The 144,179-nt window shown below is 42.5% G+C and overlaps 2 protein-coding genes across 4 annotated transcripts in view; both read right to left on the bottom strand.

Moving 5' to 3' along the window:
• Positions 1-18,598: 18,598 nt before the first annotated feature.
• HGF (hepatocyte growth factor) lies at positions 18,599-83,585 on the bottom strand. Of its 3 annotated transcripts, none has more exons than XM_081957544.1 (19): positions 83,059-83,585; positions 63,211-63,373; positions 59,878-59,990; positions 58,293-58,407; positions 57,224-57,366; positions 56,424-56,544; positions 51,684-51,802; positions 45,751-45,925; positions 38,760-38,887; positions 35,878-35,980; positions 31,648-31,787; positions 30,157-30,195; positions 27,842-27,938; positions 26,125-26,199; positions 24,410-24,553; positions 23,259-23,365; positions 22,286-22,431; positions 19,929-21,531; positions 18,599-19,785 (listed from the first exon to the last, which is right to left on the bottom strand). In XM_081957544.1, the coding sequence occupies exons 1-18, from the start codon at positions 83,123-83,125 to the stop codon at positions 21,364-21,366; spliced, it is 2,163 nt and encodes a 720-aa protein (XP_081813670.1). In that variant the 5' UTR covers positions 83,126-83,585; the 3' UTR covers positions 18,599-19,785; positions 19,929-21,363. The 3 variants fall into 3 exon arrangements, with proteins under 3 accessions (XP_081813670.1, XP_081813671.1, XP_081813669.1); XM_081957545.1 differs by having other exon boundaries at positions 26,125-26,202; positions 57,224-57,351; positions 83,059-83,584; XM_081957543.1 differs by having other exon boundaries at positions 26,125-26,202; positions 83,059-83,584.
• Positions 83,586-126,582: 42,997 nt separating this feature from the next.
• CACNA2D1 (calcium voltage-gated channel auxiliary subunit alpha2delta 1) overlaps positions 126,583-144,179 on the bottom strand; it is a 333,903-nt gene continuing 316,306 nt past the window's right edge. The window contains exon 40 of the mRNA XM_081957523.1: positions 126,583-126,681. Coding sequence (XP_081813649.1) covers positions 126,670-126,681 — 12 coding nt within the window. The 3' untranslated portion in view covers positions 126,583-126,669. The remainder of the gene's footprint in view (positions 126,682-144,179) is intronic.

The following is a 144,179-nucleotide window of genomic DNA, read 5'->3' on the forward strand; positions in this document are numbered from 1 at the left end:
GAAGAAAAGGACTAGGAGTGACAGGATAGCAATTCCCCAATATTTGAGGGTCTGTGGAAGACTGGAGTAGTCTACCTATTCTCCAAAGCACCAGAAGGCTGGAGAAGAAGCTTTGGATGGGAACTAATTAAAAAGAGGTCCAACCTAGAACTAAGAAGAGATTTCCTGACAGTGAGGACAACTAACCAGCGGAATTACTTGCCTTCAGAAGTTGTGGGTGCTCCGCCACTGAAGAAGAGACTGGACACCCATTTGTCTGACATGGATTAGAGTAGAGTAGAGTAGAGTAGAGTAGAGTAGAGTAGAGTAGAGTAGAGTAGAGTAGAGTAGAGTAGAGAATAGAATAGAATAGAATGTAAAATGGAATGGAATGGAATGGAATAGAAGAGAAGAGAAGAGAACAGAACAGAACAGAACAAAATAGAATAGAAAAATAATAGTAATACAGTCTTAGTAGATAATTTGACAGTGTTGTGGGGATTAGCTGTGAAGAAGGAGGAGGAGGAGGAATAATAATAATAATAATAATAATAATAATAATAATAATAATAATAATAATAATAATAATAATAATAATAATAATAATAATAATGGTGGTGGTAGGGGAGGATGATAAATAATAATAATGATGGAGGAGGAGGAGGAGGAGGAGGAGGAGGAGGAGGAGGAGGAGGAGGAGGAGGAGAAGGAGAAGGAGAAGAAGAAGAAGAAGAAGGAGAAGAAGAAGAAGAAGAAGAAGAAGAAGAAGAGCAACAACAACAACAACAAAACTCTTGACCAGCTGTGGCTTGCAGGTGGCCAAGGGCAGCCCCACATAGAACGAATTGTAGAGTTCAGAGTAGGCATACTTTTGAAAGCAAAGCAAAGGAACAAGGAAAAAGCAAAGGAGCCCTTCTAACTGAAATTCCAATCTCCTCCATATTTAGTTTATCTAAATATATTTCAGTAATCTTCAAGAGAGAGAGAGAATTTAAAAAAACAATAATGTTCAATAATTCTATCCAACAAGGTGTTTATATAAAGTGCAGGTCATTTATTCAAAATTACTCTGTTGATAGGTAAAGTATCGAGGAAAAAGCAATCTGAATAAAATGATTGTTAACAAAAGGATATTTCAGGTTTCTTCGCTATTGTATAAATTTGTCATCGGTGCTATTTCCCATATTGTAACTACCCACTTATGGAAAGAAAAATATACTTTCTTTTTCCATTATTTTACCAAATCTGGCAAGTAACCATTAATAGCTAAACCATTTCTTATACCGAGTAGCTTGGGAAAATAATTATCTGCACTAGAATTATTAACTAGCTAAAGGTAAAGGTTCCCCTCGCACATATGTACTAGTCGTTCCTGACTCTAGGGGGCGGTGCTCATCTCCGTTTCAAAGCCGAAGAGCCAGCGCTGTCCGAAGACGTCTCTGTGGTCATGTGGCTGGCATGACTAAATGCCGAAGGTACATGGAACGCTGTTACTTTCCCACCAAAGGTGGTTCCTATTTTTCTACTTCCATTTTAACGTGCTTTCGAACTGCTAGGTTGGCAGAAGCTGGGACAAGTAACGGGATCTCACTCCCTTACGTGGTGCTAGGGATTTGAACCGCCAAACTGCCAACCTTTCTGATCAACAAGCTCAATGTCTCAGCCACTGAGCCAGCACGTCCCTTTACAATTATTAACAGGGTAGATAAATATTGTCTTCTAATTTCATTTTTTTTAAATCAACCAAAATGTGTTATTTGATGGATATCACCACCAGACATGTTAATATGGGCCCGTTTAATTACAACCCAGTCTAGAAACATCTATAAGGATGAAATTTGAAGAAAGTATATTAGGTCTGTGAAGGATTATCATAACTTTTTGATAAGTCATCGAAATGGATCGAAAGAAAATGTATGCAAAAAAAGAGGGGCGAAAACATCTAAAATGACTCACCAAGATCCACTTCCCCTTCTACAAGACACCGAAGAAGTTTCTCTGCATTTGATAAAGCTGCGTTTTTAGAACATTCATCTAATTTTCAAGGAAGTGACTAAACTTCACGTTCTTCCAATGTAATTACAATAATATAGTGTAGTGTAGTGTAGGATAGTACAGTACAATATAATATAATATCAGAGTTGGAAGGGACCTTGGAGGTCTTCTAGTCCAACCCCCTGCTTAGGGACTAAACCCTATATCACTCTCCTTGATTAGTTTCCATCCATTGTTTCTTGTTCTGCCTTCAGTGCTTTGGAGAATAGATTGACACCCTCTTCTTTGTGGCAGCCCCTGAGATATTGGAAGACTGCTATCATGTCTCCCCTAGTCCTCCTTTTCATTAAACTAGACATACCCAGTTCCTGCAACTGTTCTTCAAATGTTTGAGTCTCCAGTCCCCTAATCCTCTTTGTTGCTCTTCTCTGCGCTCTTTCTAGAGTCTCCACATCTTTTCTACATCGTGGCGACCAAAACTGGATGCCGTATTCCAAGTGTGGCCTTACCAAGGCATTATAAAGTGATATTAACACTTCGCGTGATCTTGATTCTATCCCTCTGTTGATGCAGCCTAGAACTGTGTTTAATGTTCTTGAAGGCGTAAGATCTCGTAAACTTTGGAAAAAATGGTGTCGCATGTCTCATTCAAACCATGCAAGGTCTAAAGATCTAGTCATGGTTTTACTTCTATCAAGTTTTAACCAAGTGTATGTGAAGCTTTTACGTCCCATTTACTTCGCCCATGTCACCCGTGCGAATTCATTGGAGAATATCTTATGAATATGTTCATAAACCACTTGGATGAGGGAACTTATCAAATTTGCAGGGGATATTAAGCTGGAAGAAATAGACTTTAACACTAAGCTCTAATGAAATGAAATTCAATGTAGAGAAAAATAAAGTCTTGGGCAAGAAAAACCAAAAGTACACATATAGATTGGGAATAACCAGCCTAAATAGCAGTAACTGTGACAGGGATCTTGGAGTCTTAGTGGACAACCAATTATATATGACTCAACCGTGTGCTGTGACAGTCAAAAAAGCCAATGCAATCCTAAATTGCATTAATAGAAGGATCCAATCAAGATCACTTGAGATACTAATACCACTCTATAAAGCCTTAGTAAGACCACACCTAGAATACTGCATCCACACTATAAAAAAGATGTTGAGACTCTAGAAAGAGTGCAGAGAAGAGCAACCAGGAAGATGAGGGGACTGTAGGCTAAAACATATGAAGAGCAGTTGCAGGAACTGGGCATGGCTAGTCTAGTGAAGAAAAGGACCAAGGGAGACATGTTAGCAGTCTTCCAATATTTGAGAGGAAGGGGAGAGAGGAGGAGGTCAACCTATTTTCCAAAGCACCTGAAGGCCAGACAAGGGATAATGGATGGAAACTGAACAAGGAGAGATTAAACCTGGAAATAAGGAGAAATTTTCTGACAGTGAGAACAATTAACCCATGGAATAGAAGTTGCCTTCAGAAGTTGTGGGAGCTTCCTGGAGGCTTTCAAGAAGAGACTGAACTGCCATCTGTCAGAAATGGTGTAGGGTTTCCTGCTTGGGTGGGGGGTTGGACTAGATGACCTTCAAGGTCCCTTCCAACACTATTATTCTATATTCCATGGAACAGAAGTTGCCTTCGGAAGTTGTGGGAGCTTCATCACTGGAGGCTTTCAAGAAGAGACTGGACTGCCATCTGTCAGAAATGTTGTAGGGTGTCACATTAGTTGAAGTCTTTTCAATGTTGCCTCCACTGCATAGTTATTCAGTCAACATGAAACAAGGTGAACAAAATTCAAATGAAAAAGTAATTTTGGAAGCTTAATTTGTCAGAGTACAATGGGACAATTTCGCTTTCCTTCTCATTGTTTGTTTATTTATTGGTTGCACTGCAGACAACAATTTTGGATCTTTCCATGTGGTATTAAAGAAGAAAATAAACTCCACAATCTAGAAAGCTTGCCCAAAAATGTATTCTTTCATTATAAAAACTGATTATCGCACCAGATTAACTCAAAACCTCCTCTGTTTCCCCCCGCCCCTTTCTCTTTCAACAAAGATATATATATATATGGCTGCCTTTATGTGAAAATAAGCTAAAGCTGCATCCCAAATTGCATCAGATTGGATCCAATTTACAACTGTGAATAAAACCTGTCATTTGAACATAACATTTTCGGCTGAAAACCCTCGGCTGAATATTTACATTTCTATTTGCCACTGTGGAGCTCTTGAGGAATCTGTAAACAGTATTAAGTTTCTTCTTAATGTAGTTATATAGTCTCGTGTCATTTCCTTTTGAGGCTGTACGTCAAATTTGGTTTATACTATGTAGGTCAGTAAGGAATGCGGTGACTCAGTGGCTAAGACGCTGAGCTTCTCAATCAGAAAGTTTGGCAGTTTGGTGGTTCGAATCCCTATTGCCGTGTAACGGAGTGAGTTCCCGTTCCTTGTCCCAGCTTCTGCCAACCTAGCAGTTCGAAAGCACGTAAAAAATGTAAGTAGAAAAATAGGAACTACCTTTGGTGGGAAGGGAACAGCGTTCTGTGCGGCTTCAGGAATTGAGTCATGCCAGCCACATGACAACAGAGACATCTTTGGACAGTGCTGGCTCTTCGGCTTTGAAATGGAGATGAGCACCATCCCCTAGAGTCCAAGGGGAACGACTAGCAGTTATGTGTGAGGGGAACGTTTACCTTTATTTAGGTCAGTGGATGCCATTGTGCAGAGGTGAACAGTGATCTTTCTTTTCCGTACAAAAATGACAAACACAAGAGCTTAGAAATGTAACATTGATTCAGGCACGTTTTTCATTTCATACTACAGGTAGTTCTTGATGGATGACCATTCATTTAGCAACTGTTTGAAGTTACAATGGTGCTTTAACATCCCATGGTCACATGATCAAAATCCAGGTCCTTCAACCCTGAGCTACCCCTATTCTCTTCCATTGGTATGACACATGATCATCAAATGCTTCAGAAAGCATGCAAATATGGGAAATTTGCATCCATGCATACCACATCTAAGGAGTTCTGATAATATTACCTAGTTCGGTAGTGAAATATCTGCAGAAAAATAATCAAGGTCAGAGAGCACCCTCAGATCCTAAAAATCAGTGTCTGTGGTCTGCTGTAATACAGGTGGCAGCTACAAGATGGCACCAGAGACATACAGGAAACTCTCACTCTATCCTAACATCCAATATATAGCCCAGTGTTGGCCAAACTTTTTGTCCTCGTGTACCAAAAGTGTGTGTTTGCGCATGCCACCGTGCGCGCATGTGCCCATACCCATGATGCATAACATCCCTGCATGCCATGCCCCCCCGTGCATGCACGCAACCCTCCCACACTCCCCCCATCCCCATGCATGCAACACCCCCTGTGCCCCATTTTAGGCCTAGCAGGCTTCCCTGAAACCTCCTGGGACCAAAAAATGGACCACAGGGGGAAGTGTCGCACCCCCCCCCATGCACCTTCCCATCCCCGCATGTGCGTGCAATCCCCACAGCTCTGCATGCCACCTTTGGCACGCATGACATAGGTTCACCATCACGGATATAGGACATACAGCCAAGATTTGTAGTCCTAGCTAAGAGATGGGCAGTGAGAATGTCCTAGAACTGGGCTGTCAAACTTCTGGCCCGTGGGTCAAATGTGCCACGCACTGGCCACACTCATGCCTAGTTTAGTAAAGGGGGAAAAAGTCAAGATACGTCCCATGACACCGCCATGACAATGTGAGTTTGACACCCCTGTCCTAGAATGAGACCACAACAATTGAGTGGGGTCCTTTTCTTCCTTAAATCAGGTGGAATAGCTGGAGGGCAAAGGAAATTATGATTTAAACAAAGAGAAGCTGCAGCAACAAAAGGCTCTCAAAACCAATTTAAAACATGTGGTTTAGCGGGTCATTTCTGCAACTGCTCTTCAATTTCCAAACAAACAACTACAAGAATTCAAGAGTGACCACTGCAGCCAGTTTTAATACATGAATTAAATTTCATTTGACGCATACTCTTTCAGTTCAGTTCAAGGTCTCATAGATACTGGTGTCTGGGTTCCAAATAGCACCCAAAAGTAAATCAGAGTCCAAGGCAAAGGATTGCTCAAAGTTCCAATTTATGAAGAGTGCCATGTTGTCACATCTGGGAAAACCCGAAGCTGAAAGCTTCCCGGTTTTCCCCACCCAGTTAAAAGTTCAAGATCTTGCCCCCACACCCACAAGTCCATCCCATGATCCAATCTCCCACTGCCACGCTGGCAGTTCCACCCATCCAGTTCCAGAGCTGCAGAGACAAAGGATGACCTTGGCTTTCTAGAAAGAATTTTGTTATGGCTACATAGCATTTAACTCCGTATTATCCCCCCTCTCATTTTCCCACCATAGAAACAGCCTTATAGAGTCAGCCTCTTGCCCCCAACAAACTGGGTCCTCATTTTACCCACCTCGGAAGGATGAAAGGCTGAGTCAACTTTGAGCCTGGTGAGATTCGAACTGCCAAACTGCTGGCAGCCAGTAGCCTGCAGTACTGCACTCTCACCACTGCGCCACCGCGGCTCAGATTTTTAGCTTTTTTAAAAAAATCTTTATTTACTTTTAAATTGTTTTTACCGAAGTTCTTGGAGTTTGTGCTGATAACTGCAGTGGCTGGGAACTGTTTTGAGAAGTTGCTTCAGGAATCCCAACACACTCCCCGATCTTAGCGAGGATTTACGGGGTCCCTGCTTAGATATGTTAGCCAGATTCAGATTTGAGAAACAACCAGACTAAAACACTGGGATAATAACAATATTTTTTTTTTTTTTTAAAAGAAACCTAGAAGGCCAGACGGGGGGAATAAAAATAGCTTCATCTCTTTTGATTCTAATAAAAGTTTGCAACAATATCTTTTTTTCCCTTGGAGTTAGTGAGCGCAGCTTTTTCTCCAGTCGTAAAATATGTCTTCATAATCTCATTTTGAGTTGGCAAGAGGAACAGAAGAAAAGAAAAGACAGATAACATTGTTCCACCGGGACTTAGCTGTTATTCTTGCCAGCATAAAGAAGTTAAAAAAAAAAAAAAGCTTCTGGTGGCCATTAGATCTTTTATTTTTAACGCTAAGCCTAATAGAGTTGATGGTTTAATCAATGCTCGTTTGGTGAGCCCAGCCAAAGTTATAAACTAGGATTATTATTTTTTTCACATGTATGTGCCATCGGTGAAAAAACATTCTCAGGCAGCTTTTATTTCCTATCTTTTCCTTTTTTAAAAAAAATATATTTTAGGGAATGTAGCTGGTTTCGAAAGCTGTCTTAAATCATATTCCAGACACCAGGGGGGAATCTTAAACAAACTTACATCCTTGTTTCCATCCTACAACGGCTGTTTGGGGGGTTTAACTGTTTGTGCGGATACGGGAATGGTGGAGAAAAAAAAAAGACAAAATTTCACCAGATAGAACAAGGGCCATTTGATCTCCAGGATGAGCTCAGAATATTAACGTTTGGATTAGATTAGGTGCCCGTTTGCCTGCTTCAAAAGAGAAAGATTACTTCTAACAGTAAACAACTCCCTTGAAGTAATAAAAAAAAAGCTGAATTTTACAGGTCTGGTGGGGTGCGCTTTCAAAAGCATTTTTTAAAATGTTTACAAAGTTTGCTTTTATTAGACATGCATGGCCAGCCTTAACAGAACGGTTAACAGTGTACAGTGGATTGGATGGGATTTAAAATCGGCCGATGAAAAGAAGAGGTGTTATTTATTTGGTGTATGGCATATCAGGCTAGCAATGAGAGTGGTGCTGGCCAGCTATTTGTCTCTATTGGTATAGTTATTCTTCTTTTTTACATTCGTCATTCTTATACATTTATCATTCCATTTACAAGGTTATAATACACCATTTGGGTTGCTCTGTTTGCCATCCCTCACCTGTTTTGACACCCCCTTCTTTTCCCTTTCTTTTGTCCCTCCCTCCCTTCTCTACTTCCTTCCTTCCTCTCTCCTTTCCCTTCCTTCTTCCCTTTCCTCTCCTCTACCCCTCTCTTCCTCTTCCCCTTCCTAGCCTCTCTCCTACTCCCCTTCTCCCTTCCATCTTCCTCTCCTCGTCTCTATCTTCCTTCCCTCCTCTTCCTCTCCTCTCCTCCTCTCTTCCTTTCTTTTTCTATTGCTGTAGATGTCTCTTCCAGCTCTTAATTTTTATTTTCTAGGGGTGGTATTTCCGCAGACCCAAAAATAGTTGAATATCATTTCTTATTTCCCTTTCCATCTCAAATCTATCCCGATTGTGCTCCCTCCCCCTTGTATCTTACTTTTGAATGCATACTTATATATTGTTATTTTCTTCCCTATTTCCCACCCAGCCACTCCCCCATTTTTATTTTCAAATTGACAGCAAATAGATTAATCCGGTTTGGCTGGAAGCCTACTTAATCTCAATTGTGATCTATATCATTGCCAAGATGGTTCTTAATTCCAATCTGATCCTATAATTCTAACTAATCCCTGGTTTGGTAACTCAGAGAGGGAGACTAAAAGAAGGCTTACAGATAGCCCTTGATTTACGACCACAATGGAGCCCAAAACTTTTGTCGCTAAGCAGGGCAGATGTTAAGTGAGTTTTGCGACCTTTCTTGCCACAGAGGTTACGTGAATCGTTTAGTGAGTAACGCGGTTGTTGTGTGAATCCAGCTTCCCTGTTGACTTTTCTTGTTGGAAAGTTGCAAAAGGGGATCACGTGATCCCAGGACACTGCGGCCGCCATAATTATGAAACAGTTTTCAAGCGTCTGAATTTTGATAACGGAATAACAGAGTTGGAAGAGATCTTCTAGTCCAACCTCCCACTCAGGCAGGAAAGTCTATACTATTTCAGGCAAATGGCTGTCCAATCCCTTCTTAAAAACCTCCAGTGATGGATGGATGGATGGATGGATGGATGAATGGATGGATGAGTGATTGAATGGATGGAAGGATGGATGGAAGGAAGGAAGGAAGGAAGAAGAAGAAGAGGAGGAGGAGGAGGAGGAGGAAGAGGAAGAGGAGGAACAAGAAGAAGAAGAAAAGGAGGAAGAGGAAGAAGAAGAGGAAGAAGAGGAACAACAACAAGAAAAAGAAGACCAAGGAGGAGGGGGAGAGGAAGAGGAAAAAGAAGAGGAAGAAGGAGGAGGAGAAGGAGAAGGAGAAGAAGAAGAAGAAGAAGAAGAAGAAGAAGAAGAAGAAGAAGAAGAAGAAGAAGAAGAAGAAGAAGAAGAAGAAGAAGAAGAGGAGGAGGAGAGGAAGAAGAAGAGGTAGGAGGAGGAGGAGGAGGAGGAGGAGGAGGAGAAGAGGAAGAAGAAGAAGGGAAGGAGGAGAAGGAGGAAGAAGTAAAAGAGAAGGAAGAAGAACAAGAAGGAGAAGGAGGAGAAGAAGAGGAAGAAGAAGAGGAAGAAGAAGGAGCAGGAGGAGAAGAAGAGGAGGCGGAGGAGGAAGAAGAAGAGAAGGAAGAACAACAACAACAAAAGAACAAGAAGGAGGAGAGGGAGGAGAGGGAGAGGAAGAGGAAGAAGAGGAGGAGGAGGAGGAGGTCTTCTCGTCCAACCCCCTGCTCAGGCAGGAAACCCTACACCACTTCAGACAAATGGCTGTCCAATCTCTCCTTAAAAACCCACAACTTTTGAAAGCCAATCTTCATCCTGGGGATGAGGCAATGGTTGTAAATGTGAAAAAAGGTCATAAGTCGCTTCCTTCAGTGACTTGTTGTCATTTTGAACTGTCAGTAAATGAACGTACGCCAAGGACCATCTGCACAGGCAGCATTGATCACGAATAAATAGATTAAAGACCGTACGTCCCGTCGGCTCCAGAAACCTGGCCATGACCTTGAAGGCTATTTTCCTAGTCACAGATTATCCTTTTCCAGAGCATTATTTTAATAGCAAAACCTTCAAGGGAGATGGCGATTTATTCCAAAACTGTCCCGAGCCAGCGCAGAAACTTGGGCTTAACACTGAATTAGTGCTACGGGACCCGCAGTGCGTTGTGATAAAAGACACACTGGAGTGCTACCTGTCTTTGAACTGAAACAGGACTCAGATGGAATTCTCATTACTCCCATCACACACGACCTCCCTGCAACAGACACACCAACACATGCAGAGCGGTGTATGTTATATGCACCGAAGGTTTGCTTTCTTTGAGCGAAGGCCAATAAACCGCTACGATTTACCGAATAAATTAAAAGAGACCCATGTAGACAGAAGGCAGGCGTGTTATTTTCTAGGGACCGGTCTAGCAGACTCCTTAATTTTTCCAAAACGTACTTTTTCTCAAAGGATTAAAAGCCTCGGTGGCGCAAGTGGTTAGAGTGCAGTACTGCAGGCTACTTCTGCTGCTTGCCTGCTGCCTGCAATTTGCCAGTTCGAATCTCACTAGGCTCAAAGTCGATTCAGCCTTCCGTCCTTCCGAGGTGGGTAAAATGAGGATCAGATTGTTGCGGGAGGGCAAGGTGCTGACTCTGTAAACTGCTTAGAGACAGCTGTGAAGCGGTATATAAGTCTAAGGACTATTGTGATAGATAGATGATAGATAGATAGATAGATAGATAGATAGATAGATAGATAGATAGATAGATAGATAGATAGATAGATAGATAGATATGATAGATAGATAGATAGATAGATAGATAGATAGATAGATAGATAGATAGATAGATAGATAGATAGATAGATAGATAGATATGATAGATAGATAGATAGATAGATAGATAGATAGATAGATAGATAGATAGATAGATAGATAGATAGATAGATAGATAGATAGATAGATAGATAGATAGATATGGAGAGAGATGGCTGGATAGAGATAGATAGATAGATGGATGGATAGATGGATGGATAGATAGATAGATAGATAGATAGATAGATAGATAGATAGATAGATAGATAGATAGATAGATAGATAGATAGATATGGAGAGAGATGGCTGGATAGAGATAGATGATAGATAGATAGATAGATAGATAGATAGATAGATAGATAGATAGATAGATAGATAGATAGATAGATAGATAGATAGATGATGGCAGGCAGGCAGGCAGGCAGGCAAATATAGATACTGACAGAGATTGAGTTAGCTAGGTAGGTAGATAGATGAGAGAGAGCGAGAGAGAGATGAGCAGTGGTTAGAGTGCAGTACTGCACGCTATTTCTGCTGACTGCCAGCTGCTTGCAATTTTCCAGTTCAAATCTCACCATGCTCAAGGTTGACTCAGCCTTCCATCCTTCCGAAGTGGGTAAAATGAGGACCCAGATTCATCATCATCATCATCATCTTTTAATGAACCCATAGTCCATTGCAGGTTGGACCAGTGGACCTTCTTTTAAATAGCAGAGAGTAACGTATACTTCCAGAAAGCCACATCAATTTTAATAGCCTCTGTACAAGGATAGTCTGAAATGTAACACCACAAACAGTGTATATTGTCTGTACTGTTTGCTGTTTGCTGCAAGGAGGAAAATTGTGGGGAGGTAGAGGTAGATTTTTCCCCCTGGTTTTTCTCCCCCAAAGCTAGATGGGTCTTATACTTCGGAGCATTTTATACGCCGAAAAATACGGTATTTCTCTCTTCTAATCATCCCAGTAATTTGCAAGAAGGATTTAGGCCATGGCATACCACAATGAGATTTTTTCTCATCTTCCCACTCATAATTACTTTCTCCCGGAGGAGTACTGTGGATAAAAAAAGATCAGGGCTTATTAGGCCCCCATTTATGGGTTAGGTGCAGACTGACACAATTTAAACTAGTTAGCCCACTGTCCTCGGGGAGGAGGGGGGGAAGCATGCTAATGTTGTACATGTTAAAATAAACTTAACGAAGTTTATAATCCCATGTGGGCCAGCTTTTCAGATCTTCAGATTGACTTTGGAGTAAGCATCGCTTTGATTTTCAAAGAGTTTGATTCCCGTGTTATTTTTTTTTAATTGTATAAGTATAATCTTTATTTTCATTGTACTTAAATACAACGAAATTGGTTATTGTTGTAGGTCATCATATAAAAAAAATGGAAACAAATGGAATGGAATTTCAAACCTAGTTTATTTTTCTCTGCTTTTGCTGTTCTGAGCCACCAGGAAGCATCGTAACCCCAAAACCCTACCCTTAATCAATAAAATTAAACAATTGTGTACAATTGTTTTTGTCCTTATGGAAACTCACCCGATACAAATAGATATTTGAGTTAATCTTGGATCTTATATGGTTTAAACCTCTCTAACCAGGAACGCGGTGGCTCAGTGCCTAAGATGCTGAGCTTGTCGATCAGAAAGGCCGGCAGTTCGGCGGTTCGAATCCCTAGCACCGCGTAATGGAGTGAGCTCCCTTTATTTCTCCCAGCTTCTGCCAACCTAGCAATTCGAAAGCATGTAAAAAATGCAAGTAGAAAAATAGGAACCACCTTTGGTGGGAAGGGAACAGCGTTCTGTGCACCTTCGGTGTTGAGTCATGACGGCCACATGACCACAGAGACGTCTTCGGACAGCGCTGGCTCTTCGGCTTTGAAACGGAGATGAGCACCGCCCCCTAGAGTCAAAAACGACTAGCACATCTGTGCGAGGGGAATCTTTACCTTTAACCAGGAACTGAATTGGGTATGTCTAGATTAAGGGGGGAAAGAGTAGGGGTGATAAGGTAGCAGTATTCCAACATCTGAGGGGCTGCCACAAAGAAGAGGGGGGGGGTCAACCTATTCTCCAAAGCACCTGAAGGAAGAAGCAATAGATGGACACTAATCAAGGCTGCAACCAACCTAGAACTAAGCAGAAATGTTCTGACAGTTAGAAGAATTCATCAGTGGAATAGTTGACTCCAGATCAGTGGTGGGTTTCAAATTTTTTTAGAACCTCTTCTGTAGGTGTGCTTTGTGGGAGTGGCTTGCCAGCCATGTGACTAGGTGAGCATGGCCAACTTGTAAAATGTGGTGAAACTCACTTAACAACGCTCTTGCTTAGCAACCAAAATGTTGGCTCAGGAACTCTGGCATTGAAGTGTGCAAGTCTTAAAACTGTCAAGTTACAAGACCCTCGCACCCCTAACCCTTTAGAAAAAAAAAACCAGGAGTGTTCAAACTTGATAGCTGTAAGACTTGTGGACTTCAACTCCCAGAATTCCTCCTCCAGTCATGTTGGCTCAGGACCTCTGGCATTGAAGCATGCAAGTCTTAAAGCTGTCAAGTTACAAGACCCTCGCACCCCTAACCCTTTAGAAAAAAAAACCCAGGAGTGTTCAAACTTGACAGCTTTAAGACTTGTGGACTTCAACTCCCAGAATTCCTCTTCCAGTCATGTTGTCTCAGGAACTCTGGCATTGAAGTGTGCAAGTCTTAAAGCTACCAAGTTACAAGACCCTTGCACCCCTAACCCTTTAGGAAAAAAAACCCCAGGGGTGTTCAAACTTGACAGCTTTAAGATTTGTGGACTTCAACTCCCAGAATTCCTCCTCTCGCTCTTCATCTTGATGATGTCCGGATGGGCAGGGGAAGGGAGCTGGAACCAGTTCTAAACGGCACTGTAGATTTGTGGAACCTCTTCTATAGAAGAGCTTAGAACTGGCAGGAACCCACCCTTGCTCCAGATGTTGTGGGTGATCCAACTGTGGAGGTTTTTAAGATGATTTTAAGATGATAAGATCATTGGACAAGAGAATAACAGAGTTATTCCAGCCCATCCTTCTTGCTCAGGCAGGAAACCCTACAGCATTTTAGACAAGTAGCTGTCCAGTATCTTCTTGAAAGTCTCCCGTAACAAAGCTATAGCCTAAGAATCCAAGGACTTAGATCCGTAGGACAGATGGCAAGATTAATAAGTGATACAGCCCTACTAGACAATGTTGTGGGAATTAGTTGTTTAACAGAGTGATAGCATTGTGGGGGCTGTGGCAGGAACTGTGTGTGTGTGTGGTTCTTTTGGCATGCAAAGCCTTCTAGCAGTGATGGAGAACTTTTTCAGCGCCGTGCACACTCGTCTGGGACGCAACGCAGAAGAGGAACTGCCCAGGGGTATGCACACGCTTCGAAATGAAATTCCAGTTTCTGGTGCATGCATGCACATTGGCCAGGTAATATTCTGGTTACTTGCATGCATGCATGCATCCATGGCAACTGTGGTCATGCTGGAAAACAGAAGACCAGCTCTGAAGGTCATGCATGCCACAAACCCAGAAGAGGAACAGGCAACGTCATGCGTGCCAGGCGGAATGGCTCCATGTGCCACTTTGGGCATGCATGCCATAGGTTCACCATCATGGCCTTGTAGTGTCTTCTTGAGGGAAGAGAAGTTGAAACAGTTCATGCCCACGATGTGAGGGGTCTGTGGATATTTCCACAGCCCTCTTTCTGGTCTACAGGTCCTCAAAGGAAGGAAGGAAAGCTGTTTGCCATTGTCTAGTTTTTTTTCTTCAGCCCTCACTGTCCGTTGAAGTCCATGTCTGTTTGTTCTGCTATGCCCAACCAGACAGTTGCAGAGGTGCAAACGGCAGACGTTTGAATCGCCTTTAAAATAAAAAAGGAGGTGATTTAACTTTAAACAAAGGAAAGCAGGGCGGTACCAAAGGCATTGAGACAAAACAGCAAGCATGCGAAATGCCAAACTATGTCGAATTAGCAAGTGTTGGCAGAGGAGAGAGAGATGTAGCCAACGAAACTTGGCTGGCAAGCAATCGCTCCAAAGCAAATGGACATCATGGTCGCCTTAAAGAGTCTACGAACAGCTCTGGTCAAAGGCTGCACATGGATCTTATCAAACCTACCACCTGGCTCTCCCATTACCATAAGTGCTTATGGAATAAACATGAAAAAACAGGCTGTGCGCCAGCCCAAGACAGGTTTCCACCACATAAAACAGGGCAGCCCTCGGGAAAAGAAAAACAGAAAAAAAGAGAAGAATTTCAGCTTTCAAATGGTTTACTGGAGAGGCATGCATTGGTTCAATTTGCTTCTGCATCATAGGAGCATTGAAGGAGGTGGGCCGTCTTAAGCGGGTGGCCTTTTCCTCAGCGGCACGAAGAATACGCTTTCGGCGTGAAGCGGAACACGATTTTACGGGGGGAATTTACAGGTAACGCTCTTGAAAACAAGCCGGCATCAAAAGTTCTCCAAAGCCAGGTTTTCAAAATCTCAACCTTACAAGGTTGTTGTATGGGAGATTATCACACTGTAAAAGCACGTAGCGACATGAGAGAATTGTTTAAGTTTCTCCCCAAATGGCTTTCTATCGTATTCCCCTTCTCATAGCATCACATTTCTTGTTCCCTCGTAATATTTTTACCTATCGGATTTAAAAAGCCTGGCTATTCATACTTGATAAAAAAATATATTATGTTGAATACTTAAAAAAAAAAAGAATAGGTGCCAGATAGATAGATAGTGTAGATAGCAGCAGATTTGGACAGTGAGGAGGTTGGGGAGGAAGATGGGCCAGTCCTGGAGTCTGGGGAAGGCTCTGATGAGGGCTCTGTGTCTGAGGCAGAGATGGGGCCAGAGTCATCTGACAGTTATCAGCTGCCTTCGGAGTCAGACATCAGTGAGGCAGATGAACAGCTGGAGCCTGTTTCCAGTGTGCGCATGCACAGAGTTGCCAGACAAAGGGAACAACTAAAGAACAGGGATCGACTTGGGAGTAAGGCCACAGGTGGATGATGAATGGCCCCTCCCAGAGGAAATAAAAGAGGAGCGAAAGGGGAGTGGAGTTTGCAGGAGGCCATTAGTTCACTTCATTGGTTCGTGACTCTCCGAGACTCCTTGTCAAGTTCTGCAGAGATCGGCCTGGCAGCTGTCCAAGCCAGAGAAGGTCTGTGACTGTAAATCCTCCTTTGAAGGACTTTGCTGGAGGTGAATGAGCAAAATTCACAGTCAATTAATAAAAGTTTTTTTTTTTTTTTGCCAAGACCAGGAGTTTGCTGCATGCTCTTGGGAAGCCTAGGTCAGGATAGATAGATAAATAGATGGATGAATGGATAGACAGACAGACAGACAGGCAGGCAGGCAGGCAGATGGAGAGAGAGATGGAGAGAGAGATAGTGGTTAGAGATCGCGATTTTTCATTTATTGTTATTGTGTATTTTTTGCATTTTGCATACATTTATAAATCACTTGAAGTTGAAACTATTTTTGTACAGGAAGTAGCATAACTCTATTAATATATTACTATTAATGGTAATAGATTAATGCATTATCAAGATTTTCAGGTCATTCTTTCTCAACACATTGCCCTTATATGATAAATAAAGGACAGATCCATTTTTTTCCATAAAATATTTTATTACTTGCTATACAAAAATAGCAACTTTCAGGGCTAAGGGATGCCTTTACTTACAGAATTATTATAAAGTCAGAGCTGTCATTTTAATACACTCCTAAGTAACACATCAATAATCAATTTCTATTGGAAAGAATCAAAGAAAAGAGACTGATATTTACAGCACTAAAAAAAACCCAGAGTAACTGCGAATAATAATAATTTTTCAAGAATTTAAAAAAAAATTCTGATGGGCCAACATTCATGAATGATTAATCATCCATCACTTTTTTTAATATGGCAAATATATATACGATCGGAACCTACCTAACAGATAGCCTACTCTAATTCCTAAGATAACAAAAGTCCATTTTTTTATTTTATTTTTTTAACCTCAAATGACAGTTTTTTAAAAACAATTTCTCCCTATCTCTGGTGCCCAAACGTTACCCAGAGAAGATAGGTAGCAGCGATTAAGGGAAGAAGAAAAAAAATAAATTAAAATATTTCTCTTTCAAACAAATCAAACTTGAAACGATTTCTGCAGGGAATAGGTTCCCTCTTCAGGACACATCAAATCTATTTCACGCAAGGAGCTAGCTGAGTGTTTTAATGGCCGGATGCCCTTCGTGTCGCCAATACAGAGTTTTGTTCAGCAGATATATTCCCACTGTGCCCAGAGGGAGAAATATCTGCCTCTACCTAGGATTGAACTCACAGCCTCCTGATTGTGATGGGCCACCGCACCACTCCAAATGTTCTCCTAGGCATAACAGGTTCTAATTAACAGTCCTTGCAGGAGGCAACAGAATCATGGATGCTACGGCAAACACAGACATGGATCAATGAAATATCATCCTTTTCCTGTTTCTTTCGTTTTTTGGCATTCCAAATAATAGGAGTCGGGAACAAGAAAGAGGCTCGTTTTTACGTCATCTGCTTCTCACTCGTTCACCCAGAGGGACAAAGTGAGAGATGCTTTAGGAGGCCATCAAGAGAATCAGAGAGGTCCATGTTGAGATGATGTCTTATCATCACCACTGTTCTTTCACTATATCCAGGATAACAGCTCGAAAGAAGGGAGAAGATCGCTCCAAGAAACCTCATAATGGAAAGAAAGAGTAGCATGGATGGAAGACACCATGAAGGATAACTCTACTTTTGCGAGGTAGACGGTGAAGTGTTTTGGTTGGCTTATCTCCAAGAACTTCTGAAAGGGAGGAGACTTTCAAAATGGTTTCATGACGTGACTCTGAAAAACAGAGTGTCCTTGACTTACAACCCATTCATTTAGTGTGACCATTCACTGAAAAAAGATACTTGCTCTTACGGCCATTTGCATATCACGTCATCAAAATTCAGGCACTTGGCCACTGGCATGTACTTACGATGGTTGAAGCATCCGGGGGGGGGGGGGTCATGTGATCGCCAACGACGACACTTCCAGCTGGCTTCCTGGACAACCAAAGTCAAAGCTGGATTTGCTTAATGACCGCGTGATTCACTTACCAAAGGAAGTGGTTCCCTTAACAACTTAAAAAAAAAAGGAGAAGACTCAACTGTCTGCATAGCCACATTTCTAATCCCATCTGTGGCATTAGACAATGGAGGAATGTCTGTAATTGTTTAAATTTTTTTAAAAAAGGAAATTAAATTCAAAAAAGGGAAAAATACAGAGGTGATGCATGAATTCTATCTGTAATTGGTAATTTGCAGAAATCTAGTATCTTTCTTTCCTTCTTTCCTTCCTTCTTTTTTTCTTTCTTTCCTTTCTCTCTCTCTCTCTCGCTTTCTTTCTTTTCTTTTCCCTCCTTCCTTCTTTCATTCATTTCTCCTCCCTCTTCTTTCTTTCATTCATTTCTCCTCCCTCTTCCTCTTCTTTCTTTCTTCTTTTTTCCTCCTCCTCCAGCTCTAGCATGTTTCAAGAACATATGACAGAAAAAACAGGAATCATGTCTAAAAAAAACACACGATACTTGGGATTCCAATATTAGGTGCTTTTGGACATTTCTGGGTCTCAGCTGCCTGAACTGAGAAAATTCAGAATAATCTATGCATCTCAGATTAATCTTTCACCATATATATGTGTGTCTCTTTGTGATTGTGTGTGTGTGTGTTTGTGTACAAACACAATCCCTGCAATCTCAAGGACACATATTATATTTCTCCACAGGTCAGTATATTAGAAGATCAACGAATTCCAGAAGACAATCAGAAATTTTACAAGTAATCAGATCGATAAAGTCATTGTTAAAGAGACTCAACTCATAGCAAATGTCCTAAGTAGCCTTACACAATACATAATAATACCCCTATACATATTTTAGATATAAATTCATATTGTCTTCTGCCCCGCAGAAGCTTATAATATTTCAGAATATTTTTTATTACACTGAGCAGAAAGTCCTGCATACATAATACAAAATGCCTGCACGTATTACGGAGAATGCATAAACCTTGGAGAGAGAGAGAAAAAAAATGCAAAACAAATTACATTTATAGTGTCATGAATATTCTTTTCATGTACATCATACAAATATATACAATTTGAAGAAGGAACAGGGAAGCGGAGAGGGAAAACATTTGCAAAATATCTTACAGTTTGGAAAAGTGACAGTAATTTACCCAAGCTTTAAAAAAAATGACTAAAGCAAAATTTAGATCTCTCTTGTATTGGATTATTTTCTGGTTCAGAGCTAGAAAACGTTAAATTTACACTAAAGATTGGAAACTTGACTTTCATTAATCCATACCTCATTTTGCATTTGAGGTGTTTTAGTTCTCATAAAGTTCTGAATATGCCACCACATAATTAATTGCAAATCCTTTGAACAAAAGGCCAGCAGAAATACACAGGAGTTTTACAGAGCTCATTAGCTGATATTTGTCTGCCTGTTGTGATCTCAAGAAGCTAATATAATAAAGCATCCATTTACTAGGATCTTAGCGTAATAGGGAGTGAACTGAAAATTATGGAACGCTTCCCACATTGCGTGTAGAAGTGCATACTTAAAACGCATTTAAAATGCGAACACAAGAACAACAGGTAGCAAAATCTACGTATTATACAGATAGTTGCACAAGAAAACTAAGGTTAGCGATGACTCTCAATATACAATTGAGAGAACAGGAGTTTGTTTCTAGACAATAAACATTTATGTGCTTCTAAAAATCTTCTCAGGACGTGATTGCAAACAGAAGTAAACAAGCTGAAGAAAACACATCACAGCTCTTTCAACCGTAACACGGATGGCTTTTTAAAATAGTTTGTTTTAAAAAAACAACACAAGCCAATCTCTGACAGTTCATTGGATGAGAATCCTCACCTTTAAATCTTGAAAAACGAAAGGTTTAAATCTTGAAAAATTAAAGAGTGCAAAAGTTTGTGTAGCACACGACTGCATGCTTTGGGAAGGATTGACCGTGGATTACCGATAAAATGTACTCTTACGTTTATAAAATCACAATCAAAGAATCTTGGAGGCTGAAGGAGTGCTAATTCTTCATGAAGAATAAATTTGATTGTGATCCCTGCCTTAATCTAGACCAGTGTTTCTCAAACTTGGCGAATTTAAGTCCTGTGGACTTCAACTCCCAGAATTCCCCAGCCAGCTGTGCTGGCTGGGGGATTCTGGGAGTTGAAGTCCACAAGACTTAAAGTTCCCAAGTTTGGACACCCCTGATCTAGACCCTTAAACTCAAATCAAGAAACGTCAAACCGGGAGGAACCGATTTCTAAATTCTCTTTTTTTTTAAAAAAAAGATCAAGGTATTTTATTTTTTACTAGATTCAAATTATCTGCTCCATGATAGTTTTTGTTGGGCACATGGACATGAATTAAGGGTTTTAGTTTAGGACAATTGTTCACAATCTGCTGAGATTTTAAAGGGAAACCAGAAGATAAGGGATATCGATACTAACCATTTCTAATGGATATTTTGAAATTTCTCTGCCCAATATTATCTAACGGGATGACCGGCTGTTTAGCAAACTAGAAAGCTTGCTTTTTCTCCAACCCCAAATCCTAGGTCTAATACTCAAATTTAGAACTTTGTGTGGAAGACTGTCAAATACGAAGAAGTGTAGGGACGAATGAGTGAATGAATGAATAATATCTTACAGCCCAAAGGGCCAGAGATAGTGGTGGAACTATTTAGAAGGCAAAGTTGTTGAGAAAGTTTACGTTCTAGTGGAGAAGAAGCGGTAGCTGAACTGAAAAGAAATGGGGTGGCATGAAATTTGTAGGTTCAAAATAATAAGACCAAGATTTGCCTTGAAAGAAACAATATGCTTGGTCTCCAAAGAAGTTCTTAAGATAAGATAAGATAAGATAAGGTAAGGTAAGGTAAGGTAAGGTAAGGTAAGATAAGATAAGATAAGATGATGTTCATCATTTTCCACCCCACCTCCGATTCGTCATCTCTATGTGTCATTGCATCAGTGAAGAAGGAGGTAACCTTGGACATAGAGAGCTAGTAGAACCTGTTCCTGGATCAACACCCAACCCATATTGGTATCCATTTATGGACTCCTCTAGGAAAACTACATCCTCATTGTTGGGATGGCTTTTACTACCACGATGGAATGGACCACATGAATTAATTGCTCAACCAGGTCACACATCCAGAAAGCCACTGACAAAGGAATGAAAACACAATGAAACAATGTAAGGGATGACATTGTCCCCGACTTATGCACACATTTCATGGCGTCTTAAAGATGAATTCAGAGCTGGGTGTAGGAAAGGAACTGCAAATGTCAGAGTGTGTTTTTCCCTGTTAACAAAGCTCTCCTAACCAGCAGCCTAGAAGAAGAAGAACAACTGGGCAAAGTATAGACAATGTGCATTTCTCCAGCCACCATATTAGCAGTTTTGCTTTCCTATTCAAGTATATTCAGGAAATTAGTCACGGCATTTGGCTTACCCCACACAACACAACTTAGAGGCGGAATGGGACAGGAAGAGCCACAAACATCTGTTAAACTTGACTATTATCAAGTTAATATTTGATGGACAACATTCCCCCCCCCCCCAGAAAAGTCCAAGTTTTCTCACTCGCAATGCAATTTCCCACTATCCTCCAGTGTCCCTAGAAGTGGCATTTTCCTCCCCCCGTGGTAGGGTTCTTCGGCTACGACCTGTATGTCATTAAGATCTTGTGTATCCATTTGGAGTAGTAAGCCACCTTGACGAATATCCCGGGCCTTTTGGGAACCGCGCATCCTCGTCCGGGGATAATCACTCCCGTTACGATCTTGATTCTATTCTGTTCGCAGACCAGGGGGCCACCGTAATCCCGCTAGAAAGAGAAAAACATAGGAAAATCACACAGATGTGTTTACAGAAGAGAGATTAAGATGAGAAAAGCTCATTGTAAAAGAAGGAAGAGCCCGCTCATTGAATGTATAAGAGTAGCCTAAGAACGCTTGACGGCAAATTAATCTTGATAGAACTCTACTCTACTCTACTCATCTCCACTCCACTCCACACTCAACTCCTGATTCCACTCCACTCTCCACTCCCCAGTTCCCTCCACACTCCATTCCATTCCACTCTTCTTTCCCCTCCACACTCCACTCCATACCACACTCCATTCCACTCCACACACCAATCCACACTCCTCTCCACTCCACTCCACATTCCACTCCGTATTTTCTCTTCTCTTCTCTTCTCTTCTCTTCTCTTCTCTTCTCTTCTCTTCTCTTCTTTTCTTTTCTTTTCTTTTCTTTTCTTTTCTTTTCTTTTCTTTTCTTCCCTTCCCCTCCCCTCCCCTCCCCTCTATTTATATTTATATTATCATATTCATAGGATTAGTGGTAATATGAGTAATGTTCCAATATCTCAGGGGTTGCCACAAAGAAGAGGGAGTCAATCTATTCTCCAAAGCACCAGAAAGCAGAACACGAAGAAATGGGTGGAAATTAATCAAGGAGAGAACCAAGCTAGAACTAAGGAGAAATTTCCTGACAGTGAGAACAATTAATCAGTGGAACAGTTTGTCTTCCGAAGTTGTGGGTGCTCTAACACTGGAAGTTTTTAAGAAGAGATTGTACCTCACAAGTTCCACTGCCAATGCTCTCGGCTCGCGCGCACATTTCTGATTCCTTCAGAACTACGTTTCCTCCAAAATCTTGACTGCAGCGTTGGTTCCCCATAATGATCATGTTTGCTTCCTGAAGTTGCCCGTCAAAATGTCTTGCTGAAATTATGAAGAGAAGTAACTTTTCTTTACTCCATCTCATTGGTTGATTGATTTGAGGTTATCAAGTCATGGTCAACTCTTAGTAACCACATAGAAAGAATTTAGCCAAAGGGTGGGGACATAACTAGGGTAGACTAGCGAAGGTAAGGGAATAAGAAATGATACTAAATTATATTAGGGTTGGCGGAAATACCATCCCAAGGAAACATAAACTGAGTTTTGAAATATACACCAACAACAATAGAAAAAGAAAGGGAGAGAGGAGGAGAGAATGAAAGGAAGAGGGGGGGGAAGAAGAAAGAAGTAAGGAGAGGAGGATGGAAGGGAGAGAAAGATAAGGAGAGAGGGTAGGAAGGAGAAGAGGAAGAGTAGGAGTAGGAGAAAGGGAAGGGAAGAAGGAAGGGTATAGGAGAGGAGGATGGAAGGAAGAGAAAGAGAAGGAGAGAGGGTAGGAAGGAGAAGAGGAAGAGTAGGAGTAGGAGAAAGGGAAGGGAAGAAGGAAGGGAAAGGAGAGGAGGATGGAAGGGAGAGAAAGAGAAGGAGAGAGGGTAGGAAGGAGAAGAGGAAGAGTAGGAGTAGGAGAAAGGGAAGGGAAGAAGGAAGGGAAAGGAGAGGAGGATGGAAGGGAGAGAAAGAGAAGGAGAGAGGGTAGGAAGGAGAAGAGGAAGAGTAGGAGTAGGAGAAAGGGAAGGGAAGAAGGAAGGGAAAGGAGAGGAGGATGGAAGGAAGAGAAAGAGAAGGAGAGAGGGTAGGAAGGAGAAGGGGAAGAGTAGGAGTAGGAGAAAGGGAAGGGAAGAAGGAAGGGAAAAACTTGAATTACTTACTTCCTGTGTGTCCCCATCCATAAACACTGCACGTGGTCCCATCTGGAATGGTGCAACCAGAAATGGGCAGACGGATAATAGCGACGGCGTTATTGCTTACTGCAGGTCTAGAAAAGAAGAACATGGACATGTACAGGAATAAGTAGGTAAATTTAACATATCTTTTCAAATCAGACGAAGAAGTTAGAGTCTCGTGATTCATTGCATAGTCAGCCAGATGTCAAGACTGGATTTGACCGCTCTTTAGAAGGCCAGATCCTGAAGAGGAAACTCAAGTACTTTGGCCACCTAATGAGAAGGAAGAACTCCCTGGAGAAGAGCCTCATGCTGCGGAAGATGGAGGGCAAAAGAAGGAGAAGGGGACGGCAGAGAAGGAGGTGGCTGGATGAAGTCACTGAAGCAGTCGGCGTGAGCTTCAATGGACTCCAGAGAATGGTAGAGGACAGGAAGTCCTGGAGGAATGTCATCCATGTGGTCGCAATGGGTCGGACACGACTTCACAACTAACAACAACATGGGTTTCCCAGTTGCAATGGATGGCTGTGAAGGTTGGACCATAAGGAAGGCTGAGCGCCAAAGCATGGAGGCCTTTGAACTCTGGTGCTGGAGAAGACTTCTGAGAGTCCCTTGGACTGCAAGGTGAGCCAACCGGTCAGTCCTAGAGGACATCAACCCTGACTGCTCTTTAGAAGGCCAGATCCTGAAGAGGAAACTCAAAGACTTTGGCCACCTGATGAGAAGGAAGGACTCCCTGGAGAAGAGCCTCATGCTGGGAATGATGGAGGACAAAAGAAGAAGGGGACGGCAGAGAAGGAGGTGGCTGGATGGAGTCACTGAAGCAGTCGGCGTGAGCTTCAATGGACTCCAGAGGATGGGAGAGGACGGGAAGGCCTGGAGGAACGTTGTCCATGGGGTCGCGATGGGTCAGACATGACTTCGCAACTAACAACAACAAAAAACCCTAATCATCTTGGTTGCCGTTCTCTTCAACCTATGACAATTTGACTTTTTGGACACACCTGGACAACGCTCCTCATGTTTGCATGTGACTTAAAGCCTTCCATACCCTCCAGTCGCATGGTTTCACCCGTCCATTAAATCCAGCAAACAAGAGAAATTGCCTACGAAATATTAGCATAACTTCAACCAACCTGGAAAGTTTCAGCAAAACGATATCTGATCCTTCAGGCCCGTAGACCAACTGGGAAATATTCAGGACTTGCTTATGCTTTTCTTCATGAGCTCTTTCCACATTATGGATGCCAAGCCAAGCCTGATAGTCTTTGAGATTATGCCTTAAAGAAAGCAAACATAATTGGATTATGAGTCAATAATAAAAAGAATAAACCAGAATGGAAGAGAGATGAGATAGGCTCCCCTCCACAGACTGCTCACTTGGCTTATTTGCTTTGCCGTGATCTATTTAGATAACCGTTGCTAGATTTAAACAAAAGTAGCTCTTGAGGGGGTCAGTTCATCCCCCCCCCCCCAAGCAAAATAAATCACTGAATTCAGAAGGTTGCTGCCATATTTTACTCTCCCGAAGCAGAGAGTGGAACTATTCCAGCACTTCACGCTGTGAAAACTGTGCCATCTGGACTAACCTTTGGGTTTTTACTCTTCACAGATGTTCAACTATAACACCACCAGTGCAAATAGTTTAAAACCCTACCGTTACTGTGTAAAAATATGTCCAATTCCAGGATCGGACCTCACCAAGGAAAAGGCGACTTCTTTAGATATGGGTTCATCTAGAAAAGCGGAACATTTCTAGGAAGATTCACAAAAATGTGACCCTCACTAGAAACTCACTTGATGTGACTGACACTTGACCCATCACAAGATCCGCAAGACCCATCACAAGTCCTTCACTTGACGTGACCCACACCTGACTCAACACAAGACCCATCACTAGGTTGTCATTTGATGCAACCCTCCATCGCGAGACCTACTGACCACACGAAGCCCTTATAAACAGAGGCACGTTGACTTTCCCTAAATTCCACTAAAGATGTTACCTATCCTGGTAACGAAACGTTCAGAAGCCAACCCGCAAGCTCAGAGAATGAACCTTTACCCTCATCCTCCACCTGAGCTACAGATATTTGCCGCCATCGCAAAATGAAATAACGGTCCTCTACTCAAATGCTCTCAACGTTCCAGAGTTCCATTGTATAGAAGTACGGAATAGTTTAATCTTCCTCCCTCCCTCCCTTCCCACTGCCTTTCTTGAGATGTCAGAAAATCAGCATTTTGTTCTGACCCAGCTCCCTAAACATGACAAACCCTCTGTATTTAAATCAATGATTCCTTTATTAGGCGCAAAAATATTTCTCCCTCAATGCAGGCTAACAAGTCCATCGGGCTGGAAGATGAACAGTTGTCTGCCACGTATATTCATCTCCGTCCCCTGCCTTTTATCCCCAGAGCTAGGGTAGGGCTTTGCTAGTGGTGGTGGTTCTTCCGTCCTGAGGACCGGCCCATAGATTTCCACTGTTCTCCTCTCCTCTGCTTTCTGCACTTCTGCATGTCAGGCACTAGACCCAGCTGTTCCTCCTCTTCCTCCAGACCTGGTGGCTATTGACTCTCCCTTTAAGGGCTGACAGACAGCCCAGGCTCCGCCCCCGTCTCTCTCTCTCACTGCCAGCTCCATTCCCTCTTCCCTCTCAGGTTGCCTTGATGCTGACCCTGACTCCCACGCCGCGGCCTCCTCCTCTTCCTCCTCCTCCTCCTCCTCCTCCTCCTCTGATTTGGCTGCTGGAGGGGCAGGCGGCTGACAGGCCACAGCACATTTCTACCCAAGGGAAAACTTTAAAAGGTAGGATCCTATTGGAAGATCTTGCAAAAAAAAAAGTGAAATAGATACCGAGAGAGGAAACACTGCTTGGCTGTCAGGACCCAATCTTCTTTCACCAGTGATCCACCACAGAAATGTCTTCCTCTGCTGGAGAAACCAATGAACAAACAATTATTTGGGGGTCAATAACTTCACATTTATATCATGCAGTCGTCCTCAATTTACAACCACAATGGAAACCAAAAAAATCTGTCGATAACCAAGGCCGCGGTTAAGTGAATGTTTTCCCCATTTTACGACCTTTCTTGCCATAGTGGTTAAGCGAATCCTTGTGGTTGTTAAGTTACTAACATGGTTGTTAAGTGAATCTGGCTTCCCCATTGACTTTGCTTGTCAGAAGGTTGCAAAAGGGGATCACGGGACTTTGGGACACTGCAACCGTCATAAAAATGAGACAATTGCCAAGCATCTGAATTTTGATGCTGCAATGGTCGTAAGTGTGAAAAAATGGTCATTAAGAGACTTTTTTCGGTGCCATTGAAACTTTGAATGGCCCCAAAATGAACTGTTGTGAGTTGAAGACTACCTGTATTACATTTGACTTTAGCCACTGGTGGAAGCAGATTTTTGATTGGACAAGAGTGCAGAGAAGAGCAAGAAAGAGGATTAGGGGACTGGAGGGTCAAACACATGAAGAACGGTTGCAGGAACTGGGTATGTCTAGTTTAATGAAAAGAAGGACTAGGGGAGACATGAGAGCAGTCTTCCAATATCTCTGGGGCTGCCACAAAGAAGCAGGAGTCAAGCTATTCTCCAAGGCACCTTAGGGTAGGGCAAGAAGCAATGGGTGGAAACTAATCAAGGAGAGAAGCAACTTAGAACTGAGGAGAAATTTCCTGACAGTTAGAACAATTAACCAGTGGAACAGAAGTTGCCTCCAGAAGTTGTGAATGCTCCAACACTTTTTAAGAAGCTGTTGGATAACCATTTGTCTGAAGTGTTGTAGGGTTTCCTGCCTAAGCAGGGGGTTGGACTAGAAGACCTCTAAGGTACCTTCCCCACTCTGTTATTCTATTCTATTCTATATCAGGAGGAATATAAGCAATGTGTTGCTTATTTGATGTCAACCAAGAGGATAATTTTAATGTCCAAAATTTAAGATGGCATTGCTAATTCGGATTCATGGACAGAACTAGATAATACCCAAATTGAGAAAGAATTGGAATAGTCCATATGCAGACCTGAGAAACAATCCTTCAACCGTTGTTCCTCAAAATTTGGGAGGCAAGAAAAAGGTTGTTTGATAAAGGGTGATATGATTAAAAGTTATTCAAGTGATAGAAATAAGATAAGAGGGGATATTAGTGTATACATTTTCATATAACAAAATGAAAGTAATAACAAGAGCAAATGTGGAATGATTGAAGAACGAGAGACTGCAACCTAATATAAATGTGTATTATTATTAGAAATACCTAAGTTGATTGAATGTTATAATTATGATTAACTTTATTAGTTTTATTTGTATGACACCCAGTTGCCACACTGTTCACGCATTGATTTGAGAAATTTATTTTAAAAAACTTAAAAAAATCATTGTTCCTCAAGATTGAACAATTGGCTTCTTGAAGAAAGGATGGGAAGAACTTTAGCTGTGACACAATCAATAACTAGCATTAGTAGATCTAAAAAACAACAACAACCATCGGATACACAATTTGTATGTTGAAGTTTACAACCACGGTGTGAAACAACACAGAGAAGAGTGCTATGCCTCGGTTCTCACCTGTCTTTCAAGCTGACCATCCATCCTTTATCAGGTTGTGTAGGGATTCCATTAACAACTCTGAGATGCTTTGTCGAAGCACAAGGGATGATGGGAACTGAAATATTGATAATTGATTGGGTTACGTAGAGTCCCCAAATGAAAATTCACCACTTTATATGTTCAAACTTCTAAAAACTAATAAATAACCAAAGGAATTTGGTTATGTATTCTGCATATAATATAAAGGTAAAAGTTCCCATTGCACATATGTGCTAGTCGTTCCTGACTCTAGGGGGCGATGCTCATCTCTGTTTCAAAGCTGAAGAGCCAGAGCTGTCCGAAGACGTTTCTGTGGTCATGTGGACGACATGACTAAATGCCAAAGACACACGGAACGCTGTTCCCTTCCCACCAAAGGTGGTTCCTATTTTTCTACTTGCACTTTTTATGTGCCTTTGAACTGCTAGTTTGGCAGAAGCTGGGACAAGTCACGGGAGCTCACTTCATTACGTGGCCTAGAGATTTGACCTGTCGAACTGCCGATATTTCTGACCGACAAGCTCAGTGTTTTAGCCACTGAGCCACTGCGTCCCCTGCATGTAATATATGCATCTATTATATATTCTGCAAGCCATCCAAATGACAACTGTCTGAAATCAACACTGTCCACCATGTAATTCTTATTAGGGTAAGAAAAAGATAACCAACCATAACATACAGTTTAGGCTTAAAATGTTTTTCAGACAGTATGACTGAAAAGTGTTTTTGCTGCATCATAAGGAAAATAATGTGATCATCTTGTTTAGAATAGGTTCCATATTTTCTAATTTATTGGACTAACGTAATGGCCGCTTAGGGCTAGTTCCATAACAAAGCCCAGTCATAAAAAATAACATATAGTTATCATCATCATCATCATCATCATCACATGGTAATGTAATTGATACTCATAGTTGTCACCTGAGATCTCCCAAAGGTGCTTTTTCAAAATGCAACTGGACTTTGTTTTTTCCTTGAAGAGGTTTCGCTTCTCACCCAAGAAGCTTCTTCAGTTCTGACTGAATGGTGGAGGATTGGAAGGATTTATATTCCTTGAAGTCATCTGGTCGTTAGTACTCTTTCTGAAAGTTGTTGGGATGTATGTATGTATGTATGTATGTATGTATGTATGTATGTATGGATAGATAGATAGATAGATAGATAGATAGATAGACGAGAGAGAGAGAGAGAGAGAGAGAGAGAGAGAGAGAGAGAGAGAGAGAGATGGTTTGATGGATGGTTTGATGGTGGGTGGATGGATGGATGGATGATGGAGAAAGAGAGAAAGGATAGATAGATAGATAGATAGATAGATAGATAGATAGATAGATGATAGACAGACAGACAGATAGATAGATAGATAGATAGATAGATGATAGACAGACAGATAGATAGATAGATAGATAGATAGATAGATAGATAGATAGATGATAGACAGACAGACAGACAGATAGATAGATAGATAGATAGATAGATGATAGACAGACAGACAGATAGATAGATAGATAGATAGATAGATAGATAGATAGATAGATAGATGATAGATAGATAGATAGATAGATGATAGATAGATAGATAGATAGATAGATAGATAGATAGATAGAGAGAGAGAGATAGACAGACAGACAGACAGATAGATCAATGGATGGATGGATGGATGGATGGACGGACGGATGGATGGATGGATGATTGAAAAAGAGAGGGGATAGATAGATAGATAGATAGATAGATAGATAGATAGATAGATAGATAGACAGACAGACAGACAGACAGACAGACAGACAGACAGATGATAGATAGATATATATAATCAAGAGAGAGAATTAAAGAAAGATAATGGCAGGTAGGTGGAAAGAGAGAGAGAGAGAGAAACGTTAGGACAGACAAACAAGGATGGATGGATGAATGGAACCTCCTTGGGACTGCTGAAAGGACTGTTTTGTAAAAGGAGATATGTGATGTCGTATCTCACCCCCTCTGTTGAGAGAGGGCTATTCAATCTTAATGCCTCTTTGGCTCCTCTTTCAAAGCAGTGCCCTTTCAAAGCACATTCTGTCCAGAATGTGGACTCCCATTCTCTACCATCCAGTCAGGGCTGAAGAAGCTTGTTTCCATCTTCAAGGAAAAACAACAAAAAAATCCAGTTGCCTCTTGAAAAAGCACCTTTGGGACAACCATGACCTGGGTGACAGAGAACCTCCACAGACATCCATCCATGAGATAATGTCATTATTTGGGTCATCATTCACCACCGCTCCCCGACAACCCCATCATGGAAGCTTTTGATCACTTACTGTCTAAACTGCTCATCATAGAAACTGGATCATTGTCACCTAAACAGACAAGACAATGCAATCACGTTGGAGTAACTTTCAATAAAGACCACATCATTTAAAAACAACCAAACGGGTCATAAGAGCTCTCTACTGCCTTGTTCTGTGACAAATGTTTAACAATCTCTTCTTTCATCAATATATAAGTCCTCGACTTAGGACCACAATTGAGCCCAAAATTTCTGTTGTTAAGTGAGATATTTCTTAAATGAATTTTGCCCCATTTTACAACCTTATAAGTCTTAGTTCTATCTCTGTCAGGGTGACGCAGTAGTTAAGATGCAGTGTTGCAGGCTTAATTCTTAACTCGATCCTGACTGGCTCAAGGTTAACTTCGCCTCCCATCCTTCCCAGGTCGGTAAAATGAGGACCTAGATTGTTGGGGGCAATGGCTGACAGCTTAGAGAGGGCTGTCAAGCACTGTGAAGTGGCATATAAGTCTAAGCGCTAGTGCTAATACTAAATTACTAGCTGCCAAGTTGTTTTTCCTCAGTAGAGAATCTCAGAATTTGAACAATGGAGGGAGAGGGGGCTTTGTACAATGAACAGTAGTCCCAAGGGTACTTTTTTCAGGAGGCGACTGGACTTTCTTGGGTTTTTGTTTCTTTTGAAGATGTTCCGCTTCTCATCCAAGAAGCTTCTTCATCTGAAAGGCCCGTTGCCTCCTGAAAAAGCACCTTTGGGACAACCATGGCCTGGAGGACGAAGAATCTCTACAGACTTTTAACAAATAGCATTATTGTTTGTCCAGAGCCACTGCAAACAGCAATGATGGCAAAAGAACATCACCGCATCATGATGTCATAATGCAAATCAGTGGTGGGATTCAATTTTTTTTATTACCAGTTCTTTGGGCATGGCTTGGTGGGCGTGGCTTGGTGGGTTTGGCAGGGGAAGGATACTGCAAAATCCCCATTCCCTCCCCACTCCAGGGGAAGGATACCGCAAAATCCCCATTCCCTCCTCACTCCAGGGGAAGGATACTGGAAAATACCCATTTCCTCCTCACTCCAGGGGAAGGATACAGCAAAATCCCCATTCCCTCCTCACTCCAGGGGAAGGATACTGCAAAATCTCCATTCCCTCCTCACTCCAGGGGAAGGATACTGCAAAACCCACATTCCCTCCCCACTGCAGGGGAAGGATACGGCAAAATCCCCATTCCCTCCCGATCAGCTGGGACTCGGGAGGCAGAGAATAGATGGGGGCGGGGCCAGCCAGAGGTGGTATTTGCTGGTTCTCCAAACTACTCAAAATTTCCACTACTACCGGTTCTCCAGAACTCGTCAGAACTTGCTGAATGACCACCTGTGACGCAAATGCCGTGTTGCTTATTTTCATCGCTGCAGTAAGGCAAAGCCCTTGCTTGATGGAATCCGGAACCGAAAGGCATAATTCTTATCGTTACGATGCCTTTTAATGAGGCTCTTTTGGAGTGACCCAAGTACATACATCTAGATATATGGCAGTAATCCCAGGGCATTTTAGGATTGCTGGTGTAGCACCAAGGGCCGTGAGCATCGTCATCCGGATTGCGGCAGTAATTTTTCTTCACCTTGCTTATATCTAGGTCTTTATAGATAGGGAGGTGCCTAGAAGGGGAAAGAAACCACAAGCCTAAGATCACCACTTTTTCATAAATATATAAGTTATCGCAGAAATGTATACCTTATCATCCTAACTGTAGGAGAAAGAACTGGGCAGGGGGGGGGCAGTGAAAAGATGAGTAAGCCTAGAATCTCTACATAGCTGAAAACGAACAAAGTCCAACCTCTCCTTGAATTTTGTTGATCTTTATTTAACTCCAAGCAGGTTCAGACAGTTAGTTGAGAAGATTCCTAGGCATGGGCTATTGGGCAACAAATCAGTTTAATTGGGACGTCCCGTATGGACCTGTGGAAAATGATGGATGGGTGGATGGGTGGATAGAGATACTGTAGATAGATAGAGATAGATGATAGAGATATATAGAAAGAGGGGGGGAGAGAGAGAGATATGGTATGGATGGAGAGGTAGGTGTGTGTGTGTGTGTGTGTGTGTGTGTGTGTGTGTGAGAGAGAGAGAGAGAGAGAGAGAGAGAGAGAGAGAGAGATGGTATGGATGAAGGTGTGTGTGTGTGTGTGTGTGTGTGTGTGTGAGAGAGAGAGAGAGAGAGAGAGATGGTATGGATGGAGAGAGAGAGATAGGTGATATGTGATAGAGATAGAAAGAGAGAGGGGGGATGTATGGATAGACAGATGATAGATAGATAGATAGATAGATAGATAGATAGATGATAGATAGATAGATAGATAGATAGATAGATAGATAGATAGATAGATAGATAGATAGATAGATAGATAGAGTATGGTATGGAGGGAGAGAGAGAGGGAGAGGTGATATGTGATAAAGATAGAAAGAGAGAGTGGGGATGGATGGATGGATAGAGATCATAGAGATAGATAAATAGATGATGATAGATGATAGATAGATAGATAGATAGATAGATAGATAGATAGATAGATAGATAGATAGATAGATAGATAGATAGACAGACAGACAGATAAATAGATATGGTAGGATATGGATGGCGAGAGAGAGATAGGTGATATGTGATAGGCATAGAAAGAGAGAGGGGGGATGGATGGATGGAGAGATTATATAGATAGATGGATGGATGGATGGACAACAGATGGACAGACAGACAGAGAGACATAAGAAAAGGAAAGAGAGGGAGGGAGAGAGAGATGACAGAACTGCCACTGATGGCTAAATAAATGGCTCTTATGAAGAAATGTATTTTGGAACAAAGAATCAGGGTTGCAGCATAGAAGTTTTTTTCAAGGTTATACACAGGAATCCAGTCAACTAAAGTTCAACACTAAATTGGTGCCAGGTAAGGGTTGACAGAATTCAAGATTCCAAGTTGGACTTGGAGTGCATTGTGGAAACGCAAGGACCCTAAACTGCTGACATGCCACACTCCCCCCCTCAGCTCTCCTTGCTCTTCTCTTACAATTTCTCTACAATTGGAAGCCTTTCATGGACTTTTGCCAGGAAATGAAAAAAAAAGTCAATTTATAACATATGGAGTTGATGATTGTTAAAATTAAGAAAAAAAGATTTCCCCCTTTTGGGGAAAAAATACACAGTGTATTGCATGTTAAACTGAAAATTGAATGTGTTTTTTGTAAGAAGAAATTGGAAGTCATTCTTGGTATATATTTTTGTTTTCCTTTCTTCTTTATATCTTTCTGCCCCTCTATTTCTACCTCTCCTTTCCCTCTTTATCTCCCTGATTTACACTAGTTATTATAAAAACAGAAGTATACATGTTATCTAATTACCAATGTAGTTATTCAATGAATCTTGTTGGGTTTTGAGACAAGGTTAAATAAAAACCATGATGAAAAGCCATTTATAAATCCAAAAACCGCGGAAGCCAGAGGAAAATTGGGACAGAAGAATTAGAAATCAAGAGTGACAAAACATGCCACTTGTTGTATAACCATGAACTTTAAAAATAGCTATCGAAATGCAGATGTGCACCCATTTTGTCCTCTTGGAAGATGGAAAACAATTAGTAGCAAAACCCTTCCCCACAAATAGAAGCCACATTAAATTCAAGGCTTCTACCAAATCATCCTGCAGAAGAACCAAAATTTATGAAGCCACTTCTCACATTTGAGGCCAAGATGTTATGGGTTGGGGGGGGGGGGGATAATGTATGTGTCTTAAATGTGTGTGCGCCTTGGTTGGAGTGTGGTGAAAGAATTGTGAGTCAGCTTTCATAAGTGTACTGGAAAAAACCACAAAAGAACACTTTGTATTCAGAAATATATTTTATGTAAAGGCCAACCCAGTTGATCATCGCTGGATTAACTTTGTCCCAACCACATTAAAAAAGACGGTTGCATTTAATTCAGACAGACTTAGATTCCAAGGTAGCTAATTCTGAAATAAACCTAGATTAATCCTGGCTTGCCCCAGAGGAATGATCAAATAGGATGCAGCCATCTCGTCTGCTTTAGCTTCCTTGGAGAAATGCTGAAACGTTACCGTAATAAGCAAGTCGGATGTGATACAAAGTCTTGATTTTTTTTTTTAAAAAAAGATTCACCTATCAAATCCTACTCAAAAGAGGAAATGCAGCATGGTGGATTCTCAAGTTCTTGCAATTTTTTTAATGCTCCTTATTGTTCACATTGCTTTACATTGCTTTTTAAAGATGTTAATTGTAATGTTTCTGAATTCTAACCTGCCCTAAGTTATTTGCTGCGATGGGTGGCTAAAAAATGAAAGATAGATAGATAGATAGATAGATAGATAGATAGATAGATAGATAGATAGATAGATAGAGATGGAAATGGATGGAAATGGATGGATGGAGATAGATACATGATGGATGGAGATGAATAGATAGAGAAAGAGATGGAGATAGATAGATAGATAGATAGATAGATAGATAGATAGATAGATAGATAGATAGATAGATAGATAGATAGATAGATAGATAGATAGGATAGATAGTAGGATAGATAGATAGATGATGGATGCAGATGAATGGATGGATGGAGATAGATAGGGAGAGGGAGGGAGGGAGAGAGATATTAGATAGATGATAAATAAGATAGATAGATAGATAGATAGATAGATAGATAGATAGATAGATAGATAGATGGATGGATGGATGGATGGATGGATGGATGGATGGATGGATGGATGGATAGAAATGGATGGATGGATGGATGGATGGATGGATGGATGGAAATGGATGGATGGATGGATGGAAATGGATGGATGGATGGAGATAGATACATGATGGACGGAGATAGATAGATGGAGATGATAGATAGATAGATAGATAGATAGATAGATAGATAGATAGATGATAGATAGATAGATAGATAGATAGATAGATAGATAGATGATGGATGGATGGAGATAGATGGAGATAGGTAGGTAGGTAGGTAGGTAGGTAGGTAGGTAGGTATATACTGTAGGTAGGTAGATAAGCTTCCAGAAGCCCTCAATCAGATGTGATATGTAGAAATCTCACAAGATTTTAGAAAACAATTCTACAATGTTTCAAGTTTTGTAAAAAGAATTCTTGACAGTCCAAAAGATAAGAGAGCTGTAGTGGTGCAGTGGTTAGGATACAGGATTGCCAGGTAGCTCTGCCCACTGCCATGAGTTTGATGCTGACCAGCTCAAAGGTTGACTCAGCCTCCCATCCTTCTGAGGTGGGTAAAATGAGAACCCAGATTATTGGGGGCAAAAGGCTGACTCTATAAACCACTTAGAGAGGGCTGGAAAGCCCTGTGAAGCAGTATATAAGTCTAAGTACTATTGCTGATCTTCCATGATATCCTAGGTTTTTTTAAAAAAAGAATAACCTTTTAAATAATTGCCTAAGATGACACGATGGTATTCAAAAAACAGTGAAAAGGGAATTTGGGGTTGACTATGGAATTTAATTATAACTCTTCCTGAATCGCTTCTCCCTCATCACATAATCAGCACTTTTTCTTAAAACAACCATCTCATCTAAAAAAAATAGAGAACATATTAATAAGAAAGAAAATAAATCAAAGCTAAACTCAGAGATCCTGAAACCTGGAAGACATTTATTTGTATGAAATGTTACACTATCCCACCCTGTTTAGGAGGGAAAATATAACTTTTAATTAATTTTGTACATACCTTCTTAAATCTTCGATGTTTTTATCCCACATGGAGCAACTCAAGCCGAACCTTGTCTGGGCTAAATTGCCCATATAATTTGTCCCATTTCCACGAAAACAATCTGTGTGTTATGGTTTAAAAGAAAGAAAAATCAAGTGGTTAAGAGAAACTCTCGTATTATCATGTTTGATATAAAGAAATTCTTTCTGGATTTTCCTTAACTCAAGTTTGAAAATGTTTAAAATATAGGGCCTATCTTATGTTGTGCAAGTTTATATCACATACATATACAGATCAATGGATACTTTAACAGGACATATGTACAAATGTGAAACAATCCATAGGTAGATGGGTACAAGAGAGGTCAGAATAACCAAATAACAGAGTTGGAAGGGACCTCTGTCTTCTAGTCCAACCTTTTGCAGGCAGGAAAGCTTACACCGTTTCAGATGAATGGTTGTTCAATCTCTTCTTAAAAACCTTCAGAGATGAGGGAGGGAGGGAAGGAGGAAGGAAGGAAAACAGAATGACATAATAACAGAATAACAGAATTGAAAGGGACCTTGGAGGTCTTTAGTCCAACCCCCTGCTCAAGCAGGAGACCCTATACCATTCCAGACAATTGACTCTCCAGTCTCTTCTTAAAAACCTCCAGTGATGGAGAAGGAAGGAAGGAAGGAAGGAAGGAAGGAAGGAAGGAAGGAAGGAAGGAAGGAAGGAAGGAAGGAAGGAAGGAAGGAAGACAGCATAACAGCATAACAGAGTTGGAAGGGACCTTAGAGGTCTTCTGGTCCAACCCACTACTCAGGCAGGAGATCCTAAACCATTTCAGACAAATGACTCTCCAATCTCTTCTTAAAAGCCTCCAGTGATGGAGTACCCACAACTTCTGGAGGCAAATCGTTTAACTGATTAATTGTTCTCACTGTCAGAAAATCCCTCCTTAGTTCCATAGTATACCACGTTTAATGACTGAATATGGTTATGTGACTCAACGGAAGGAAACTGCATTTTACGCAGCACATAAAAACCAGCAAATTGTGACAATTCACGCTGCATTTCTGATGACCAAGTCAATTCAAGTGATGATTTGATTCTGTAATTTCCAGATCCTGAAACCTGCATCTTTGTCCCCATCATACTAAGGGCATTAGTTTTATATAGAATATAGAACAAAACAAGAGTTGGAAGGGACCTTGGAGGTCTTCTAGTCCAACCCCCTGCTCAAGCAGCAGACCCCCATAGCCTTCTGGACAAATGGCTGTCCAATCTCTTCTTAAAAACCTCCAGTGTAGTAGCACCTACAACTTTTGGAGGCAAGTCGTTTCACTGATTAATTTTTCTAATTGATTAAGCGGCCTGAAGCTCAATAAATATGTCCAAGGATATAAATAAATAATCCAGGAATCAGTGAGTGATTTCTTCTTGCCATCTCCTGCAGAAGGACTGGAGATGTTTTAGCTTAAATGGCAATTTGTTGACTGCGAACTTGACAAGGTCAGCCAATGCATTAGCTGGAGTTGAAGTCTGCCAGCATATCTTCATCACTGCACTTTAAATCCAGATGTTCTCAGCACGCTGCAGCAGAAACGGAGGGGATTTTAAGCTTGTAGGACTGCCGTTGCTTATTTGTTAAAACCAAAAGACCACCAGCTAGATAAAAGAATCCCTTGGGTCAATTTTGGCTCTTGATGACTTTGTAGGCAGGTCTACGCAAGCTTTCTTGGCATCGCTCCAGAAGTGAATTACCCATGCCTTCTTCCCCAATTTTTATCCTTTTTAAATTATTACTTTAGTCTAGGATTTTCAGTCTCTCCTGAAAGTAGCTAAGTCTAACCCTGCTTAACTTTTTCAATGTCAGTCAAGGTAGATGCTGCCATCAGCTATCACTAAAAAATAAAGGCTCCATAAAGTTTCTCAAACTTGGGAACTGGAAGCATTCCTCGGGATGCTGACTGGGAAATTCTTGGAGCTGAGGTCTACATATCTTAAAGTTGCCAAGTAGAGGAACACTTCCTTCCTTCCTTCCTTCCTTCCTTCCTTCCTTCCTTCCTTCCTTCCTTCCTTCCTTCCTTCCTTCCTTCCTTCCTTCCTTCTCTCCCAGTGGTTAGAATGCAGTACTGCAGATTAACTCTGCCCATTGCCAGCAGTTCAATCCTGACTGGCTCAAAGGTTGACTCAGCCTTCCGTCCTTCCAAGGTTGGTAAAATGAAGGCCCAGATTGGGGGCAAGAGGCTGGGGGCAAGAGGCTGATTCCGTAAACTGCTTAGAGAGGGCTGTAAAACACTGTGAAGTGGTATATAAATCTAAGTACTATTGCTTTTCCTTCTTTCCTTCCTTCCTTCCTTCCCTCCCTCTTATTCCCTTTCTCATTCTCCTTCCTGATGACACAGTGGCTAGAATGCAGTATTGCAGGCTAATTCTGCCGACTGCCAGCAGTTTGATCAGGACTGACTCAAGGTCAATTCAGCTTTCCGTCCTTCTGAGGTGGGTAAAATGAGGACCCAGATTGTTGGGGGCAAGAGGCTGAATCCGTAAACTGCTTAGAGAGGGCTCGAAAGCACTGTGAAGCGGTATATAAGTCTTAGTACTATTGCTCTTCCTTCCTTCCTTCCTTCTTTCCCTCCCTCTTATTCCCTTTCTCATTCTCCTTCCTGATGGCACAATGGTTAGAATGCAATATTGCAGGCTAATTCTGCCAACTGCCAGGAGTTCGATCCTGACCGGCTCAAGGCTGACTCAGCCTTCCATCTTTCTGAGGTGGGTAAAATGAGGACCCAGTTTCTTGGAGGCAAGGTGTTGACTCTGTATACCACTTAGAGAGGGCTGTAAAGCGGCATATAAGTCTAGGGGCTACTGCTATTATTTAAATTTTTTCTTATCTACGTAGCAGGTATTACCTTTTTCAGTGGATGCGTTGCATTTTGGTATTTGGGAACAATCTCCGATCCGAATATTCGGATTGGTCGTAAAACACCAGGGTACTTCAGCACCATCTGGGTTTCGGCAATAGTTCTCTCTCAGATCCCTGCAAAAAAAGAAGAAGAAGACGACGATGAGAAATGTGCTAACATATGTCTGGCAAACTGCTGGGTTTCTCCCCCATAAGCAAGAAAAATTACTTGATAACCGTGTCACTAACTCGGTTCTGCGAGAAAAAAATATGAATGTGTTAAAGCAACAATAGCAACAGACTCTGTGCACCCACATTTTTGTAAAACAGGAAATTCCAAATGCTAGACAGCTACTAAAATTATTTCAATGTATAGTAATATCAGCTCTGGCAACACTGACAGAAATAGTTCCATTCCATACCTTTGTAACCAAACGCTTGTAAAATCAGTTCTGCCCAAGAGGCTTTAAAAAAAAACCTTTTCTGTCCCAGATCTCTATCCCACCTGACTCTTAATAGACGAGGATTTTATTTATTTTATCAGTTTTTACAAATAAGGCGGCGAATGCATCCAATATTCTTCCTCCTCCTGTTCTTGTTACAACAACAACCCTATGAGGTTGGTGGCGCGGAGAGAGAGGGAGTGGCCCAAAGTCACCCAGCTGGCTTTCATAGCTAAGGTGGGATTAGAATTCACAGACTCCTGGTGATGGCCCAAAGCTGGCTTTTGTGCCTAAGGATTAGAACTCATGTACTCCTGATGTTTAGCCTGATGTTTACCCACTAGACTGGACTGGCTTTATATATGGAGAGCCAAACTCATTGGTAGCGTCACATTGCAATGAACAAGGACATACATTCACTTTCACAGCTACTAAGATTGTCGGCTGAGCAAGTACAAAAATAGCCAAGGAAATGATTGAAACCTGGGAAATAGGGCCCTTTTTTAGTCAACCGGAGTGCTGATTTACTACCAACTTATCCGATACTTAAGACATGAGGACTTGGCATCCCAAGGAAACAACAACAGCAGCAGCCAATCGCCAGCCATCAACACACCAGACAACCAAGAGGAAGGCACCAGACCAATACGACGCGCAGAATAGCCCAAGGCACATATTCTAGTGTACAGATGTTTTCTGAGGATGGCCTCCAGCATGAATCCGAAAGCTCAGAAGACTAAACCTCCGGTCCCAGTGACCGAGCCATATTGGAATCAACATAATCCTGGAACACATATATTTCCCTTCATTCATAGTATGCCTACATATGTTTTCAAGATAACCAACACTAGAAATGGAGGCTAGAATAGCAGCAGCTTAAGAACTGACGTTACACTAATTTTTGGCCTATTGCAAAAGCTTCCCTGCAAACTTCAACCACATTTGAAAATGATGATTAACGCCAGCTGTCAGGCTTACCCTACCAAAATAAGCTCCCGCCTATTGTTCTGAATTGATGTTTGAATTATATAACCAGCCTCCGAGTGGTTTTCACTAATTTAATTAGGAAACTGGACCCTACTGTACAGAATATATGCCTCCAGAAATTTTATCCGTATGGTCCCCAAGTATCTAATCTTCGGGGAAATCTCCTTAAAACAAACTCTCTGCTTTTATTAAAAAGTATCGACCTCTGGAAAAATACAAATATGAAATACGATGAAGAAGTAAAAGAAAGAATGATAGTATGGGCAAAAAACTTTGGTTATACTATATAAAGGTAAAGGTTCCCCTCGCACATGGAAGAAAAAGGATTTATAGGGGATAGACCCAAACTAATAAGTACAATTTATGAAATTTGGCTTACTACGACGAGGAGGAGAACGGCTCTCGAGTTTGTATATGCTTTTCTTGAAGGCAAAGCGTTACACATACTTGGCTGAACTCTTGAAATGGCTCACTTTAGCCCTTCATGATTGATTGAAGCAGGACAAGTGTTCAGAGTAAAAGTCCAGGAGTCTGCAATGAAGACTTACATATCCTGGTTTGCTTTGCATATTTAATCTGAAAGTAAGGTCTACAGAAATGCATGGAATTAACTGAGCAGAACAGATCCCCGGTGGAAGGGATCAAATTTTGTGACACAAGGCTCTAACTCCTGGTTTTATTCCTGGCTAGGAGGAGGAGGAGGAGGAGGAGGAGGAGGAGGAGGAGGAGGAGGAGGAGGAGGAGGAGGAGGAGGAGGAGGAGGAGGAGGAGGAGGAGGAGGAGGAGGAGGGGAGGAGGGGGAGGAGAGGAGGAGGAAGAGAAGAAGAAGAGGAGGAGGAGGAGGAGGAGGAGGAGGAGGAGGAGGAGGAGGAGGAGGAGGAGGAGGAAGAGGAAGAGGAAGAAGAGGAAGAAGAGGAAGAAGAAGAGGAAGAAGAAGAAAGAGACAGAGAAGGAGAAGGAGAAGGAAAAGGAGAAATAATAATAATAATAATAATGATGATGTACAAACGTCATCAATCTGAAATCTGGATTTTTAACTTTCTAAGAAAGTCTCCACCTCCACTCCCTCAAACCAATCTGAACTCCTGCTGACTTATGATGTTTTCTTGGCAACCGATTTTGTACTTTTTTTAAAAAAACAAAATCCTACCCTATAATTCAGAAATTTTCCTCATGGTGGTCCTTCATTCAAGTATTAACCAGGTCTGACCAGGTTTCATTTTCTTAGGATCAGTCAAGGTTGATTGAGTTTTATCGCTTGTCCTGGGTATTTTTTTTTAAACAATTGTATTTCACAGTTCTAAGTTTTGAAAACTTGCACAAAATACCTTTGGAACCGATTCACAAATTCTGAGTTCCGGGACAGTAGAATAAAAGTTTATAGTAAATACTGTATTATTTGTACAAGCCAGAATTTTGCCTCTCTCTTAACATCCAAAATGATAAAAGAGGAGGAGGAGGAGGAGGAGGAGGAGGAGGAGGAGGAGGAGGAGGAGGAGGAGGAGGAGGAGGAGGAGGAGGAGGAGGAGGAGGAGGAGGAGGAGGAGAAGAAGAAGAAGAAGAAGAAGAAGAAGAAGAAGAAGAAGAAGAAGAAGAAGAAGAAGAAGAAGAAGAAGAAGAAGAAGAAGAAGAAGAAGAAGAATTACTGTTCTTATTAACTTGTCACATTTCGAGTGGTAATTTTCTTTCTATTTTCTTTTAGTGTGGGATGAAGTCATTTTTACTATTGTTGTTGGATCTAAAGTGGTGTCTTCCTGTTCTCAGGATTACTGAGCTGGTGGAAGTGAAGATAATTGCAAATAGACTTCCAGCTATGTTTTTTTTTTAAAGAGAACAGTGGCCCTACAGAGGGGCTGCAAAATCAATGAGATGAATTGATCTCTGTTTTTTTAAGCCTTCTGACATAGAAGAGTAAGAAACAAAGTTTGCAACACTGAGCACTGAGAAGGTAAGAAAGGAGCATAATTAACCAAAAATGAATATATTCAAGATACAAAAAAACTAGACAAAGCCCACCCAAAAATGGTACATGCCATCCATTAAAAACAAACAAACAGGACAGCTTTTAATCAAACTCTTAGCTTTCTTTGAATGAGGATACACAGCAGACATAATACTACCCTTGCAGCTATTTTTTTTATTTAACGTAAAAATAAAGGTTCCTCTGTCTAGTCGTTCCTGACTCTAGGGGGCGGTGCTCATCTCCGTTTCAAAGCCAAAGAGCCAGCGCTGTCCGAAGACGTCTCCGTGGTCACGTGGCCGGCATGACTCAATGCGAAGGCGTATGGAACGCTGTTTCCTTCCCACCAAAGGTGGTCCCTATTTTTCTATTTGCATGTTTTACATGCCTTCGAACTGCTAGGTTGGCAGAAGCTGGGACAAATAACAGGAGCTCATTCCGTTACGCAGCGCTAGGGATTCGAGCCAAACTGCCGACCTTTCTGATTGACAAGCTCAGCATCTTAGCCACTGAGTCACTGCATCCCCCCCCCCTTTTTTTTTATAAACATACAAAAGTCTAGAAACAGGCAGTAGATCCTCCCAGCCACTCTTGATTCCACCTCAAATAACCTTGTCTCCAAAATTCCAACTGGAAGTTGCTTCCATTTCCATCTTCAACAGCGTGTAAATTCTCATGAATCTTTCATTTCAAAGAATGGATAAAGATCCCCAGATGTCGGTAACATCTCTCCCCTTGATTAAAGCGTTGTGGGATACCCAAAAATCTTTTCATATCTCTCCCATCCAGAAGAGTGGCTTTTTTATTTCACAATTGCCGCTAATTCCACTGTAATCAGTCCAGTTGGAAATTGGTAACGAGGTCTGCAAATGGAGTAGCATCGGGACATCATGTTCCATGGAAGGATGAGAAGATTCAAAAGTCAGATTGTGGCCATTGTGGCCCAAGATCTTCACTGGGGATGTAGACAAATGGCACAATGTAAAATTGGGCATCCTGGAAAAACAAAACAAAAACACAATAACTCTCAGCTAAATTTCCCCGATTATGTGAAAATTAAAACTACTAGAAATGGCTAGCATGTTGATGATGTTGCCTAGTTAGGTTATCAAAAGTCTGCAGGAAAACCATCAAGCTCAGAGAGCATCAAGGACCTCACAATCTTCATCCTCGTCTCTCACACAAACCCCACTCTCTTCTACCACTGATGATGTTCCCTAGCTGGTCCATGAAACGTCTTCAAGAAAACCACCAAGCTTAGAGAGCACCAAGGACCCCATAGTTGTCCTCCTGCTCCTCCCCTTCCATTGGGATCCTCAATGCCCTGTGTGCTTGGTTGATTTCTTGAAGACATTTCATGACCATCGCCAGTGGCCAGCGGAGTTGGTAGCAGACTCAGACAGTGAGGAGGTTGGGGAGGGACATGGGCCAGTCCTGGAGCTTGGGGAAGGCTCTGATGAGGGCTCTGTGTCAGAGGCAGAGAGGGGGCCAGGGCCGTCCGACAATTATCAGCTGCCTTCGGAGTCAGACATCAGTGAGGCAGAAGAACAGATGGAGCCTGTTCCCAGTGTGCTCATGTGCAGAGCTGCCAGGAGAAGGGAACGGTTAAGGAACAGGGGTTGACTAGGGAGTAAAGCCACAGGTTGATGGTGAATGCACCCCCCCCCAGAGGAAATAAAAGAGGAGCGACAGGGGAGTGGAGTTTGCAGGAGACAATGACTTCAATTCATTAGGGTGAAGATCTGTTCCTGACTTCTTGCTGAGTAATTGCTGCTACAGCTTGGCGTTTGGAAGATATCATCCTGGCAGCTCTCCAAGCCTGAAATCTCTTGGAAGACTGTTGGCCAGGACTTTGCTGGAGAGGAATTCTCTTTAAAAGAGGTTTTATCGGGGTGAGGAGTCTGCTTCTTGATCTTGGGAAGCCTAAGTCAGAACACCAACTGAGTAACATCATCATCTGTTGGATGAGATGTTTGTAGGAAAACAACGAAGCTCAGAGCTACCATATACTATATAAACAGGGATCAAGTTATTACTATTAATAACTGATGTTATTACCTAGTTGGGTAATGAAATGTCTGCAAGTCAACAACCAAGCTGACAGAGCACCAAGGACCTCTCATTTCAACCCTGTCTTCTACTGGTTAAAAATAACATTGCCTGTCTACTTTGCCAAAGAAGCACATTTTCACAAAGTCACAACACATTAAGCCTCACTTACCGTCAAGCAGGACTCTGGCCACTGTGATGTCCTGCTGAAGATCGAAGATATGGAGAGTGAATCCTTTCACAAGAACCAGCCAATTGATTTAAGCAACGAAGAATGAAGAGCTGCAGAAGATCCTGGTTCCATACAACAAGATCTTCTAGAGTAGTAGCAATCCTAATCAGGAGGGGAAGAATTGACGGTGGGGCTGGCACCGTTTCACCTGACTTATCTACAGGTGAACAGGTGTGACAGAATGAGGGTTTGTTCAGGTCCACTAAGCAGCCAGTGATGGGGGAAGGCAAAGCTGCAGCTTCTCCCAAAATACGGAAAGATGGAGAAGAAGTGTCCAAGATCAGAAAAAAGAATGTGTTTCTTCCTCTTGTGTAACAGCTCTCCCAGCTGGAGTCAACTGTGTGCATGCTGGTCCAAATTTCTGCACATACATACGGTCACCATATTGCCACTTCCAAGACAGAGCGGCATGGTTGCCTAGTGGTGAAGATGCTTGGCTCCCACTCGGAAGGTTGAGAGTTCAATCCCAGCTAGCAACAGACGTTTCTCTCCCAGGGCGCAAAGAAAAAAAAATATCTGCTGCGAACTCCATGTAGGTGTCAAGAAGGGCATCCGGACAGCAAATGCTCAGCTCCAACCCATCGTCGCCCCACTCTAACCCCAAATTAAGGGATTGCATGGTCGTAAATAGGGAGTTTTGTTGCCATTTACAAGACATACCACAAGGAGTCATCTGCTCCAGGAACCTGTCAGACATCGATTCAAAGAATACAACGTACTTCTGCCAATATCATTGCTCTACCCCAAATAACCCACAAAGATTGCAAATTGGATTGATCAACACCTCCATAATGTTAGAACACTACACAAGAAACGGCTGGGGATCAGGCCCAAAGCAGACACAACACCTGGACAGAATTTGTCTCCTACATCACAACATCAATCTGGGTTTTTATTCCCATGTCACTCAACAACCACACCTCACCAAGGTGGCAAAAAGGATTTGTCGGTGATATCGCTGTTGCCTGGAAGTTGCCCAGTAGGGGGCTCATTTGACATCCCCATGAAGTTACCCATTGAAGTAGTGCCCATAAATCTACTCGCGGTTGCCCGCTTTCAAACCGCTGGGTTAGCAGGAGCTGGAGCGTGTGATGGGAGCTCACCCCACTTCACAACAGCAACGGGTTTCGAACATGAGCCGGATCAGCAGCCATGCGTTCTAACCTCGTGAGCCCCTGTGCTCCATTTGCCAACTTGTCAAAGAAGTGTTTTTGGCAGAGAATTCCCAAAGACATAATAGCATTAAATTTCTGCCCTTGAGTTAGAAACCTTAACACTCGTTCTCCACGCTGGGGTCAATCACTCTTATCCAAGTTGCGCTACTCACTTGCACTTAAAGTTCTCCCGCGTGAAGTTATGTTGGTGAGGCACCTGAGAGTCCCAGCGTTGGCATTCAATCCCACTCCAGATGGTATTCGCGATGCCCCTGTAGCCTTCTCCTTGCCCTTGTATGCACTCGGTTGTTTCAATAACGGCAGAGGAGCTGCGCACCACATTCTGAGCTAGAAAAAGAAATAGGACAATGATTGTTTCTTTCTGGTGAGTGGTGTGCTGGCCAACAGGGGGAGCTCTCGCCTCACAATCAGAAGGCTGTGAGTTCGATCCTCGGTTGAGGCAGAGATTTCTCTCTCTGGGCACAGTGAGAATGTATCTGCTGAAAAAAGATCTCAGCAGTGGTGACAGGAAGGGCATCTGGCCAGCAAACTCCCTGCTAGCTCCATTCAATTGCCCAGGGTCCACCACGCAAGGGAATATGGGGGTCATTAAAAGAAAATGATTGTTTCTTTCTGATGGCTAACTGGATGCAAAGAGAAGATCACTTAGAACTTTCCCTCATTCTTGCAATTCTGGTGATACAAATTTAATTCACCTGCCCACCCGGGCTCCTTAGGGCCCCAACAGGAAGTTGTCAGAGCTAAGCAGCCACCATGAGAAAGAGTGGGGCAAAACAGCTGGCTCAGTTCAAATTGGATCAGACTGAGAAGGAGGAACAGCAGAAGCACCTCACTGAGGACTAGGAGCATAGGCTTTCCAAGCAGAGGGAAGACCTGTGGGAGTGCAAGGCCAGGTACCGGTGCCTGCAGGCTCAGCGGTCTGAGAGGGTCAACCAGTTCCAGGCCATGATGCAGTCCCACTGGAATGAGGCTCTCTGGCTGTTCACCACTTCCCTCCAGCCTTCGCCCAAAGCCCCCCACCAAGAGGCCGAAGCAGACCCCAAGTCAGAATTTCTTCCCCCCTCCGACCCACACAAAAAGACCCCGAAGGGGGAGACTCTCTGCAGCAACACAAATCTTCATTGAATGTATCTGTCCCAGGGACCATAGTTTGAGGACCCCTGATTTAGTGCAATATTAAAAAATGCAAATCATTTTTCTGTGGACCACCAAAATTTTCTCGTGGACCACCAGTTGGTGACCGCTATACTAAATGTATTTCTCTCCTTTGAATTCAAAGAAATATACTGTGCAAAATTAAAGTCCTGAATTCATGTTTGAGCAACTGCCAAACTTGGATCTGTGTCGTATGGAAATAACTAATCCAAGAACTCCTTGAAATTAATATTCCGAAAGAGTGATGAAGCTAATGTTTATGCACGTGGAAGTACGGCCCAGCTTCTGCAAGATCGGATATCAAAAATATTAGATAATATAAGATAATGCAGAGCATTATCTTTGGAAGAAGCAGCCAATTTCTGGGAGTGAAGGTCTTTTGGGGAGCATTCTGCAGAGAAGGTTTATCATGGGACCCTTAAAAATGAGAGTTGGAGAGAGGGAAGCATTCATCAAATAGGTCTGAGCTGAAGTTTCTCACGACTGAAACGTCACTGATCATTTAAAAGATTGATAGAACCGAAGGCTCTGCATATATAAATATCAGAACAAGCCTTAATAATATATAGTAAGAATGCAGTAGTTGAAAATAAGGAAAAAGCAGAAAACATGCTACAGTTTCTTGTTCTGCCTTCAAGTCCTTTGGAGAATAGGTTAACTCCAGGGTGCTGGTTTGCTTCCTGTGCGCTGCGCACATATGCACAGTTGAGTGTAAATTGTTATGTGCTTGCACAGAACATGAAAAACTGATTAAAAACCAAGCCGGCAGCGTCAGCAGCGACCGGAGAACCAGTTCGGGGGCGTGGCCAGCTTGCAGTCCCTACCGGTTCGGCAACCCAGTCCCAATTTCTATTAATGATGTGAACCGGTAGCAACCTACCTCTGGTTAACTCCCTCTTCTTTGTGGCAGCCCCTCAAATATTGGAAGGCTGCTATCATGTCACTCCTAGTCCTTCTTTTCACTAGACTAGACATACCCAATTCCTGCAACCGTTCTTCATATGTTTTATCCTCCATTCCCCTAATCAGAGGGATTATTCAGCTGGTTCGGGCTGGTTCAGGTGAACCGGTAGCGAAGAACGCGGTGGGCCTGTCCACCCACCCCAGTGCTGTGCCATCCTATTGAGCCATGTTTCTGAGGCTGGGGGCATGCACGGAAGGCGTGTGTGAAGCAGAGGTGGCTTTCCCGTTGCAACCGGTACGCTGTGGCGGGGCCAGGCATTCATCTTGGGCACATGCGCTGCGCATGCCACTGTCCTGCGACACCCCAGCTGGCCTGTTTCCCTTGAAAAGCAGTAAGGAACGCAGGCAGGCGGGTGGGACCAACAAGCCACCGTTCCAGTACAGTGGCCGCTGCTGCCACCGATACGCCTGTACTGGACCATACCGCCCAGAACCCACCACTGTTGTGAAGCGAGCATGCGAAGCAAGTGTGTGTGCATGGGGCGAACCGGTGGTAAAAATAAGTGCAGTCCACCACTGCCCCTAATCATTCTTGTTGCTCTTCTCTGCCCTCTTTCCAAAGTCTCAACGTCTTTTGTATATTGCGGTGACGACAATATACGTTGCACTGGGACTACACTAGTGTTGATGTGGTTATATAAAAGGAGGAAGACACAGCCGTCAATGGGGGGAAACGGTCAATAAAAACCCCAAATCTTGCTGCAGAGAAGGATGACATGCTCCTGTAGCTATTTTAAGGAAGTTCCCCTCACATGTATCAAGTCGCTTTGCAGCATATCGAGGCTTTCACGAGGCTCACTTTTTATCTTTCCCCAAATGCATATAAATGCTTTATCACGGTGGTTTTGCATAATTCCCTGCCAAGATTGTTCAGCCTCATTTCCTAAGGAGAGTTAATGGTCAAGAGTGATCGGTGTGCTTAAAGCTGCTGAATTCCCAACTGTCTGCAACAGGAAGATTAAAAAGAAGTAATTCCACCTTGATTCTCAAGAGTTTACAAGATCAACATACTGTTAGGTGAGATCTGGGGTTTTGGAGTTTTAAATGTTTCTCCTTCTCCTCCTCCTTTCTCTCCATCCTCTTCTCCTTCTCCTCCTTCCTCTCCTTCCTCTTCCTCTTCTGCTCCTCCTTTGTCTCCTCCTTCCTCTTCTCCTCCACCTCCTCCTCCTCCCTCTCCTTCTTCTCCTTCCCCTCCTTCCTCTTCTCCTTCCCCCTTTCCTTCTCCTCCTCCTCCCTCTCCTTCTTCTCCATCGCCTTCCTCTTCTCCTCCTCCTCCTCTTTCCTCTCCTCCTTCTTCTTCCTCTTTTCCTCCTACTTCCTTTCTTCCTTCCTCTTCTCCTCCTCCTTCCTCCCCTTCTTCCCTTTTCTCTTCTCCAGTTCCTTCCTCTCCTTCTTCTCCTTCTCCTCCTTCCTCTCCTCCTTCCTCTTCCTCTCCTCCTCCTCCTCCTTCCTCAGCAAGATGCTGACTCTGCAAACCACTTAGAGGGGGGTGGAAAACACTGTGAAGCCGTATCTAAGTCTAAGTGTTATTCCTATCAAGAATCTGCTAGCATCTTTTCTGACTAACTCATGTCATTAAAAACCAAGAATGTATGTGAGCTGCATCAGATTCGCAGAGTGACTAGATTGCAGCTGGTGTGTGATGGAGAGGAAAAAGAGAGACTGAAAGGGGTCAAGGCAAGTTACATCCAACACAGGTTACAACCACCTTATCAATTAGCAATTGCGCTGTGTTCAAAGCCCCTTGGGTTGGTTGAGACCTTCTGAGTTGGCCTGAAGAGTTTTGATCTATGCAGTTCAGCAATCTCTCGATCCCCTTCCCCTCTCTTCCCTCCCCGTAGTCCAATTTAAATCCTACCTTGGCCCCGGCAACTCTACGCATCTGAGAAGTTGAGCTGCTGAGGCTTATGAAAGATTCTGCCTTTTAATAAGGCTTGTTAGAGAGGAAAAGCAGCTACCTGAATCCTGATTTTTTATTTATTGAATTCATTATTTATTTTCTGGAACCAGAGATTCGATCGGCATTTCTCTTACAATAAACAGAAACTCCGGGGGTGTAATTGGACAGGAACTTGACAATTCCAATGATGGAAATTTGATTGTTCTATTCTGGATATGACTCACTGGGGGGCGGGGGGGATTGAAATAAGAATTGTCATTCCAGGTTGTGTAATGGAAAACAACGTTGTAAATGCAGGTAGGCCTCCAATTTCACATTTCGCAGGCAGCTGCTAGACAGACATGCTTCTGTCTGCTTGACTGATGAATTCATGAATGAGCTCTCACTTCAGTGGCATCTGTCTGTCTGTCTATCTATTTTTTTGTCTATCTATCTGTCTGTCTGTCTATCTATCTATCTATCTATCTATCACGCATTATCTCTCTTTCACTCTCACTCTCTCACTCTCTCACCTGTATATCTACCTACCTATCTACCTATGTCTGTCTGTCTGTCTGTCTGTCTGTCTGTCTGTCTATCTATCTATCTATCTATCTATCTATCTATCTATCTATCTATCATCTATCTATCTATCTATCTATCTATCTATCTATCTATCATCTATCTATCTATCTATCTATCTATCTATCTATCTATCTATCTAACACCCATTATCTCTCTCTCACTCTCTCACTCTCTCACTCTCTCATCTGTCTGTCTACCTACATTTGTCTCTGTCTGTCTGTCTGTCTGTCTGTCTGTCTGTCTGTCTGTCTGTCTGTCTGTCTATCTATCTATCTATCTATCTATCTATCTATCTATCATCTATCTATCTATCATCACCTATGTATAATCCGTCTATCATCTATCTATCAGCTTTCTATCATGTAAAGATAAAAGTTCCCCTCGCACATATGTTCTAGTCGTTCCCCACTCTAGGGGGAGGTGCTCATCTCTATTTCAAAGCCACAGAGCCAGCGCTGTCCAAAGACGCCTCCATGGTTATGGCATGGCTCAACACCAAAGGCGCACAGAACGCTTTTCCCTTCCCACCAAAGGTGGTCCCTGTTTTTCTACTTGAATTTTTTACGTGCTTTCAAACTGCTAGGTTGGCAGAAGCTGGGACAAGGAACGGGAGCTCCTTCTGTTATACGGTGCTAGGGATTCAAACCGCTGAGCTGCCAACCTTTCTGATCGACAAACTCAGCATCTTAGCCCCTGAGCCACTGCTTCCCTATTTATAATAGATTGCATTATATAAGTAGATTGTATTATAATAGATTGTACTATAGAAATAGATATAATCTTTATAATAGATTGTTCACAATCTATTCACAAGGACTCTTATAGCTGCATAAGGAAATAACATTAAAAGAGGGGGGGGGGAACATGCAGGTAATGGCAGGATTGCTGTATAAAAACACATGCTAAAACTCATATGTATCGCATTAAAAATGGCTTTTAGTTTGATCGGTTATCGTTTAGAAGTTACACATCGTATCTAGACATCTTGTAAAGGCAACAGATGTTTGTATTCCCAAGAGAAGTCTTCCAACTTCGCTTTACATGTTAACGGCTAGCATAAAAATAACACCTGCTAGACAAGGCATGTAACAATTGCTTTTCAGAATGTTTTTTTGCTACTTCCATAACTTGTTGATAGACGGGATGGGAAAATTCAGCACTTGCAGGACAGATGCAAAGCCAAATCAGGGACCCGGCATACTGGTTTGTTCTATTTTAACCAAATAACAAGAGTGGGAAGGGGCCTTGGAGGTCTTCTAGTCCAGCCACCCCTGCTCAAGCAGGAGGCTCTGTGCCAGGGGTGTCAAACTCAATTTCATTGAGGGCTGCATCAGGGTTGTGTTTGACCTCGGGGGGGGGGGATCCGGGGGGAGGGGCATCTGACAAGTTCCTTGAGCAGATGACTTCACTCAAGTTGGGGGTACCCAAGGAGATGGTTGACATCTGGACGTTGGAAAAGAAAAGAAAAACTCTTTCAAGAAAGTGGGCTGATGTTAAACTCACCGCATGTTTTAATTGAGCAAAACTCCCAGGGGGTGCTTGGGTCAAGGGTGTAACACCATGGCCTTGGTTTACCATCCGGATTGCGGCAATAGTTGTCATCAAAGCCTTTGTCGGGGTATCTGAGAACCACACCAACAAGCAGGTTAACTGGGACAGCTGCCAGGAGAAGACAAGCAGATGCAAGATACATTCCCCCCCAATGACCCCCAACCCAGAGTAGATACATTCCCCAATGACCACAACACAAAGAGGAATAGATATATCCCAAGATTCCCAACCCAAAGTAGATACGTTCTCCCCAATTACCCCCAACCCAGAGTAGATACATTCCCCAATGACCCCCAACCCAAAGAGGAATAGATATATCCCCCCCAATGACTCCAACCCATAGAAAGTTCCAATTACGTGAGCTACTGAATGACCAGGGAGACAGGAGGTTTACGGTCACGAAGAGATCTCTCAGCAGAAATCCTATCTTGACTAAGACCTCTTTCGATAGGCGGTAGGCCAACTCAGGGCGAGGTCAATCTGCTAATTGGGTCATTTCTCCCCATTAGGGTCCCTCCTGACACAATAGCCTTAATTGGCTTCCTTCTGCTTGCCCAATTAAGCGTGAGCAATGTAAACATTTCATGGGATGGCAGACTCTTCAAACAAAAGAGACTCTTTAGTTCAACAGCCCCGGGTTCAAAAGCTATTTCCAACTATTTTTAAGAGCCAGCGTACTTGGAGGTCGTGCCCTCATTTCCAGTCACTGTAGGGAGCAAGTCAAGAAAAAATTAAATTTCCCTTTGTATGCCTGTATCTTGTCAGGGTCACCTTTTTTTGTGCTCCCTGCTTCTAATTACTCTCAATTCCCTTTTCCTAGTTAAGGAACTCAAGAGGTAGTAGACTTACAAGACAACGGTAAGCGTCTCATATGAATAGCTTTCCATTATTCATTTAGAACTCCTTGTTTGTTGGTTTTAAATTTATTATTGCTAAGTCTCCTGGCAGGGGAAGGTTAGATTAAATTCAAAGGAAGACGCAACACATCTATCATTGACTGGAGGGCTTTAAGGATTTCTACAGATGTGGTCCTCCAAGGAAGGTTAAAACCTAACTTAGCATTGACAAATTTATTTTTATGTTCAAGGGTCTCTTTTTCAAACTTACGGCATTTGAACCCTGAAGAATTCTGTTCCTTTTAAGAGATGAGGCTCGGCAAAATTATTTTGCCTTGTAACTAAACCAGGAGGAGATGGCTTCCTCTGATTGGAATTCTGTGGGTCTTATTATGGAAGTCTTAGAAACTTCCATCCCTGGAAGTTTCTAAGAGATTCGACAGCCATTTGTCTGGAATTGTATAGGGTCTCTTGCATGAGCAAGGGATTGGACTAGAAGACTTCCAAGGTCCCTTCCAACTCTGTTACTCTGTGTTGTATTCCTGCCTTGGGTAGGGGGTTGACTAGAAGACCTCCAAGGTCCCTTCCAACTCTGTTACTCTGTGTTGTATTCCACCCTTGGACAGGGGGTTGACTAGAAGACCTCCAAGGTCCCTTCCAACTCTGTTACTCTGTGTTGTATTCCTGCCTTGGGTAGGGGGTTGACTAGAAGACCTCCAAGGTCCCTTCCAACTCTGTTACTCTGTATTGCATTCCTGCCTTGGGTAGGGGGTTGACTAGAAGACCTCCAAGGTCCCTTCCAGCCCTATGACTCTATGATTCTTTTTTCCGAGAACATTGAAGCAACCAAAGAAGATGTTTTAATCCACATCTGCAAATCCCAGTGACATCACCAGTAGACTTAAGAGGGGCCAATGGCAACACACAACCCAGATTCGCCTGCCCAGCTCTGTCCTCGGTGATATTTCTTTTCTCAATCTCTTCCCACAGGTTATTCCTCCTTAATCTAATCCGGCAAATTCTACTTATTGACTTTGCAGTTTGGCAGCAAAGCTTTCATAGGAGGTGGGGTTTAAAAAAAAAATCAGTCTGCTAAAAGTCAGCCCTACTCAGCCCCTGGGGTGGAGGGCAAACAATCCTTTGCCCTGAGGGGTCCTTGGTGCTCTCTGAGCACAGTTGTTTTCTTGCAGATAAACACTAGTAAGTATCAGAAATGCTGATGGTGCTAGCATTGATGATGTTGGCTAGTTGGCTAATGAAACATCTGCAAGAAAACAACTAGGCTCAGAGAGCATCAAGGATACCACAGTCCTCCTCCTGCCCTTCCTCCTCCTCTTCCCCCCTTCTATTCCTTCCTCCTCCTCCTCTCCACAGCCCCACTCCCTTCTAGAACTGACGATGCTGCCTAGATGGGTCATGAAACATCTGCAAGAAAATATCCAAATTCAGAGAGCACCAAGGACATCACAGTCATTGTCGCCATTGTCCTCCTCTCCTTCCCCTTCTATCTCCTCTTCCTCCTCCTCCTCCTCTCCACAAACCCCACTCCCCTTCTAGAACTGACGACGTTACCTAGATGGGTCTTGAAACATCCACAAGAAAACATCCAAGTTCAGAGAGTGGCGAAGACACCACAGTCCTCCTTCTATCTCTTCCTCCTTCTATCTCTTCCTCTTCCTCCTTCCTGTTCTCCTCCTCCTCTCCACAAGCCCCACTCCCCTTCTAGAACTGACGACGTTACCTAGATGGGTCATGAAACATGCGCAAAAAAACATCTACGCTCGGAGAGCACCGAGGATATTGCCGTTATTGTTGTCATCGTCCTCCTCCCCCCTTCTATCTCTTCTTCCTCCTCCTCTTCCTCTTCCTCTTCCTCCTCCTCCTCCTCCTCCTCCTCTCCACAAACCCCACTCCCCTTCTAGAATTGATGATGGTACCTAGATGGGTCATGAAACATCCGCAAAAAACCAGCCAAGCTCAGAGAGCACCAAGGAGCCTACACCTCTATTCTTCCCACACTATCCCTTGCTCTCACTTTGGCCTTCATGGAACACAGACTTAGCCATTCGTTAATACCCATCCTGCTTTTGAAGTAGACGGGGGAGGGATGAATAAAAAATGAAATACAGATTATCCCATTTGGCCAGAACCTCTTGTAACCTTCATAAGCCGAGAACCCAACATTTGACAAGATGAAAGTTGAGGCATTTCTCCAGAGATTTATATGGAAAGTTAAGATCATTAACAACGAGGGTTATTTCCGTATCTCTGATAAAGTGCTTCTGTCAAGCTATTTTTAAGATATCTCCTTCCTGAACCTGTCTAAGGAACACTCTCTTTCCCTTTATTTTATTAAAATCCCAGCTATCCGAATAATAATTTGCCTTCCTGCTTTTAATGAGGCCGCTTCGTGGGTGCCAGCTGAAAAGAGATGTCTTCCTGGTGTATAATTAATAGGAACTGAAAATCTGTTAAGGTGGAGGTACAGGAGAGGCCCCACTCAAACTCTCTAAGAGAAAATGGTACTGAGGGAAATTCAGCACCGGGTGGAGTTCCTAGACTTTATGAGATGGGATGAATCAACTAATAAAATAGCTATAAGGGACGATCACCAGCTTGGGCTCGTCTTGGATGGAGGGAAATGTATGCATTTATTTTATTTTATTTATTTAGTCTGCCTTAAGATAAGAGGAATAAGAATAAACATGAATAAGAGCAGAGGAAATAGGGACAAATAAATGGGGACAGTAGGACAGGGATGGTTGGCATGCTGATACACTTATGCAAACCCCCCTTTTACGGACCTCTTAGGAATGGGGTGAGGTCCACGGTGGACAGTTTAAGACTGAAGCTGTGAGGGTTTGAGGAGGTAACAACAGAGTCAAGTAGAGCATTCCAGGCGTTGACCACTCAGTTTCTGAAGTCGGATTTTCTGCAATGGAGTTTGGAGCCGTTGACCTTGAGTTTGTATCGATTGTTTGCCCGTGTGTTATTGCGGTTGAAGCTGAAGAAGTCGTTGACGGGTAGGACGTTGTTGAAGATAATTTTGTGTACTACGCTTAGGTCAGACCGAAGATGGCGTAGTTCTAAGTTGTCAAAACCCAAATTTTCGAGCTTGGTGGTATAAAATATTCTGTTGTGAGCAGAGGAGTGGAGGACTCTTCTCGTGAAATACCTCTGGACCGGCTCGATTGTGTTCATGGCGGATTTCCTTTTTTTAATTCTTCACTGGGAAGAATTCACTTGGGGAATGGCAACAGGAGTTAGGGTTAGGAGTCCTCAACTTACAACAGTTGACTTAGCAACCTTTCAAAGTTACAACGGCACTGAAAAAGGTGACTTAGGACTATTTTTCACACTTACAACCATTGTAGCGTTCCCACAGCCACCTGATTTACATTCAGATGCTTTGCAATTAACTCACACTTATGACATTTGCACTGTGTCCGGGGGGGTGTCACGTGATTCCATTTTGCGACCTACCGACAAGCAAAGTCAACGGGGAAGCCAAATTCACTTAATGACTGCGTGACTCCTTTAAAAACCGAAGGGATCCATTTGGCAAGAAAAGTCGTAAAATGGGGCAGAATCCACTTGACAAATTTCTCACTCAGCGACATAAATTTGGGGCTCAATTGTGGTCGTAAGGTGAGGACGACCTGTGTTAACGTAGAAGAACTTGTATAATAGTGAATTTCATAATTTCATTTCATAATAAATGAAAGGATAAAGATGTCCTCATCCTTGCTCCCTGGTCCTCCCTTGCTTTCATTTCCTAAAATGCCTAAGTGCAAAAATCAAACTTCACTCTCTTTTACAGATATATAAAAAATGGGGAAAGAATTAGCACGCTTACTTCTCTGGACGAAAAGGATGTCTATGTGGTCTCTGAAGGTCCCAACGTTGACATTCTTTGCCAGTTTCGGTATGATCCATTGGCCCTCTATAGCCTTCTCCATTGCATGTCAAGCACTCAACTGAAAAGCAGAAAATACAACAATCTCACTAAGATGATTGGGAAGGGAAGGGAAAGAGGGAGAGGAGAGAGGAGGAGAGAGGAGAGGAAAGGAAAATAAGTGAAGAGAAGGAAATGAGAAAAGAAAGGAAGGGAAGGGAAGGAGGGGGAGGAAAGAGGAGAGGAGAGGGACAGAGAGGAAAGGAAAGGAAAATAAGGGAAAGGAAGGAAATGAGAAAAGAAGGGAAGGAAGGGAAAGGAAATGAGAAAGGAAAGGATGGGAAGGGGGGGGGGGTTAGTTTTAAATATATATTAGAAAAGAGCTCCCAATTTTGAATATCAGTCCAGCTGCTCCACAATAGCATCGCCCTCTTATCTACATATTTTCAGTGACTTCTCACTCCTCTTTTACTTACAGAAGAAACGGGAGAAGCAAAACAAACCCCACAGGTGTGTTCCTAATTATTCAGGTAAGCCTATTATTCAACTCTACAAGGTCATTTTTTTACCAACCCCCCCCCCCAAAAGGATAACGGGGGTTTGTAGAGATGCAGGAAAGAAAACCCCAAAGCGGAATGGGAGGAGTAACGGCTGGCCTAATGTCCGTGACCCCCAGCCTCTGCCCATGTTTTCCCCCTTTTCCAGTCGTCAGCTTGATCTGAGTTCAGGTGATCCCTCAATCCCAACCGCCTGAGCCTCACCTTCCGAGCAGAGAGGGATCTTGCAGACTTCGTGGCGTGTTCCCGGATCGCTTGTAAAACACCAGGGCCCCCCTTCCTCTCCGCGCGGATTCCGGCAGTAGTTTCTCTGAAGATCTTTACCTCGATAGCTCGAAGGTAAAAAGCTAGTTTTAAAATAATAATCATTACGGTATAAGAGCATGCGCATTTGATCTCTGAAGCTTCCCAACTTTGTGAATTAAAGGGTCTGACTGGGGGGCTTCCTTGCCCCGTATAGTTTACATAAATAACCTTCATTCTCAGACTTCTTCTTGGGAGCGCATTGGCCCACATTAAAAATGAAATCCCGTGGCCTGCTCTCGAGAGAAAATGGTACATTTACCCAAACACATACATAACACACATATTCCCATGCTATCTACATAAATAAATATATACCTTCACCCATATCTCTATCTTTCTATCTCTGTGTCATCATCTTCTTTTAATGACCCAATAATCCCTTGTAGGCTGAACGGAGCTAGGCGGAGTCTGGGCAACTGAATGGGGCTGGGCGGAATCTGGGCAACCGAATGGGGCTGGGCGAAGTCTGGGCAACCGAAGGGAGGTGGGCGGAGTCTGGGCAACCGAAGGGAGCTGGGCGGAGTCTGGGCAACCGAAGGGAGCTGGGCGGAGTCTGGGCAACCGAATGGAGCCACCATATAGTCTCCTCCTAGCGCAGCATCCTTTTTCCTCCACCTGTCCTAACCGAAAGCCCTATCAATGGTGGAGCTGACTAGCGACAGGGAGCCGCAGCAGAGGGATGAAAGAGCCACATGTGGCTCCAGAGCCGCAGGTTTCTGACTCCTGGTTTAAGTCAAGGACTGACACGTGTTGGTCAACTTCTCAAAACAAGAAGGTTTCTATCACACCTCAACACACCCCTAGAGGAGTCCAAAAAGGGAAGAAGATGGCAGCCATCAAGCGATTTTACCCTCTTGACTTTTTACAGCCATCCTTGCTGTAGAGATCTAGGATCATATTCCATGGATCTGGCCATCCAAAGAACCACCATTGTTGGAAAAGGCAGGGTTGATCCCACCAATCTTACCTGTGTTCGTGAGGGATGGTCGAATTCCAGGCTTGGCATTCGATCCCGCTTCTGGTGACCGATATGTTTCCCTTGTATGTCGCTCCTTTCCCAATGATGCAATTTCGAACATAGTCTGTTAGAATCAACAAAAGAAAGGCAAAAAGAAAGTGAACCTTTTCTGAAGAGCAGGTATACAAACTTAGCAGGGGATGGAGGCCTTGAAATGTCTGTTTCAATCGATTTCTGATGATGTTACCTACTTGGGTCATGAAACGTCTGCAAGAAAATAAACAAGCTTAGAGAGCACCAAAGATGCCACGGTCGTCCTCCTCCTCCTCTCTCCTCTTCCTCCTCTCTCCTCCCCTTCTCTTCTTCCTCTTCCTCCCCTCTTCTCTCTTTACTCTTCCCCCTCCTCTCCTCCACTTCTTCCTGCTCTCCCCTCCTCTCTCCTCCTCCTCCTCTTCCTCCTCTCTTCTGTTCTCTCTCCTCCTCCCCTCTTCTCCTTACTCTCCTCCTCTTCTTTCTCTTTCTCCTCCTCCCCTCTTCTCCCCTTACTCTTCCCCCTCCTCTCCTCCCCTCTCCTCTCTCCTCCTCCTTTTCCTCCTCCTCTCTTCTCCCCTTATTCTTCCCCCTCCTCTCCTCCCCTCTCCTCCTTTTCCTCCTCCTCTCTTCTGTCCTCTCACCTCCTCCTCATCCTCCTCATCCTCCTCTCTTCTCTCCTCCTCTTCCTTTTCTTCCTCCTCCTCTCCTTCTCCTCTCTTCTCTTCTCTCCTCCCTCTCTTCCTTTTCTTCCTCCTCCACCTCCTCCTCCTCCTCCTCCTCCTCCTCCTCCTCCTCCTCCTCCTCCTCCTCCTCCTCCCCTCTTTCCCTTATTCTTCTCCAGGGGTGAAATCCTTCCGGTTCAGCCCAGTTCAGCCAAACCAATTGCCCTTGATTCTGCGAACTGGTCATTAAAAAAACAAAACTTTCTGAGGATTGCGTGCCTCAGCTGTGAGGTGCACAATTGTCAGAAGCTTTCCCCCCCCCTCCCGCTTTTTAAAGCATTTTTCTGCTGCTGGTTCGCCCAAATCAGCAGCGAAAAAAAATGCTTTAAAAGTTGGCCACGCCCACCCAGTCACATGACCCTCCCCGTCAAGCCACACCCACATAACTGGTTGGGAAAAACATATTTCACCACTGCTCTTCCCCTTCCTCTCCCCCTCCTCCTCTCTTCTCTCCTCCTCCTCTTCTCTTCTTCCTCCTCTCCTCTCTACTCCCCCTCCTCCTCTCTTCTCTCCTCCCCCTCTTCTCTTCTTCTTCTTCTTCCTCCTCTCCTCTCTATTCCTCCCTCCTTCTCCCATTGAAGATGTCACCAAGGTGGGTAAGGAAACATTTGCAAGAAAACAACCAAGCTTAGAGAGCATCAAGGACCCCCCCCCCCCGTTCAACCCTGAGCAGCCAATATTCTCTACCAATGGTGGAATGAAATAAGCTTCAGGGGCAACAAGGAAAACCCTCATCCCCTTCCACCTTATCCATAACCCACAGCCCCACCTGCTCTGCATAATCAGATGAAACACTTGTCCAACAACAAAAAAAACTGTCTTAGCTCTGTAGCATTTACCTTTCTTTTCATAGAGAATGAATGCGTTGTCATGTTTCTTCCTGACTCCGTTTTCTAGGCTAGTAAAAGATAACCAATGGCAACGTTTGGCTGCTTTGTCAAATGCGAAAGCCCTGGATAGAAAATAAAACAAATTGCACAGTTAACGTCTACGAGGATATATGGCTTCCATTCTTACCATAACTAGAAGGCTGGAAATATCAGTGTCTAGATAAAAATAAATTAACTTCACGTAAATAATTCTTCTTTTTCTTCTTCTTCTTCTCCTCCTCCTGCTCCTCCCCCTTCTCCTCCTCCTCCTCCCCCTCCTCCTCTTCTTATTTTTCTTCTCCCCCTCCTCCTGTTTCTTCTTCCCCTTCTCCTCCTCTTCTTCTCTTCTTCTTTCCTTCAGCTTCTCTTCCTCCTCCTCTCTTCTTCCACTTTTCTCCTCCTCTTTCTCCATCTTCTTCTTCTTCCTCTTCTTCTTCTTCTCTTCCTCCTCTTTCCCCTCCTCCTCCTCCTCCTCTTCTTCTTCCCTTCATCTTCTCTTCCTCCTCCTTTCTTCTTCTTCCGCTTTTCTTTTCTTCTCCTCTTCCTCCTTCTTCCTCCTTCTTCCTCCTTCTCTTCCTTCAACTTCTTCTCTCTTCCTCTTCCTCCTTTCTCCCTTATCCCCCCTCCTCCCTCTTCCTCTTCTTCCTCTTGACTCAAGAAGACTAGCATTTTCATTGAAAGTCAACTTTGGTACAGACAAATTACCAGGCCAATAAGATTTTGCTACGTTCAAAATATCTGGGGAAGTTACGGTAGGCCAAAAGGCTTCAGATCCATCACAGCTTTGCTCAGCTGATGATAGCTGTCCGGAGCCTACTTTCCTTGAATAAAAGATGTTGCACCTAATAGACTGAGAAAACACAACTGGAAGAATGTAAACAAGCCTTTTACAGGTGGGCTTCCCTCCAGCTGGAAGGACCGTGCTGATGAGAATATAATTTAGGAGCAGGGGAGGCCGTGGTGATTTATCATCGGGAGTTTTCAGTCCAATTTCAAAACTGATTACACGGAAAGGAAATGGGTTTTTTAAACAAAAAAGCAAAACAAAAAACCACCCTAAATTCTGCACAAGAGTAAGCTGTGTGGGAGTAGAAAATGTTACCAATAACTGATCCTTATTATTCTTTACTTCTTCTGAGTCTCAAGCAATTAAGTATCAGTTACATCACAAACAACTTCTAGATGGAGCCCAGAATCTGTCATACCCAAGAAAGTTGGAAAGTCTCAAGCTTTTCATCCACCCCCTCATGAAGTCAACGCTATAAGCAGAGAATATTTGTTACTTCCATTGGAATTTTTTTCCCAGAACCAAGCGATAGGCTTCGTTTTCATTTCTTAAGCATGAAATGCTTGAAAAATCCAATGCTCCATGCAAAGGAAGACACGTTGCTCTAGGAAAGTGAGGCACCGAGGGCCTAAACCCAAATGTGCATACATGCACATGCACACTGAAGCACTGAAAACTTGAAGACTAGCTGGCCAGTACGGATGCCTGTTTTTTGGCTGGTTTTGGGGCTGTTTTCAGGCCATTTTTCAGGCTGTTTTTAGCCTGAAAATGGCCTGAAAAACAGCCTAAAAATTGCCCAGAAATGGCCTGGTTAGGAGAACGTATGTGCGCACCAGAAACTAGAAAAGCAGCTGGCGACTGCACACATACCCATCAAGAGGACTCTGCGTGCTACCTCTGGCACGTGTGTCATAAGTTCGCCATCACGGCTCTATGATCTTGAAAATTCAACCTCTACAACTTTAAATCGTCGTCCTCATCTTCTTTTAACGACCCCATAAATCCCTTGTGGGGTGGAGTCTGGGCAACTAAATGGAGCTAGCATAGTGTTTCCTGGCCGGATGCCTTCCTGTCACCAATGAGGAGTTTTGTTTCAGCAGATATATTCTCAGAGTGCCCAGAGAGGGAAATATCTGCCTCTACCTAGGATTGAACTCGCAGCCTCCTGATTGCGAAGGGAGAGCTCCACCTCTAGGCCACCGCACCACTCCCAACCTCTACAACATTAAATGCAAGGAGAGAGAAAAACATCGCTCAAGGATCTTGAAATCCCAATTATTCCGTCCTTCCTGATTGCGAATATGTGTGCCTGCAGACAGGCTTAGTTGAATAATTTGGCTTCTATCCACATTTAAAAGAAGGCAGCCTCGTTCAATGGGGAGATTTAAATTATCCACTACTGTAGAAGAAGGAGGAGGAGGAGGAAGAGGAGGAAGAGGAGGGGGAGGGGGGAAGGTATCAGTGAGAAATATTAAGCAGTGGAAACTTCCTTCTGGAATTGTGGGTGCTCCATCGCTGGAAGTTTCCAAGGAATGATTGGACAACCAATGCTCTGAGATGTCACAACATATCCCACCTTTGGCAGGCAGTTGGGTTAGAAGACCCTTAAGGTCCCTTCCCTCCCTAAGGTCTTATTGTGTCACAAAAACTGCCTACAAGAACACGATTGCACCAGATGGCTGCCTTGAGTTGGCCATGGCGAGTTGTCCCATTCTGGGGAGAAAAAAGACTTGTACCATCCTTAACCAGAAGGGACCTGTTGTGGTCTGTCACCTGCCGGTCCCTCCAGTAGCCGAATCAGAGGAAGAGGCGTGGGAGTCAGGGTCATCATCAAGGTAACCTGAGAGCTCTGAGGAGGAAGGGGGAATGGAGATGGCAGAGAGAGACAGAGACACATAGAGGCAGAGCCTGGGCCGTCCATCAGCCCTCAGATGAAGAGTTAACAGCCCCCAGGTCTGGAGGTGGCTGATGAGGAAGAGGAGGAACAGCTGGATTCAGTGCCTAACGTGCAGATGTGCAGAAGGCAGAGGAGAGGAGAGCAATGGAAATCTATGGGCCGGGCCTCAGGACAGAAGAGCCACTGCTGCTAGGGAAGCCCCAGTCTAGGTCTGGGGATGAAAGGCAGGGGGTGGAGATGAATAGATGTGGCAGACAACTATTCATCTCCCTGTCAGATGGACTTGTTAGCCTGCAGTGAGAGAGAAACTTTTTGCCGGGGTTGCCGGAGCTCCTAATAAAGGAATCTTTGAGTTCACTTCAGAGGGTTTGTTGTGTTTGGGTCAGAACAGGGCCACAAAATAAAGTCCCGCAGTGAGTTGTCCCATGGTGAGTTGGTCACGGCAAGGTGGCCAGGGCAGGATGGCCACGTTGAAGTGGCCACGGTGAGTTGCCAGATTCCAGGGAGAAAAAGATAGCTTTGTGCCATCCTTAACCAGAAGGGACATCAAAATAAAGTCCAATCATCTCATCCCGAAAAGTAGAACCATTAGATGCCCCAAAAGCGCAACATCCCTTACCTGCAAATGAATAAAAGTCCTTTACTTCGGCTGCATCTCTTGGCGCACTGTTCCGTCGTATTGAGCAGCTTCGTTTTCACTTTCAGCGCCTTGTCTATCCTGACTAATGAGGTATCAGCTGTTTTCCGGTAGTCATGGAGGGGGTTTCTCTTCCCTTTGTTTTCTGCAGAAGGAAGAGACAAACACAGCTGTTCCAAGAAAGTCAACCTTAAAACAACTGTAGACAGCAGGGATGGGAAACGGTTGTGTCCCCACGGGCCAAAATTGTGCATGTGTGTGTGTGTGCCCCACACCTGCAATGCAATGTGCCCCACCCACCTGCACATGCGTGTGTGACCCCCCCCCCCACATATGCGCACGGCCACCCTTGCACAGGAAGGGGAGTTTTCACCCTCCCCAGGCTCCAGAGGATTTCCTCGAACCTCTGGGAGGCAAAAACGGCACCCCCCGGCCCTCTGAAGGCCCTCGGGGAGCCAGAAATAGATAATTGCTGAACTTCCAGTAGGCCGTTGGGCCCATTTTTTGCCCTCCCCAGGTTCCGGAGAGTTTCCTGAAGCCTGGGGAGGGTGAAAACGGCCTCCCCCGGACATCCAGAAGGCTGAAAATCAGCTGGCCAGCACCCACATAGCTTGCCATAGGTTCACCATAACTATTCTATATTCTATATTCCATTCTATTCCATTTGTATTCTGCATTCTGTATTCTATTCCACTCTTATTCTGTATTCTATATTCTGTGTTCTGTATTCTCTGTTTTGTGTTGTGTTCTGTGTTCTATATTCTATATTCTGTATTCTGTACTCTATGTTCTATGTTCTATATTCTGTTTTATTCCACTCTTATTCTGTATTCTATGTTTATGTTTTATGTTCTATGTTCTACGTTCTATATTCTATTCTATTCCATTCCATTCTTATTCTGTATTCTATATTCTGTGTTCTGTATTCTATACTCTGTGTTCTGTATTCTCTGTTCTGTGTTCTGTGTTCTATATTCTATATTCTATTTTATTCCACTCTTATTCTGTATTCTGTGTTCTATGTTCTACGTTCTATATTCTATATTCTATTCTATTCCACTCTTATTCTGTGTTCTGCATTCTGTATTCTGTGTTCTGTATTCTCTGTTTTGTGTACTGTGTTCTATATTCTATATTCTGTATTCTGTACTCTATGTTCTATATTCTATATTCTATTTTATTCCACTTATTCTGTGTTCTGTGTTCTGTTCTATGTTCTATGTTCTATGTTCTATGTTCTATGTTCTATGTTCTATATTCTATATTCTATATTCTATATTCTATATTCTATATTCTATATTCTATATTCTATATTCTATATTCTATATTCTATATTCTATATTCTATATTCTATATTCTATATTCTATTCTATTCCACTCTTATTCTATATTCTATGTTCTATATTCTATTTGTCTCTTGCAGACATGCAGGGACTCGTGACTGATGACACATTTGACCCCTCCCTCCGTCTCAGCCCGGTCGCCTCCTACAATGAAAAGCCCCAGTTCCCCTTGAATCATTGCCTTTAAATTGCAAAACAAAACCAACCAAATTAAGTCAATCCTAAGGGCTGGAGGTCTGTGTGGGAGGAAGGAGAGACACAAGGGAAGTGGTTGTAACCAGGCGAAGGAAAGTAGAGACGATGGGTTCAGTTTTTGAACTACTGCCCTTTTCAATAGTAAAAGTTTGTTTAGCACATAATTCAAAGTTTCCATGGTCTCTATCTTATTCCAGGACAACCCTTACCATCTCTTACCTCCAAATGCTAAATTAGGATAAAGATGAATCTGACATCTTAACTGAAAGCTTTTTAATTGGGACCATGAATGAATCTTCCTTCCTTCCTTCCTTCCTTCCTTCCTTCCTTCCTTCCTTCCTTCCTTCCTTCCTTCCTTCCTTCCTTCCTTCCATGGTACCCATCAGAAATCTGAGAGAAACTTTTGACCCTGAAGAACCAGAGCATTTCAACTCAACCTCTATGGAGATTGGTTGCTTATTTTCAAGAGGCAACTGGACTCTCTTGGGTTTTTTTCCCTTGAAGACATTTCCTTTCTCATCTGAGAAGCTTCCTCAGCTCTGATGGAACGGTGGGGAATTTCGAAGCAGAACTGAAGAAGCTTCTTGGATGGGAAGCAAAATGTCTTCAAGAAAAAGAAAACAAGAAAGCCCAGTTTGCCTTTTGGGAGGAAAAAAAAAGCTAACAAAATGAAATTCAATGTCGAGAAAAGTCAAGTCTTACACTTAGGCAAGAAAAACCAAAAGTATAGACTGGGTGAAATCAGGCTTAATAGCCGTAACTGTGAGAGGGGTCTTAGTGTCTTAGTGGACAACTAATTAACTATGAGCCAGCTGTGTGCAGTGGCAGCCAAAAAGCCAATGCAATCCTAAATTGCATTAACAGAAGGATACAATCAAGATCAAGGGAGGTACTAATACCACTCTGTAAAGCCCTAGTAAGACCACACCTAGAGTACTGCATCCAGTTTTGGTCACCACCCTATAAAAAAGATGTGGAGACTCCAGAAAGAGTGCAGAGAAGAGCAACAAAGATGATGAGGGGACTGGAGACTAAAACATATGAAGAACGGTTGCAGGAACTGGTCATGGCTAGTCTAGTGAAGAGAAGGACCATGGAAGACATGATAGCAGTCTACCAAAACTTGAGGGGCTGCCACAAAGAAGAAGGAGGTCAACTTATTTTCCAAGACAACTGAAGGCCAGACAAGGAATAATGGATGGAAACTGACCAAGGAGAGATTCAACCTGGAAATAAGGAGAAATTTCCTAACAGTGAGAGCAATCAATCCATGGAACAGAAGGTGCCCTCGGAAGTTATGGGAGCTTCACCACTGGAAGCTTTCAAGAAGAGACTGGACTGCCATTTGTCAGAAATGGTGTAGGGTCTGCCTGGGTGGAGGGTTGGACTAGATGACCTCCAAGGTCCCTTCCAACTCTGTTTATCTGTATCTAAGCCCCTTTGGGGTTCTTCAGTATCATCTTAATGTTGCATCCCAGATAAAAGAGTAGAAAACCATGAGCTTACTTGTTGGATGTTTTTGGAAAATATATGTTTAAGTTAGCATGGAATCCTTCGAGAGAAGATCCACATCCACAAATATTTGTTAGACAATTTGGAGATCACTGCGTTGTTGTTTTTTCCTTAAAAGAGCTACAGAGAAACAATTCTACAACGTCTTGAAGATAGCTGAATTGAGCTGAATTTTGGCACCCTTGATGTCTTACAGCTTTCATCTACTTCTGCCAAAAAAAATTGACGCATCCACAGTTTTGATGTTTTCTCTTTATAGCCCAGGGACCAATTTTTCCCCTCCAACGGAATCCCAAAGCGGATCAGATCAAATCAAATCTGATTACCTTTGAATTTCAAACAGCTCAAACTCAAATCAAAGCGTGTCCTTCTTTCAATCTCAGGAATCAATTTAGTGCTGACTCAGGTTTTCTTAGCATCTCCTGGGTGGGAATTTCTTTTTAACAAGACCACAGTCGAAGAAAAAAGTACCATTCTTTTCCCCATATGCTGCTTTTCCCAACCCCCTAAAAGAAACCTTCTCTAAATTCAAATTATTTATTTGAAAAATCCAGGAAGTAGCGGGGTGGGGTGGGGGCGGACCCAGATATACAAATTATTTGAGTTTCCCTCTGAAATGGACAACAGCTATTTCTAAAGTGAAAAAATAATTTTGGCCAAGGTTTTAGGAGAATGGATCTGGCCACATGAGATTAATTTGTACCAATTCATTAATCGGTCCATTTTCTTCACATTCTAACATTTTCTTAATTACACTCTCATCTATCGGCATTTCAACATTTTTCCATTGTTGGGCAAATACAATTATTAGGGATAAAGAAGAAACTGAATATTTCTTGATGTGGGATGTATTTTACCAATGGTTAGGCATTAGGAACAGAAGTTAGAAAAGAGGAAATATATAGAACGACTGGTAATTTTCAAATGGGAAAAATATTGAGCACCCCAAAGGGAGCCGTTGCTTAATGTTCTTCCCTGGTTTGCAATGAGGATCTTAGAGAGACCAAATTGATTGCATTTTTGCAAAGAAGCTGCATAAGATGTTAAATCTCAAAGCAACTTCAAAAGCACCCAAAATATGTTGTTTTGTTGCTCATAACCCTCCTCCTTCTCCTTTTTCTTCTCCTTCTCCTTCTCCTCCCTCTCCTTCTCCTTCTTCTCCATCTCCTCCTCCTCTTCTTTTTCTCCTACTTCTTCTCCTTCTCTTCTTCTTCTTTTGCAATCACTTCTAACTTCCTCTAAAGAAGCTGCACCAGTAAGGAACCAAGCGCGTGTCAGAAGTAATCAGATTTCAACACAAGTTTCCTAGAAGTATTTTTTTAAAAAAAAAACCGCACACAACAAAGAAACAAAGTCCTGAATCTCTTGTATCATTGCTCTATTATTATGTCTGACTTAAATCAAGGAAGCATTATATCCTCTGACGCTCATAAAATACTAGCTAACTATTTCTTCTTCTGCCATATCCACAATCAGACATTAGCAATCACGTTGGCGATCCTATTTTTATCAACAACCGCACCGCACGAAAAAGTGCTGTCGACTTTTGTCCAAACTGGTCCCTTAGAGGTTGAAGCCATGAAGTTCTTCTTCTGCCTGGACCTCATTTGCTTTCAATCTTTCCCTGCAGGATTAAGCGAAGGATGGTGTATTTTTCCTGGGTGTCGCATCACATGTCTGAAATATTCTAACTTTTGCTTTTTTATAATTTTGTTGATTTCCCTTGGCTTTCCCCGGTGGCTTGTCCCCTCCTCCTTTCTGATTTTGCCAACCCAGCTTATATGTAACGAAACAAAAACCAAAACTACGAAAGCTGACACTGAATCACAACTCAGCATCCCGACGTACCTTGATTGTTACGTACACAGTACGTCGTACCTCGAGGTACGACTACAACGCAGCTCAACATTTCTCTTGTTAAGGGGGACATGTATTACATGTTGCCCCATTCTCTTGCCTCGGTTGTTAAGCGAATCGCTCAGTACTAAGACGCTGAGCTTGTCGATCAGAAAGGTCAACAGATCGGCGGTTTGAAACCCTAGCGCCACGTAATGGAGTGAGCTCCCGTTCCTTGTCCCAGCTTCTGCCAACCTAGCAGTTCGAAAGAATGTAAAAAATGCAAGTAGAAAAACAGGAACCATCTTTGGTGGGAAGGGAACAGCCTTCCGTGACCCTTCGGCATTTAGTCATGCCGGCCACATGACCACGGAGACGTCTTCAGACAGAGCTGGCTTTGAAACAGATATGAGCACTGCCCCCTACAGTTGGGAACAACTAGCACATATGTGAGAGGGGAACCTTTACCTTTACAGTTTTTAAGTCAGCAACACAGTTGTTAAAGTGAATATGGCTTTCCCCGTTGAATTTGCTTGTGGGAACGTCGTAAAAGGGTATCACACGACTCCAGGACAACCATTAGAAATATGAGTCATTTGTCAAGTATCTGAGTTTTGATCCCTGGATCATGGGAATGCTACAAAGGTGGAAAAGTGTGAAAAATGATCATAGGCCACTTTTTTCACTGCCGTTGTAACTTTGAATGTTCTACTAATTATATAAAATTCTCATATTCTCTCCCCCAGACTCACTTGTTTACTAAGCTACCTAGAGACACTGCCTCAACCTGTCAGTCACTGTCAAAATTAGATGCTCTCCTTCAGGATTACCTGTTCAATACAGACTACTGCCATAGAGTACTTCTGTCTGAGATGGCTTTCCTGCCCCAAGGCAGGAGCAAGCTATGTCTGTAGTTCCATAAGAGGGCAATTCAGCTGTTAAGCAAGGAAAAAATTACTAACATTTGTAATAATGTTAATTGTTGCTAAAAGTTTTCAATCCCAGCCCTGGTCGTGTCTTTGGATGCAACCAAAATGCCAAGCTTGGAGCTCAAACCAACAGCCCACACCCAATTCAACCCATCGCCCTTTATATGTTTCTGCTTCCGTTCCCCTCAATCCTCTTGGTGGCTCTTCTCTGCACTCATTCTAGAGTCTCAACATCCTTTTTTTCACATCCTGGTGACCAAAACTGAATGTTGACCTTAGCTGATCTCAAAAACAGCTAAGCAGGCCAAGACTTGGCTTATATTTGTAGGGGAAACCCAGAATAATAGACCAGCCTGGGAAGTAAAATATGTCCTTAAAAAAACAGTGACAAGACCCTTTCCAGATCATTAACTTCCAGACCCAATGAATATACCCATGAATTTAACAGGAGTTGAGCCGAGGGAGAATTTATTTTACAGGCACTGATGATGTATTTAACAGGAATGTTCTCTGCCTTACGGATTTACTTATTTTCCTTTTTCTCGTGTTAAAAAACGACCACATATTGCTTTTAGAGGCACCACGGAGGTCTGGGAGGCTCTAAGTATCCACCCTGACTATATATTGTCATGTGTTGGGAAATTGATATTTGTATCACTAAACGCAGGATCCTTAAATCAACGAAGCTGAATTAGATCAGGGCCCCACGTCTAAAGTTCTTCTCATGCTATATATGTGTGTGTGTGTGTGTGTGTGTGTGTGTGTGTGTGTGTTGCATTTGTACTGATAAATAAATAAAGGGAGACTAGTATAGATCTATTTCGAGCTGATTAGCTCTCATCAGCTAGCCATACCCTTACTGGGAATCGAATACATACACACACACACACACACACACACACACACACACACACACATATATCCCAAATGTTTCCTTATAGCTTTTGACAACTCTCCTGTCAGCCCAACAAGGTAAACTAGTTAGATCAGTCTGGGTTACTTGTATTGTAAAGCTGTAGAAGCAGAGTTCTGCAAGTTTGAAAGTGTTCTTTCTTTCTTCACTTTAGATGGTGTGAACAAGGATAGCGCTTGTCTGACAGATTTTCTGATGTTGCTTATGTTGCTATTGTCAATCTATTTTGTCTTAGGCTTCACCAAATCACCACCGGTAAAACCCCTTTTTATGAAGCTCAAGTGAATTCCTCTCATTCACATCCAGAAAAGTCCCGGCAAACAGTCTTTCAAGGGTGAATTTACCACAGACCTTATCAGGCTTGGAGAGATGCCAGGCCAATATCTTCTAAACTCCAAGCTGTAGCAGCAATTCCTTGGCAAGAAGTCAGGAACAGATCTTCACCCTAATGAATTGAACTAATTGTCTCCTGCAAACTCCACTCCCCTTTCACTCTTTATTCCCTATGGGAGGGGCCATTCACCCACCTGTGGCTTTACTCCCGAGTCAAGCCATGTTCCTTCGCTGTTTCCTTCTCCTGGCAGCTCTGTGCATGCACACATTGGGAACAGGCTCCAGCTGTTCTTCTGACTCACTGATGTCTGACTCCGAAGGCAGCTGATAACTGTCGTATGGCCCTGGCCCCATCTCTTCCTCCAACACAGAGCCCTCATCATAGCCTTCCCCAGACTCCAGGACTGACCCAGGTTCCTCCCCAACCCTCCTCACTGTCTGAGTCTGTCGCCAGCTCCGCTGGCTGCTGGTGGGCCACAACACAAGTATCCAATCCATGGGTGCTTTTTCAGGAGGCAACTGGCTTTCTTTGAAGATGTTTTGCTTCCCATCCAGCTCTGACTGGATGGTGGGGAACGGAAGGCTTGATCTTCCTTGAAGACAGCTGGTATTTGCATCCTTTTTAGAGAGTCCTTGAGGCCACTTGGAGGTTTTATCTTTGTCCTCAGGGTCACCTGAGTGGTGCAAATGGGTGTGGAGCCTGCTTGGGACTGCTGAAAGGACCGTGTTGTAGACTGGAGATAGATGATGTTGTATCAATCAGGCTCTTAATTTGGACACAGATGGCCTCTTTGACCCCTCTTTCAAATCAGCGGTTTTCTCTATCCAAAATGTGGACTTTGCTGTCTTCAAATGTGTGGCCTTTGACTTTTAAGTGTAGGTGGACTGCTTAATCTAGTCCTAATGGGTTTGTCCTCCTACGTTGAACCTCCCTCCCCCAACAGAGGGGGAAGGGATACGCTATTATCTACCTCCAGTCTACAACACAGTCCTTTCAGCACGTCCAAGGTGGCTCCACACCCATTTGTACCACTCAGGTGACCTTAAGGACACAGACAAACCTCCAAGTGGCCTCAACGACCCTCTAAAAGGATGCAAATGACCAGCTGCCTGCAAGAAATATAAATCCTTCCATTCCCCACCATCCAGCCAGAGCTGAAGAAGCTTCTGGGAAGAGAAGCAAAACATCTTCAGAGAAAAAACAAGAAAGTCCAGTTGCCTCTTGAAAAAAAGCCCATGTGGGACTTTCATTCATGTCTTAGTGCATAAATTGATGTGGTACATCTAGAGTTAGCACAGTAGAACCACTAAGGTGAACTGGCTTCAGGTGTTTGCCTTGAAATAGCAATCATAGCAGCATTTCGACATATACAGGTAGTCCTCGACTTGCAACAGATCATTTGGTGATGGTTCAAAGTTACAACGGAGTGAAAAAAGCGACTTTCGACCGTTTATCACACCTACAACCATTACACCATTCCTCTGGTCGTGTGATCAAAATTCAGCTACTTGGTAACTGGTTGCAGGATACTTGATGGCTGACTCACTTTTAGGATGAGTGCAGTGTCCCACGGTCACGAGATCCCCTTTTGCGACCTTTGTGGGGGGAGCCAGATTCACTTAAAAACCATGTGACTAACTTAAACCACGGCGGTGATTTGCTTAACAACAGTGGCAAGAAAAGTCATAAAAAGGAGCAAAACGCCCTTAACAAAAGTCTCACCCAGCAGCAGAAATGTTGGGCTCCATAATGGTCATAAGTCAAGGATTACCCATATATTAAAAAAGTGCTAATTCTACGCAGCTTCCTGACTCTTCTGGAAATTATCTAAAATCTCAAGGCACTTCGGAGCTGCAAATTACATCTTTCATACGGCTGGAATCCCAATAAATATTTATCTACAGGGAGAGCAACTGCCTAGCCGGTAGCCATCGGTAAATGAACCTTAATCAAAAAGACTTTCTGTTTTTAATTAATAAAAGAATGTCAGTGGGTACTTTGGCTAGTTCTTTGTCAAACGAGAACGCTGATCCATTTGAACCAAGCTGATTTTTTTTGCAACAGATGGAGAATTCAAAATCCAGTGACTTGAAGCGAAATGAATGATTCAAAATCCCCCCAGCATAGATTTTACATCGTGCGTTGAAATGTAACCTCAAAGCAACCAGAGATGGATCTCAGCTATGTACATTTTCCTGGAAAAAAACCACTCACAAAAATACCAGGGAGAAAATATAGAAGATGCATGAAATCTGTCAAAGAGTTTGCATTTAAAAAAAACAACAACATACACATAGGTTTTTTGCACCTCTAGAAAATAGACTCTGCCTGGAATTTATAAGATGCAACTGGAAACAAAATCTGATTTTGTTTATCGGATAAACCTTTTTAAAAAAAATAATGATAATAACTTTATGGAATTATGCTGTTGTTTTGGGGTGATGCCAGAGGTGATATTCAGCCACTCCTGATCAGTTTTGGGGAACCGGTAGCAGAAATTTTGAGTAGTTTGGAGAAGCAGCAAATACCAACTCTGGCTGGCCCCTCCCCCAATCTATTATCTGTGTCTTGAGTCCCAGCTGACCAGGAGGAAATGGGGATTTTGCAGTATCCTTCCCCTGGAGTGGGGAGGGAATGGGGATTTTACAGTATCCTTTCCCTGGAGTGGGGAGGAAATGGAGATTTTGCAGTATTCTTTCCCTGGAGTGGGGAGGGAATGGAGATTTTACAGTATCCTTCCCCTGGAGTGGGGAGGGAATGGGGATTTTGCAGTATTCTTTCCCTGGAGTGGGGAGGAAATGGAGATTTTGCAGTATTCTTTCCCTGGAGTGGGGAGGGAATGGAGATTTTACAGTATCCTTCCCCTGGAGTGGGGAGGGAATGGAGATTTTACAGTATCCTTCCCCTGGAGTGGGGAGGGAATGGGGATTTTACAGTATCCTTCCCCTGGAGTGGGGAGGGAATGGAGATTTTGCAGTATCCTTCCCCTGGAGTGGGGAGGGAATGGAGATTTTACAGTGTCCTTTCCCTGGAGTGGGGAGGGAATGGGGATTTTACAATATCCTTCCCCTGGAGTGGGGAGGAAATGGAGATTTTACAATATCCTTCCCCTGGAGTGGGGAGGGAATGGGGATTTTACAATATCCTTCCCCTGGAGTGGGGAGGAAATGGAGATTTTACAGTATCCTTTCCCTGGAGTGGGGAGGGAATGGGGATTTTACAATATCCTTCCCCTGGAGTGGGGAGGGAATGGGGATTTTACAGTGTCCTTTCCCTGGAGTGGGGAGGAAATGGAGATTTTACAGTATCCTTTCCCTGGAGTGGGGAGGAAATGGAGATTTTGCAGTATCCTTTCCCTGGAGTGGGGAGGGAATGGGGATTTTGCAGTATCCTTTCCCTGGAGTGGGGAGGGAATGGGGATTTTACAATATCCTTCCCCTGGAGTGGGGAGGGAATGGGGATTTTACAGTGTCCTTTCCCTGGAGTGGGGAGGAAATGGAGATTTTACAGTATCCTTTCCCTGGAGTGGGGAGGAAATGGAGATTTTGCAGTATCCTTTCCCTGGAGTGGGGAGGGAATGGGGATTTTACAGTGTCCTTTCCCTGGAGTGGGGAGGGAATGGGGATTTTACAATATCCTTCCCCTGGAGTGGGGAGGGAATGGGGATTTTACAGTATCCTTTCCCTGGAGTGGGGAGGAAATGGAGATTTTACAGTATCCTTTCCCTGGAGTGGGGAGGAAATGGGGATTTTGCAGTATCCTTCCCCTGGAGTGGGGAGGGAATGGGGATTTTGCAGTATCCTTCCCCTGGAGTGGGGAGGGAATGGGGATTTTACAGTGTCCTTTCCCTGGAGTGGGGAGGGAATGGGGATTTTACAGTATCCTTTCCCTGGAGTGGGGAGGGAATGGGGATTTTACAATATCCTTCCCCTGGAGTGGGGAGGGAATGGAGATTTTGCAGTATCCTTTCCCTGGAGTGGGGAGGGAATGGAGATTTTGCAATCTCCTTCCCCTACCACGCCCACCAAGCCACATCCATCAAGCCACACACCATGCCCAGCAAGCCACGCCCACAGAACCAGTAGTAAAAAAAATTGAATCCCAGGTAGTGAGACTCTGACTAGTTTTATGCTACGAGAGACAATCTGCAAATAGGTTATTTTCATCTCAAATCTGTCTTCTCACCCAGCAAATCCTGTTTTTTTTTTTTTTACTATTTTCTCCCCAAAGGTTGGCCACGTACAAGGGAGGCAGGCAAAATATTGAATTCTGCAGCTGGATGTATCTGCATTCAAAGCTCTCTTCTTCTTCTTTTTTTTCCTGGAAGGAATTATTGTGCAGGGAGAATAATCAGATCTTGGCTGGGATAAAAAAGTGTGTTGTTGATTGTGTGATTTTGTAGCTTCTCAAACTTCCAGATTAAAACATGCCAGGCGTATGTTGTTCCAGAACCCTGAAATTAATACAATTGTTTAAAAAAAGAAGAAGAAACAGACTTTCCAAAGCATGGATAAAATATCCAGGCCTTGATGTGCTTTGAACTTTTTCTAAGTGGACTTTTCTAGTGGCGAAAGGGAGAACAGAGAATCCTTGACTTACAACAGCTCATTTAGTGACTTGTAGATAAATACAGTGATTGAGCGATGGTTCAGTGGAATACATCACACAGCCGATGATGCTTGAGTATAAGTGAAGAAAAGTACTAGTGCGGATGCCAATGAAACATCGATTTGCAAATACCTTAAAGACAAATAACCCTTTTATTGTTCTTACGTAGGTATTTGTATAGCTCTTTTATTGTTTTGTGTCCTTTTTTTATTCTTATTTAAGTATTAAATGCATGAAATAATAAACTATCTTTTGGTATATGAAGAATATATGAAGAACGGTTGCAGGAACTAGGTACATCTAGTTTGATGAAAAGAAGGACTAGGGGAGACATGATAGCAGTCTTCCCATATCTCAGGGGTTGCCACAAAGAAGAGGGAGTTAAACTATTCTCCAAAGCACCTGAAGGCAGGACAAGAAGTAATGGGTGGAAACTAATCAAGGAGAGAAGCAACTTAGAACTGAGGAGAAACTTCCCGACAGTTAGAACAATTAATCAGTAGAACAACTTCCCTCCAGAAGTTGTGAATGCCCCAACACTGGAAGTCTTTAAGAAGATGTTGGATAGCCATCTGTCTGAAGTGGTGTAGGGTTTCCTGCCTAAGCAGGAGGTTGGATTAGAAGACCTCCAAGGTCCCTTCCAACTCTGTTATTCTATTCTATTCTATTCTATATTTTCTTTTTGTAGGTCATTAGGGCAAAGAAGTGATGTCGACTTGGCCACGCCCACCCAGTCACGTGCCCACCCAGCCATGACCACCCAGCCACGCCCACAGAACCGGTAGTAAACATTTTTGACATTTCCCAATTTGGGAATGCATCCAGGCATTTCACAAATTTCCACCAATTTTTGAACCAGTTGGGTTTGCTGTTGTTGAAGGACTGAAGCAACAAACACATATTTAATATACGATCACAAAGCTTGCTCCCATCTAACATCGCACATTAGGACAGATAGAAAATGTGCGCTTGGTTATTCATCCCCTTCGCTCCACCCTCCCCTCCTCGGAGGCTTCATTGGCTATGCATGATTGTGGTTGTGTATTGTTTGAATAAGATAGTTTGGGAAACTGTTCCGGTGAGCTAACATCTTTATTAAGTCCTTCTGTCTTGGTAACCGAAAACGCAACTCATCTTGTCCTATTCAAATTCGCATCCACCCCCTTTTTATGTTAACTTTGCCAGCCTTTGCTTTTTGCAAGCAAAAAGGAAAGAAACAAAAAAAAAATCACTTGGCAAAGATGGGAACAGGAGTAGAAAATTAAAAAAATAAAATAAAATGCATCTGGGAAGAATTCCTATGTTCAGATCCTGTAGGATTAAATTAACCCTGGATAACTTTGGCTGACAAGCTGAACAGTGGTGGGGAGGGAGGGAGGGAGGGAGAGAGGGAGGGAGGGAGAATGAAAGAAAGAAAGAAAGAAAGAAAGGAAGGAAGGAAGGAAGGAAGGAAGGAAGGAAGGAAGGAAGATAGATGATAGATAGATAGATAGATAGATAGATAGATAGATAGATAGATAGATAGATAGATAGATAGATATAGAAATAGAGAGAGGGGGGATGGAGGGAGAGAGAGAGGGGGGGGGAGAGAGACTTTAATTTGGAGTCAACCTTTCTATTACCACTTTCTCCCCTGACACTGATATTTTGGTTTGATGCTTCTCAGCGTTTGGAGAATAATTAAGCTGGGGAGAGCAGAGAAGGTTCCAGGTCCCTTTCCATAGTTTATTTCCGACATTCTGCTGGAAAGAATAACAAGGAAACGCCACAAAAAACAGGGATTTGATCTCAGTGGGTTGCAGGAAAACTCAGGTGCGCCCGTATGAGTCACTTCCTGCGTCCCTTTGAGGGCCATCCACTTTGTCATATTTATGGAGGACAGGACCAAGTGACGTCGCTTTCCCATGTCCTCCCACTGGTTCTTACCCCTTTCCTTTTCCCACTTCCTACTGGGCAATTGATGAAGGAGAATCGAGGTCAACAGCTACCCAGGGCAAAGTATTTACGTCAACCTCAGAGCCAGCAAAAGTATTGAATTGGGTAGGTATAGTCGAGGGAAAAGGAGGACTAAGGGGTGACATGGTAGCAGTCTTCCAATATTTCAAGGGCTGCCCCAAAGAAGATGGAGTCAAGCTATTCTCCAAAGCACCTGAAGGCAGGACAAGAAGCAACAGATGGAAACTAATCAAGGAGAGAAGCAACTTAGAACTGAGGAGAAATTTCCGGAGAGTTAGAACAATTAACCAGTGGAACAGAAGTTGCCTTCAGAAGTTGTGAGTGCCCCATCACTGGAGGCTTTCAAGAAGAGACTGGACAACCATTTGTCTGAAATGTTATAGGATATCCTGCTTCAGCAGGGGGTTGGACTAGAAGATCTCCAAGGTCCCTTCCAGCTCTATTCTGATTAAGATAGCAAGTTCCCTCTTTCTGTGTTCAGATAAGGTCCCAAGGAAACACCAAGCAGCTTAAAACCATGGAGTTGGTTCTTCACTCACAATACTTGACTTATGACCACAATTGAACCCAACATTTCTGTTGCTAAGTGAGACATTTGTTCAGTGAGTTTTGCCCACATTTTACAACTGCTCTTGTCACCATTATTAAGCGAACCACTGCGGTTGTTAAGCTAGCAACAGGGTTGTTAAACGCATCTGGTCTTTCCCTTTTGACTTTGCTTGTCTGAAGGTCACAACAGGGGATCACTCACTTAGCAAATGTCTCACTTAATAACTGAAAAGTTTGGGTTAATTATTTGGTTGCAGATCCAGGGTTATCTGTATTAGAAAGTATAATTCCATAAAGAGTTATCTCCCCCAGGAGACTTAGGATCAGGGTTTAGTACAGCAATGGTTAAAGGTAAAGATAAAGGTTCCCCTCACACATATGTGCTGGTCGTTCCTGACTCTAGGGGGCGGTGTTCATCTCTGTTTCAAAGCTGAAGAGCCAGCGCTGTCCGAAGATGTCTCCGTGGTCATGTGGTCGGCATGACTAAACGCCCGAAGGCGCACGGGACACTGTTCCCTTCCCACCAAAGGTGGTTCCTATTTTTCTACTTGCATTTTTTACGTGCTTTTGAACTGCTAGGTTGGCAGAAGCTGGGACAAGTCACAGGAGCTCACTCTGTTACGTGGCGCTAGGGATTCGAACCGCCGAACTGCCAACCTTTCTGATCGACAAGCTCAGCGCCTTAGCCACTGAGCCACTACGTCCCTTACTGGGAGGGTTAAAGTGGAATAAAATGTTATCTTTCAGTGAGGTCTTATGCCCTTAGGAAGAAAAGTTCAAAAAGATCTATTCCCAGATAAACGGGTGCAAGATTGTTGCCCACACAATCAATCCTTTGTGTCCTGTGCAGGGATTAATTGCCAATGACATTTCCAAAAGTCAGATTATTTTTTAATGGAGATATGTTGTGTTGTTCTTTGCACCTGCTGGAAGTTTTAACAACGCACGATAAAAAGTGGCACGTTTTATCCATTTTATGCTAACAAATGTTTCTTTGGTTCAGATTCCTGGTCTGACATTTAATTCCAAGATAGCCTTGAATAAATTGTTTTGTAAAGCCCAATCTACCTCGGAAAGTTCAAACGAGGCCAGAGTGTTAATCCAGGATAAGAGAAGGGAGGGAGTTTGACCGGTTTTTCCCCTTATTTATTTAACTGATCATAGACACTTAGAAAGAGGAAAGCATTCCAATAGATATTCACAAAACTCGCTTCTTAGGTGGATTATAATCTGTAGATGTTTGTCATATGGAAAAATAGAGAGAGAACAGATTGCAGAAGAAAAAAGAAAGAATATATATATATAGATAGATAGATGATAGATAGATAGATAGATAGATATATATAGATAGATAGATAGATAGATAGATGATAGATAGATGATAGATAGATAGATAGATAGATAGATAGATAATAGATAGATAGATAGATAGATAGATAGATAGATAGATAGATAGATAGATGGATGGATGGATGGATGGATGGATGGATGGATGGATGGATGGGCGGGCGGGCGGGCGGGCGGGCGGGCGGGCGGGCAGGCAGGCAGACAAATATGGGTGGGTGGATATGTTGGTAGGTCAGTAAGTCGATAGATCAATAAGATAGATTGACAAATTAATAGATTGACAGATCAATAGATAGGTCGAGAGACAGAGAAATAGAGAGAAGTAGATTGGTAGTTCAATTAGTCGAAAGATCAAGAGACTGACAGATCAATAGATGATCAATAGATAGATCAATAGATAAGGAGAGAGAGAAATAGAGAGAAAGACACACACACAGAGAGAGGTAGGTCAGTAGGTCAATAGATCAGTAGATCAATGGATAGATAGATCAATAGATTAACAGATCGATAGCTCAAGTGTTAGAGAAATAGGGGGGAAAGAGATTGGTAGGTCAATGTCAATAGATCAAGAGATTGACAGAAAGATCAAGAGATTGACAGATCAATAGATAGGTCAATAGATAAGGAGAGAGAAAGAAAGAAAGAAAGAAAGAAAGAAAGAGAGATAGAGGGACACACAGAGAAAGGTAGGTCAATAGGTTGATAGATCAGTAGATCAATAGATAGATCAATAGATTGATAGATAGGTCAAGAGAGAAAGAGAGAGAGAGACTGGTAGGTCAATCAGTCGATAGATGAAGAGATTGACAGAACAATAGGTCAATAGATAGATCAATAGATAAGCTGAGAGAGAGAGAAATAGAGAGATACAGACAGAGAGAGAGAAGCAAGTCAGTAGGTCGATAGATCAGTAGAAGCTTCCTCTTGTCTTCTTGGATGTGTTTCAACTTCCCAATCAAGACCCCAAGCCTTTGATTTTCCAGTGTCAATAAACAAGACACATCTAGACTTCAACGGATAATTAGAACTGCAGAAAAAACAATGGCTATCAATCTGCCTTCCACTGAGGACCTGTATAGAGAACGAGTCAAAAAGAGGGCTGTGAAAATATCTACAGATATCCTCACATCCTGGACATAATTTGTTTCAACTTCTATCCTCAAAATGACACTATAGGGCACTGCACACCAGAACAACTAGACACAAGGACAGTTTTTTCCCCCAAATGCCATCACTTTGCTTAACAACTGTTTCCCACAACACTGTCAAACTCTTTAGTAAGGCTGTATTACTATTCTTCTCATCCTTCCTATTACCGATCTCCTTCTACTTATGACTATAACCATGTTGCTTGTATCTTTCAATTTATAGTGTCTTTGTTTCCTATTACAATTTGATTGCTTACTAGTAACCTTGACTATCACTAAGTGTTGTACCTTTTTATTCTTGATGAATGTATTTTTATTCTCCTTATGTACACAGAGAGCATCTGCAGCAAAGACAAATTCCTTGTGTGTCCAATCTCACTTGGCCAATAAAGAATTCTATTCTATAAATAATTCTATAACTGTTCTATTCCTATTCTATTCTGCCTCAACTCAGACCAGTGAAGGGGGGAAAGAGAGACAGACGAAGAATCAAACGCTTTTAAAAAAAATATTTTTTTTAAAAAAAGAGGGGAGAGCTGCAATTCTCATCCAAGACCCTCAGAAAAAAATATATCTTCATCGAGCGTTGCGCATTTACACATCACTTCTAGCTGGTGTTCCTTTTTTATTACTTGTCTGAAGTTGGGACAGTCCAGAGTTGGGAAAAGTAAACCAACTGCTCCCAAAATAGACACGCACAAGCGCTGGAAGTCGCACCGGTAGGAGTTTAGAGGAGTCGCCCGTCCTAAACTCGGCTCGACACGGAACAATTCACCCTGCGCCCGCGGACGGATTCTCACTGACCGGACGGGCGAGGGAGGGAGGGAGGGAAGGGATCTTTTGCTTCTTTCTCAAACGGCTGAATCCCACCAGCCCACCCGTGTCCGGAATTTAAAGCGGAGATTTACCCGAAGCTGGCACACCCGAGTCCTGCAACAGCTGAGCGGTTTTGCACGTGTACTGGCGTAGCAGCCGTGCCGGTTGCTGACACGTACAAGAAGCAGATTAGGTAGGTGAGTGGGTGGGAGTGTAGTAGGTAGGTAGGTAGGTAGGTAGGTAGGTAGGTAGGTAGATGGAAGAGAGGAGAGAAAGAGAATATAGATCATAAATTATAGAAGATAGGTAGATACATAGATCATAAATCGAAGAAAGAAGAAAGAAGAGAGAAGAGTTAGAAGATAGATAGATAGATAGATAGATGATAGATAGATGATAGATAGATAGATAGATAGATAGATAGATAGGTAGATAGATAGATGGAAGAGAGGAGAGAGAATAGATACATTATAGATCATAGAAGATAGATAGTAGATACTAGATCATAAATCATAGATAGAAGAAAGAGAGAGAAGAGATAGACAAATGATTGATAATTATAATTATATATATATATATATATATATATAGATAGATAGATAGATAGATAGATAGATAGATAGATAGATAGATAGATAGAGAGAGAGAGATGAAAGAGAGGAGAGAGAATAGATACATCATAGATCATAGAAGATAGATAGTAGATACTAGATCATAAATCATAGATAGAAGAAAGAAGAGAGAGAAGAGATAGATAGACAAATGATAGATTGATAGATGATAGATAGAGATAGATAGATAGATAGATAGATAGAGATAGATAAATGAAAGAGAGAAGAGAGAATAGATAGATCATAGATCATAGTAGATAGGTAGATGCATAGATCATAAATCAGAGGAAAGAAAGAAAAGAGAGAAGAAAAGAGAGAGAAGATAGATAGATAGATAGAAAGATAGATAGATAACGAGAGAGAGAGAGAGGGGGAGAGAGAGAGAGAGAGAGAAACAGATGAAAGAGAGGGGGGAGAGAATAGATAAATCATAGCTCATAAATCATAGATAGAATTAGAAGATGTAAGAGAAAGAAGAGAGAGAAGGTAGAAAGATAGAAAGATATAGATCTACACACAGACAGAGGCTTTGTAGAACACGCGCGCGCCTACTTTCTGTTTGTATACACAAGGACAGGCACGGGAGAGGAGTCCCTCTCTGAGCTTGGTAAGTCTGCTCGCAGCCGTTCCGTGACTCAAACTAGGGAACCCGCTGTCGGCGCTAGTCTTCAAGCGCTGATCTTGGCTACTTGGGGTTTACGAAACGCCCGCAAGGAAACCACCCAGCTCCGAGAGCCCCCGGGACTCCGCCTTTCAAACCCTGAGCCGCAACTCTTCTCCTTTATCGGGACAAATGCCCGCACGAAGTCTGCAAAAAGGAACCAGAGCCGCTGCTGCAAAAGACCAGCCAGCTATTTGGGGACGCGGGGGAAGGTCTACTTCGGAACTTTCTCCAGCCTTCCCCTCCCCTTAAAACCTGTCCCGGCCGGGATGAAGCGTCCCACCCCTAAACTTAACCCCTGCGCGCCAGGATTTTTCTTTTTTTCCTCCCGCTTCTCCTCCGTTCCCGATTACAGCACCTCGCTTGGTCCCCCCGCGTCCCCCCAAAGCTCGCCCAGGAACGGATCCTTTACAAGAGCCGCGCAAACTCCAGCGGACACGTGTCCGCGCGTCTCCACGACCGCAACGAACCACAACGTCCTCCAACGATTGCATTCCACCCAACGCCTCTCGCGGCGTTTGTCTCCAAGTACCCGGAACCGTCCAGACCTCCCCCTCCTACACTCCCTCGTACACGCGTCTCTGCGTCTCCACGACCCCACAACATCCCCGCAACTTTTGCATTCCGCCCAACGACCCTCGCGGCGTTTGTTTCCAAGCGCCCGGACCGCCCAGACCTCCCTCTCCTTTTCCCACACTCCCGCGTACACGCATGTCGGCGTCTCCACGACCCACCCAACATTCCCCCCAACGATTGCATTCCGCCCAACGCCCCTCGCGGCGATTTCGTCCAAGAGCCCGGAGCGTCCAGACCTCCCCCTCCTCCTCCCACATTCCCGCGTACACGCGTGTCTGCGTCTCCACCACCCCACAACATCCCCGCAACGATTGCAATCCTCCCAACGCCCCTCGCGGCGTTTGCTTCCAAGCGCCCGGAGCGTCCAAACCTTCCCCTCTTCTTCCCGCGTACACGCGTGTGCGCCTCTTCACGACCAGCCCCCTCCCCTCCCTGGCAGCCCTTTACTTCGCCGTGAGCGTGCGACCCCTCGAGAGTGGCCGGAGAGCAAACTAACCTGACGGCGGGACGGCCAGGACGGAGTGGAGGAAGAGTCCGAGTGGTAACAGCTGGTGGGTCCACATGGATGGGGAGGAGAAGGGGGGGCTGGCTACCTGGGGCCGGTGTGGAGGGGAGGGAGGGGCTCTTCCCCCTTTCCAGGGGTCTCCAAAGGAGACAGAGGCGGCAACAGAGGAGCCCGAGAGCGAGGAGCTGCTATTTATTGCAAGGAACCCGGGTTTGGGGCGAGTGAGTAACAGGAAAAACGCTGGGTCCCTACTCCCTCTGACGGTAAGAAAGCGCGCTCACAGCAGCGCCTCCGCGCTCTCCCCGCCTTCCCTCCCCACCAGCCCAACCCGGGGAGGGGGGAAGCCGAGGGGCACAGGGACCACCGCAGCGCAGCGCCCACGGCTAGAACCCCCGCTTTGCAAAGGGAGGTTGGAGCAGGGGAGAAGTGGCGTCCCGTCCAAGGCGGTGGGGAGAAGCCGCTCCGACCCGGGGACGGACGACGGACGGCAGCTCCTCTTTGGTGGCAGCTGTGAGGAGCCTGCAGGATTGTTCTTCCTTTAAAAGAACTCCCTGCCTGCAGAAAGCTAGCCCGTTAGAGCCCCGGAGGGGTCGCTTGGAGCCCTTTCCGTCTCGGTTGAGAAAGGGGGTGGGTGGTGGGGGAATTGAAGCTTACTCACTTCGGCGCTGCACCCAATTTGGATTTGCAGGAAGGTGTAACATGTTCACACCAATGTAGTGGGACTGGGTGTTTGTTAATACAATTTATTGGGTTAGGGATATTTCTTTTTTCTTTCTGTCTTCACTGTGAGTTGTATTGTGTTGGGTGTGTGTCTGTGTGTGCACTGAGGGAGCTCAACCAACCTCATTGTACATATGTTGTGCGCTGGCAATAAAGAAATTATTATTATTTGGATCAAAAGGCAAGGAGATGTTTTGTGTTACCTGGATTGGTTCTCCTCAAGGTGGTGGGGGCAGAGAAGAGAGGGGGGAAGATGAGAGAGAAGAAGGGGAGGAGGGAGGGAGAGAGAAAAAGGGAGAACGGGAGAGGAGAGGAGAGAATGAGAGAGGAGGGAAGAGAGAGAGAAGGGAGAGAAGGAAAGTATGCGAGGGAGGGAGAAAGAGAAGGAGTAAGTGGGAGGGAGAGAACAGGAGAAGGTGGAGAGTGAGGGAAAGAGAATAAGAGAGAGGGAGAGAAGGAGAGTAAGGGAGGGAGGGAGAAAGAGGAAAGGAGAAAGGGAAGGAGAGTAAGTGGGAGTGAGAGAGAGGGAAGGAAGGAGAAAAAGAGCAAGAGAGGATGGGGAAGGACAGTGATGGGAAGAGAATAAGAGAGAGGGAAGGAAGGAGAGTAAGGCAGAGAGAAAAAGGAAAGGAGAAAGAAGGAGAGTGAGCGAGAGGGAAGGAAGGAGAGTAAGGAAGAGAGCAGAGAAGGAGAGGGAAAAAGAAAAAGAGAGAGAGGGAGGAAAGGAGAATAAGAGAGAGGCAGGGAAGTTGGGAATGAGAGAGAGAGAGAGAGAAGAGAGAGAAGAGAGAAGAGAGAAGAGAGAGAGAGAGAGAGAGAGAGAGAGAGAGAGAGATGCTTGTTATGTTTGTTTGTCCAAAATTCTGCAGCCTCAAGTAGGCTCCGTATCAGCCAAAGGAATAGCAACTATTCACACAGCTGGGTCAGCCTGAGTACTGGAATTCACACAACTTACCACAAAGCCACCAGAAGAAACCCAAAGACCAAACTTGGTCTATTATTCAAATACGGCCGCAAGGAGTTTTATTGTCTCTGGTCTTCCATTATAGCACACGCATTCGAATTGGACCCACCTATAATATATGTGTTTGTTTGTTTTTATTTACAGTTGCTTATGTTGGCCATCGGCCACTTTCAAAGACGTGAAAAGCATCCGATAAAGAAGGCGATAAAGAGATGATCATCCGAACCCTTAAATTTCATTATTTTTTTCCACCATCGGTAAAGATTTACTCCAAAGCCCATAACAGAGTTCTGCAGCCAAATAATTCAGTCAGCTTTCCCCCTTACCAGTGGGAGTTCCCTTGTGGAGAACTGTGAAGCCGTTACCATGGCAACTCCACTACGCTGTACAGTAGAAGCCATTTTAAGGCAGTACAGTAGAAGCCATTTTAAGGCACAACAGGCTGTACCTTAACAGAACACACACACACACCACCCGAGGGGTGTTAGGGGTGTCTTACCCCCCACAGTATTTTTTTTCCAGAGAGTAAGTCATCTGTGTACCAAGTTTGGTTGAAATTGTGCAAGGTGTTCCAGAGTTATTCTGGAACACACACACAAACATACAGCCTATTTTATATAGATATAGATAGATGTTTGGTATTATTTTTTCATGCAATATCCTAAAAGGTATCTGAAACGTATGTGCAATCCCCCCCCCCCCATTTTTTATAAAAAAACACTTATCTTTTCTACGAATCGAAGGAGGAATTGTGAGTTTCCCTCCGGCACAAAAATCTTCTTTTCAATTTGAATTTTTCTTACCCTCTTTAGGTGACACTGTTTATAAAGGTTGCTTGCTTGCTTCTCTCCTTTCATTTGTTACTGTTTAACTTTGTTTATTTTTTGTTTATAGTTGTTGTTTTTTTGTACCCTGGAGGGGTTTGGGGTGGTTTTTTTTTCCCTTTTGGTTTTGTTTATTTATTTGAGCACAGGCATGAAAAAAAAATGAAAACAACCAAATTACGGAAAAGTTTATTTCTTTTTTTCAAATGTTTGTTTGTTTGTTTCTCCTGAGTTCATCAGAAATAGGGCAAGCGAGGACATAATAAATATCGTCTTTGATTGCCTGGCACTCCCCAGACAGAAGGACTGACTTGAAATTCACAAAGAAAACCTCCCTCCGGGGTGTATGAAAGGCACAGAGCAAAAAACAGAAAAATATAAAAAACCTTCCTTAAAGAAACATTGGTGATGTTGAACAGATTTTTTCAGACAGGCCTCTCTGTTTCTTGTAAGTCCTAAAATGAAAATTTTAAAGATTATATCCCAACATTCATCGGAAAAGTTTTCCCCCACTCCAAGAACTAAAAACTTCCAAATTTGCTATGCAGGTAGTCATTGATTTATACCACAATGGAGCACAACATTTCTGTGGCTAAGTGAGACATCTGTTGAGTGAGCTTTGCCTCACTTTGCGACCTTTCTTGCCATGTTCGTTAACTGAATCGCTGCAGCTGTTCAATTAGTGACATGGTCGTTAAGTGAGTCTGGCTTCCCCATTGACTGCTGGTCAGAAGGTCACTAAAGGGGACCACGTAACCCCCCAGGGACACCTCAACCATCATAAATATCGGTCAGTTGCCAAGGAATTTTGATCTCGTGAACATGGGAATGTTGCAACGATCGTAAGTGCGAAAAATGAGCATAGGTCACTTTTTCAGCACCGTCGTAACTTTGAACGGTCACAAAATGAAGTCAAGGATGACCTGTAATAGTCAGGACATCCTTGATCAATAATCAAAATAATCAAGATGACGATTTTGAAGATTATACCGCAAACATCCATCTGAAAATTTTCCCTCTGCTCCAAAAACTAAAATTCTCTAAATTTGCTGTATTGATTTTAAGATAAAGATAAAGGTTCCCCTTGCACATCTGTGCCAGTCGTTCCCAACTCTAGGGGACGGTGCTCATCTCCATTTCAAAGCCGAAGAGCCAACGCAGTCCAAAGACGTCTCCGTGGTCATGTGGCCGGCATGACTCAACACCAAGGATGCTAAGAACGCTGTTCCCTTCCCACCAAAGGTGGTTCCTATTTGTCTACTTGCATTTTTTACATGCTTTCGATCTGTTAGGTTGGCAGAAGCTGGGACAAGTCACGGGAGCTCACTCCGTTACGCAGCGCTAGGGATTCGAACCACCGAACTACCGACCTTTCTGATCAACAGGCTTAGCGTCTTAGCCCCTGAGCCACTGCATCCCTAATTGATTGATTTTGCTTATAGATTTATTAGATGTTTATCCTCATTTTATGACTTTAGATGTACTTCATGGCCAGCAAACTGGACACGGGGTTGAGAAGTGAACCGGTTCTGCTCCTTGTTGATTTTTCCTGCTTTTGTGTGTTTGTGTGAGAGAGATTGTTTCTTACCCTGAAACTCAGCTATGCGGATAACCAAAGTGGATTGTTGTATTGTGGTTTGGTTTCAGTTTTCTGTAGAACAAGGGTGTCAAACTCAATTTCATTGAGGGCCACATCAGGGTTGTGTTTGACCTCGGAGGACTGGGAGGGCGTGGTCCTGGGTTGGTGTGGCCGATGTGGGCATGGGCATGGTGGACGTAACAAGGGACTTGTGTTGGGGACACCTGTGGTGGCAAGTGCTATGGCAGAACTTCTCTGAGTCCCTCCCTCCCTTCCTTCTTTTTCCTTTTTTCCTTCTCTCTCCCTTCTCCTTTCTTCTTCCTTTCCTTCCTTCCTTTTCCTTCCTCCCTTCTCTTCCTTCCTTCCTTCTCTTCTTTTTCCTTCCCTCTCCCTTCCCCTTCCTTCTTCCTTCCCCTCTTTCCTTTTTTTCCTTCCTAGCTCTCTTCCCTTCTTTTTCTCTTTCCTCTTTCCCTTTCTCCTTTCCTGTCCCTTCTCGCATGCTCAAATGCAAAAGGGGAAACATTTCTCCCTCTTGCTTTGTTTTTAGTTTGTTTTGACAGCTTTCCCTGCCATGGATCACCCAGAATCGTTGGGATGAAATTGTTGGGATGTGAGGACCATACACATTGTTGAAATGGGGCAAGGTGAAGTCTTTGGCCAAATTTATCCTAGTACCAATTTTAAGACAGGCAGGAAGAAGGAAGATCTCTGAATCTTCCTTATGAAACTGTTCTACTAGTTTTGCCCCAATGGGGCTATTAGCTTCTCAAACCCGTATAACATCTTGACGTTTCAGCTTGGCAGCAAATAATTGGAGTCAGTTGTTCCTTTGAATTGATTTTTATTAAAGCCGTTTTTCACACAATAATTAAAAAAAATACAAGTTAGAAGAAAAAAAGGAAGAAAAGAAAAAGGAAAGAGAGGTGAGAGAAAAAAGGAGGGAGGGAGGAAGGAATGAAGGAAGGATAAGGGAAGAAAGGGAGGGAGGAAAAAAGGAGGAAGGAAAAGAAGGGAGGGTGAAGGAAGGAAGGAAAAGAAGGAAAGGGAAGGAAGAAATGGAGGGAAATTTGAAGGGAAATGGAAGGAAGGAAGGAAGGAAGGAAGGAAAAGAAGAAAAAGGAAGGAAGGACTTCCAATCTTCATGTTACAGTTCCATTTATATTTTACCCTCTCTCTCTAAGGTTACATTATAATTTCATTCTTTCCATACTTCATCCTTTCTAACCCTCAAACGTATAAGTTCAGATTATTTTTTGTTTTCAGCAAAAAGAATCCCCAGTCACTGTCAATATAGTTGTTACTTTTTCCCTGCTCAAACGAGCCCGTGTTGCCATCTCAACAAATCCCATCGTCTTTACTGACTCTTGACCTCCATGGTTGCCATTTCACACTCTCTCCATCTTTACTTCTATAATTTGGTGCAATGATCAGGTACAAAAACAATTGTCTACACGTCTTTCCTGGTTGCCGGTTAATTAGTCCCAGCCACATACAGTCCTCGCTCCCGCATTTCCAACCCAGGTTTGAAATAGTTTACACCACCTAGAAAGTTTTTCTGGTGTCCTACACCAACCATACATAACTCCCTTTTTCGTGACCTTGCAATCCCTTCAGTTGGGTAGAGTCAAGGCAGTTGGAGCATTTACTGGCCAGAGGCCCTTCCTGATGCCTATGAGGAGTTCACAGCAAATGTTTTCAGCTTTGCGCTCCAGGAGAAAGAAACATTTGCTGCTATCTAAGATTGCACTCTCAACTTTCCAAGTAGGAGGCAACCATCCTCGCCATTAGGTGGACCATACACCGTTTTGTAAAAATGCTCTCTTAAATGATAACGTCCGTGTGAAATTTCGCATCTGCTCTTAACCGCTGTGATTTATCTGTGACCCTTTTTGCTAATACAGAATAATAGTTGGAAGGGACCTTGGAGGTCTTCTAGTCCAACCCGCTGCTTAGGCAGGAAAACCTACGCCACTTCAGACAAATGGTTATCCAACATCATCTTAAAATGTGTTGGAGCATTCACAGCTTCTGGAGGCAAGTTGTTCCACTGATTAATTGTTCTCGCTGTCAGGAAATTTCTCCTTAGTTCTAGGTTGCTTCTCTCCTTGATTAGTTTCCACCCATTGCTTCTTGTTCTGTCCTCAAGTGCTTTGGAGAATAGTTTGACTCCCTCTTCTTTGTGGCAACCCCTGAGATATTGGAACACTGCTATCATGTCTCCCCTAGTCCTTCTTTTCATTAAACTAGACACACCCAGTTCCTGCAACCGTTCTTCATATGTTTTAGTCTCCAGTCCCCTAATCCTCTTTGTTGCTCTTCTCTGCACTCTTTCCAGAGTCTCCACATCTTTTCTACATCGTGGCGACCAGAACTGAATGCAGTATTCCAAGTGTGGCCTTACCAAGGCCTTATAAAGTGGTCTTAACACTTCACGTGATCTTGATTCTATCCCTCTGTTTATGCAGCCTAGGACTGTGTTGGCTTTTTTGGCAGCTGCTGCACACATCTGGCTCCTATTTCAATGGTTGTCCACTAGGACTCCAAGATCCCTTTCACAGTTACTACCCTTAAGTGGTGAAATTCAATTTTTTTTTTACTACCAGTTCTGTGGGCGTGGCTTGGTGGGCATGGCCGGGGAAGGATACTGCAAAATCGCCATTCCCATCGCATTGTGCAGCCAGCCAGAGGTGGTATTTGCCGGTTCTCCAAACTACTAAAACTTTCCGCTACCGGTTCTCCAGAACCTGTCAGAACCGGCTGAATTTCACTCCTGCTACCCTCCCTTTTTCTCTCCCTCCTTTTCCTACCCTTTTTTCCGAGATGGGTAGAGATGAGACGCTTATCAAAGTCTGCATTTTTCCTCCAAGAAATCATGTCTTCGTTACCCGTCTTCCACCATGTTGCAAGCAGCCTCAGAGAAGGACATCTGATCCTCCAACATACAAAATGCCCGAGGCAAAAAAATAAAATACAATAAAATAAAATAAAAGAGGAAATTGAAATGGAAGTGAAACTGGTGCTGTCATACCAGAGTTGGCTAAGACGGAGAATATTCTCTCTTTTCATTTCTAGAACTCTCAGTTCTGTCCCTAGCTCCAGCCCACACTGTAGCTGGAAGGAAATATGAATTAAAATTAAATCGATTCATGAAATAATTAGAAGGGAGCTAGAAATGGGAAAGATGGAGATGGGTGCCTTTATTTATACCTTTTCGTTTATAATAATAATAATAATAATATATTTATTTCTTAGCCGCGCCCTCTCCCGAAGGACTCGGGGCGGCGTACAACAAAACATTCGAAATAAATATGCAAACAAAACAAACATATAACAAGGTACACTAAAACCTACATACATATATATATAAGGAGGAGATCAATTAATAAAAACAATTAAAATACTGTATTTAAAACCCCTAGAAATTAAATGTAATTAAAATACCCAGTTAAAAACCCGTCAGGAGCGATATGGTTAAATCAAAGTTGAGCCAGGCCAGCTGCTTGGAATAGGTGGGTCTTAAGCTTAAGTTTATACCTTTTGTCACCCACCTTTCGGTTATTAAGACACTTGGGTGGAGAGAATTTGTAAAAAGTAGCGTGATCCGTCGACAGAAATATCAGCAGCAAAGTGACTTATGACCATTTTTCACACTTGTGACTGTTCTTGCAACATTCCTGTGGTCATGTGATCAAAATTCAGATTTTGGAAACTGGCATGTACTTATGACTGTTGCTGTGTCCCGGGGTCATGTGATCCCCATTTGCAACCTTCTGACAAGCAAAATCAATGGGGAAGCCAGAATCACTTAACGGCCGTGTTACTAGCTTCATAATGGCAATGATTCGCTTAACAATGGTGGCAGGAAAGGTCATAAAATGGAACAAAATTCACTCAACAACTGTCTCACTTAGCAACAGACATTTGTAACGGCCATGTTCCTAACTTCATAATAGGTCATAAAATGGAACAAAATTCACTTAATAATGGTCTCACTTAAGCAACAGAAATTAAGTTGTGTTTTTAAGTCGAGGTCTACCTAGACTTAAAGACCATTAGTGTTATTAGGATTAAACTGGCTAATTTAAACTCTGCAGTGATTCACTTAACAACGGTGGGCAGGAAGGTCGTCAAATGGAGCAAAATTCACGTAACCGTCTTGCTTAGAAACAGAAACGTTGGCCTCAATTTATGGTCGTAAGTCAAGGACCGCATGTAACGGCATTCTAAAACGGTTCAATGTCAGAGGTGGTTGCCCCATGTGCAGGTAGTCCTCAACTTACGACATTTGATTTAGTGACCGTTCAGAGTTACAACAGCCCTGAAAAAAGTGACATGACGGATCAAAATTCTATTGCTAGGCAATTGACTCGTACTTATGACCATTGCAGCGGCCCAAGGTCACGTGATCCTCTTTTGCGACCTTCTGGCACGCAAAGTTCACGGGGACACCAGTTTCACTTAACAACCGGGTTACCAACTTATCCACTGTGGTGATTCACTTAAGGACGGTGGCAAGGAAGATGGTAAAAATGGGGCAAAGCCCACTTAATTGCCTCGTTTAATAACATGGAATGTTGGCCTAAATTGTGGTTGTAAGTTGAGGAGTCGTTGTATCATCCTTACTTTCATTTGATTGCATTTTTTCTTTCTTTCTGAAGAAACTCAAACGCCACACATTTCAACCTATTTCCTAAGGGAGGCAATTACATGCATTCCTCCACTGAACCATTTAATTCCTGCGTTTGCTTCCTCTTCTGCGCATAATTGGCACATGGCAGAGCATTTCCTTTGAGCACATTTCCTATGACCGCCTTAGCTTTCTTAGAAAACTTTTGATCGGGAACTTGCTTCAAATTTATCTCGGAAATTTACTTTTCCTGTGCCTTTTTATGCATTTATGGATCCTATGTCTCACCACCCTGGTCTCCAAGGATCTTTTAAAGCTTTTTTAGAATTTCGGCTTTGAAATTTTTATTATCCGCCTATCTGTCTGTCTATTTCTGTCTATCTCTCTATATGTCATCTATCTGTTTAGCTACCTCTATCATTACTAGGTTATATAATGTCAACTCTGTATTGAGCAGCAATCTTTTGCTGCTTGATAGTTGCCATGGACTATTGGGGGGATGGGAACAAGGGGGAAATAACTAAACCCACGGTGTCATTCTATTCTATTCTATTCTATTCTATTCTATTCTATTCTATTCTATTCTATTCTAATTTTCTACTCTATTCTACCTTCCCACCAAAGGTGGTTCCTATTTTTCTACTAGCCTTTTTTACGTGCTTTCGAACTGCTAGGTTGGCAGAAGCTGGGACAAATACAATACAATAGCAGAGTTGGAAGGGACCTTGGAGGTCTTCTAGTCCAACCCCCTGCCTAGGCAGGAAACCCTACACCGTTTCAGACAAATGGCTATCCAACATCTTCTTAAAGACTTCCAGTGTTGGGGCATTCACAGCTTCTGGAGGCAAGTTGTTCCACTGATTAATTGCTCTCGCTGTCAGGAAATTTCTCCTTAGTTCTAGTTTGCTTCTCTCCTTGATTAGTTTCCACCCATTGCGTCTTTTCCTACCTTCAGGTGCTTTGGGGAATAGCTGGACTCCCTCTTCTTTGGGGCAACCCCTGAGATATTGGAACAATGCTATCATGTCTCCCCTAGTCCTTCTTTCTCTTAAGCTAGACCTACCCAGTTCCTGCAACCGTTCCTAGACCTACCCAGTCCCCTAATCCTCTTTGTTGCTCTTCTCTGCACTCTTTCTAGAATCTCCACATCCTGTTTACATCGTGGCAACCAAAACTGAATGCAGGATTCCAAGTGTGGCCTTACCAAGGCCTTATAAAGTGGTATTAACCCTTCACGTGATTTCGCAAATAATGGGAGCTCCCTCCGTTACGCGGCGCTAGGGATTCGAACCGCTGAACTGCCGACCTTTCTGCCGACCTTTCTGATCAACAAGCTCAGCGTCTTACACCACTGAGCCACCACGTCCCTAAGGTTCCTGCAAGGATGAATTTAAATAGCATTTTATGGCCGGGCTTAGTGTGATTAACAATACATTCCTCCAAGTCTCGTTTTCTGTGCAAGTGGGTGTTCCTTTTTTGTTGTTGTCTTGATTGAATCAAGGCTTCCATTTTCTGAAGGAAGCGAGCTTTGGGGTCTAATCGCTTCTTTGACAGCACTCATTAATCACGTTGGTGACCTCTTGGACTCTCCAAGGCTCCTCACCTGAACTTGGCTAAGTGTGGTTGTGTGTAACGTTTTGACATTTTTGGAAAGCTCGGAGACCCTGGGGATTCCTGTTCAGTAGGATGTTTGGAAGGCCGTCCAATGCAAAAGCCCACATGGGAGTGTGGCTGTGTTTTAATGTGTGAACGAGGAAGGACTTTTAGCACCGGAGGACCTTTTGCGATGGCCCAAGGCTCCATCATTTCCATTTGCTCCTTTAGGATGAGGCATTTCTGATGACCGTTTCTATATGTTAGTAATCGTGATTTTAGAGGTGATGAATTGTTTGCCTGTGACTTGGTCATTATTGAATCAGGGACTTTCCTTTCTTTTCTTTTCTTTTCTTTTCTTTTCTTTTCTTTCTTTCTTTCTTCCTTCCTTCCTTCCTTCCTTCCTTCCTTCCTTCTTCCTTTCTCTTTCTTTCTCTCTTTTGTCATTCCTTCCTTCCTTCCTTTTTTCTTTCTTTTCCTTCCTTCCTCCTTTTTTTCTTTTTCTCTCTCTTCCTTCCTCCTTTGTCCTTCCTTCCTGTCTTCCTTCCTTCCTTCCTCCTTCCTTCCTTTCTCTCTCTTTTCCTTCCTCCTTCTTCCTTCCTCCTTCCCGCCTTCCCTCCTTTCTTTCTTTCTTTCTTTCTTTCTTTCTTTTCCTTCCTCCCTTCCTCCTTTCTCTTTCCTTCCTTCTTTCTTTCTATCTTTCTTTCTCTCTCTCCCTGTCCCTTCCTTCCTCCTTTCTCTTTCCTTCTTTCTTCCTTCTTTCCTTCTATCTTTCTTTCTCTCTCTCTCTCTCTGTCCCTTCCTTCCTTCCTTCTTTCTCTTTTCTTTTTCATATTTCTATATTGCCTACCTCCCTCAAACAGAGGCTCTGGGTGGTATGCCATATAATAACCAATAAGTAAAAAATGTAGCATAATTAACATTAAAATTAAAAATTCAATTAGGGTTAAAATGTTAAAGTTATCAAATAATAATGATTATTCAACAGCATCAAAAGCAGAAACAAATCTGAACTGAAGAAGCTTCTTGGGTGAGAAACAAAATGTTTTCCAGAGGGGAAAGAAAAACACCAGTTGCCTCTTGGAACAATCACAACTTGATTGTTCAATGTCCTGATATCTTGTTATATGGAACCAAGAGATTTTCTGATTTAAAAGGAGAATGAGAATATAGACAGGAGGAGGAGAAAGAGGAGAGCAAGGAGAATATAGACAGGAGGAGGAGGAGGAAGAGGAGGAGGAGGAGGAGGAGGAGGAGGAGGAGGAGGAGGAGGAGGAGGAGGAGAAGAGGAGGAGAAAAGGGGGAAGGGGAGCAGGAGGAGAAGAGGAGGAGAGGAGGAAGATAAAGAGATGAGGAGGAGAATATAGACAGGAAAGGGGAGGAGAAGAAGGAGAAGGAGAATATAGATGATGATGATGAGGATATAGACAGGAGAAAGAAAAGAATAATATAAACAGGTAGTGGAGGAGGGAGGAGGAGAATATAAAGGAGGAGGAGAACATCTTAAAGCATTTTGCCTTACCATGTTCTGTTGCTTTATTTACTTCTGCGCACGTTAAATAACATGGGGAACTAAAGTTGCCCTGTTGCGTCAAAAATATTTCAGTTTATTATGGTTGGCAAGCCTTGGTGACCAACAGGTCACTCATTTTAGCAGAAGGATCCGTTCGTTGAAAGACCCTGATGGATCCAAAGAGTTTCTCTGAAATTTCCTATCACGGACTGAATGAAATGTTAATCGGTCTCCGAAATGAGAAAATGACTCACGTAGTTAATTGGAGGGGAGGAAGGGGTTGTGTGTGTGTGTAGACATTTTCTTCTCCTCCAAGCGAAGGGATACATAATTTATTTCGAAATTCTGCCTGATGGGGAGATGGCGAGAGACAGCCACGGGGAAAAGCCTTGGGTCAAATTTGATTGAAGACAGATTGCGCTTGTACAGTCAGCGCAGATCTGCTACGATTCCCAATTTCTATTTATTTTTAAAAACAGTTTCCCCTGCTCTTTAGCTAAGGGAGTCCAGAATGGCTAACGCAGAGACAGCGAAACAGACACACAACTTCTAACTTCCGTGGCACGCACACACACAAAAAGAGATTTTTTTCTCGAGTAGAAATAAGGGGAGTTTTCTCTTGCAGGCTTCTTAGCATTATTCAACCACTCTCTTAGCTCAGCATCAGTGAAAAAAATAGTCTCCAGAAAAGACTTGGTAGAGTTGCCACTCCCACAAACAGGCCACACCTTCAGAAGAGGTTCTAAAAAAATTTGAAACCCACCACTGGTATCTATCATCTATCTATCTGTCTGTCTGTCTGTCTGTCTGTCTGTCTGTCTGTCTGTCTATCTGTCTATCTGTCAATCCTTCTTTCTCCTTCTCTCCCCCAACTCACCTATTCATCTGTATCTATCTATCATGTATCATGTATCTATCTATCTATCTATCTATCTATCTATCTATCTATCTATCTATCTATCATCTATCTACCTCTCCATCCATCCATCCATTCATCCCTCTCTCTACCTACCTACACACCCACCCACCCACCCACCCACCCATCCATCCATCCATCCATCTCTCCCTCCCTCCCTCCCTCTCTTTACCTACCTACCCACCCATCCATCTGTATCTATTTATCATGTATCATCTATCTATCATCTATCTATCATCTATCTATCATCTATCTATCATCTATCTATCATCTATCTATCATCTATCTATCATCTATCTATCATCTAGAGGGGGACGTTCTATCAGGGGGACGTTCCACCAGGTTCGCCTGGTGCGCCAATTGCGTCCCCTTTTGGACCGGGGGGCCCTGCGCACAGTCACTCACGCGCTGGTGACGTCTCGTCTGGACTACTGTAATGCTCTCTACATGGGGCTCCCCTTGAGGTGCACCCGGAGACTGCAGTTGGTCCAGAATGCAGCCGCGCGGGTAATCATGGGGAGATCGAGGTTCTCCCATATAACACCTCTCCTGCGCGAGCTGCACTGGGTTCCTGTGGCCTACCGGGTGCGCTTCAAGGTGTTAGTCACCATCTTTAAAGCGCTCCATGGCATAGGGCCTAGTTATCTGCGGGATCGTGTCCTGCCCCATACATCCCTGCGGCCCATTCGCTCACACAGAGAGGGTCTTCTCTGGGTGCCGTCCTCTAGAGACTGTCAGAGGGCGGTGCCCAGGAGTAGGTCCTTCTCTGTGGCCGGTCCCACCCTTTGGAACGACCTCCCCCCAGACATCAGGACAACAACCGATCTCCGCTCCTTCCGCAGTAAACTGAAGACCCACCTGTTTCGGCTAGCCGGCCTGGCATAATCTCGACAACTGTTCCACCCCTTGGTTAATTTTAATTGTCAATGTTAGCTTTTAAACTTTTATTCTTATTGGGGTTTTAACTTCTCTGATTATTGTATTTATTTATTTTTACCTCCTCCTTTGTAGTCCGTAGACCGTTGCTTGTGTACGTCGCCCCGAGTCCCTGTGGGGAGAGGGGGCGACTAATAAGTCTGATAAAATAAATAAATAAATAAATAAATAAATAAATAAATAAATAAATAAATCTATCTATCTATCTATCTATCTATCTATCTATCTATCTATCTATCTATCATCTATCTATCTATCTATCTATCTATCTATCTATCTATCTATCTATCTATCCATCTATCTATCTATCTTTAAGAGGCATACATCTTTTCATCATCCTATCTGCTACCAGTCACTAATGGGGAAGAATATTTGCCCTCATGTTTTACTCAAGAATATTTGTCCTCAAGTCCGTACATAAGAGCTTTTCCCATACATTGCCCTCCTCATTTTATTAGGACGAATGAATATATATATATATATTCCCAGATGGCTGTGCAGGCAATATATTTAATGCACTTGTAATTAAATAAACATTAAGCGCAATGCAATTGTCTTACTTGTGCATTTGTCAATTAAATAAATAGAAGTGGACAAAGTCCTTAATGAGGGACACAAGACTTGGGTTGGAAACTTTTTTTTAAAAAGGTCACCATGGCTAAATGATGCCTTTATTTGCGAATTAGTGTTCTTATAAATCTTACGGTAACCATTTCCCCAGCCAAATGTGTACCTAACAGAATTATGTGTTAAGTGGCGGATGCTTTCTCAGAGATCCTTGAATGAATGGAAGGAAAATATCATAAACGCGGACAGATGAATTACACATTAAAATTCAGGGAGCTGCCAGTCAAGCCAATGTCATTGTCGGTGATGGAAAACAGCCCGAGTTGGGTTTGTTCCAGTTTTTTCCCCTTGTTTTAGCCGGCAGTTGAATTCTTTGTGGTTTTTCTATAAAATGCCATTGTGAAAATTTGTTTCTGTGTGTTCTCCCCAGAGGCTACATGTGTCCAGGTTTCCTGGCATTCTGGGGGGTTTTTTTAATGTAATTTTTCCTAATGCAGTGCAGTTTTTAACATACTAGTTGCAGAATGGCACCTTTGCTTAACCCAACATACTACATGAAGTTTGTCTCTCAGTGACTCAGTCAATCTCTACATGGGGCTTCCCTTGGGACGCGCCCGAAGACTGCAGCTAGTCCAGAACGCAGCCGCGCGGGTAGTCATGGGGAGTACTAGGTACTCCCACGTAACACCTCTCCTGCGCGAGCTGCACTGGCTACCTGTGGTCTTTCGGGTGCGTTTCAAGGTTCTGATCACCATCTTTAAAGCGCTCCATGGCATAGGGCCTAGTTACCTGCGGGATCGCATCCTCCCACATACATCCCTGCGGCCAATCCGCTCTCACAGGGAGGGCCTTCTCCTGGTGCCGTCCACGAGGCAATGCCAACGGGCGACACCGAGGAGTAGGGCCTTCTCTGTGATGGGCCCAACCCTCTGGAATGACCTCCCCCCCCCGACATTAGAACCACTACTGACCTCCGCTCCTTCCGACAGAAACTGAAGACACACCTGTTCCGACTGGCTGGTTTGGCATAATTTTAACGTCTACCTCCTGGCATACACATTCTTACTGGTTTTTAGAGGGATATTGTTTTAAATTTAACTTGATATTTTAAACTTTTGTATTGATTTATTTATTAGCTGTACAGTTTGGCATATTTTACCCTCCTCTTATACATGTATTTATATAGTTATTTCTACGTTTTAATCTGTTGTATTTTAATACGGACTGTACACCGCCCCGAGTCCCTTTCAGGAGAGGGGGCGGTATATAAACGCTAATAATAAATAAATAAATAAATAAATCTGTCTGTCTCTTTATTATTCTATCTATTTATCTATCTATCTGCTTACCTGCCTACCTATCTATAATATCTCCCCCCCCCCCGTCTCTCTCTGTCTATGTTAGGAGGACCATTCATATATTCCTGTGCCACTTAATCTGAAATGAAGGATACTTCAAAAATACTATTGCTAACAAAAGTCAGCCAGGTGTTTCTGAGCTAACTGGCAGAAATACATAGATGCACTATCCCTCCCTCCCTCCCTCCCTCCTTTCCTCTCTCCCCCTTCTTCTCCTCTCTCTCCTTCCCTCCTTCTCTCTCTCTCTCCCTCTTTCCCTCCCTCCTTCTCTCTTTCTGTTTGCCTCCCTCCTTCCCTCCTCCATCCCTCCTCTCTCTCCCTCCCTCCTCTCTTTCTCTCTCCCTCCCTCCCTTCCTCTCTCTCTCCTAATCTCCAGCAAATTGTTTCTTTATTCATTTATTTATTTAGCTAGCAAATCTTCAGGAAGACCTCTTCTGATAAGGACTCCTGTGCTTCCCCTATCTCTCTTTAGCTTATTATGTCCCCACCTGCTCCACGGAATCCAAATACCTCCTCTTCTCTCTAGAATTCAACCCATGCCTAAAAGTTGAGCCCACTCAGAAGCTTACCTCCCCACAAACCCATCTGGCTTCTGATCCCCAGCATTAAAACCAAATTGTGGGTGACCCACAATTAAGCTACAATGTTTTTCCAAAAGATGACAAAAGATCTGCCCTCCCAGAGGAAATGAGGGTGCCAAAAAGCAACTCCAGGCGGGCTGGATAAGCTTATAATCACTAACAGAAGCAGCCCGGAGGCGAATATTGTAAAATCGATGGGGAGTTTTTCCAAAGATGCCCATTTGATGGCTTTGGTGGAAAAGGCATGGAGCATGCAGCACTAGGAAAACGAATCAGCGGTTTTTACATGCTTAAAAGTATATTTGGGGAAACTTGATGTGCAAACAACAGTTTTGATTTTTTTTTAAGACCACGAAGAACACTCCATCCACTTGAACAGGGCGCAAAGAAATCTTGCTGGCATGCATATAACGGCACAATAGGGGTGGGTTTGTGTGTCAGGCAAACAGGAAAATGGAATTGACCCAGTCAATTATGCCTGCAGGGATTAAATGGAGACGCAAACAGGCTTAGTATTTTGGGAGACTAAAATAACTCCACCTGTTCGCTGGGTTGTGTGAACTACAATCTGGGAGGATTCACCAGGCCAAGATTACTTTTAAAATCTAAACAATGGTTTGCTCTAATGGTCACCTCCAATAGCATCTGTTCTAATGTTGTTTTTGCAGCCATGTGAGTTAGTTACAGAGTTACTGGGGATGTTGCTGGAGGAGACTCCTGCATTGAGTCCCTTGAACTGCAAGGCCATCCAACCGGTCAGTCCTAGAGGAGATCAACCCTGACTGCTGTTTAGAAGGCCAGATCCTGAAGAGGAAACTCAAAGACTTTGGCCACCTAATGAGAAGGAAGGACTCCCTGGAGAAGAGCCTCATGCTGGGCACAATGGAGGGCAAAAGAAGAAGAAGGGGACGGCAGAGAAGGAGGTGACTGGATGGAGTCATGGAAACAGCTGGCGTGAGCTTAAATAGACTCCAGAGGATGGTAGAGGACAGGAAAGCCTGGAGGAACATTGTCCATGGGGTCACAATAGGTCAGACATGACTTCAAAGGCTTCAGTTCTTTGGCGCTCAGCCTTTCTTATGGTCCAACTTTCACAACCAACTGGGAAAACCAGTGAATTCTTCTTTAACCTTCTTTTATTTTCAGTTTCCATTTTTATTCTCCAACCATTGATAAAATACTTCCCCTATCATATAATATTCCATTTGTTCTTTCTCCTTAATGTCTGATTCAATATTTTTGTATGCCGGAGAAAATAGATGAAAACATTTTCCTGAGAGGCAGCCTGGTTAATCCATTGTGTTAAAATACAACACAGTCCACCTTTGGCAGCTCTGTAAATTGCTTGAAGATGCTACTATCACTTAAGCTTTCGTGGAACATGACTGCAACTTCAGATCATGGACTGAATTCCTGGAAGAGAGACTTTTTACAGGGTCTGGCGGGTGGAGGGAGAGGAAGAAACAAGAGGGGGGAAATGGAGGAGGGGAAGAAGAGGCAAGGTTGTTTTGAAAGGTAACAGACTCCGAGAAACAAAATTCGTTTAGATGTAAGGATGTATAATTATATAAATATAATGATGAGAATAGATGGGAATTATAACCAGGTCTACATCTTGGGAGGGTGTTAAAAGCACAATGACTATATATGTATAGTTTTTTGTTCTCTTTTTTTTAAAAAAGGAGGAAGGCATATGTTAAAATTAAATGTGTATATTGAAAAGGAATTATAAATGTCATCAACATAAAATGGAGCTTGCTCAGAAGCTGAAATACACCAAAGTAAATGAGATGAAAGGTGTGAAGTAGAGAAGAGAGGTAAGGGAAGATGAGAGGGATAGGAGGAAGGAGGAAGAGGAGAGAAAGGAGGAGTGGAAAGGGGAGAGAGGAGAAGGAGAGAGGAAGGGGAAGTAGAGAAGAGAAGGACGACAGAGGGAAGAAAGGAGGTAGGCAGGGGGAGGAGAGAGGGAGAAGAAAGTGATGTATAAGGTACAAATATGGTGTATGGCAGGGGTGTCCAAACTTGGGAACTTTAAGACTTGTGGACTTCAACTCCCAGAATTCCCCAGGCTGGCTGGGGAATTCTGGGAGTTGAAGTCCACAAGTCTTAAAGTTCCCAAGTTTGGACACCCCTGGTGTATGGAGAGCAGAAGAGCCCAATAATTGTTTTGGGGAGTTGATGGTAAGACGAATTGATGTAAACATTAAATAATACAATACAATGTTGGCTATGTAATAGTATACATGTTATATGTTATGAAAGTGGAAAAAAACTTTTAATAAAAAAAATGTTTAGATTGTGGGTCATAAATCACGCAGCAAAATCTGTCTTTATTCGTGTTCTGCAGCCCGATCAGCGGAGAATCTTAGAGCCTTTCAAAGACCAGACATTTCCTTATCGCTTGAATTTTATTGCCCTGAGAAGTTTATATACTTATGTCACTGCTGTAACTCAGGGGAAGGATTAAAAAAAAAAAAGGAAAGGGAAAATTGCAAAAACAACGAGGTGAAATGCAGAGTTTGGAAGAGAATGGAAGCATCTAGAAACGTCCTATGAAAATTATTTGAAATGGCAAAATCGCTTAAAGAGAAGAATGCAAGTGCTTTTGTTTCCACACGGAAACCGTTTCTGAACTTCATGCTTGGGGTGGAAAAATCCGTGATCGGAGGGAGGTGGGTTTCACATAATTTTGCGACCAGTTTGCTGCACGCCAAAAATATGAGCATGCCCACGGCACAGAAAATGTGGCTAAATAGGAGAGCATAGAGCTGGGGCAAGTGGGAAAAGACCACCCACAGGTCACCACTACTAATTCGTCTGAACCGATTCGAACCGGCCTGAACCCCCTGAAAATCACCACCGGCTGTGATCTGTTGTTAATGTCTTATTCTACAGTAACCGAAAGAGGTGGAAGTCAATGAGGTTTTTTTCTTTTTCTTTCTCTATCCTTCCTCCCTTTTCTTTCCCCCTCGCTGTCCTCTTATTTGCTTTTGTATTTTATAATATCTTATAACTTAATTAAAAATAATATGTATTGGTCAAAGAAATAATGATAATTTGAAACATTTCAATCTCCTTGGAGCCCCAGTTCAACTCCGGGTGATTCTGTGGATATATTAAACATGCGGGGTTTTCTTGGCAATAAGAAGGCAGTCGTTTGCCATTGCTTTCTTGTGGGATAGGTGTATTTTTAAATAGAAATAGGTGTCAATTTAAGTTACAGCCTTGGGGTTTCCTCTTGAAATAATAACCCGTTAAGCAACTTTACTTTTGAGCTCAGACAAGGCTGCCCTATAAAACAATAAGGTGACCTAATTGTCTATACCAGTAATGGCTAACCTTTTCTGGAATGAGTGCCCAATGCGCACATGGGCGCCTGAGCCCCCAAAATGCAATGCGCACAGACATGCGTCCCACCCCCCATGCATGCGCATGCATGCCCTGCACACACCCCTCCCCCCCATGCACGCACGGCAGAGACCCAATGACAGCTGGTGAGTGGGAGGTGAGCGCACATGCACAGTAGGCCTGAATTAGGGTGACGGCTCACATTCCCACAGAGAGGGTGCTGCATGTCACCTGTGGCAAGCACGCCATAGCTTTGCAGTCACAGGTCTATATCAACTTTGAGTTGAGGTTTGGTGTTGAGATCAAGTTTGGTGAAGAAACGTCTTTAATTGCATTCTTGGATGACCCATGTCAAAAAAAGTCATGTAAAGGTAAAGGTTCCCCTCGCACATATGTGCTAGTCATTCCCAATTCTAGGGGGCGATGCTCATCTCCATTTCAAAGCCGAAGAGCTTTGTTCGGGAGCTCCAGCCATGGGCTCCTGGCCACCATTAAACCATCTTTCCAAGCAGCCTCCGTAGTTCCGGTGTCTTTTCCCCCACTTGGAGCTGAATCCAGGTAGACATTTTCTTCCAACAGTAACTTGCAATCCTCCAGTTGTATCTTCATGGACTGACTTCTCAATTTCAAACAGGGTTGTTTCTAGATGCTGTCCTCACTTTTCCCTTAATTTAAGGCCTTGAACTTATAACATCCAGACAAGTCCAGGCTTGTTTTTATAGACGGAATCAGGAAACCAGTCCTCATCCAAGCTATGCCCTACAATCGGTCCTGCAGCCAAGTTTCTCGTAAATATATACAGTCAAATCTTTAGCGAAGAGTCATCAATCTGGAAGGCTTCTGGAGGCCCTTCTTCTGCCAGGAAAATAACTTTTTTTTCTGACTCAAAGTGCTCGTCGCCTGTTGCTGTGGACCTTGTCCAACATTTGCCTGGCGTTCATCATGACTTGGGATCCACAGCAGAAGAGTCCACTTTTCTGGGCTGATGCTCTTCAGTCCCCAGCAAGAAGCAGAGTTGCTTCTGTGTAGGGCAGGGGTCGGCAACCAAAAACACTCAAAAGAGCCACAAATGTCCTAACCAGAAGCCCCCATTCAATTCTGGAGCTGACCTGAAGTCCAGCTTTCCTACTAGAGAGTCTCCTCCTAGCACAGCGTCCTTTTTCCTCTGCCGACCGGAAGTCCAGTTCCCCCACCATAGAGTCTCCTCCTAGCACGGCATCCATTTTCCTCTGCCAACTGGAAGTCCAGTTCCCCCACCATAGAGTCTCCTCCTAGCATGGCATCATTTTTCCTCTGCCGACCGGAAGTCCAGTTCCCCCACCATAGTCTTCTCCTAGGGCAGCGATGGCGAACCTTTTTTGGTTCGTGTGCCATAAGTAGGGGGAGCGCAGGGGGTCGTGTGTGGGCGTGCTGCACCCATAATGCAATGCGCGATCCCCAGTGCGCATGCGCGCACAACAGGCGCAACCCCCTCATTTTTACATGCTTTTTTCGCCCTCCCCAGGCTCCAGAGGCTTTATAGGAGCCTGGGGAGGGCGAAAACAGCCTCCCCCCCCCAAGGCTGCCCTCCGGACGCATCAGGGAAGCCTCCGGATGGTCCCTGAAGCCTTCGGAGCGCTCAAAACGATCCACCGAGCAAACCGGAAGTGACTTCCTGTTTGCTCGGAGGATTGTTTTGAGCTCTCCAAAGGCTTCAGGGACCATCCGGAGGCTTCCCTGATGCCACCGGAGGGCGTCCAGGGGGCAGGGGAGGCTATTTTCACCCTCCAGAGCTGCAGATTGCTGACCCATGGTGTAGGGAGATGCTCCCCCCTTCCCAAGTCAGTGGTGGAGACATTTCAGCAGATAGGAAAGGGTGTAGAAGCACCGATCCCTTCAGATGAATCTCCCCTTCCTCCATGGTCCATTGGATCATAAACCATCCTTCAAAATTATTAAGTGTGGCTGGAAAAGAATTAAGTGAAATTATGATGTATCATTGAGTTATTGGGGATGAAGCTTTTGAATAGTTACCAGTGGAAGGTAGCTAAGATCCATGGTTTTTCATTCTGATGATGCACTGTCTTGTTTTATAAGGAGAATCTTTATCGCCTGCAAACACACACAGATACACACAAACACATACACATTAAAATCTAGAAGAGAGTGGGGTTTCTGGAGAGGAGGAAGAGGAGGAGATAGAAGGAGAAAAGGGGGAAGGAGGAGAAAGAGGAGGAGGAGATAGAAGGAAAATAACCATGTCACTAACTTAACACCTGCACTTCCCTTAACAACGGTGCCATGCAAAGTCATAAAATGGAGCACCGCTCACGTCACACGTGTCTCACTTAACAAGAGAAATATGGGGCTCAATCGTGACCGTAAGTTGAGAACTACCTGTATTGCACCCGCAAACAGACACCTAAACTTGCCATTTTTAATTGTCCCACACTAAAGGAAGACGGAAGGGCAAAGGAAATAAAATTTTCTGCACCTAGCAGCTTGCCACAGTTTTTACACGAAGTTGTCTGAGGCTTTGCCAGTGCGTTTAAATCAAATGGGTGTGAGGAAGCCAATTTTTGAATGTAATCCATATGGTAAACAGCTGTTTCTTCCCTTGGACTGATTTCTAAAGTTTTCTTTAAAAAAAACAACTGAGAAGGAACAGGGGGGAAAAAGAAGGGACCATATTTTCAGTAAGTTCATCAGGACAAAAATGAAACTTTGGTCTGGCTGCAGGCGGCAGAAATTAAGAGCAGGTGTCAGTCAGTCGGCATTTTCTGTATGCTCCAATAAAAGAAATGAAGTCAAATGGGCCCTTTGCCAAAAAGCAGGGATCGATTTAAACTTTTGTCTGGAAAGGTTGTGTATTTTGAGAGACAGATTTCATTGCTGTAAGGCAGATTGTTTTCAAAGCTAGGGTCCACAAAGAGAAGACAGTTATGCCATGGAGTCTCCTTTAGCTGGTCTTCATAGCTGTTTTTCCATTGACATTTAAAACAATGTCAGCTCATGCAGGGTTTTTTTTTAGCTAAAGACTTAAAACGGCTTTCCTGAGCTGTTCCTTTTACTTTAACTACCAATATTAGTGTTAAATCTCTGCATTTCCCATCCCAACTCCTAAATGTGATAGATAGATAGATGATAGATAGATAGATGATAGATAGATAGATAGATAGATAGATAGATAGATAGATAGATAGATAGAGATAGAGAGAGATAGAGAGATAGATAAATAGATGAATTGATGGAAAGATGATTGATAGCTGATAGATGGATGGATGGATGGATGGATGGATGATAGAGAGAGAGAGAGAAAGAGATAGAGAGATAGACAGAGTGAGAGTGTGTGTGTGACACAGATATGATAGAGATAGATAGATGAGAGAGAGACATGATAGATAGGTAGGTAGGTAGGTAGGTAGGTGATAGATAGATAGATAGATAGATAGATAGATAGATAGATAGATAGATAGATGATAGATAGATTATGGATGGATCGATGGATCGATGATAGATAGATAGATGATAGATAGATAGATGATAGATAGATGATAGATAGATAGATAGATAGATAGATAGATAGATGATAGATAGATAGATAGATAGATAGATAGATAGATAGATAGATAGATAGATGATAGATAGATAGATTATGGATGGATCGATGGATTGATGATAGATAGATGATAGATGATAGAGAGAAAGAGAAAAAGGTAGAGAGAGAGAGAGAGATAGACAGAGTGAGAGAGTGTGTGTGACAGAGATATGATAGAGATAGATGAGAGAGAGAGAGAAAGAGAGAGAGATGATAGATAGATAGATAGATAGATAGATAGATAGATAGATAGATAGATAGATGATGGATGGTAGATTGATAGATGATAGATGATAGATGATAGATGATAGATGATAGATGATAGATGATAGATGATAGAGAGATAGAGAGATAGAGATAGACAGAGTGAGAGAGTGTGTGTGACAGAGATAAGAGAAAGAGAGAGATGAGAGAGAGAGAGATGAGATAGATAGATGATAGATAGATAGATAGATAGATAGGAGAGAGAGAGAGAGAGAGAGAGAGAGAGAGAGAGAGAGAGAGAGAGAGAGAGAGAGAGAGAGAGAGAGAGATTGAGTATACACCACTCCTATGGAAGGCTAACATATTGAATGGCGTTAGTGAATTAACTCATTCATTCATTCATAGCTTATCTAGCATCTATTTCCGGGGTCCTTGGGGCTCTCTGAGCTGGGTTATTTTCTGGCAGATGTTTCATAACCCAAACTAGGTAACATCATCAGTGCTAGTCATTAGGTGGGCAATTGTCATCTGATGATGTTGCCTAGTTGGGTTATGAAAACAGCCCAGCTCACCGAACACAAAGGACTCTCCATTTCAACTCTGAGCTACAAATATCATCCTTTATTTCTGTCTGCCTATCTGCCTCCTAATTTCTAGATTGGACCTTCCCTTGATTAGTTTCCACCCATTGCTTCTTGTCCTATCCTCAGGTGCTCTGGAGAATAGCTTGACTCCCTCTTCTTTGTGGCAGCCCCTGAGAGATTGGAAGGCTGCTATTGTGTCATCCCTAAGCCTCCTCTTTGGCTAAACATACCTAGTTCTCTGAGCTGTTCATCTTATGGTACTAGATACGTGGTGGCTCAGTTACTAAGACACTGAGCTTGTTGATCAGAAAAGGTCGGCATTCAGCAGTTCGAATCCCTAGCACCACGTAATGGAGTGAGCTCCCGTTACTCATCCCAGTTTCTGCCAACCTAGCATTTCGAAAGCAGATAAAAAACGCAAGTAGAAAAATAGGGACCCACTTTGGTGGGAAGGGAACAGCATTCTGTGCACCTTCAGCATTTAGTCATGCCAGCCACATGATCATGGAGATTTCTTCGGACAGCGCTGGCTCTTTGGCTTTGAAACAGAGATGAGCACCGCCCCCTAGAGTCGGGAACGACTAGCACGTATGTGCGAGGGGAACCTTTACCTTTTACCTTATGATTTAATCTCCAGACCTCTTGTCGTCTCTGTTGCACTTTTAAGCAAGTGGTGCAGTTGGAGATCACAACAAAATATTGGAAATAATTTCATAACAGAATAACAGAGTTGGAAGGGACCTTGGAGGTCTTCTAGTCCAACCCCCTGCTCAGGCAGGAGAGCCTATACCATTTCATTCAAATGGTTGTCCGGTCTCTTCTTGAAGGCCTCCAGTGATGGAGTACCCACAACGTCTGGTGGCCAGCTGTTCCACTGGTTAATTGTTCTCACTGTAAAGGAAATTTCCCCTTAGTTCTAGGTTTCTCCTCTCCTTGGTTAGTTTCCATCCATTGTTTCTCCTCTTGCCTTTTGGTGCTTTGGAAAATAGTTTGACACCTCCCCCTTCATCTATGTAGGAGCCCCTCAAATATTGGAACACTGCTGTCATATCTCCCCTAGTCCTTTTTTAACTGAAGTCCAATCCTTTCTTTTTTTAAAAAAAAGTGGTTGTGGCCAACATCTTGACTTTTTAAAACTCTCTCCATGGTCTCCTCCATCAGGAATGCTTGGTGGAACAAGACTCTTAAAATTATATTGATCAGTCATGGCAGTAGATCATACAAGAATAAGTTTATTCCAATGTATCAAAGCCCATCAAAAAGGGTTTAAGTCATAATCAACACCTAAGTGGATTTGAATACTCATTCATACGGCCATGCTTTATCCATTTTTTTTTTTGACCAAACTTTCAGTTCAAAATGTAGCCCATCAGAATGTTCCTTGCGTTGGCCCGGAGTGTAATTTAGTTGGATTTATTCCCAGTTCGGAATAATTATTCAGGAAAAGCTAGCAATAAGCGGTGAACAATCTGCAGAAAGGATAAATAAAGAACAGAAGAAGACTACGTTTCAAGATCTAGCAGGCTCGGAAAATTATTGTATTGAAACAGAATGAAAAATTGGAATATGTCGTGGAAGGAAGGAAGGAAGGAACAGATGGGATGGGAAATGATACCAGAACATTTTAATTATCTGTAAGAGTATAGTAATTAATGAACCATGTTTCAGTATATGATACTAATATAATGTCACCAGTATGTAAAGCTTTACATTTACATGACATCATGCTATAGTGATGATTGGCAGTTTTATGTTACTTATTGTGGGAAGGACTGTGTGCGTGAAGGATGGAGAATGTGAGACTCATTCAAAATAGGGAGGAAGTATTGCTCAGAAACACTTCAGTTCAATTAGCCAGTGAAGAATGATGACTTTGAAAAAAGATCTAGGAAGATGTAAGAAATGCTCTTCTCGCCATAATCTGTGTGGTCCTTGCAGCTCTCTGAGCATGGTGGTTTTCACACAATAGGAACTCGTTCTTGTTGCACAACATATGGATGGACGATACCGCCATCTCAACTGGGAAACCGTGAGCATCTTAAAACAAGTTAAGTTGAAAAGGCTGGAGAATTCCTGGAAGTCTGGCACTCACCCAAATCAGCCATTGACCGGCACACAGAGATAAACAACAACTACATACCATTCAAAAGAGACAATCAAAAAAGCAAATAAATAAATGCAGTGCTACCTCAGTACTCATCATTAATTAAAGACAGTTTCTTTGTGTGTCCAATCAACTTAGCCAATAAAGCTATTCTGTTCTGTTCTGTATTGTTCTCTCCTCTCCTTTCCTCTCCTCTCCTACAAAACCTGAATGATTAAGCAGAAGACACAAGGAGACAAATTCCTTGTGTGTCTATCCACACTTGCCCAAATTATTCTATTCTATTCTATTCTATTCTATTCTAACCTATCCTATCCTATCCTATCCCATCCCATCCCATCCCATCCCATCCCATCCCATCCCATCCTATTCTATTCTATTCTATTCTATTCTATTCTATTCTATGAAATTCCAATGATTGCAAGTATTACTTTCATTTGCGTTTAATAAAGGTATCACTTTGTGGGTTTTATGCTTCATCATGATTGAAAAACACACAAGTCTTCAAACCTTCTGAGGTGGAATCGCTCATCATCCCTATGACATTTAAGCTGTTGATTGTTACGTAGAAGCATTTAATCACCCAGAAGACAATTTAAATATTATTTTTCATAACCAATAAAATTTAGCTATCTCTTCACACAAAATGAGATGTTGACACAGAGTTTAGCTGGAAATATGACTAATATAGGGGAACTAAAGTATTATGTAAACAATTTGACCTTTTGTGCTTTTTTTTTTTAAATTAGGCTTAAGTTTATAGTTTGACATCTGGAATTTATCTGGTTTAAGAACAAGCAGATTTTAAAAAACCAAAAAAAAGCCAAGAGCTGGATCCAGGTTTTACTAAGGACAAACCAAAGTGATGTAACATTTGTCATGCTTAAAAGAGAGCCACTGAAAGAAGTGAGACAGGAAAAAACCACGATTAATCCAAGCTCTTGTTGACTTCACAAGGTCTTCTCAGACAATTCTAGAAAGAATTGGACTCTAAGATTGAGATTCAAAGACTGAGTATCAGCTTCATGAGCTGGAAAAAAAATAAGCTGTGAATTTGAACCTTACTTCGAGGAGGATGTATTTACCAATTTATTTAGCATGATGTGATATATATCATGCATGGACTAGCAATGTGATGGCAAACTTATGGCACACGTCTATTCCATTCCATTCCATTCCATTCCATTCTATTCTATTCTATTCTATTCCATTCCATTCCATTCTATTCCATTCCATTCTATTCTTTCCTATTCCATTCCACTCCACTCCACTAATTCTGTTCTGTTCTGTTCTGTTCTGTTCTGTTCTGTTCTATTCTATTCTATTCTATTCTATTCTATTCTATTCTTGATCTCTCTATAAAAATAACCTCAGGCCATTAAATTAAGCTTTTATAAACCCCTGGAAACAGACATTTATTGTTTGAAACATTGGAAAATGGGGAACAGATCATTTCGGGGGGAAATCAATTAGTTCATGTTATTTCCATTTTAATTCTGTTCTTTGTAAACTTGTTACAACCATTAAGAGCCCACAATAGAATTAGAGTAGCAATATTATTGACTTTTAGAATACACATGTCTTGTCCCTACAGGATTGTTCCACACACCAATACAGTGAGAAAAGTACAGGAAGAAATTTTCTATCTACCCGACATCTATTGATCGGGGTTTATATGCTTCTCCCATCCAGGGAGATTCTGAGCACCTCCCTTTTCACAGTAAGGAAACTAAACTAGCAAAGTAGCAAACTAACAATGAACATTTCAGAGAAGACTATGGCCGTCAAGAACAATTCAGTTCAATTGTATAGAATGCAAAGGATGTGTGCTTGTGTTTTATCTTTATAGTTACAATGTACACTGAAGGTGGCATTTAATTTCATTGTACAAGGTGCAGTGACAATAAAGTAAACTAAACAATAACTATCCAAATACAACTCATGGGGGAGATAGATACCATCTTAGGTAAACGTAAAGGTCCCCACACATGCGTTCTAGTTGTTCCTGACTCTAGGGGGCGGTGCTCATCTCCGTTTCAAAGCTGAAGAGCCAGCGCTGTCCGAAGACGTCTCTGTGGTCATATGGCTGGCATGACTAAATGCCGAAGGCGCAGAGAATTCTCTTCCCACCATTGATCTACTTGCATTTTTTACGTTCTTTTGAACTGCTAGGTTGGCAGAAGCTGGGGCAAGTAACGGGAGCTCGCTCCATTATGGGATTCGAACTGCTGAACTGCCGACCTTCTGATCAACAAGCTCAGCATCTTAGCCACTGAGCCACCATGTCCCAGCTACCATCTTACGCATAACATCATCGTTCTTCTCCTGGAAATAAAATAATTTTAGAGAACAAAGGACTGCAGCTGAGAAGGTTGGCCTTGTAGATGACAGTCCCTAAGAGAACGGACCTTAGGACCTTATGGAGAAGCCAGTGACAGTATGGGTCTCATACATCCCAGGATTGTATCTACCTATGGCCTTAGATGCAACCACTAGTAACTTGGGGATTCTGCATTGCTTCAGGATTTCTCTTCTTGGTTCCAATTGCTTTTTTTTTTTTGATAGGTATCTAGATCCAACAATAGAATATTTGGAGTTACCTCCTATGGTTCAAGGTGATACTCACCACAGCATGACTTCATACTTCGTCGAAGGCCTTTTCCTGGATATGCTGATTCATGGTGCCAGGCATCCATCTTCAAAGGAATAACCTCTCCCTGGAACCTCAGTTCAGATGATTTTACAAGAAATGGACAACTGAAAGAAAAGAGACTAACTTTCTAAGTGCTACCTTCAAACCGTGAAACGGAAGAACTGTAGTAAGGACATTTCCTAGGGTGATCTTTGGACTTCCCTTTAGTTTTGTCCTTAGGAGACTGTGGGTTCATTGTAAAATATAGACAAAGCACGGTGTCAGCTCCACAATCTAGACCCAACAGAGAAATCAATTCCTCATAAAGTCTAAGACTACTTTTACTAATATTGATGCAATAACAGAATTTCGCAGAGTCTGACTGAGCTTTTTCTATCCTCCTCGCCCCCAATGCTCATGAGAATTAAAAAGGTGTCTGCTAAAATCACTTCTTGTTTTGGATTTAAGTCATGTTTTTCCTCTTCTGGCTTTGAGAGCAGATCTGGTCTACCTCTTTCAAAGCCATCTTCCTTTCTCTCTACACGTGGTGAAGATTTAGAGTGAGGGTCTCCAACCTTGGCAACTTCATGACCCGTGGGCTTTAACTCCCAGAATTCCTCAGCCAGCATGGAATTCTGGGAGTTGAGGTCCACAAGTTGCCGTTTCTCTTGATTTGGAGACATACAGGACAGATCACCACGACAACTTCAGAAAGTTCCTAACTTCACTCGCATTTATTCGGATTTCCTAATTCTGCGCTTGCATTTCTCAATTGATTGATAAAAATTGGTATATTGCTGTTACAAATGAAACAGAATTCCTTACATTTTTGGTAATGCAATGCATAAAAAAAAACCAAAAGTTAGTTGTGCACTAAGGTCAGAAAGTATGTTATTAAATGGACACAGCTGTGTTAATTTCTTTAGAGATTTATGAATTAAATTGGTTTTAAATAAATTTCCGACTCTCATTAACAGGCATCTTTTTGTCATAACCTTTTTTCATTCAATATTTTTCCTTATTTTCATTTTTTTTCTCCTGAAAACAAAATCATTCCCAGAATTGTGAACATATACAAGTCTGCTTCAATTACGGGTTCCATATTTTTTTATGGATAAGGGCAGGGGAGGGGAGGAGAAAGTAGGAAGAGAAGAGAAGGGGAGGAGAGGAGAGGAGAGGGGGAGGGGAGGGGAGAGGAGAGGAGAGGAGAAGAGAAAAATACAAGAGAGGAGAGGAGAAGGGAGGGGAAGGGAAGGGAGAAGAGAAGAAGAGATTTTTTTATACAAGTGAGGTGACAGATAACCATCAGCTTGGATGGTGGGATGTGTTTAGATATATGTGAGTTCTAACCTACAAGAAAAGTTTGTTTCAAGAAAAGAAAAGTTTGTTTCAACCTCCCATTTCCCCGCCCATGGCAGTAGCTTAAGACATTTTGCGTTTTGTTCCAGGTGGACATCCGAGACTTTCCAAGTTCTGTTCTGTCAAAACATCGCTAACTTAAGAATGAATATTCTTTGATAGACTGTTCCAAATAGGATGGTTTTTATCCCGCTCAAAGCAAGACACTTTTTCCATTATAAACACGCTCAGAGTTTCCATTGCTTTGATGCACTTATTGGACTAGCCTTGCTCTGTCCTCTGAGGTCTTTGATAAAATCAGTACTTTAGGTCAAGGGTGGAGAAAATGCAGCCCTCCCAGAAGTTCCAGAGTTGCCATTTCGGTCAGTGACAAATGCTATCTCTTCTCATTTCAGGTAATTCTAGGACAACCTTAGAAATGTCCTTTCAGTGAAATACAAGGCTTTTGCAATATTCCAGTGACAAACAACAATTCTATCACAGAGAATACTATGGGATCCTTCAGAAATTTGGCCTCTTCTCCTACTCCTACTCTTCCCCTTCCCCTTCCTACCCTCTCGCCTTCTCTTTCTCTCCCTTCCATCCTCCTCTCCTTATCTCTTTCTTCTTTCCCTTGTCTTCCTCTCATTCTCTCCTCCTCTCTCCCTTTTTTTTTCTATTATTGTTGGTGTATATTTCAAAACTCAGTTTATGTTTCCTTGGGATGGTATTTCCGTCAACCCAAATATAATTTAGTATCATTTCTTATTCCCCTACCTTCGCTAATCTATTCTAACTATGCCCCCACCCCTTTATATCTTGCTCTTGAATATATACTTGTATATTTAATATTTTCTTTTCTGTTTTCCCCTTCTCCCTCACTTTTCCATTTAACAGTGCATCGTCTGGGTTCTATATCTTCTCCTTACTTTCTTTTCTAGCTTCCTTTCTCTAGCCAATCATAAAATCTTCCCCATATCTTGAAGTACACCGATTCCTCTTTATCCTTTATTTTCAGTGTCAACCTATTCATCTCTGCACAAAGAATTTCAGTATCAAACAGAACTGGCTCGAGAGAGAGAGAGAGAGAGAGAGAGAGAGAGAGAGAGAGAGAGATCATCGTTGGATTTCTATATCAAGATTGGTGGTTCCTTCTAAGTAGAATATCTGAAATATGTCATGCCTGCAAGCCGTCATTTCTTTTGGATTTCAGCCTGCCACACTTTCTACTATTCATTTTGGGAAAACAGGAGGGAGGATTATACAGAGTTGGGTGATATGTAGCCATAACAACATTCTTTCTAGGAAGCCAAGGTCATCCTTTGTCTCTGCACCTGGCCGGAACTGGATGGGTGGAAGCTGCCAGAATTGCAGTGGAAGATTAGACCATGGGATGGACTTGTGGGTGTGGGGGCAAGATCTTGAACTTTCAACTGGGTGGGAAAACCTGGAAGCTTTCAGATTCGGGTTTTCTCAGATGTGGCAACATGGCATCTCTAATGAAGTGGAACTTTGAGGAAACTCAAGCCTTGGAGTTTTATTTCGTTGGAGGTGTTTTTGGAACCCTGACACAAAAGCTTCTAGGATAATCTTCCACGCATCATAAAGTGTCACCCTTCTGTATATAATCCAACAAGGTAACAAATCATTAAAAGGAAATAATAATTGCTATAGAAGGAAGAAGAAGAGAGGAGGAAAAGAAGAAGAACAAGAAGAAGAGAGGAGGAGGAGGAGAAGGAAAAGGAGGGAAGAAGAGGAGGAGGAGGAGGAGGAGGAGAGAGGAGGAGAAGGAGGGAAGAAAAAGAAAAGAGGAGGAGGAGGAGAAGAAAGAGAAGAAGAGGAAGAGGAGGAAGAGGAGAGAAGGAAGAGGAGGAAACTGAGATTTGTGGATTTCTCCATTATACACGAGGTCTGTTAGAATGGGGGAAGAGGGTAAATTTACCCAACACTTATTACAATTGTTCCTATATTATTTTGGAATGGAATATGTATTAACAAGCACTTTGCAGAATAATCTGTCTGCCAGCAACACAAGTCCTTAATTCCAGTAACATCCAATTTTGCCTGCAGCAGCAAATTATACTTATTTTACCATTTTTTTTCAGCCAGTTGCATCAGTTGATGCTTAGTCAGACCATGTAATTTCAGCATCTTTCATCATTTCCTAGAGTATCAAGGGTGGCATGATCCTATCTAAATTGCAACATCTTGGAGCCCACTAGCTGGCACTAAAGAATTCAGATTCTCTCCATCTCTGTCCTGCCATCTAATGGTGTTTTGTATATTTGCAGCCCAGATGCAACAGCTTTATTCATTGTATAAACTGCAGTTGTGTCTTGGCAGCTTGAGACCGATGGAAAAGGCACATACATAATAAAAACATGCACATATGTTCATGTGTATGTGTGTGTCTGTGTGTGTGTGTGCATGCACATGGCTGCCTGAAAGTGCTCAGATTGTACGACTAGCCATGGATGCTACTCAGACCCCAATACTTTGTTGTTGTTAGTTGCGAAGTCGTGTCTGACCCAACGCAACAAGTGAGGTGGCCAAAGTACTGGAGTTTCCTCTTCAGGACCTGGCCTTCTAAAGAGCAGTCAGGGTTGATCTCCGCTAGGACTGACTGGTTGGATGGCCTTACAGTCCAAGGGACTCAATGCAGGAGTCTTCTTCTCCAGCACCAGAGTTCAAAGGCCTCCATTCTTTGGCGCTCAGCCTTCCTTATGGTCCAACCTTCACAACCATCCGTTGCGACTGGGAAAACCATAGCCTTGACTTGACACACTTTTGTTGGCAGGGTGACGTCTCTGCTTTTTAGTCTGCTGTCTAGATTTGCCATAGCTTTCCTCCCCAGGAGCAAGCGTCCTTTAATTTCTTGGCTGTAGTCCCCATCTGTGGTGATCTCCAATATTTTGGAGCACTGCAATTGAGATCTTCATAGAGCTAATAAGTTGAATTCACAGTAAATATCCTAAAATCAACACATGATCTGAGAAAACAGTGGCGATAGGTTCCCTTCATTGTGTGACTCCTCCCACATGTTATCTGGAGACAGAACTCATCAAAATATATTTCTTTCTTCTCTTAGAAGGATCTAGAATTGAGCTTATCACCATAATATGCCCTAATGTAATGTCCCAACTGCATTGAATCAGCTAAACAAAACTAAGAGTCTTCCAGTTGTGTCAGACATTAGGATGAGTGGTTGGGGTGTGTGCAGGCACGCTGGCACACACACACACAAAGAGAGACACTGGATTTGTTTTTTGTTTTTTCATTTTGTAATCTATATGTGTGTGTGTGTTCTGTTAAGATTCAGCCTCTTGTGTCTTTAAATGGATTCTACTGTACAGCCGTAACTCTGGAATGCCTTGAGCAATTTCCATTAAACGTGGTACACAATGACTTACTCTCTGGAGAAAAATACTGAGGAGTAAGACACCCCTAACATCCCTCGGGGTGTGTGTTCTGTTAAGATGCAGCCTGTTGTGCCTTAAAATGGCTTCTACTGTACTGCTGTAAAATGACTTCTACTGTACAGCATAGTGGAGTTGCCATGGTACTTCACAGTACTCCACAAGGGGGCTCCCTCTGGTAAGGGGGAAAATCCAACATTAGAAATTACGTTTGGTCCAGGTATTTTCCCCCTATAAATAAATCCCCGGGCAACACTGGGTTATTGGACAGTAGTGAGTAATATGCAGAGTAAACAGGTAACAGGAATTACTTTTATGCAATAAATCTAGAATGTTTAAGTAGAAGACAAAAGGAGACAAATTAGTTGTGTGTCTAACCACACTTGTCCAAATAAAATACTATATTCTATTTTGTTCTGTTCTGTTCTGCTGTTTGTGCTCTTCATTCGAATATTCTATTCTATTCTACTCTATTCCATTCCGATTCTGATTCCAATTCCGATTCCTATTCCCATTCCATTCCATTCCATTCTAAATACTATTGCTATTGCTATTGTTATTGTTATTCTATTCCATTCCATTCCATTCCATTCTATTCTAATTCCTATTCCTATTCCTATTCCTATTCCTATTCCCTTCCCTTCCCTTCCCTTCCATTCCATTCCATTCCATTCCATTCCATTCCATTCTATTCTATTCTATTCTATTCTATATATCCTGTTCTGTTCTATTCTGTTCTGTTCTGTTCTATTCTGTCTAGTCTAGTCTAGAAACACAACTGCAGTGAGAAAAGGGGGAGGGGGGAAAGGGTGACCAGAAATACTGGTGGAGCTCACAAATTTACAATCTCAAGTGTTCTTTTATTGTTGCTCCTCTTCCATTTTCCAGCTCAACTGGGAAAAACAGGTCCTCTTTTCTTCACAAACTGTTTTCAGTGGACTGAGTCCAAAGCTGCAGCCTTCGCAACTTGTTTTCACAACGTCTTTGCAAACTGATTTATACTAACCGGTTCCAAACACAAACTCATCTGTTGACATCAGGCTAAAGTGCCCAAAGTAATGATTTGGGGCTTTGAAAGGTCACTCTGTGACCTCATGACCTCTTATTAGTCACCACCCTCAAAGCAGATTTGGCCAATAAATGTAAATAACAACTAAAGAGGGGAAACGCTAACGATGAACTGGTCACCAAGTTGGTATTCTTACTCTAGTTCGGTATTTCTCAACTTCGGTCAGTTTTAGACATGTGGACTTCAGCTCTCAGGATTCCCTAGCTAGCAAATCAGCATTCTCAACTCAACCTTGGAAACTTTTAAGATGGAAGGAGTTCAGTTCTCTCCACGTCTGAAATTTGCTAAGGTGGTGTTGGAAGTTGTAACCCTCCCCTCTCCTAGAAATATGAAATATTTTAGGATATACTAAAAAGGCAGAATATTTTCCCCAAAAGAGAAGTAGAAACTCATCCCCCCCACAGACCTTTGTCAATGGGCCATTAAGGCTTGAGCCAGTCTATTCTACATAACAAAGATCTACCCCCTTCAGGCAGAGCCATCTAGCAAACAGAAACTCACCACATGGTACCTGAAAAGATTACATCAGCCAGGATTCCCTAGGCATCAAGTCAACGTTTTTCTTCCTTGGCCAGTTTAAGTCGTATGGAGTTCAGCTTCCGTCATGTCTTAAAGCTGCCAAGATTGAGGAAACATCGCTCTCTTTAGTGTAACTCTCATCCTACAATTTTCTAAGGACCAACCAGTGTTCAGGTCAATGAGAGTTTATAAACAGTCCTTCTAATGCCAGGATAATATCTGACATTCATGAAATGTTTCATTAGAGATTTCCTACGAAAGTATATAAATGGGAAGATTACATCCTAATGAAGAGCATCATAGCTTGTTCCGCTAACAATCTTCATACTGGGTTTTACCAGCTGGGCTTTCATAAGCACGTATGAGAAAGAAAGAAAGAAGAAAGAAAGAAAGAAAGAAAGAAAGAAAGAAAGAAAGAAAGAAAGAAAGAGGGAGGGAGGAAGGAAGGAAGGAAGGAAAAAGGAAAAGAGAAAAAAGAAAGAAAGAAAAAGAAAGTGAGAGAAAGAAAAATAGGAAGAGAGGAAGGAAGGAAAGGAGAAAGAGAGAGAGAGAAAGAAAAAAGAAAGAAAGGGAGAGAGGATGGAAGAAAATAAGGAAGGAAGGAAAGAAAAAAATTAAAGAAAGAAAGAAAGAACAAAAGAGGTAGAGAGGAAGGAAGGAAGGATGGATGGAAGGGAGAAAGAAAGAGAAAGAAAGAAAAAAGAAAGAAAGAGGAAGGGAGGAAAAGAGGAAGGAAGGGAGAAAGTAAGAGAATGAAAAAATAGAAAGAAAAATAAAAGATAAAAGAAATAAAGAAAGAAGAGAGAGGGGAAGGAAGGAAGAAGGCAGTCACTAAACAAACTGTTGTAAGTCAATAACTATTTGTATTAAATCTCATGCTATTCATGGGTTTAACAGCCGTCTTACTACCATTTTTCTAAAACACAAATGAGAAGTTCCTTTTTTCTTCTTCTTAAATTGAATGACAAACAGGCTAAATCTGTATTCACATTCTTACATAATTAAAGTACCATCAATCAAGCATGGACATTTGTTTTGCTGTTTTTTAAAAAAATCATAATACACCTTAGGGCCATGTGGAAACGTTAACATCCTTTACGCTTACTAATGGTGCTTAAAACATAGTTACACACCAAAGCAAACTGGCGGAATTCATTAGTCACATCGCATGGTAGAAAGTTAGCACCCAACCCTCTCCTAGAAGAATGAAATATGTTGGGAAATATTAAAAAGGCAGAATATTATATTTCCCTGGATGAGAAAAGGAGAAACATGTTTTTAAAGACAAAGCAGCTTCCTGCCCCCTTCAGCTCCAAGGTGATGGGATTAAAACATGGTGTTCAGAACATGATAGGATTAGCCCTCTACCCATCTAACTGCATTGCGAACTTACCTGGGGACATTACATCAGCCCAAGCTTCAACCAGGCTTATCTCAGACAAACGCCTAGGAATTGCACATGACCCTTACAGCAACCAATAAGGTACTTGCCCTTGCCACAGGAACAGGAAGCTCTAGGGCACGGCCCAAGAGAGGGTATAAATCTCTCTCTCTCTCTACTCCATGTGTTCAACTACCCAAAATCACATGTGCTTGGTGGTTCTGCTTCACCACTAAACCATCCTTCCAAGCAGCTGCTGTGGCCTGCCAGTGGCCAGCAAAGCTGGTGGCAGACTCAGTCAGTGAGGACGTTGGAGAGGAACATGGAGCAGTCCTGGAGTCTGGGGAAGGCTCTGCGTCGGAGGCAAACATGGGGCCAGGGCCCTCTGACAGTTATCAGCTGCCTTCAGAGTCAGATATCAGTGGGGCAGAAGAACAGCTGGAGCCTGTTCCCTGTGTGTGCATGAGCAGAGCTGCCAGGAGAAGAGAACAGCTAAGGAACAAGGGTCGACTCGGGAGTAAGGCCACAGGTGGACAGGGAATAAAGAGGAGCGAAAAGGGAGTGGAGTTTGCAGGAGACAATTAGTTCCATTCATTAGGGTGAAGGTCTGTTCCTGATTTCTTGCCAAGGAATTGCTGCTACAGCATGGCGTTTAGAAGATATCGGCCTGGCAGCTCTCCAAGCCTGATAAAGCTCTGTAGTTGTGAAATCTCTTGAAAGACTTTGCTGGAGAGGAATTCCCTGTAAGCTAAATAAAAGAGGTTTTATCAGGATGAGGAGTCGGCTTCATGATCTCGGGAGGCCTCAGTCAGAACAGTAGCCTCCATGTTTCCAGGGTCTTTCTCCCCACTTTTGAACTGAACCCAGATGGACATTTTTTCCTACAGCATAACCTAGAGTTTCTCCAGCTGCTAAGCCAACATTTGGAGTTGCTTCCCCCTAAAACACAAAGAGGAACTTTCAATGCCTAATATTATTTTTTTTCAGAGGGATAGATCAACTGAAAGACAAAAAATAATCATTATCAATTTGTTTCGGTACGCAAAGAAACTAACAATCAGAACCGGCAATGAGAGTTAATTGCGAAGACATAAGGGTAGTAGCAATATTCAGAGTATTGTGACATATGGAGTTAATGAAACTGGATAATTTTTTAAAAATTAAAAATGGCCAGAAAATTTATGGATAGCGGTCAGTCAGCAGATGGGGGTCAGATGTTTTTAACGGTTAATAAAATGGAGATGGTATTAATTTTGTTTTTTAATTGTTTATCGGAATGAAATCTACCACAACCAACAAGACTCATGGAATTTACAGTGGTTGAGAGCATAAAAAATGGACACAAGAAACCAATTAAAACATCCAGAATAAGACTAAAACAAATCCAAGAAACCCTGGAATATAATAAAGAAATATCCATCAATGGGTGTTCCATCATATCATCGTGGTTCATTCATGATGGACTTCTATAACTTAGTGCAAGTAGAATATTATGGACTATATCTCAAATTAATAAAGACTTGGGATACAATTACACATCCTTCAATATTATGACACTCTGTAATTGGTTTAATCCAGCCTTGTATGGACTAAAATAAGCCACAAGTGTTGTTGTTGTTTTTTAATGACATTTGTCCATTTGGGGCAAATGCTAACTATTAAGTGTGGAGTCTTTGATGCTCTCTGAGCTTGGTAGTTTTCTTGCAGACCTTTCATGATCAAACTAGGTAACATCATCAGTGTTAGGAGGAAGTGGGACGTGCAAGGGGGAGGAAGAAGAGGAGGAAGAGGAAGTCTGAAGGGTCCTTGGTGCTCTCTGAGCTTGGTGGTTTACTTGCAGATGTTTCATGACCCAACTAGGGAACATCATCAGTGCTAGAAGGGAGGAGGGTTGTTGTTGTTGTTGTTGGTGGTGGTGGTGGTGGTGGAGGAGGAGGAGGAGGAGGAGGAGGAGGAGGAGGAGGAGGAGGAGGAGGAAGAGGAAGAGGAAGAGGAGGAGGAAGAAGAAGAAGAAGAAGAAGAAGAAGAAGAAGAAGAAGAAGAAGAAGAAGAAGAAGAAGAAGAAGAAGAAGAAGAAGAAGAAGAAGAAGAAGAAGAAGAAGAAGAAGAAGAAGGACGATGACTGTAGGGTCCTTGGTGCTATCTGAGCTTGGTGGTTTTCTTGCAGATGTTTCATGACCCAACAAGGGAACATCATCAGTGCTAGAAGGGAGGAGGAGGAGGAGGAGGAGGAGGAGGAGGAAGAGGAGGAGGAGGAGGAGGAGGAGGAGGAGGAGGAGGAGGAGGAGGAGGAGGACGACTATGGGATCCTTGGTGGTCTCTGCACTTGGTGGTTTTCTTGCAGACATTTCATTACCAAACTAGGTAACATCATCAGTACTTTTCTGTAAGTAGTAAGTCCCATTTAAAGCGACTAGATGAGCTCATGGTTGCATTATTCAGAGTAATGATTGAGAAACAAAGCACTACTATTCGGGAAACTTTCCATAGTCCGTTTTAGCCAAAGATAGATTTTTATGATTACTATTCCCCCCCCCCCCCTGAAAACCTTCTCTTTCTCGATATGCTCATGGGCTCCAAGTCAAAGATTCCCAGCCAAAATGCAATTAGTACCAGTTCCTCATTATGATCTTTGCAAATGCTATTTGCATATCATTAACATTACCGCCATATTGGTAAGTACACATTGTCACGTTCTTTGGACAGAAGGTGAACCTGGTGGAAAAATAATAATAATAATAACAGTTCACTACCCCTGTACGACAGCAGCAGCTATCAAAGACTAGAGGGAATCTGTTAGATTTAATTGGATGTTTATCCCTCAAGAAGTTGATGGATCGCCAACACCCTTTCTGTTGTATCACCTGCTTAACAGCATTTGGATTGACAATGTAGACAAATGTCCATGCCCTGCATCCAAGGAAATAAAAGAAATAAATGTCAATTTTTAAGAGAATTATATAGCCATATTTCAGAGGGGAGTTCATTTGCCAGAGCGATAAAGCAGAATTGGAGTTCTTTAATGCCTGAATGCAATCAAATTAAATCTGGGAAGACTGTCGCTATGTATGCAATATGCTGCTCGAAAGGTTAACAAAAAAAAATAAATAAAGCATCCAATTCTTTGCTTCAAATGTCAGCCGCACACACTTCATAGATTCCTTCACATCTCCTCGTGCAGCCTCGTCAATAAACAACGACAGCTGTCTCTCCTCTCCGGCGGAAGGGTTGGTTTGGGAAGCCCATCAGTGCTAAGGTGAGTGAAGTATTTGTGGAAATAAGACAAATGTTGAGGCTCTAGAAAGAGTGCAGAGAAGAGCAAGAAAGAGGATGAGGGGACTGGAGGCTAAAACATATGAAGAACGGTTGCAGGAACTGGGTATGTCTAGTTTAATGAAAAGAAGGACCAGGGGAGACATGATAGCAGTCTTCCAATATCTCAGGGGTTGCCACAAAGAAGAGGGAGTCAAGCTATTCTCCAAGGCACCTGAACAAGAAGCAATGGGTGGAAACTCATCAAGGAGGGATGAAAGAGCCACAACCAGCTCCAGAGCCGCAAATTGCTGTCCCCTGTCCTACACCTTATCAATTCAAAATATTGTTGAGGATTTGCGGCTTAAATATTCATTGTACACCAAAAACGTAACCAATTGAGGTTTGTTCTAGCTTTCTTTCTCGCAAGCTATTTTTTCCTTGTACTGTAAGTGGAGAGTTTACATTTAAAGACTTTGTCTTCCTACTTCAAAAGAGTCCATTGAAATTTTAATTCTTTAATAGGTAGGGCACATGATAGCAGTCTTCCAATATCTCAGGGGCTGCCACAGAGAAGAGGGAGTCAAGCTATTCTCCAAAGCACCTGTGAGGGCAAGACAAGAAGCAATGGGTGAAAACTAATCAGGGAGAGAAGCAACCTTGAACTAAGGAAAAGTTTCCTAACGGTGAGAACACTTTTGGTCGTCACAATGTAAAAAAGATGCGGAGACTCTAGAAAGAATGCAGAGAAGAGCAACAAAGATGATTAGGGGACTGGAGGCTAAAACATGAAGAACGGTTGCAGGAACTGGGTAGGTCTAGTTTAATGCAAAGAAGGACCAGGGGGGACATGATATATGTATATGTATATACCAACACACATATCTGTTCTTCCCCACAACTTCCAAGTGTCAAGTGCCTTTAAGAATCCTAAGGAAGACCTTGGACGAAGAACTGGGAATATCTAGTCTAGTGAAGAGAGGGACTATGGCTGACATGATAGCAGGATTTCTGGTATTGGGGGGATTGCCACAAAGAAGAGGGAGTCAACCTATTCTCCAAAGCACCTGAAGGAAGGAGAAGAAGCAATGGGTGGGAACTCATTAAGGAGAGAAGCAATTTAGAACTGAGGAGAAACTTTCTGACAGTGAGAACAATTCATCAATGGAACAGCTTGCCTTCAGAAGTTGTGAGTGCTCCAACACTGGAGGATTTTAAAAGAGATTGGACAACTAGTTGCCTTTGGTTTCCTGCTTGAGCAAAAGTTTGGACTAGACAGTTAGAAGAATTAATCAGTGGAACAACTTGCCTCCAGAAGTTGTGAATGCTCCAACACTGAATGTTTTTAAGAAGATGTTGGAGAACCCTTTGTCTGAAGTGATGGAGGGTTTCCTGCCTGAGCAGGGGGTTGGACTAGAAGACCTCCAAAGTCCCTTCCAACTCTGTTATTCTATTCTAGAAGACCTCCAAAGTCCTTTCCAATCTTTGTTGTTCTGTTAAATCAGTAGAAGAGGAGAGGAGAGATGGCATAAATGGGCTCCTAAATAGCCCATAGGAGTCTGCAGATATTCAAATCAAAACATTCAATCTCCAAAGTTTAAGCAGGGTTGTTGTTTTTTAAAAAAAAAAAACTGTACACTGTAAATGCAAATATGCCAGTCCTGGATTCAATTTATTTCTCCCTTTTCAGTTCATAGAGTTCATTTTGGTCCGCCTTGCCTCTCAGTTTGCAAAATCGGGAGGCATTTCTGTTTTTTTTATATAAAAAAAAACACCACAAAAGATTTGTAATTTCATGTCCAGCTCTCCCAATATAAACACTGTCGACATGCAGTTGCAGAGATAATTTCAAAGGAGAAGCAGTAATTAGGTGAAGGCCGTTTGACCTTTTGCAAAGAGCTATTAATCCCCTTCTCAACTACAACAGCACTGAGTGCTTTCATTTTGATGTTCGTCCCCAACGGATGTCTTTGGGAAAACTCAACTCACAGGAAGAGAGTTGAGATGAAGAGAAAAGAACATTGTGAAAGAACAATGATAGGGAAGGGGCAGTTCTAAGATGCTCCATTTGTGACTTGTTTTCTATGAATTTCCCCAAACTTGTGTTTCATTTCAGCTGCAAACACAGCACAAACTTGAACAGAACTTCTGTTCTGTTCTGTTCTGTTCTACTCTACTCTACTCTACTCTACTCTACTCTACTCTATTCTACTTGATTCTATTCTTCATTCAAATTCTATCCTCTCCTCTCCTCTATTCTATTCCCATATTCTCCCATATTCTATTCTATTCCCATATTCTATTCTATTCCTGTATTCTATTCTATTCCCATATTCTATTCTATTCTATTCTATTCTATTCTATTCTATTCCCATATTCTATTCTATTCCCATTTTCTATTCTATTCTATTCTATTCTATTCTATTCCCATATTCTATTCTATTCTATTCTATTCTATTCCCATATTCTATTCTATTCTATTTTATTCCCATATTCTATTCTATTCCCATTTTCTATTCTATTCTATTCCCATATTCTATTATATTCTATCCTATTCTATTCCCATATTCTATTCTATTTTATTCCCATATTCTATTCTATTCCCATTTTCTATTCTATTCTATTCCCATTTTCTATTCTATTCTATTCCCATTTTCTATTCTATTCTGTTCCCATATTTTATTCTATTCTATTCTATTCCCATATTCTATTCTATTCCCATTTTCTTTTCTATTCCCATATTCTATTCTATTCCCATTTTTTATTCTTTTCTATTTCCATATTCTATTTTATTCCCATTTTCTATTCTATTCCCATATTCTATTCTATTCCCATATTCTATTCTATTCTATTCCATTCCATTCCATTCTATTCTGCATCCTCTCTCTTCTCTCCAAAGCCATTCCATTCCATCCCACCCTTTATTCGATGACTGTGTCCATGTGAATGCAAAACGCCATGTATTATTTCTGCCCAGGCCTGATCTCCAAAACATACCACACAAATTTTTTTCTTCCTAACTTCAGAAAATAAGCTGTTAGTTTTAAAGATACTTCAACTCTCTTTCATCATCACTTCAAAAATTTCTAGTTGGACGAAACTAAGCAATGGTCATTATTATCTCATTTCCTTTTAGCACAAAGTCGGTGACTGTTGAAATGCATCAACTTTGGGGAAAAACTCGGGACATTTTGAGATATGTTTTCAGCCTGGCAAAATTGGGGCCTCATAATTAATTCAGCATGTAGCATTAAAAAAGGATGTAAATTAAGAACATGATTTTTCCTCTTCTTCTTTTTCTTTTAATTTCAAAGGAGAAAGTGTACCCAGAAACCAGAGCTAAAATTATTTTCTGTTTATCGATGCAAACAAGAACACAGAGTGAAACATTAAATTTATAAAGTAACCATCCCTTTTTGTTTTAAGATTCTAAAGTTTCATGCAGTTTTCAAAGTTGCCCGTTTCAACATCTGCAACTGGGAGGAAAAACATCAGTGGTGTTGCAATTTAAATAAAGTAACTGAAATTAATTTATAGCTAAAGTGATTGTTGGAAATAGTCATAGAAATTAACATCTTTTACTGATTACAGGATTACAGTTGGAAGGGAATCGTCAAGGTCTTCTAGTTCAATCTTCTGAAGGAAGGAAGGAAGGAAGGAAGGAAGGAAGGAAGGAAGGAAGGAAGGATAACAGCATAACAGAATAACAGAATTGGAAGGGACCTTGGAGGTCTTCTAGTCCAACCCCTTGCTCAAGCAAGAAACCCCATTTTGAACAAGTGGCTGTCCAATCTCTTCTTAAAAACCTCCAGCCACAACTTCTGGTGGCAAGCTGTTCCACTGTTTATTGTTCTAATCGTTGGGAAACTTCTCCTTAGTTCAAGGTTGCTTCTCTCCTTGATGAGTTTTCATCCATTGTTTTTTGTCCTGCCTTCAGGTGCTTTGGAGAACAGGTGGATCCCCTCTTCTTTGTGGCAGCTCTTCAAATATTGCAACATGGCTATCGTGAGCCCTGCGTAATTAAAGAATTAAAATTTAAATGGACTCTTTTAAAGTCGGAAGACGAAGTCTTTAAACGTAAAATCCCCACTTACACTACAAAGAAAAAATAGCTTGAGAGAAAGAAAGCTTGAATAAATCTCAATTGGTTACATTTTTGGTGTACAATGAATATTTAAGCAGCAAGTCCTCAACAATATTTTGAATTGATAAGGTCTAGGACAGGGGTGAGCCCACCTGTGGCTCTGGAGCCACAGGTGGCTCTCTCATCCCTCTGCTGCGGCTCCCTGTCACCGATCAGGTCCACAATTGATAGGGCTTTCGGTTAGGACAGGTGCAGGAAAAAGGGTGCCACACTAGGAGGAGACTCTATGGTGGGGGAACTGGACTTCTGGCTAGCAGAGGAAAAAGGACGTGCTAGGAGGAGACTCTATGGTGGGGGAACTGGACATCCGGTCAGCTCCCAGAATTGAACGGGAGGCTTTCGGTTAGGACCTTTGTGGCACTTTGAGTGTTTAAGGTTGCCGACCCCACTTAGGAGAGCAGCTTCTTGCAATGTTCTACCTGGTTCTCTTCCTCCAATCATAACGATGTAAAAAAAATTAAAAAAAATAGCTTGCACATATACATTGAAAGAACGAATGAATAAATAAATAATTCAGCACTCCAAGTATTTGTCAAAATGTAACACAGTGAGCTTGGATCAAAGCGAAGGCTCCATTTGGTTCAATCTAATTGCATTTGGCACTCCGAAGCTAAAAGAAAGTGTGATCTATTGGCATTCCATCCCTGGTCTTCATGTCGGGATCGTAGCAGCTTCATCCAGATCTGAGTCTGAATTGGGAGGGGGGAGAAAGGGTGAGCAGAGACCTCCGTTGTTGTCAAAACCACAACAAACAGTCGTCCTGGCGCCTGTTGTCAAATGCATAGATATAGCCTGCCTTGACATTTTATTGGGATTTTTAAAAAGACAGCCAGAAAAGCTGGCAGGCTGAGGGACCTTTCCCAAATTGTAGGAAACAGTGGAAAACCAAATCTGTACCCATGCCAAAAAAACCCAACCCACCGTTCATGGATGTTATCAAGGCAAGATGAGTTAGGGAAATTGACTTTGCCAGGCCATAATGATGCTACAGTGAAAAGGGTTAGAATAAGAATGGACCATAGAGGACCATAGACTACTGCAAGGGCCCCCAGTGGTGAAGATATATTGGTCAGATATTAGAACTGCAGACTACAAAAAGCAGGAAATAAATGAGAAGGAGGAGGAAGGGGAGGAGGAAGAGGAGGAGAACAAGATATTGTAGACAGGAGAAAGAGACAACAAGGTGAAGGGGATTATAGAAAGGAGGAGAAGGAGGAGGAGAAGGAGAAGAAGATACTGTAGACAGGAGGAGGAGGAGGAGGCAAGAAGGTGAAAGGGATTATAGAAAGAAGGAGGAGAAAGAGAAGGAGGAGGAGGAAATGGAGAAGGAGAAGATATTGTAGAGAGGAGAAAGAGACAACAAGGTGAAGGGGATTATAGAAAGGAGGAGGAGGAGGAGGAGGAGGAGGAGGAGGAGGAGGAGGAGGAGGAGGAGGAGGAGGAGGAGGAGGAGGAGGAGGAGGAGATATGGTAGACAGGATGAGGAGGAGGAGAGAAGAAGGTGATTATAGAGAGGAGGAGGAAAAGGAGAATGAAGGAGAAGGAGAAGATACTGTAGACAGGAGAAGGAGGCAAGAAGGTGAAGGGGATTATAGAGGAGGAGGAGGAGAAAGGAAGAGAAGGGGGAGGGGGAGGGGAGGGAGAAGGAGAAAGGGAGGAGGGGGGAAGGAGAAGAAGTGGAAGTGACATGAAGGGAGAGGGAGGGAAGAAGAAAGGAGATTGAGGAAGGAGAGGGAAAGGGAGAAGGAGAAGGTATACAGCAAAACGAGGAGGAGGAAGAGGAGGAGGAGAATGAGAAAGGAACAATGACACAGGCAACAATTCTATTAGCACTGATAAAATCTTGATTAATAATTCCCCCTTAGAAGATTATAATGCCTCAATAATAAAGAACCGACATTTAGTTAATCATTGCCAAGTTTCACTAACCATGATTAATACTATATTCTTCTAATGCACTAATAGGTTAATCAAAACTGGGACGTGTTCATTGGCAAGAATTTTAACGAACGCCTGCTTTCATGTATTCCAATGTTACTTTTTTTTCCCTTTAAGAAAAATATCTTTCCTATCCCACATTCACAGGAACGTATTGTGGAAGGAGACTATATTTAAAAGCAGAAAATTCATAGCATCTTTCCCGAAGTGACGATAAACCATTCCAGATATTTTGGGGGGTGGTTGTGTGTACGAATGAAATATGATCCTAACACAAGGTTGTCTGTCTGGAAAATCATGTCAAATCCTCTTTTAAAATCTATGGCACATATTTTCTCTCTCTCTCTCTCTCTCTCTTTCTCTTTCTTTCAACCGTAAAATGCCATCCTTGGGGAGTCGACCGATTTCCATCAGAAATCACAGCAGCATGGAACCTCTCCGTGGCATTAAAATTCATATTGCGCTAGAACAAGGAACATGTGTGAAGGGATGCTACATATATGAATCGGAAACTGCCGGCCGGGAACAAAACCAAAGAAGCCAGGATACCATTCTATTTGAGAGAGTGCCACTGAAATTTCACGTCACTTACATGACAAGAAGCCATAAGGCAGAATGCGTGTAATAGGATTTATTCTGAAATATAATCCAGCCGTATTAATAACCACCCTAAAGGGACAATGGCCGAGGGAATCACAAAGAATTTTGCCGAATGCAAGCCCTTTCTCCAAGAAAGTTTGGACAGACCGAGTTGGATGGGAACTTGTTGGTCATCTAGTCCCTCAGCCAAGCAGGAGACCTTCCACCATTTCTGACAGGTGGCTGTCCAGTCTGTTCTTGGAAGCTTTCAGGGATGAAGCTTCCACAACTTCTGAAGGCAACTTCTCTTCCATGGGTTGACTGTCCTCACTGTCAGGAAATCCCTCCTTATTTCTAGGTTGAATCTTTCCTTGATCGGTTTCCATCCATCATTTGTGGAGAAGAAAGTCCACAATTGTGGACAAGAAATTGTGGACAAGAAAGTCCACAGATGAAAATCCTAATCTAGTCTAGTCTAGTTCATTCCACTCCACTCCATTCCACTCCCTACCTTACCCTACTCCATTCCACTCCTCTCCACTCCCTACTCAACCCTACCTTACTCCACTCCACTCCACTCTCTACCCTACCCTACTCTACCCTACCTTGCCCTACCTTACTCTAATCTACTCTGCTTTGCTCTGCTCTACTCCATTCCATTCCCCTGCATTGCCCTCCCTACCCTACCCTACCCTACCTTACCTTACTCCATTCCATCCCATTCCATCCCATTCTGTTCAATTAAATATACCAGTATCTCTGAGCTATTGAAATGAAACTAATTTCTGAAGATACTCAATGTTTTACACATCTCACTAATAAACAAAAACAAAAAATAAGACGTTAAAGAGAGAGAAAGTAAGCAGTACCAGATGAGTGCATGAAACAAATTGCTCAACACAAACACACACATACAGAGATGCCAACACGTGAATATAATAATTCATTCTAACACGGATATTAAAAACTCAGCAAATATTCTCTTCAGTTAAAAGACCTTTCAGTGTCTCTTCCTCCCTTCATTTTCTGAAATATCTGCCTGATCAGAACAGCTGAAATCCTGGACTGATGTCAACAGACAATGAAACAAAAATCTACAATTTTATGTGCAGACGTCCACAACTGAGATTGTGTTTATTTAATAAATCAAATTCTTGGTCCTGCTTCAAGGGTTTTATTAAGTTAGGGAAAGTATATGATTTTCCCCCTTGTATTTCATGATTCTTTTACATGCGCATACATTTATATTAAATGGAGTCTAATTTAGGACTATAGTGAATATTTGATATTCCCTTAAAGAATTCATATCAATCTTGTACATTGGAACAATATCATACCCAGGTTTCCATCAGAATCCCTATTATAAACTTTGAAAAAGTGCCTTAAAATCATTCATAAGTGCCAAGCTGAGCTTTATTATCAATGTTAGGCCAAATGTTAAGTCATTACATTCAAATATCATCCAATTAATTATGTTTTATGGCAGTTCAAAATTAGAGCGAGTAACTCCGAAGTCATTTTAAGGAAGCCTTCTTGACTGATTGCACGCATCTTCTGTTATGCCGAAGTTTACACCTCTAAGTCAAAGTTCTCTGGTAATCAGAATATCAGAGTTGGAAGGGACCTTGGAGGTCTTCTAGTCCAACCCCCTGCTCAAGCAAGAGACCCTGTACCATTCTGGACCAAACTTCCAGTGTTGTAGTATTCACAACTTCTGGAGGCAGGTTGTTCCACTGATTAATTGTTCTAACTGTCAGGAAGTTTATCCTTAGTTCTAAGTTGCTTCTCTCCTTGATTAGTTTCCACCCATTGCTTCTTGTCCTTCCTTCAGGTGCCTTGGAGAATAGTTTGACTCCCTCTTCTTTGTGGCAACCCCTGAGATATTGGAAGACTGCTATCATGTCTCCCCTAGTCCTCCTTTTCATTAAACTAGACATACCCAGTTCCTGCAACCGTTCTTCATATGTTTTAGTCTCCAGTCCCCTAATCCTCTTCGTTGCTCTTCTCTGCACTCTTTCTAGAGTCTCAAAATCTTTTTTATAATCTGTTGACCAGAACTGGCTACAAGTATTCCAAATGTTGAACAGTTCATTGTATGTTTTAGCCTCCAATCATCCCCTAATCCTCTTTGTTGCTCTTCTCTGCACTCTTTCTAGAGTCTCCACATCTTTTCTACACCGTGGCGACCAAAACTGGATGCAGTTATGTTATTCCTCACTTAGGAAATTTCTTTTATTTTCCCCCTCTGCAGAAGTAATTAAGGACCACAGCTTTGTTTTCCACACTCTTTGTGGCTATGAAGTCTTCTCCATCTCATTTGAAAACCTCAGTCTGATCTCTGCCTTTGAATTTTACAATCAGTCTTTCTGTCATCGGGTTGCTAATTGGCTGCTGGGGAAATCCCAGGAGCCTGACAAAAGGAAGTAAGAATCGCAGGTAATTACTAGAACGGGATTCCTTTTGCACTTTGGAAGCATCTTCACATCATTCTCAGATGTGTGAATAATGCATTAGTGACCAGAGGGATTCATTCATTGCTGTAGAAGGTCTACTTCCTGGAGACGTTACATTACTACCATCTGCTTTTAACAGAATAAACAGAATAGCTGAGTTGGAAGGGACCTTGGAGGTCTTCTAGTCCAACCCCTTGTTGAAGCAGAAGGCCTTATACCATTTCAGACAAATGGCCATCCAGTCTCGTCTTAAACACCTCCAGTGATGGAGTACCCACAACTTCTGGAAGCAATTGAGACATTCCATCGGTTAATTGTTCCCACTGTTAGGAAGCTTCTCCTTAATTCTAGGTTGGATCGCTCCTTGATAGGTTTCCATCCTTGATCAGTTTCTATGCTTCTTGTGCTTTGGAAAATAAGTTGACCCCCTTTTCTTTGTCACAGCCCCTCAAATGTTGCAACCCTGCTTTCACTTCATTTCTAGTCCTTCTTTTCACTAGACTAGACATACCCTATTAACAGATTAACAGAGTTGGAAGGGACCCAGTCCACCACCCACCCCCGCCCAAGCAGGAGACCCTACACCTTCTGACAGATCCTCCAAAACCATGAGAGCTTCTGTGTCAGGGGTCCTCAAACTTTTTAAACAGGGGGCCAATTCATGGTACTTCAGACTATTGGGGGGGGCGTGGCTAGGTGGTCATGTGACTGGGTGGGCATGGCCAATTTAACAGTCCATTGAACAATACACACAAATTTAACTTTAATTTGTTTTGCTCCTGGGGGTGTTTTAGTTGCTTTTGTTTGCAAGTTGCTCATTGGGTTGCCTTTTCTTTTTACTAGATCGTGTTTTTTTTTCCAGTTGTTTAGGAGTCTAGTGGTCAACTTCAGGAAACTCAGTTTTGTAGCCCCAAGGAGCTTGAGAAATCTCTCTTCCTCTCTCTCTACCTCTCTCTCTTTCTTTCTCTTTCTTTCTCTCTCCCTCTCTCTGTCTCTTTCTGTCTATCTCCCTCTCTCCCTCCCTCTCTTCTCTCTCTCTCTACATCCCTCTCTTTGTTTATTGCTCTCTATTTATTTATCTATCTATCTTCTGGAGGTGGGGGAAGTGAAAAATGGGCCCATTTTTTGGCCTCCTGAGGCATCTATGCATGCCATTCTTCACCTCCCCCACTTCCAGAAGAATTCTGCAGGCAAAAAAAAGGGAGAAAAAGCTTGTTTTTTTGGCCAAAAACAGGCCATTTTCACCTGTTTTTTGGCCTCCTGGCCCAAAAAGGGTGAGCGGGGCAGCCTCGTGGTTCCATGTGGGCCAGATTAATGGCTTTGGTGGGCCACATGAGGCCCCCGGGCCGTAGTTTGAAGACTCATACTCTACCTTGTTGTTCCAATTTATGATAGATCTAAGCGATGAATGCTTCAAGCTATGAAACCATCAGAAAGCATGACATGTGGCAACCGGAACCGCATAAAATGACCTAATCTGTAAAATGAACATGGCTAGACTTTCCTCCCAAAGTTGACAGGCTAGCAAAAGTCTACGAAGTAGAAAGGGAAATTCGAGCAGATTTCGAAAGCACTGGCTCTGTTTTGTGAAGCTTGTATAAAGTCCTGGGCAATCATTGACCCTACATGCAGAGATGCCATGTTCTCAGAACAGAATGAATGTTATCTGGATTCTTTTTTCCTTTGGGCCTACTTTATAAATTAGACAATTAAAGACCTTAGTAATCTCTCTTGTAAAAAGCTCCTTGCATTGCTTCTGGATTGACTAAGTTTAGTCCCATTGCACAAAGATGATTCTTCTTCTTCTTCTTCTTCTTCTTCTTCTTCTTCTTCTTCTTCTTCTTCTTCTTCTTCTTCTTCTTCTTCTTCTTCTTCTTCTTCTTCTTCTTCTTCTTCTTCTTCTTCTTCTTCTTCTTCTTCTTCTTCTTCTTCTTCTTCTTCTTCTTCTTCTTTTTCTCCTCCTCCTCCTCCTCCTCCTCCTCCTCTTCTTCTTCTTCTCCTCCTCCTCCTCCTCCTCCTCCTCCTCCTCCTCCTCCTCCTCTTCTTCTTCTTCTTCTTCTTCTCCTCCTCCTCCTCCTCCTCCTCCTTCCTCCTCCTTCTCCTCCTCCTCTTCAGAAATAAAGTAGAAAGTAGACTCACATTTTGTGCAAAGCATCTTAGGCACATCTGCAAAGCCACTATCTTGCATAATCTGCAGGACCAATTCATTATCAAATATTGCTGCATAAGCTACAAGCAAACCTGATTCTGAAGAGAGAGAGAATGGGGTACAGCATGAGCCCCAAAGCTTGGAAGAATAAACCTTTAATCCTAGTGACCGACTCACATTGGATCCTGTGAATCTGTTCACCTTAAATGAATTGTGTTTTCTGTCATCGCTATATTTGGGGAGTTCTATGCCCCGTTGAATCAACAAAACTTTCTTAGTTTTGGTTTTTGCTATCCTTTTGAAGAACACGTTGCTTCCCATTCAAGAAGCTTCTTCAGTTCTGGAGTTCTGAACTGAAGAACCTTCTTGGAAGAGAAGCAAAACATCTTCAAAGAGTGGGGAGGGAAAGCAAGAAAGTCCACAGATGAAGGTCAATACAGATGTCCCAAGAAAGTCCTGCAAGAAAGTCCAAAAGTTCTATAAGGAAGTCCAGTGGCCTTTTGGAAAAAGCACCTTTGGGACAACCATGACCTGGATGATTGAGGCTCTCCAGAAACATCTCTTGAACTTCACATTCTTTCTCGGGTCTTCTACATAAGCCAGTTGAGCTAATGGTCTGGATGATCTTCCATGCTGACTTCCCTTCCTGCCCTATAAATAACCCATCATGATGATCAGCTACTTTCTTGTCCCTTGATCTCATTTCATCCAGCTGGTTTCTCAGAGGGCTCCCGTGACCTCAAGTTCACTTTCACTTCCTAATGATCCTCATTGTTAGAGCACAACCACCAACCTATTTAGCAACTTGGAAAGGGGTGGTTGGTTCCTCTTCTGGAGATATTTTCCTAATGCACATGGTGTGCCACCTTCCCCTTCGGGGGGGCGGGGTGTCACGTGGGGATGTTTCACAACATAGTTAAACCAAAACAAGAGATGTAGGACACCATTCTGGAGTTTAGTATTTCCTTTTCTAAAAGAATCCCAGGCCATCATTGCCAAAAGCTGAAGACTGGGCTAAAATGAAAAAGAGAGAGAGAGGAAGGGAGGGAGGGAAGGAAGGAAGGAAGGAAGGAAGGAAGGAAGGAAGGAAGGAAGGAAGGAAAAAGGGAAGAAGACAGAAAGGCAGAAAGGGAAGGAAGGAAGGAAGGAAAGCAGGAAGGTTTGAAAGCAGGAAGGAAGGAGGGAGGGAAGGAGGAAAGAAAGAAAGAAAGAAAGAAAGAAAGAAAGAAAGAAAGAAAGAAAGAAAGAAAGAAGGAAGGAAGGAAGGAAGGAAGGAAGGTAAGAAAATAAGGAAATAAGAAAGAGGGAGGGAGAGAGAAAGGTAAAAGGGGGGAAAGGAAAAAAAGGGAAGACAGAAAGGCAGAAAGGGAAAGGAAGGGAAGAAGGAAGGAAGGAAAGAAAGAAAGAAAGAAAGAAAGAAAGAAAGAAAGAAAGAAAGAAAGAAAGAAAGAAAGAAAGAAAGAAAGAAAGAAGACTGCTATCATGTCTCCCCTGGTCCTTCTCTTCCCTCGACTAGTCATGCAACCGTTCATCATATGTTGAACAGTTCATCATATGTTTTAGCCTCCAGTCCCCTAATCCTCTTGGTTGCTCTTCTCTGCACAATTTCTAGAGTCTCAACATCGTTTTTATAGCGTGGTGACCAAAACTGGATGCAGGATTCCACGTGTGGCCTTACTAAAGCTTCATAGAGTGGTATTATTGCCTCCCTTGATCTTGATTGCATCCCCATGTTAATGTAGCTTATATGTAAGCAGTGGTTAAAAAAGATGGCTACCATAAATGAAACCCTGGGCAATTCTGGGGTGCAGTTTGAAGCTTTGGTCCTCCTGATTACAAACAACATCTCTGCTTTTTAAAAAACTAGATCTTGTGGAGAATGTTCTGGTGAATGATGGGAGATGCTATGGATCAGGTCAACGCAGTGATGCCATCTGGTGGGCCCATGGAGGCAAGCTTCCTCTGTTATGGTCCTCTCCCTCAAGAATAGTTCTTGACTTACAACACTTCATTTAGTGGCCGCTCAAAGGTACAACGGCACTGAAAAAAGTGAATTATGTCCATTTTTCATACTTACGACCGTTGCAGCATTCACCATGGTCGTCTGATGAAAATTCAGATGTTTGGCAATGGACTCCTGTTTATGACGCTCACTGCGTCCTGGTGATCAAACGATCCCCTTCTGCGACCTTGTGAGGAGTCAATGAGGAAGCCAGATTCACTTAACAACCGTATTACTAGCTTAATTAACAACTGTGGTGATTCACTTAACAACTGTGGCAAGAAAGGTCGTAAAATGGGACAGGTGAGGAGGAGGCCTGTTGGACATTTCGTTCCCTTGTTTACCTTGCTGATTGTCTCTGTTGTATGGTAGGTGCAGAGGTGGATGTCACATAATTTTACCACCGGTTCGCCGGACACCAAAAATGTGAGTGTGTGCGGCTTGTACTTCTGCACGTGGCTTAGAAAATGTGGCTAAATAGGATGGCATAATGCCAGGGCGGGTGGGCAGGCACCCACAGGTCACCACTACCGGGTCACCAAAACCTGCCCAAACCGGCTGAATACCACCATTGCAGAAGTGGTATTCAGCAGGTTCTGACCAGTTCTGGAGAACCGGTAGTGAAATTTTGAGTAGTTTGGAGAACCAGTAAATGCCACCTCTGTCCCTGTCCCCATCTCTTCTCTACCTCCTAAGTCCCAGCTGATCGAGAGGGAATGGGGATTTTGCAATATCTTTCCCCTGAAGTGGGGAGGGATGGAGATTTTACAGTATCCTTTTCCTGGAGTGGGAAGAGAATGGAGATTTTACAGTATCCTTCCCCTGGAGTGGGGAAGAAATGGAGATTTCATAGTATCCTTCCCCTAGAGTGGGAAGAGAATGGGGATTTTGCAATATCCTTCCCCTGGAGTGGGGAGGGAATGGGGATTTTGCAACATCCTTCCCCTGGAGTGGGAAGAGAATGGAGATTTTACAGTATCCTTCCCCTGAAGTGGGGAGGGATGGAGATTTTACAGTAACCTTCCCCTGCCATGCTCACCAAGACATGCCCACCAAGCCACATCATGCCAATCAAGCCACGCCACAGAACTGGTAGTAAAAAAATTTGAATCCCACCACTGCACCACTGGGTATGTAAATGTTATACAAACATTCTCCCTCTATCGCAACCTTATCCGTTGGCTTCAGTGAGCCTGAGAATATTACCATTTCTAGACTTGTCCTAAGTGGTTTTGGATTCCTGATCTGATCCTTCCTTTTAAGTAAGAAGCCAAAATTGGCTTTTAAAGCTCCTGGATAGGTGCCCACTATTCCATCTTCAAACTTTGAGTTCCAGGTGGTGCCAGGAAAAACCGTTACAAGACTAAATTCACTTTCAACCTATTGTAAGGTTGCTGTCTTAGTCAAGGGCTGACATTTACCAATGTAGAAGGAGACCAAATTTCCCCTCTAAGGAGTTTCAAGAATGGCCCTGCCATTACTGGGTCAATAATATGCCTTCATAATTTATTGCCACTATGATGGCAGGGTGATCCTAACATTCCTTGGAGATCTATATGAATGGAATGGAATAGAATAGAATAGAATAGAATAGAATAGAATAGAATGGAATGGAATGGAATGGAATGGAATGGAAGGGAAGGGAAGGGAAGGGAAGGGAAGGGAAGGGAAGGGAAGGGAATAGAATAGAAAATGGAATGGAATGGAATGGAATAGAATAGAATGGGATGGAATGGAAATGGAATGGAATGGAATGGAATGGAATGGAACTGAATGGAATTGAAGAGAACAGAATAGAGAATGGAATGGAATAGAATAGGAATAGAATAGAATAGCAATATAGAATAGAATAGAATGGAATGGAATAGAATGGAACAGAACAGAACAGAATAGAAAATGGAATGGAATGGAATAGAATAGAATAGAATAGAATAGAATATGAATGGAATGGAACTGAACAGAATTGAAAATAACAGAATAGAGAATGGAATGGAATAGAATAGGAATAGAATACAATAGCAATAGAATAGAATAGAATAGAATGGAACAGAATAAGAAACAGAATGGAATAGAATAGAATAGAATAGAATAGAATAGAATAGGAATGGAACGGAACGGAACAGAATAGAGAATGGAATGGAATGGAATAGGAATAGAATAGGAATATAGAATAGAATAGAATGAATAGAGTAGAATAGAGAATAGAGAATAGAGAATAGAGAATAGAGAATAGAATAGAATAGAATAGAATAGAATAGAATAGAATAGAATAGAATAGAAGTTCTTTATTGGCCAAGGGTGATCCTTATAAAAGATTAACCGAAGAACCACGGCAAGTTGCAGCAACTTTCTCCAAACCACTGAAAACATCCAAATAGGAGCCACCATCGCAAACCTCTTTGCCAGATTTTGTTTGGTGCAGAAAAGTGGGGGGAAATGTTCTTAAAACAATACATGGCGTAAAAATAAATTCTCTCAAAAGCAGAGGGGGGGTGGGTGGGACGAAAAAGCTAGAGGGAGTGGGTTAATTGCCCCCTAACATGCTCCTTCTGAACCCTCAGTGTTTATTTGACTAAAATTACCACCACTCCATCTTTGTCTGAACTTTCAGACCCTCACAGCCAACTGTCTACTACTACCCCCCCCCCTTTGACAAATGTCAGTCTGATAACTGAATGATGTTATTAAGGCTCTTTAAAAAAATAGCAACAGCTGTTGGAATTGCTCTTGAAGGACAACATTTGGGGGGGGATGATTTAATATTGAACAAATCCAGAAAAGCCACTGGAATTTGCCTTTCTGTTTGAACACAATAACAGAGTTGGAAGGGACCTTGGAGGTCCTCTAGTCCAACCCTTTGCTCAGGCAGGAAACCCTATGCCAAATGGTTGTCCAATCTCTTCTTTAAAAAAAAATCTCCAGTATTGGAGCTCCCACAACTTCTGGAGGTAAGCCATTCCTCTGATTAATAGTTCTCATTATCGGGAAATTTCTCCTTATTTCTAGGTTGCTTCTCTCTATGATTAGTTTCCATCTGTTGCTGTTTCTCCTGCCTTTGGGTGCTTTGGAGAATAGGTTAACCCTCTCTTCTCTGTGGCAGCCCCTTAGATATTGGAAGACTGCTATCATGTCTCTCCTACTCCTTCTTTTCATCCAACGAGACATGCCCAGTTCCTGCAACCGTTCTTCGTATATTTTCTCATCCAGTCCTCAAATCCTCTTAGTTGCTCTTCTCTGCACTCTTTCTAGAATCTCCACATCTTTTTCATAAAATGTTGACCAAACCTTGATGCAGTATTCCAAGTGTGGTCTTACTAAGGCATTATAAAATGGTATTAACACTTCGTCTGATCTTGATTCTATCCCTTGATTGATGCAACCGTTGGCTTTTTTTGGCAGCTGCAAAACTTGGCTGGCTCAAGATTATTTTTTCACAAGACTATTAGAAATTAGCATTAAGAAGAATTTGCTTCACAGAGTTTACTTGTCTTTGCACTCTGTAAAGGTCTACCATTTCTGGTGATCTCCAATTTATTCTGAGATCCTAAGTAAAATAAAGATATTTTTTAAATCAATTTTTAATCCTATATTGATCAAAATAAAGTCAACAAAATCATTGCTCAGTTTGAACAATTAATCAGTGGAACAACTTGCCTCCAGAAGTTGTGAATGCTCCAACACTGGAAGTTTTTAAGAGGAAATTGGACAACCATTTGTCTGAAGTGGTGCAGGGTTTCCTGCCTAAGCTGGGGTCAGACTAGAAGACCTCCGAGGTCCCTTCCAGCTCTGCTATTCTATTCTTCTCTATTCATATTTAAAATAAATTCTTTAAGGCCACATGTATCCCTGTTACTCCTTCTTTTCTTTCTCTTAAATAGTTGAATTTGACCAATGTCCGTTCACCTCTGTATATAAGGCGTGACTGCCAATGTTTGCATTCCATATACACTATTCAATGTACTATTTTAATATCATATTTTAATTTGCTTTCTGACTTTCGTAATTGATTCTGAGCCAAGATCTCTTGATTCCCTAAAGCTAGAGATGGATTTCTTGCTTGATCCCTGGTCTTTATGAATTGGTGATTTGGCTTCAGCTAAAAATGTTTTTCTTTCCTACAATATTAATGGGAGACACAATTAGTAACTCGCCTCTTTGGAAATAGTTTCAATAGTTCGTTCTATTTTTTTTCTTTTCTTTTCAAGAGCTGGTTGTTACTCATGCTTTTGTCAAGATCTGATTTAACTAGAAAATACCAGATCAATCTTGAAATGTCTTAATTTTTCAGATGGCATTTTAATTTCTGGTTTTTCCATCTGCTGCGACAAGAAACTTGAATCCTCACTAATTGACCGATTGATTTAATGTGGGAAAAAGAGACGAATTGCCGGTGCTTTTACTGCGGCAAGTTAAAATTTGATGGCTTAAGAATTATCGTGAGCTCATTGGCTCTCAACGTTGACATTGAAGAAAAATACTAAGTGAATTATATACTTGTAAAATAATGCAATGCAGTGTTGAATGTGGACCTGCCCCGTGGTTTGCAAACTTGGCAGCTTTCAAATTAGGGGGCATCAACTCCTCAATTCCCCCACGTTCTTCTGTCATTGCTTGAGAATTCTCAGAGTTAAAAATCTCCTGGAAGTTATCCAGCTCGCAAAACACAGATGTAAAACACAGATGAAAGACAAAGAGTAAGCCCTCCTGTGAGCCTCCAAAGTTGCAACTATGGGTTTCGTTTTGTTTTAACCGGGATGGAAAGCTGTATAGATACGAAACATTTAGGAAATCACCGGAAGTCAACACTGTCTTAAAGGCAACCCCAGAACAAAAGGAATTGAATTGAAATAAAACATGATTTAAATTGACTTTGCTCATTTATTTTCTGGGTTTCTGTTAGCCATAGTTTTTAGAGCTTTGGTGTACGATGAGGAGAGCTTGATTGTTTGAAATAAGAATGGTCGGGCTTTCAATGACATTGACTATCTCTATTGCATTAATAGTTGGTTTGTAATTATCTATCAATCAATCTATCTATCAGCTCTATCATCTATCTATCTATCTATCTATCTATCTATCTATCTATCTATCTATCATCTATCTATCTATCTATCTATCTATCTATCTATCTATGTTTATTTTATCTATCATATCTATATATCCATCCATCCATCCATTATTTATCTCTATCTATCATCTATCTATCTATCTATCTATCTATCTATCTATCTATCTATCTATCTATCTATCTATCACCTATCTATCTATCTATCTATCTATCTATCTATCTATCTATCTATCTATCTATCTATCTATCTATCTACAGTATCTACACTCTAAATACATGCACACACTCACATACATATTATCATATGTCCCTAAGATTATGGATTTGAAGTTACACTGACTTTTCAACTGGGTACGTTTTGTGGTTTGCTTTGATTGCTTCATCAATGAATGAAATATATTCTTCAGGTTTATTTTTTTTTAAAAAAATTGATGCGTTTTTGAGCTGTCCATCTCCCTCACAAAGAGAGTCTGATCATATATGGTGATAGGAGCCAAGGTTTGTGCATATAATTAGAATTTAGGTATATAATCATAAACTGGTTTTCCCAGTTGCAATGGATGGCTGTGAAGGCTGGATCATAAGGAAGGCTGAGTGCCAAAGAATGGAGACCTTTGGATTCTGGTGCTGGAGAAGACACCTGCGAGTCCCTTGGACTGCAAGGCCATCCAACCGGTCAGTCCTAGAGGAGATCAACCCTGATTTGCTCTTTAGAAGGCCAGATCCTGAAGAGGAAACTCAAAGACTTTGGACACCTCATCTGTTGCGTTGGGTCAGACACGACTGGCCACATAATGAGAAGGAAGGACTCATTGGAGAAGAGCCTCATGCTGGGAACGATGGAGGGCAAAAGAAGAAGAAGGGGACGGCAGAGAAGGAGGTGGCTGGATGGAGTCACCAAAGCAGTAGGCGTGAGCTTAAATGGACTCCAGAGGATGGTAGAGGACAGGAAGGCCTGGGGGAACATTATCCATGGGGTCACGATGTGTCAGACATGACTTCACAACTAATAATATAATCAGAAGTACATTTGCATTTTCAAATCACATTGATGTTTGTAATCACGCATTGGGATGTACCTATTTCTGTCCATTCCGCTTTATGTAGGTTACTTGTTAATGCTCTGATACCAACTGGAGACAAGTTTGTGGATGGCTTTTGCCTAGGATCGGTGCTGTCTCCATCCTGGAAGAGATAATAAACTAGAACATTAGATGCCTGGGGCTGATTGGCAGTTAGATTTCAGGTAAGGACCAATGCAAAATATATTTCTCTTCCTGTGGTAGGACAGGCTGACTAATGGGTTATTTGAGAACAATGCAGGAGTGTATTTGGCTTCAAGGATCTGGGGCCCAGAACTAAATGTCCACCATATGGATTCTCTCTTTAGAGTAGAAGGTCTCCACATCAGAAGACATGTCTCCATGGTCTACCGAAGGCCAGACTTTTTGGAACTATTTAGCAGACTGGTTCAAGATCTATGGCTGGCCAAGGAGAATATAAATCAAGGAACTAAACAGAGCAAAGGCTCAAGAAAATTATTTTGATAGCTGAAGCAGAAAATCCTTCCTCCTTGGCAGCCCGAATAATAAATATTAATAAACGTCAGATCGACACCGCAGCTGCTCTTTACTTAAGGCAATCAAGCTACCACATCATTTCTAGACTTCCACCGTCCACTCCATTCAACTGCTCAAACTTGGAGCTACCATGACTGCTTCGGAACTGGGACAGTCTCATTTTTTCCTGGTCTGGTTTCCTCATCAACTTTGCTTGTCAGAAAGTCACCAAAAGGTGATCACAACATCCCAGGTCAACGCGACCATCATAATGATATGAGCTGAATTTTGATCACACAACCATGGAGATGTTTGCTATGGTTGTAAGTGTGAAAAATAGATGTAAATCAGATTTTTCAGTGCCAATTAGAATACAATAACAGAGTTGGAAGGGACCTTGGAGGTCTTCTAGTCCAACCCTCCTCCTCAGGCAGGAAACCCTACACCACTTGGTTGTCCAATGTCTTCCTAAAATTTTCCAGTGTTGGAGCATTCACAACTTCTGGAGGCAAGTTGTTGCTCTGGTTAATTGTTCTCACTGTCAGGAAATTTCTCCTTAGATCTAGGTTGTTTCTCTCCTTCGTTAGTTTCCATGCATTGCTTCATAGAATAGAATAGAACAAAACAGAATAGAATAGAATAACAAAAGTTGGAAGGGAGCAACCCCCTGCCTAGGCAAGAAACCCTACACCCATTCAGACAAATGGTTATCCAACATCTTCCTAAAGACTTCCAGTGTTGGAGCATTTACAACTTCTGGAGGCAACTTCTGTTCCACTGATTCATTGTTCTAACTGTCAGGAAATTTCTCCTCAGTTCTAAGTTGCTTCTCTCCTTGATCAGTTTCCACCCATTGCTTCTTGTCCTGCCCTCAGGTGCTTTGGAGAATAGCTTGATAGCTTGACTCCCTCTTCTTTGTGGCAGCCCCTGAGATATCAGAACATGCTATCATGTCACCTCTAGTCCTTCTTTTCATTAAACTAGATTGTAACTTTGAATGTCTATGGAGTTTCTCAGTCATTCAGGTCATGGTTGTCCCCAAGGTGTTTTTTTTTTTCAAGAGGCAACTGGACTTTCTTTAGTTTTTCTTTGAAGATGTTTCACTTCTCATGCAAGAAGCTTCTCCCGCTTCGACTTGAATGGTGAGGAATGGGACTTTGAACGGTCCTTAAGCAAACTGTTGTAAGTCGAGGACTACTTGTACAGATGAATCGGTTGTAAAACCATTGCAAATGCTACACGGAAGGGTGTCAAATGGGCAGATAGTCAAGTGCTCTTATTCAGAGCTCCTTATCCACAGCACATCTGGACTTCATAGGATGCACAAAGGGCTATTTGTCAAAACAAAGACATCAAGATATGTCAAAACTGCAGCCCCACACAAGGCTGGAGATGAGAAAACTGTCTGAGAATAGCACGCCTGCTGTTCTGGATTAGAAAGATGTTTTAAGAACATGGAATTGTCTCCTTTGTTTTAAATCAATATGTTTTTTTTCCTTTTGGTTGGTGCTTATGATGAGAATACTCCAGATCAATCAACTCAGAAATATTAATCCTGAAATGGAAAACCACAAGACAAAACGCCGAGGAAGTCAAGGGAAAGAAGCACGCTGCTAAT

This window comes from Natrix helvetica (assembly GCF_964273705.1).
Source record: "Natrix helvetica genome assembly, chromosome: 6".
Classification (NCBI taxonomy): Eukaryota; Metazoa; Chordata; class Lepidosauria; order Squamata; family Natricidae; genus Natrix; species Natrix helvetica.

What these genes read in the sequence shown, in the direction of transcription:
- HGF (XM_081957543.1), bottom strand. Translation starts at nt 83,125, where the DNA reads ATGTGGACCCACCAGCTGTTACCACTCGGACTCTTCCTCCACTCCGTC. An exon ending in ACCATCCCTCACGAACACAG is followed by an intron (nt 57,367 to 58,292) that starts GTAAGATTGGTG and finishes TTTTAAAACTAG; the next exon opens with CTTTTTACCTTCGAGCTATC. An exon ending in GTTTTGCTGAAACTTTCCAG is followed by an intron (nt 23,366 to 24,409) that starts GTTGGTTGAAGT and finishes CTTCTTTTCTAG; the next exon opens with ACCTGCAGTAAGCAATAACG.